Source organism: Callospermophilus lateralis, chromosome 11 (assembly GCF_048772815.1).
Source record: "Callospermophilus lateralis isolate mCalLat2 chromosome 11, mCalLat2.hap1, whole genome shotgun sequence".
Classification (NCBI taxonomy): domain Eukaryota; kingdom Metazoa; phylum Chordata; class Mammalia; order Rodentia; family Sciuridae; genus Callospermophilus; species Callospermophilus lateralis.
This window is the reverse complement of record NC_135315.1, coordinates 25,989,973-26,110,490: the sequence shown is the minus strand read 5'-3', so window position 1 is coordinate 26,110,490 and position 120,518 is coordinate 25,989,973. Positions and strand designations below refer to the sequence as shown.

Below are 120,518 nucleotides of genomic sequence, written 5' to 3'. Positions count from 1 at the left end.
CACAAAGCAGACGTCATGCCAAATTGGCCTAATAAATCAGAGCACACAGCAGAGACCTTTTCTTAGCACCAAGGAGAGGCAGAATAATTTGGGCATTTGTGCTTCCATACTTGCTTTATCACAAGGATGGAGGTTGCCTTCCATAAACTCATAAACATCCTGGGCAGAAACAGCCTGCCAAAAAAAAAATGTGATTAACCTTTAACAAATGGTTCTGCAGCACAGGCCGACCCAGAGCACACAGGAAAACCAGATCAAAGGAGCCATCTCCCTATCTACCGAAACCACTTAGGGAGGGGAAAGGAAAACAACCATCACCCATAGCCAGTCACATTACAAAGAATGAAGGTATAGGAAATGAGAGGGAGACCAAAGGGAACAGAAAGCTGAGGAAAACAACCAAGAGAAGATCCATCCTAAATATCAGTCCTGGTAGCAGGTGGGCTCTGACCTGCAGAAAATGAACTTGCTCAAAAAGTCAATTTTCTGGGCATGGTGGTGCATGCCTATAATCCCAACTACTCCAGAGGCAGAGGCACAAAGATGGAAGGCTTGAGGCCAGCCTAGGAAATCCAACAAGACCTTGTCTCAAAATGAAAAATCAAAAGGACCATGGATGTAGCTCAGCATTGGGCTAGTGCCTGGCGCTTGCTTGCCCAGGAGGTTCTGGGTTCAATCCCTCCTTCTACTAAATAAAGAAATACAGTGAATTTAATTCACCTCCAGCAATCTCTTTTGCCAGCTCAGGACAGTGGACAATCAACTCAGAGGGCTGAGTGCTCTCAGTAGCTTTCCCAAGAGGCCTCCCATCAGGTTTCAGGGCCTTTATTTCTCACCTTTTCAGGGTAACTACTGGCAATTATCCAGTGCCTGTTGGCTGTGAAGACAGGATTTCCAGCCAAAAGCTTTGGACCTGAAGTTTTCAGATAACTGCAGCCACGTAGATGTGTATGAATTCCTTCTCCCCATTCCTCTCAAAGGCTCTAGCCCCCTAACCTCGAGGACAGGCAGAGAAAGGTGACACCAGGGCATTGTTGTTGTATGTTGCTAGGCACATAGCTTTATTTCATCAGTACTCCATTTTCAATGGGAGTACAGGACTCAGTTCCTAGGACAGCCTGACCTGGCAGTCCTCTGTTCCATGAGGAAAAAGCCTTACTAAAAAAATACTTGAGAACACGAAAAATGAGAGGCAGGAGGGAGGCCATCCTAAGAAAAGATTGTTTAAAAACAGTGCAGTGTGTAGATGGGACTCAGGAGATCCAGGACCTAGTCTGGGCTGTTTCAAACCAGCCATGACCTCCGGCCTGCCCTTCTGCTCTCGGGCCTCCCTCATGTTAAGCCTGGTTATTGCACGGGGCACTTGACAGAGGCACAATCTCACAAGTGCTCCCACTATTTGCTATCAAGTTCATCCTGCAGACACATGGTGCGTCGTTTCCTTCCAGAAAAGACCAGGTGGAAATGCCAGGAGTATATTTCAGGCAAGTCCCGCATCTTTGGCCATCCCGTAGAAGATGCCTTTAGCTGCAATGAGGTTGGTTGGAGAATCAAATTCAGCTACTACCCCTTTGTCCAGGACCAGGACCCTAGTCAAAAAAGGAAAAAGAAGTGGTCAGGTCATCAGCCTAGAGCTGGCCAGACTCCAACCCTGCCCTTCTGGGTACTACTCAGGCCCTGCAGTGACATGGCAGCCCACCCACTTCAGTCAGCCCACCCAACACAGCCACTGCGCCACATGTGCACGCCATTGGGTCTGGTTATTTTAGCTCTCCTGGCAAATGAAGCAGTTTGTGGGATCAAACACAAGATCCTATTCATCTCTGCTAGTCTGTGTTCTGAAAACCTTCCCTAATGAGCCCTTCCCCTGGTCGGGGTCACGGAACTTCAGCAGGCTATGAGCAGGGAGCCACGGGCCTGCGCGCTGGGCCCCATGCATATCCATCTGCTTTGTGCCGGTTCACAAAGGCACGCGGCGGGAAACCTGCTGCAGTGAGGCCTGACACTGGAATCTGGGACTTGGCTGCAAACCTGGCCCCACCCTCCACTCCCACCCCCACTGTCAGGCCCAAATCTGGGGTGAGAGTCTCTTACCAACCACACAGGCGCTCCACCTGGTGCAAGGCCAAGGGCTTGCCACCAGCGCCAGCATGCAGTATGGGGGGAAAGGACCCTCCCAAGCCCACAGAGACGATCCTCAGTGGGAGGGGGGCTGGCTACTTTTTATTCCCCAACTGCTGGGCTCCCAGAACTGCGTCCTGAGAAGGAGTGCCTCTGTGTGCATCATTGGCTGGCCTCTGTCCCAACTGGAGATCAGGAGATTGCCCATTCCAAACGAAAGCCTCCAGCGGCTTCTCCTGGCTCCTCGGGCAAGGACCACATGCATTCCTGTGGTCCTGGGCAGCTCACAGGGACCTGTTCCTCTTTTCCCCTCTGCCCTTCAGCCTCACGCGCCTCCTGCCTGGAGCGGGTGTGTGTCCCAGTGTGTGGCATGTGCTGCATCCTTTGTCTGAAATTTTCAGCTCCCTCCCTTCCTCATCTCCCCAGCCTCACTCTACTCATCCTCTGGGGCTGGGCTGGGACTGCCCTTCCCTAGAGAAAGTGCCCTGGCCGCCCTGGGTGGCTAGGCTTCCTCTGGTCTGCACATACCGACCCCTGCTTCCTTCTCGGGGGCTCTAATCACAGGTTCTGAAGCAGGCTATGTGGTTCATTTCTGCCTCTGCTCTGCTAGAATGAATGAACTTGAAACCCTATGGTGGGGCCCAGCCTCCCACCCCGGGGCTGCTGGGGAATGATGCATTTTTGGCCACAGATGGCTCCACCAGCCCTGCTGTTGGCTCCCCCGCCCCCCACACACACACTGGGCCAAGTGCGTCCTGCCCACCTTCCCTTCTCCCCCAGCGCGTCGGGACAGGTTGGGGAAGGAACTGGCAGAATGTAGCCTCAGGTATTCTTAGTTGGGCTCCCAAGACCTGCTGACTGTGTGGACACCCAAGAGAAGGACTGAGTCTGACCTGCAGCCCTGTCCCTGGTGCCCTCCCCTCCTTCCAGTGCTGCTCTGTAGGTGCTTCCTGAGTGACTGAAGGCTGTGGACACAGCCCCCCTCCCCCCACCATACTCAGTCCAGACTTGTTTGGCCTCCAGCCTCCTCTTGCCTCTCAGAACTCCCCCCTCTGTAGGGAGCCCAGCCTCCAGGCCTCACTTCCATGAGGTTTCTTAGTCACCAGCCCCCTCCCCTGTCCTCCAGTACCTTACCTTGACATTGAGCACAATGAGGGACAAGGTCATATTTTTTCCCTTCTGCCAAGTGGCCTGCTTTCCCAAGGAAGCCAAAAAATTCTGAGGGCAATGCCCTGTCCCTCTTCCTTTGAGGGACTAATGCTAAGCAGAATTATAATAAGTGAACCGTAAGGGGCTTGGGAGCATACTGACATTTCCCAGAGTCGCCTGCAGTCTAAACACGTTTCATTGACTCCTTACAATAATCCTGAGAGACACTATCATTTCCATTTGAAAGAGATTCAGAGAGGCTTTGTAAATTACTCAAGGTCACACAGCAGTCAGTAGCAATCCTGGGCCTGGGATCAGTGCTCTCCTCACCACAAGGCATCAGCTCCTCTGGAAGCTGTGAGGGCCAGGCACTATGCAGGGACCCCAGGCATCACATGCCTCCTAAGCTACTTTCTCATCTGTAGCTCAGTGTAGTAACCTCATTGTAGGCTGGTAATGAGGTGTAAGCCCTCTGTCAAGGGGCTTGAAAGCCATGCGTGCAGTCAGCTTGGGATTCCATTCCCTTACCTCACCCCATTAACAGGCAAGGGGATAGAGGTGGCCCATGCAAATCCCCAGTGCCTGAGGAGCCCCAGTGCCCGCCTTCCCCACAGTTTGGTAACTTCAAAGCATCCCCTGTGTCTTAGAATATGTCACTGCCCCCTGCTTCCCCGAGCCTAGATAACCCTACTCTGTTCTTCCCCTTGTCCATGTCTTGGGTAGCCCTGCTCTGTCCCCCATGTCCAAGCTAATCCCAGGAGCTCTCCCATGCTCAGATACCCTAGCCTGCCCCCTCCTGATGCCCTAGGCAATGCCCCTCCCCTAGCTCCCCGCTGCTCAGGTTTCCTTGTGTCACCTGGTATAGTCCATGATTGTGTTGAGCCGGTGTGCAATGGTCAGCACAGTGTAGGTGTCAAACTGGGTGCGGATGGTGGCCTGGATAAGGTCATCAGTCTCCAGGTCAACAGCAGCCGTGGCCTCGTCCAACACCAGGATGCGGCTCTTGCGGAGTAGGGCTCGGGCCAGGCACACGAGCTGCCTCTGGCCAATGCTGGGGAGAGGGAAGGTGGGCGTTGCCTGCTGCACCCCCCCCCCCCCCACTGGGACTTGCTCCCAAGACCTGTTCCATCTCCACTCCTTCTCCACAACCCAGGACAGGCTTCCTATCTAATCTCTCCCATTTCTGCCACAGCCTAGCCCTCCTAAAAACAGAGTAGAGGTCTGGACACAGCCAGGATCATGAGTGGCCTTGAGAGTAGACAGTGCTAACATCACTGTGAAATCTCTGGTCCATTCTTGGGACTCTTCCTGGGTTTTCTTTCCCATCCTCATCCTCAACGAGGGCCACGATACTTCTCTGCTTTACTCTATCAGTCATTTACACCTTAGTAAGAACATGCATGTTTTGTTCTTCCAAGATATTCATAGATAAGTCATAATATGCATATTGCTGAGTTTACTATTATACAAGTCAAGCAATCATCTCCCACTCCCATCTCCCAGGGCTCCGTTTTGGAGACAGGCAAGGGGCAGGGCCTTTGGGGAAGAACCTGGGGACTCCTGGTGTTGGTTCACTGGGGGCCAGGAAGGGCTGCCAATGCAGACCTTTGTCCAACCTCCTGCCTTGGAAGCCAGAGCCAGTAGACAAAGCAAGGCTGTGTTCCCAGCCACAGAGGCCACAGCACCCCCACACCCAAGGACAAATACCTCAGCCCTTCCCAGAGGGGTGAGTCACCACAGCCAGAGAGAAGGCCAGGCTCCCTCCCTGGCCCAGTCCTAATGAAGGTTTTGGCAGCAAAGTGAGCCGCCAGATAGAACTCAGGGCTGATTTATGGTGGGCTTGGCACAGGGTACAGGTCATACTCAACTGCCCACAAGCTCAGTGAGGGAGGGAGGAGGGGAACGGATTTCTGTTTCCCATCCTGGTGTGTGGAGGGGAGGGGGATGCTCAGGGCAGAGTGGGGGGGTTGGGGGTGGGTGAAGAGGGGCAGAGCTGGCAGCAAACAGGATAGGAAAATAGACCCAGAGACAGCGAGGGGTCAGAGTGTGGAGGTCCCAGGCTGCCAGCCTCCCCACTGTGGGTTTTGTAAATGAAGTTCAGTGGAGGTGCACATGTGGTCTTAAAGGGCCACTGGGGGGTGTCAGGGAGTCCCTCCTGTTGTCTGAGGGAGGTGGCGTAATGCAGCAAGGTAAGACTTGGGACAAAAAAAAAAAAAAAAAAGCCCACTTTCCTTTGTCCCTGCCCTGCCTCTGGCTAGCTGAGCAGCTTTGGGTAGATAATTTCATTCTGTGGAGCCTGATTTCCGGCCCATAGGACTGCAGTAAAGATTAAACCAGATAGTGGGGCCAGAGGACTTTGAACACAGTTAAACTCTGAGCAAACGTAAATGGTTTTTTTTTGTTTGTTTGTTTTAATTTCTGAGGTCTGGGGAGAATACATGAGTTCAGACTGAATATAAAAATGAAAATAAAGGGCTGGGGGTGTAGCTCTGTGGTAGAGCTTGCCTAGGCTGGGTAAGGGCCTGGGTTCTGTCCCCAGCACCAAAAAAAAAAAAAAAAAAAAAAAAAGGGATCAGGGAAAGGGGCAGCAGAGAGAGGAACAGCGACATTCATGTGGTCCCAGCTAAGTGCTTTTCATTTCACTACAATGACCTGAGAGTGCTCTGTCCAATGGTAGCTACCGCGTGGCTCTTGGGCACTTTAACTGTGGCTAGTTGGAACTGAGAAGTGCTGTAAGGAAGAGTAAAATACAGGATCTCAAAATTGCATGAAAGAATATAAAATACTGCTGGCAGCTGTGGTGCCTGCCTATCATTCCAGGCTGAGGCTGGAGGAACACAAGTTCAAGGCCAGCCTCAACAATAGAGGGAGACCCTTAACACTTAGGGAGACCCTGTCTCCAAAATAAAAGCATAAAATGGGTCGGGGGGTGTAGCTCAGTGGTAGAGCAGCCCTGAGTCCAATCCTCAGTACTGAAAAAAAAAAAAAAAAAAGGAAGAAAGAAAGAAAAAATACGAAATATCCCTAATAACTTTTTGTTTGTTTGTTTTGGGTGGTGCTAGGGGTTGAACCAGGGCCTTGGGCACGTGAGGCAAGCACTCTGTCAACTGAGCTAGATCCCCAGCCCCCTAATAACTTTTATATATGGATGACAGGTTAAAATAATAATATTTTAGATCCATTGGGCTAGTTAAAATATTAACATTTATTTTACTTGTTTATTTTCCCTGATTTTATTGTTTATGTGTTTTGAAGAGACAGTGTCTTGCAATGTTGCCTGGACTGGTCTCGAGCTCCTGGGCTCCAGCCATCGTCCTGCCTCAGCCACCCAAGTGCAGGGACCTACTATTGGCCATCATGCCCAGCCCATTTTTTATTATTTTCTTTCTTTATTTTTTGGTATTGGGGATTGAACCCAGGGGGTGCCTTATCACAGAGCTACATCCCCAGGCCTTTTTAGTTTTTATTTTGAAACAAAGTCTCATTAAATTGCTGAGGCTGAACATGCCATCCTCCTGCCTTAGCCTCCCATGTCATTGGGATTATAGGTGTGCACCATCATGCCCAGCTCAACCCTTTTTTAAAAAAATGTGACTACTAGGGGCTGGGTTGTGGCTCAGTGGTAGAGCACTTGCCTTGCATGCATGAGGTGCTGGGTTCAATTCTCAGCACCACATAAAATTAAATAAATAAAATAAATATATATATTTTTAAAATGTGACTACTAGAAAAGAATTTTTTTCAGCACTAGGGATTGAACCCAGGGCCTCACTCATGAAAGGCAAGGACTCTACCCCTGAGCTACATCCCAGCCCTTTTCATTTTTTATCTTGAGACAGAGTCTCACTAAATTGCCCAGGTTGGCCTTAAAACTTTCAATCCTGCCTCAGCCTCCAGAGTAACTGGGATTATAGGTGTGCACCACCATAACCAAATAGAAAAAAAATTTCTTATGTATATTTGACTCACATTGTAATTTTATTGGGTAGCACAGTGCTCAGAAGTATGAATGACTACTATTTCTACCACTGAACTACATCCCCAATCCTTTTAATCTTTTTGAGACAGGATTTAAGTTGCCCAGGCTGGCCTCAAACTTGCAATCCTCCTACTTCAGCCTCCTAAGTCGCTGGGATGACAGGCATTTGCCACCTCATCTGGCTATTATTCCTATTTATTTATTTATTTATTGGATATGGGGGATTAAACTCAGGAGCACTTGACCACTGAACCACATCCCCAGCCCTATTTTGTATTTTATTTAGAGACAGGGTTTCCCTGAGTTGCTTAGCGCCTCGCTTTTGCAGAGGCTGATTTTGAACTCCAGATCCTCCTGTCTCAGCCTCCTGAGCTGCTGGGATTACAGGCGTGTGCCACTGTGCCCAGTTTATTATTCCTATTTAAGAGTGAAGGGAGGGGCTGGGGTTGTGGCTCAGTGGTAGAGCGCTTGCCTAGCACGTGTGAGGTGCTGGGTTTGGTTCTCAGCACCATATAAAAATAAATGAATAAAATAAAGATATTGTGTCCAACTACGACTAAAATAAATAAATAAATAAATAAATAAAAAAGAGTGAAGTGAAAGAAGGCACAAAGAAGTTCAGAAACTTGACCAAAATGACACAGCTGGAATAGGGGATATAACTTAGTGGTAGTGTTTGCTTAGCATGCCTAAGGCTCTGAGTCCCATCCCACAGAACAAAGAGACAAACAAGCAAAAAAAAAAAAATCACAGAGAGAACACAAGTCTGGGTAGCAAGTCTTTAGACTTGGTAAGAAGTGATTTCTGGTCCTTCCTATTGCGCAGGCCGATGGCTGGAGATATAAAACCAGGGACTCTGGAGGGGAGAATCAAGGGGCCAGAGACTTACTTTATGTACTTCTGAACTGACTGCATTCATCCTGCAAAGTATCTACGACTTTCCTAAAGCACTGGGGATGTTTCCTGTCACCCACTCCACAGGTTCTTTCCTTTCCCAGCTCAAGCTTAGCATGACAACCTCTACAACATGACCCGATAGGATTTTGGAATCTCTCAGAGCTGGTTCAAATTCTAAGCTTATCTTTTCCCAGCTGTGCAACTTTGGCCAAACCACTTACCCTCTCTGAGCCTGTTTACCTCCCTGTGAAGTGGAATTGGGGGCCGCCTATGGGGCCTGTATGAGGTAGTACCCTGTGCCTGGTGCCCAGAACATACTCAGTACAAAATAATGCCCCATGCGAGCTTGACTGAGATTAGGAGCAGGGAGGAGAGGGGGACTAGCCTGATGCCAGAGCTTCCAGCATCCCCAGGGTCCCCAGGGAGGGCTGTGGCTCCTGTCCACTCCCCATTCTTACCTGAGATTCTCCCCGCCCTCCGTGCACTCGAAGTCCAGGCCTGCTGGCTGGGCACTCACAAACTTATGCAAGTGGGCCAGCTCCAAGGCTCTCCAAATGTCCTCCTCTGAGTAGTGGCCAAAGGGGTCTAGGTTCATACGTAGGGTCCCCGAGAACAGGATGGGGTCCTGAGGATACAATAAAGTCTCAGAGAGAAGCAGCTCAGGCCCCATGAAGAGGCTGGGGCCCCAGGTGCCGAGAAAAGAGAGGGGGTTAGGTGGCAATGTTCTCATTCTGTCCCCAGCCCTCCAGGAGGGAGACAACTGCCAAGGAGATAAAAAATTGCCTGTAGGAGTGATAAAACCTCAGCTTTGCCACTCACTAAGTCCTCCACTAAAGCAGGGACAGAGTCACTAATCTGACTGCAAAGTATCCAGTTGGCAGAAAAAAACAAAACAAAAAAAAAACCCCAAAAAACAGAGAAACCAGAAAAAGTGAAATATAAATCAGAGCTATGCAACCAGGACCCCAGGTGGAACACCTCAGAGAAGGGGTGCTTGCAGGGGTCCTGTGGTCCTTCCTGGCTCGTCGGCCCAGCAGGTCAAAGGCAGGGCTCAACTGGGGCAGGGGATGCCTGACCCTTTCAGACCTGTGACTGTGGGGCTCCATGGTGACCCCGCTCCCTCTCCCCTACCAGCCTCCATTCTGGGTCCTGGCTGGCTCCCAGGGTGGCTGGCAGTGTGGCCACTCCCTGGCAGGCTCCTACCTGCGGGATGATGGTCAGCTGAGAACGCAGGTCATGGAGGCCCATGTTTGCCACGTTGAGGCCGTCGATGAGGATCTCACCCTCTGCGGCCTCCAGGATTCGGAACAGGGAGAGGGTCATGGACGATTTGCCAGCCCCAGTGCGGCCTACGATGCCCACCTGCAGGGGTGCGAAGAGCTGTCAAGGGGAGGCCAAGAGGTCACAGGCCATCCCCCGTCTCCCAGCTGCCCTGCTGCTGTCGGACCAGAGCGCCTGCCCTCTGGGAGACAGGTCCTCCCGCAAGGGCAGTAACAGCCTCCCCAGGCACAAGCTCACGCCCAGCCCCTGGGCCTTGGTACCTTCTCGCCTCCGTTCACCCGCAGACTCAAGTTCTTCAGCACCAGCTCCAGGCCCGGGCGGTACCGCACAGAATAGTTCCGGAACTCCACTTCCCCCTTCAGGGGCCAGCCTTCGGGAGGACGGCAGCCCTCCACCACCCAGGAGGCCTGGCGGGGCGGCACAGGCCTCCTCATGAAGGTGGCAGCTTCTCCCCAACTTGCCCTCTTCCCGGCTCCTCGGTCCCCTCCCCCACAAGGCCACTCAGTCCTCACCCACTGGGGTCTCTGGAAGGGGCCCAGTGACTGTGTGTGTGTAAATGTGGTGTGTGTGAGTGTGTGTGTGTGTGTGAGTGTGTGTGTGTGTGTGTGGTGCAGCCGACGGAACCCAGGGCCTCCTACACACTGGGCCAGCGCTCTTCCACTGAGCCACACCCTGGCCCCCTCCCTCTGACTTAACTCTCGGCAGAGCCACCTGGAGGTCCCATCAGCCTCAGGATTCACCTTCCTGAGGTGCCCTCCTTGCCGGCCCTAGCTCTTCCTGTCTGGCCTCTAATCCATTCATTACTATTAAGGGGCAGGGACACATGGTGATCCCAAGAAGACTCCGTCCTTGCCCCCAGGAGGCTTACATTCTAGCACCAGAGCCTACACTGGATTAAAAAAAAAAAAAAAAGGCAAGTTTGTATAATGCAAGGAGTGTCTGTTCTGCACAGGATGGTCAGGGGGGCTTCCTGGAGGAGGGGCTAGTTAGTGAAGACCTGGACGAGGTCAGGGAACATGACAAGTGGACGGGGCCAGGGGGAGGGAACAGCAAGTGCAGCTGCCTCCTGGTGTGTTAGAGAACCCAGAGACAAGAAGTTGCAGGCTGAGGCAGAGGGTGGCCCCATCATTTAGGGCCTGGCAGGCCACTGTCACGACCATGCTATTTTGTATGTTTTTTGTTTGGTTTTTACCCTGAGTAGGATGCAAAGCTATTAGAGGGCTGTGCTCAGAGCAATGCTGTGACCTGATGTGATTTTAAAGGATCTCTCTGGCAGCTAGAAGGAGAATAGAATGACTCGGTATAAGATGGTGGTGGTTTTGAGATAGGACTAGCTACATAATTTGAGAGGCCCAGGGCAAAATAAATATGGGGCTTCCTATTTAAAAAAAAATATTAAGAATGTCAATTCAGGGACAGAGGCACATGCCTGTAATCCCAGTGACCCAGAAGGCTGAGGTAGAGGATCACAAGTTGGAGGCCAGCCTCAGCCATTTGGCAAAGACCCTGAGCAATTTAGTGAGACCTTCTCTCAAAATAATAAGCAAATTAAAGGGTGGGGGATGTAACTCAGTGGTAAAGTGCCCCTGGTTTCTATCCCTGGTGCCAAAAAAAAAAAAGAAGGTTGAGATGATAACAGCAAAGTATTAAACTCAGAGTTTCTAAGCGTGGACCCTTCTAGTAATGAGGATTTGATTGACAGCCCAGGCCACACAACCTTGAAACTGGCCTTGCTTGGTAGTGTGGAAGCCAGATGGTCAGAGGTCAAAAAGCCGAGCAGCAAGTTCTGAAGGCTGTCATGGAGATGTCAAAGGAAAGACCAGGCAGCATTGTTTAGTATACAGGCACAGGATCACGTGTGCAAGCTGGACTGCCGGACGTGAAGAGGGAGATGTGAAGATCCCAATATGGGAGTGGGATCACGGCCTTACAGAAGGTAGGACCAGGTGAGAGCTTGGGTCACAGAGCCCAGGACCCAGGACCAAGAAGGAGGGCAGGTTGTTGCCCATGGATGTTGCGAAGACTGAATCAGACGAGAGCAGAAAACTATCTCCTAGATGGGGTGGAGGGAGGTCACGGGGGTGAGCCAATTCAGTGGAGCCATGGGGACAGACAACAGACCATAGGAGGAAGTGAGATCCAGGGTAAGGAGTAGAGAGAGCATGTGTCATTCAGTTTAAAACGAGGTTCACAGGGACGGGGATGTGACTCGGTGGTACACCATTTGCCTAGCATGTGTGAGGCCCTGGGTTCCAAGGCCACTACCATGAAAAACAGAACAGATAATGAGCTTGACCACAACAGAGAGCAGAGAACTGGGGCAGCGAGATGCAGGGAAAGGGAGGAAGGGAGAGAGAGGGAGAGAGGGAGAGAGGGAGAGAGGGGGGGAGAGAGAGAAATGAAGATGGAACAGCACGTTGTTTTGCACAGGGATGGGAATCTTCCAACAGAGAGAGCAAGACTGACGGCACAAGGCCTCCACCAGCCACGGGAAGAAGCCGAGGGGCTAGACTTTGAATCAGGAAGGGGTAGGGTCTGCTCAAAGAGAGTCAGAGGCCGTGGAGGAAGCAGGGCTGGCCTAAAGTCCTGGAGGCAGGGAGGCCGAGGGAATTCACTGAGCCGTTTTTCTTTCTCACCCAAGTGTCAGGGGAGGTGGACAGCTGAGCCCGGGCAGGAGGTGTGGTTTGAGGACACAATGTCAGGAAGAGGTCTTTCTGAAAGTGGGAACGTGCGCTTCCGGAGGAAGCAAGGCAGGCATCCCCAGCCGAGGAGGGTGGTTATAAACCTGAAGTAGGAGCAGTGATTTTCTCCAGCTGTTCTAGCTGCTCAGTGCAGATATGAAGACAGTGGACAGGTGGGCTCAGCTGGGGGCGGGGGTTGTAGGTGAGGACAAAAGAGAGAAGAGAAGGGAGTGGAGACCGATGGCGTTGGTGGAACATAGACTCTACGCTGGCTGGGGAGGGAGGAGAGGCTGGAGGAGCTGGTGAACAGAGAGACAACCAGGGGTCATGGGATTGGGGTCCCCGGGCAGGCAGAGTACAGTGACCATGCAGGACTCGGAGCATGTGATCCAGGAGGGAGGAGGGGTGGGTGTCTAAAAGTGGCATGCGTGATACCGAGAGCACAGAGACAGACTGGCTTCCAGGCAGACAGAGGTCTGGTGTGTGACCATGGCAGGGGACAGTGGAGAAAAGTCTGGGTCCCCTCCCCCATAGTAGAGGACAGCTCCTTTTCTCCATCAAAGGATGTTGCCCTACCTCTGCTCCTTTGACCAGGCCAGTCTCTGGCTAGAATGGGCACCTTCCCACGGTCCCACTCTCCCATCTTACCTGGTCTATCAAAACCTACCCAACTTTCAAATCCCAGTTCCCTCTCTGATCACCCTAGCTAACGGAGCTGCCCTGTCTGTCCTCTTTGGGTGCCCCACCCGAGAGCTCTTGTCCACTAAAGAGCCCTGCTGTGTGTCTCACCCCTACCGGGGGATAAGAGTCGGCCGAGGGCACATGTTACCTTGTTCTGCTCTGAGCCCTCTAGACCTCCTAGCACAGCCCCCCAGTTGATGACCTATGAGGGTTGCATGGACAGATGAATGAATGAAGAGCCTCCTAAACATGTGGCCTCGATGTTCAGGGGGCCACCAGGCTTTCTTCCTCATCCACTCCAGATTCCCCCCGGCCCTGGGCTCCTCCCAGCACTCACCTCCATCTCTGTCCTGGAATACTCCTTGACCCTCTCCACGGCCACAATATTAGACTCCAATTCTGACATCCATCGTATCATCCAGTTCAGAATTGCTGTCACCTGGCCAAAGGGACCGGGTTATGGGAGGGCCCCCATCCTGTCCAGCAATGGCTCTGGGAAGAATTCAGCCCTTGATCATGCTTCTATCCATGGAATCCTATCCTATCTCTGACCCAGCTGTGTCCACTGGGGCTCTAATCAGGACTGTGCCTCAGGCAGTGACAATGCACTTAGCCAAGGGTCGCCTCAGTGTTTCTTAAACCTTAATAGGTGTAAGACTTCCCAGAGAATCTTGTTAAAATGCAGCTTCTGATTCACTTGGGTCTAGGGTGGGACCTGAGCGTCTTCATCCCTAACAAGCTCCCAGAAGATATTGATGCGGCCGGTCCAGCGGCCCCATTTTGTGCATCTAGATATGCAGAATGCTGAGCTCCATCCCAGACCTAGTGAATCAGAATGTACATTTTAACAAGATCTCCAGATAATTCGCATACACATTCACGTTCGAGAAGACTGCCCCGTCTAGTTTGCCTTTTGTTTACCGATGCATTCAAGATTGGAGCCACCCGAGGCATCAACAATGTGATCTGCTTTACAAAAATTCCATTTGCAGTTATGTAACCTCTTTGACAATACAGGCTGGTCTCAGGGTGACCTGCTTGACCTCCAGCCCAGGCTCCAGCCACCCAATCTGTCTGATATGTGTACAGTTATGGCTCTGCATTACCAGAGGGGTGGTTCCAGGATCCCCTAAAGATACCAACATCCCTAAATGTTCTATGTAAAATGATGTAATAGTATGCCATATGCAACCTACTCACATCATCCTGGACACTTTAAATCATCTCTAGATCATTTATAATACCTAATAAAACGCCTGCATGTCACTTCATTCATATGGATTCAGTGTAGTATTCAGGACATGGCAAATTCAAGTCTTTTTTTTTTTTTCATATTTTCTATCTGCAGTTGGTTGAATCTCTGGGTACAAGGAGCCAAGCCAAATTTCTCTGCGGGCACGAGAACATGAAGTGTGATGCTGTCTATGCTTCCCCGTGCCCTTGCCTCTGTCAGGTCGACCCGCATCTTGTCCAGACATGGCAAGTTCTGTTTGTCCTTTGGGGCCAAGTTCCAAGATCATTTCTCCAGCACCCCAGAGCAGGCGATTCCTCTGGGCTCTTTTGTTCCTGCTTCCCTGAGGACCTACTCAGCCTGAAGTGCCGTCCCCTGCTGTTGGAAGTCTCTCTTTTTTATGGAGGTGGGATACTGGGGATTGAACTCAGGGGCACAAGACCACTGAGCTACATCCCCAGCCCTATTTTGTATTTTATTTAGAGACAGCGTCTCACTGAGTGCCTCTTTTTGCTGAGGCTGGCTTTGACCCTCCTGCCTCAACTTCCCGAGGCAGCACCACATATAGGCGTGCAGCACCACACCCAGCCTGTGGGAGTCTCTTGACCCCTGCCAGCTCACAGTCCTTGGGCACAGAACCTGTGACTGTTCCGTTATTGAGTAGAGCACTCTGGAGGTGACATTTGTATGGCCTCTGCCCAGTGCTGGTCCGGCCCTAGGACGCAGGCCTTTCCATACCTGTAGGGCATAGGACACTGAAAGTCCCACCAAGCCGGGGTTCAGGCTGTTCCTGCCGATCACCGCGAACAGCGTGGCAAAGAACACCACGCAGTTCCCCACGAACTCCACGCGGATGCCCAGCCACCTGGGAGGGTCGGACAGGGAGGAAATGGGCGATGCAGGAAAGGGTCAGTTTTTCTGATTAGGAGGACAGGGAGGCCAGGACCTCAGGGAGCCCGTGGAAACGCCTGGAGGAGGGGCAGAAGGGGAGGCTTCTGACCGGTTGGAGGCGATGTAGGGGTAGGTGCTCCTCTGGTTGTGGTCCACCTTAGTATCACTGAGGACCTGGAAGTCGTGGCTGCGGCCGTAGGCCCGGATGACACTGGTGCCAGACACCGTCTCGGAAAAGTGGGAGTAGATGGGCGAGCGGCTGACCGATTCCAGGCGCTTCAGTTGCCGGGACGTGGCCACATAGAGGCGCTGATGGGGAATGGGGGGGAGAGCGTGGGGCCAGGGCTATGGAACCCCAACTCAGCTCTGCTCATCCTCTGAACCCATCCATGTTTTCTTGCACCTCTAGTTGGCCGCTGGCCCCACTGTCCCATGAGATCTTGCTGCCTTCCCCTGACACCTCCCCTTGGAGATTTAGGGTCTTCTTTCTTTCTTTCTTTCTTTGGTACTGGGGATTGAACCCAGGGGCACTTTGCCACTAAGCAACATCCCCAGACCTTTTAACTTTTTTTTTTTTTTTAAATGAGTAGGTCATGAGGACTCCTTTTTTTTTTTTTTTTTAATATTTATTTTTTTTTTAGTTCTCGGCAGACACAACATCTTTGTTTTGTATGTGGTGCTGAGGATCGAACCCGGGCCGCACGCATGCCAGGCGAGCACGCTACCACTTGAGCCACATCCCCAGCCCCCTTTTTAACTTTTTTAAAAAAATATTTTTTTTTAGTTGTAGATAGACACAATACCTTTATTTGATTTATTTCCTTTTTATGTGGTGCTGAGGATCGAACCCAGTGCCTCACACGTGCAAGACAAGCGCTCTACCACTCCTACAATCCAGCTCCCCTTTTAATTTTTTATTTTGAGACAGGGTCTTGGCTAAGTTGCTTAGGGCCTAAGTTGCTGAGGCTGGCCTCAAACTTGTGATCCTCCTGTCTCAGCTTCCTGAGTTTCTGGGACTACATGCCCCCCAGTCACCTGCAAGATGTAGGGTCTACCCTTTCCCTCTGATCAGCTTTGCTCAATCAAGCCGGGTACTTCCTCCTGAAGCCCTTCCTGATCCCCTCTCAGCTCCTTCCCACCTCACCCTTTCTGGATCCCATGACCTTGCTTGGCCTCCTAAGTGGGGAAATGTCTGGCAATGTGTTCCCAGTCAAATGATTTTGCAAAAATCACAAAATAAGGGCCTGGGTGTAGCTCCATGGTACAGTGCTTGTCTAAAATGCACAAGGCCCTGGGTTTGGTCCCCAGCTCTTCAAAAAGAAAATTATATTCTTTTTCTGAAAAAGTCCTACTCCAGTTTAAACTTTGGCTCCAGAAAAATCACAGTTCTTCCAGTTTCTTCTGTCCTCTATCCTGGGAGCCCCAAGATAGCCAGGGCTATACAGGAGATGTCTGAGGCTCTCTGGACCGGAACAGTCTAGAGTTCAGATCATGGGCTCCATGCCTGGGGTTGAGCTTCTAGCACCTGCTCTATCACCATCATCAGCTGATCACTGAGTAGCAGGACTCAGTGATTGCAGAGCCTTTACAGCCATATCTGAATGCTAGCAACTCATGCATGTTTACACAGGTATAAAAAGCAAAGGACAAAGTGTCCCAACTCTTTACAGTGATTTATTTATTTACTTTATTTATTTGGGGTACTGGGGATTGAACCTAGAAGCATTTTATCACTGTGCTACATCCCTAGCCCTTTTTATTTTTTGAGACAGGGTCTTGATAAGTGGCTTAGGGCCTCACAAAGTTGCTGAGGCTGGCCTCAAACTTGGGAGCCTCCTGAGTTGTTGGGATTACAGGCATGCACACCCCTCCCAGCAACAGTGTTTTATTAAAATACAGCCAACCGCCTGACACGCTGGTGCACACTGGTAATCCCAATGACTCGGGAAGCTGAGGCAGGAGGATCCCAAGTTTGAGGCCAGCCTCAGCAACTTAGTAAGATCCTGACTCAAAAAGGGCTGGGGGTGTGGCTGAGTGGTAGATGAAGGCACTGAATAGCATCCCTAACACAACCCAGTGACAATCTACTCCTGCTCTACAGCCTGCAAGAGTGCCCTGCCCACCCTCGGGTACCTGTGCAAAAATGTAGAGCAGAGCCAGAGGCAGGACGACCACAAGGAAGAGCGGCGTGGTGATGACAATGACCACGAGGGTGGAGAGGGAGTTGAAGACGGTATTGAGCATCTGGAGGATGCAGGGGGCCAGGATCTCATCGATGACGTTGATGTCCTTGGAGAAGCGGTTGAGGATGCGGCCTGAGGGCGTCGTGTCGAAGAAGGACTGGGGCGAGCGCATCTTGTTGTACAGCAGCGCCTCGTGCAGCAGGCTCGCCGCGTGGACGCCGCCCATGGCCATGGTGAAGGCCGCCAGCATCACCAGGAGTCCTGTTGGGGGAGGCAAGGGCCGCTCACTCACCCAGGAGACCCGGTGGGCACGGAAGAGACAAGGAGACTCTGAGGCAGGGGCATGGTTTGGGGAGCCAGAGAGCCACAGGAGAGGAGGGGATCCAGGAGCCCCCGCAGGCGCCTCGGCGGGTTCACCTTGCAGCATCCCCAAGGTGGCGTAGATGCCCAGCCGCAGGGTGGTGGTGTTCTGTCTGCCTTCCATGGTGGCCTCGTTGGCCCAGGCACTGAGCCACATGTTGGCCCCGATGGCAGCGGCACTTTGGCCCGTATAGAGGACGCAGATAGCAAGTGCGGTCCAGAGCCCCACGGCCTTGGCATAATCCCAGAACACACCTAGCTTCACCTGCAGGGAGAGCCCATGGCAGTAGGGGTGGGATTCCATGCGCTCAGGGACTCGGGCAGACAACAGCTTCTCTCCTCCAGCCCTTCCTGCCCACCAGACTCACTTTGCCGGTCTGGGCCGTCTCCTCCTGAACGAGCACCCCGGTCTTCTTCGCTTCGGTCACCTGTGCTGCCTTCTCTGATTGGCTCAGGTGTCTCCGGGGCGCAGCCCGACTCTGGCCCTCCCCTTCTGAAGACATGGTGCTCAGCTCTCTGGATGGAGGCAGTTGCTCAGATCCAGGGAGGAGGCCTCTGACATCCCAGGACAGGGGCCCAGAGTGGGAATGTAGAGAGAACCACCACTGGGCAGGGCTTGGGAGCCCAGCTGCAGCCTTCCAGGGGCTGGGAGCTCACCTCACAAACTGCCTCTGGACCTCGTAAGTGACCGGCTCACTGTCTGTCAGGTGCGTGTGGTTGCTGAGTGTGTCATCTATCAGAAGTTCCTCCTCGTCTGCTGGTGGCAAGGCTGCAGAGGGTGGGAGGAAATCACAGGGGTTGGCTGCTCATGCTGCAGCCCCTATATCCCCTAAGCCCGGATGGACAAGCTCAAGGAAGGATGAGGGGGTTTAGAAGGACAACCAGAAAGACCTGGGTTAGCCAACAAGGAGAACTTCCCTCTAGAGACTATGGAGAAGGGGACTCAAATATAAGGATAAGAAACTTGGGCTCTGGAGTCAGGCTGACTGAGCATAAATTTCCCCTTTCATGAGAAAGGGGTCACAGGGGTACCTGGTTCACGGCATCACTGTAGGATTAAGGGAAGGAATGTATGTCTAGGGATTAGCAAGGGACACAGCACTGGGTGACTGCTTTAGACAGGTTGGTTGTACCCATGGAGAGTATTCAGGAAAGCCCAGAAAAAGGCCTGTGAGCCAGCTGGGTAACAAGATGGGGGTGGGGCATGTTGTGAGCCCAGGGATTCTGTGGGGATTTTTTTCCCCCATTGACTGCTGTCTCTCAGTGCCTGGACACGGTTCCATAAATCTTGAATGATTTTGCAAACACTTGCATATTTGCTAAACAACTTATCCCAAAAAACAGGTTTGCCATACATTTAGGACCTGAGTCCACATGCCCTTTGATAGATGGGAAAACTGAGGCTCTGAGATCTGAGCTGCGAGCTGCTGATCCAAGGTCCCATAGTTAAGGAAGAGGAGGAGGTGGGATGTGGCTGCATCCAGTTCACTTTCCACGTGGTGATGCCCAACACAGATGGTCCAGTTTCCCAGAACCTCTGGGGGACAACAGTGGGCCAATCCAGAGACACTTGGAGACCCCAGATAGGGGAGATGCTGAGAGGGCACAGGAATCAGGAGGGCCAGGGATGGCAGATACCAATTCTGCTGTCCTCGGGGTGCTCCTGACACTCATAGAGCGCATAGTTGCGGAGGAAGTTGGCAAAAGAGCCGTCGTGTTGCAGGAGGGCTGAGTAGGGGCCCATCTCAGACACCTGCCCGTCAGCTAGGACGATGATGAAGTCTGTCTGGGGCAGGAAGCTGATGTTGTGTGTCACCAGCACCCGAGTCTGCAGAGAAGGCGGCAGCCCTTCAGCCCTTCAGCCCTGGGCACAGGCCACGAAGCACGAGTGAGCTGTCCAAGGAGCATGGACAGGCAGCTCCAGGACTCGCCCCACGTTTTCTGCAGCTCACTCAGTGCTGGGGTACACGCCCTCGGGGGTTTCCTGTACTGGCCACCCCACATTCCTGCTCCTTGGGTCCCACACCTCCAGGTCTCACCCAAATCCCTTCATTCTCTCTTGGGCCCCCGATCTCCCCTGAGCCCCCTGAGCCTCCCGTGGCCTCACCTTGCCGGCCAGCACACCTTCTGGCCCGATCACGTGGTCGAAGATGTGTTTGGCCACGTGGGAGTCCACAGCCGACAGTGGATCATCCAGCAGAAAAACATCCGCCTCGCTGTAAACAGCTCGGGCCAAACTGACCCGCTGCCGCTGGCCCCCAGACAGGTTAATGCCCTGGAAGGAGGCGGTGTTGGGAGGCAGGTGCAGGATGGAAGGGGACCAGATAGGCCCAGGGGGACAGTTCACATAATTTCTGGCTGTTTTTGTGAAGCTGTACAGCCACCAAAGAAGGAGAGGTGGTCTCAGAGTCCTCCCAGGGCAGGTGAGACCATCCTTCTCCTTTGCTTTAACCTGCCTCTCTAGGTGACCGTGCCCCAACCAAGTGTCCTTCAACAGAGGAATGGAAAGCCATGAGGTCTATCCATACACTGCACTGTCACTCAGTCCTAAGAAGGAAGGCAACGCTGACACATGCTACGGCACGGGCGGACCTTGGGGACATGACGCTCGATGAAATAAGCCAGTCACACAAGGATACTGTGTGATTTCCTCACATGACATACTTAGAGTAGTCTGATGCCTAGAAACACAAGAATGACAGTTGCCAGGGAACTGGGGAGAAGGGAGTAGGGAGTTAGCAATCAAGGGGGACAGATGAGCCATTTCGGCAGGATGAAAGGTTCTGGAGATTGTTGCCTGACAACGAGAATGCACTCCACGCCACTGAACTGTACATTTAGAAAAGTCAAGGTGGCACGTTTTATGTTATGTGTCCTTGACAACAACTGAAAATGAATGAATTAAGCTTAAAACAGAAAAACAAAAAATTAGGCCAATGTCCTTTGTTTTGTGGTGCTGGGGATGGAGCTCAGGGGTGCTCTACCATGGAGCCACGTCCCCAGACCTTTTTATTTATATATTTATTTGGGGATTGGAGATTGAACTCAGGGGTTCAAAAGCCACATCCCTCAGCTTTTTTATTTTTTATTTTCTTTGTTTTGAGACAGGGTCTAAGTTGCTTAAGGCCTCGCTAAATTGCTGAGGCTTGCCTCCAACTTGCGATCTTCCTGCCTGAGCCTCTTGAGTTGTTGGATTGTAGGAGTACCCCCATCGCACCGGGCCTGCCGTTTTTTATTTTTTATTTTGAGACAGGATCTAGCTAAGTTTCCCAGGCTGGCCTTGAACTTGCAATCTTCCTGTCTCAGCTTCCCCAGTTCCAGGTGCCACTGTGCCTGACTCAAGTTTTTGAAAGGGCCAAATCTTTAACTACAACGGTCTTGCCCTATCCCCCACCTCTATTTCCTAACCTCACTCAACCATTCAAACCTGTGTATATTATTACCTTGCTTTATTTTTCCCTTTAGCATTATCTATTATACACACTTTTCTTGCTTATTGATGCTTTCCCCACTAGGATGTAAGGCATCCACTACTGTATAATACTGCCTGGCACATAGTAGGTGATTAATAAAAATCTGATGAATGAATGAAAAATGAATGAACAGGTGAATGATAAGCTCCTTTTCAGTTGCCAAGATCCAGCTCCGAAGGGATGCAAACTCCCCTTTAGTCCCCTTCCTATAGTCCTGCACAGGACTTCAGCCTGGCCCCAGGGCAGTCTATGGCTCCCACCTGGTTGGCCTCCCCTGGAGGAGAGCTGTTTCCCCATTGCCTGGCATGGGGCTGGAGGTGATGTTACATGAAGGTGTAAATGAATAAATGAATCTGTGGATCTGGGCCGGGCTGAGGTGGGCAGTTCTATGTGCTGGCTCCTCGGGGATGGGAGGGGACCCTGTACCTTCTCTCCAATCTCTGTCTGGTCCCCACCAGGCAGGACCTCCAGGTCTGCTAGCAGAGCACAGGTCTCCAGAGCCTGTTGGTAGCGCTTAGGATCCATGGTTCGGCCGAACAGCACGTTTTCCTGAAGTGTACAGTTCTGGATCCATGCCTGCTGGGGCACGTAGGCCACAGAGCCCTGGCCAGAGAAGTTTGCCTCAGGGTTTGCCCAAGGCCAAGTGCAGTTTCACGTCCTCTGCAGGAGTCCCTCTCACCTTCATAGACACTTTGCCTTCCAGCTTCTCCATCTCTCCCAGCAGGGCAGACACCAGGGAGGACTTCCCACAGCCCACTGGCCCCACCACGGCCACCAGTGTCCCTTTCAGGATTTGGATGTCTAGGCTGGGAGGAAGAAGCCCCTTTCAGAGGCGGGGATCAGGGTGGATTCCAAGCCTGCCCGCTTCAGACCCAAGCCCTCCTCCTTTCCAGATACCACCCTGGTAAGCCGAGGCTCTTCCTGTGTTCCCCGATCAGAGACAGAGAGGAAAGAGAATGTATCTATTGATCGGACCTTCCTCCCACTTCGGGAGGCTTAGAAGAGAGTGGGAGGAGCTGGTACCTGTGCAGGGTAGGGGGCAGGTCCTGGGCCCAGGTGAAGGTGCCATTCTGTATGGTGATGGCGTAGCCTGGGAGAACCAAGGTGTACAGGGTCAGGGAGCCCAGGGAATAGGAAGAGGGCAGGGAGACCGAGGGGGAGAGGACAGGGGAGGAAGCCTGGAATCCTTGGAGGAGGGGCACAAGGGAGAGGTATTAGGGAGCCCCATGGGGAAGAGGAGCAAAGGACCCCAAAGAGGGAGGAGGGGGGCGGTGGAAAGCAGATATGCAAAGAGGAAGAAGAAAAGGAGCAAAATTAGGAAGCTTGGAACAAAAGACTAAGGGCTGGTGCAAGGGCAGTCCTGGTAGGTGATGTCCGGACCTGGGGAGATGGTCTTTCTCTCCACACACTGGGAGTCAAGTTCATCTTGATTCAGGAAACGCTGGATCCGTTTCAGAGACACACTGGTCTGGAGGAGGCTGTGAGTCAGCCCTCGAGGTTGCTCCTCCCACTTTCCACCCCTCCTCCCCTTGTCAGTCCCTAACTTCCTGAACCAGACAGGGACCCATGAAGGCCCTCTCCCTGGTGCTGAGCCCTTCCCACGACCAGGTCTTCCATGGTTCCTACTGACCAAAGAAAAGGTCCAGGTTGGCAAGAGGAGGCTGTCTCCAGAACTCAGGTTTCCAGAGACCGCACTTGACCTCGTGTGACTCCAAATGACCCTATTCACTTACGTACCCTCAACAACTCTTTGTAAGGACAAAGGGTCCTCCCCTGACTACAGGAACTTTCCTTGATTGTTCCCTAGGTGACCCTTCCCTGATCTCAACAACCTGCCCTAAGTCCAGGGGAATCCCCAGCCCTCCTGGGGTTACCTGGGTGAGGCCACTGATTAACTGGGACAGCAGGTTGAGGGGTGACCTTAAGACATTGAACAAGGACACGGACACGAAGGCCTTCTTGGCGTCCAGCACGTTGTTCTTGTCCACGCACACAAACACCCCGAGGGTGAGCAGGCTTACCTGGGCGGTGCAGGAGCGGGTGTCAAGGTGGAGTCTGCTGGGTCCCCGTCACCCGGGGGAACCCTGAGACCCAGGCTGGCTCAGCAGGAGGCAGGAGCTCAGCCCCTGTGAGATCCTCACCAGGAAAGGGGTGCAGATCCAGGTGAAGGTGGATATGGCTTGGAGGTAGGTTCCCTTGCGCAGCAGCCGGAGCTCGCCCTGCCTGATGCCTCGCACCAGCTCCAGGAAGGTGGGCTCCCAGGCATACAGCTTCAGCACCTTGATGCCACCCAGGATCTCGTTCATCAGCTTGATCCGCGAGTCCTTGAACTTCATTTGCTGCACCTGTGCAGAGGAGAGAACGGCAGCGGCTCATTCACTCCTCTTCCCAGACCTCCTTCCCAGACCTCCTTCCCACGGGGCTCACACCTTCTTACATCCTTATCCATCGCCACTGCCTTGCTTTCTGCCATCTCCTGCCCAGCCCCCCTCTCCTCCCAGCTCCTGCCACCATCACTGGTTCCCAGGCACCTCTGCTCCCTGCCCTGCATTTCTAGAGTATGTTGCTTTTCCCCCCGTAACCATGGGGACACATATGGGGACACGTATGTAAATGTGTGGATGGTTATGGGGAAAGGCCAGGAGCTTCCTAAGGATAAGGGTTGCCTATTTCTATCTTTTAGGCCTTAACCCAAAGGATGCCAAGTTGAAACACCAAATTAACTTTTCCATTCAATCCCTGTTTATTGAATGCCTATTATGTGCCTGACCTTGTGCTAGATTGGAGGATATCTGGTTGAACAATTCAGACAAGGTCCCGGCCATCATACAGCTGGGAGTCTGATGGCGGAGGCATACAGCAAGAATTACTGGAATAAATGCTTCACTATAGATCATCATGTATGGGCTGGGGATATAGCTGTTGGGAGTGTGCTTGCCTAGCAGCCATAAGGCCCTGGGTTCAAGCCCCAGCATCAACAAAACAAACAAACAAACAAAAAAACCATCATGTATGAAATAAAAGGATGCAATGAGGGAAAACAGGGGTGGGGGTACTAACTTAGACAGTAATCAGGAGGAAGTGGCCTCTATCCTGAGAGCTAAAGGAGAGGGAAGGAATTCGAGAGGCGAGGAGGGGTACAGAGTGTTCCAGGAAGAGGGAAGAGCATGTGGTGGCCCGGAGGTGCACAGAGCTTGGGGCTTTGGAGAAGAGAGAGAAGACCTGCCTGGGTGAAGCTTGCCCATACTACAGGGCTGAGGGCTTACAAGGGAGTGGGGAGGGTGCTGGGAAGCTACCAAAGACATCAGTAAATCTTTCCAAAGGGATTAAATGGCTATCTATGCTTGGCACGACATACTGGGACAAGTTCTTATTAGAACAGCTCTGCCTGACTCTGGCCTACCCTTTTCTCTCCAGGTGAAACGAGAATATTCCCTAAACGTCTCAGGGTGGTACGGGTGGAGGGAGCTAGGGCAACTATCGTGCTTGATACTAGGGGAGTGAAGGAGGCCGGGCTTGTGAACACCCTCCCCCAGTACCTGGCCAGGTGCTCCAGGTAGGAACAGTATAAACACAACAGCACCTACCTGGTAGGACCTCATCTTCACGGCCACCATTCCATTGATTGGAATCAGCAAGACCATGAGAGCCACTCCAGCCAGGGCAGAGGGACCCAGGATCTGAGGAGGAACAGGTGGGTCCATGAGATCGACGGACAGAGAGCAAAAGTCTACAGACAGAATCCAACAGACAGAAACCTGCTGATCTGAAACATGATGGGCAGGAAGCAAAAAGACTTCAGTCGGTCAGACAGACAGACAGGCATACAGACAGAATGAGCATGACATTGGCAGAAGCAGTCAGCCATCAGACAATGACGATAGACAGGCAAAGAGCAGAAGGCTGTCCATACACACAAGAAGGCTAAGATGCACAGATAGACAGACAGACGATGGCTGCCAGAGCCACACCCCCAGCCTCATCTTGTGGGGGAAAGGATCACAGCCCAGGCTGAAGAGGTCCAGCTACAGACATGAGCAGCCCCAAAGTCCCCCTAGCACCTAGGGAAGCTCTCGTGTGCATGACACGGCTGTACCACCGACACAGACTGACCCCCTCTTGTCCCATCTGCAGCAAGGTCAGAGGAAGGGGGTAAAGGTCAGGGTTCAAGAATCACCTGCCAGAGGAAGTAGATGGTCAGGATGATATTCAGGGGCGTCGACCAGATCATGTTGATGAAGGGGGCCATATCCATGAAGCGCTGGGCGTCCACTGACATTAGGTTGACCATTTCTCCTACAGTGGACTGACGTTTGACTGAATTGGTGATGACCAGAGCCTGCAGGTGGACAGCAAGGAATGTACTCGGGCTGGGAGCTTCTCCCAAGCTGCTGGCCTCTCCCTGCACCCCGATCGGGCTCACCTTCCTGTAGATGACACCTATGATCGCCGTACGGACCCTCAAGGCGTACACGAAGATGCAGTGATAGTACTGGTGTAAGATCAGTGTCTGCACCGTGGAGGTCACGAACATCAGCACAGCCAGCAGGAAGCCCCACCAGGCCGGGGCCGAGGGGTTTGAAATGAACTGGATCAGGATGCTGCCAGGGGAGGGGAGAGGCATGAGGGTGGGTCTGCTCCCATAGGCCTCCACACCCCCTGCCTAAGAAACCTCTTGGATAGGGGCTGCCAGCTCTGGGACCAGGGGATGGTCATCCCCGCAGCATGAAGACCATGACAGCCATACTTGCTTCCTTTGGCCTTTGTCTCCTTCCCTGTCCCACACAGACCTGGCCATGCAGCCCTGTGTCACTCTCTTATCACCGGCCACATAGGGGCACTTAACCACTGAGCCACATCCCCAGCCCTTTTTAAATTTTTTTTTTTTTTGTAGTTGTAGATGGACAGAGTGCCTTTATTTATTTTTATTTGGTGCCAAGGATCAAACCCACTGCCTCAAATGTGCTAGGCAAGCGCTTCACCACTGAGCTACAGCCCCCGAAGCCCTTTTTATTGTATATATTTTACTTAGAGACAGGGTCTCACTGAGTTGCTGAGGTCCTTGCTCAATTTCTGAGGCTGGCTTTGAACTTGCGATTCTCCTGCCTCAGCCTCCTGAGCCACTGGGATGACAGGTTTGTGTCACTGTGCCGGTTCCTGCCCCTCCTATGAATTCTCTGACTTCCCATTTCGATCATCCACAGAGCTCCCTGTCATCCACAGACTGTCCTCTGAACACCTGCCTTCATTCTTTGCTCCTGCCTCAGAAGAGGTGTCCCTCCAGCTCTCCAAGCCTGATCCTGCCTCCCTAAGCCCTGGATCCCACCCACCTCTGCAGGAACATGCCTACTGTCACATGATCTTCCCTAGCTTCACCTCCCCTGGCAGCTGTGTGCCTTCACTCATGGACATGACCACATCTCTTCTTGTCAGAACAAAGAAGAGGCCCCACAGAGGCCTCCAGCCACTCTCAGAGCCAGGCCCCCACTTCTGTTGAGGGTAGAGTTAGTTGTGTCTCCCCAAAAGGTAAATTCGGGTTCTGACCTCTGGTACCTATGAATGTGACCTCATTTGGACACGGGGCCTTAGCGTTTGTAATCAAGTCAAGTTATGGTCAGGTTGGGCAGATTCTCATTCAGAACTTCTTGGGGGGGGGGGAAGAGCAAACAAAGACAAACAGCCCTGGTGACACCTGGACTCTGGCCTCCAGAACTGAAGGGTTGAACTTCTGTCCTGTCAAGCCTCCCAGTCTGTGGGAATATGTTAGGGCAGCAAACTATATCCCTCTTTCTAGGGCAAGTTTCTGGACTTTCACAATCCTGTTCCTATGGCAGATAGACAGTTCATTCTTCTCAGGCCCTTCCCCTCTGACCCAGCCTCTGTTCTTGTCAAGGTCACCGGTCAGCGCCATGTTACCCTCCAAAGGGTCAAGTCCACTTCTGCACTGGAGGCTACTCCTTCCCCACGAAGCCCTCTCTCTGGGTTGTCCCTAACCCAGGTTCCAGCTCTGGCCCCTGGAGTCCATGCAGCCCTGTCCTCTTTCACGGGCTCTCCAGGAGAACTGAGCCCCAGATGTGGGCCCTTGGGCTCCCCACCTGCCATGGCTCTGCTAATGTGAACTCCAGCTAGCTGGGAATCTCCCCTTGGACGGCCCACCAGCCACTCCGGCCCAGCGTGGCCAGGACTCAGTTCCCTCCCTCGTCCCAGTCCTGGCCTCCTCCTTCCTCTGAGGTCACTGTTCAGGGAAAGAGCCATCATCCTCTAGCTACCTAGGCAGGGACCCAGGCTGCCCTGGACTTCTCCCTTTCCTTGGCACACACACACCCATCTCTGGATCAGCTCCGGAATCATTCCTGGCCTGGACTCCCATGGGACCTGGTTGGTCCCCTTTCTCCTAGCCACCCTGCCCTACATCTCCCACACTGTGGGCAGCACCTCCCAGAGGCCCTTCCCTAGTTTCACATCTCCCAGGTGAGCCCTAGCTCTCTCTGGACTTCCCTGCCACGCCCTCTTTACCCTTTCCTCCAGGTCTAGAGTTCCTGAGTCATGCTTTGTGGCTTGGGCTTCTATTACACCCACTCCTTCCACTAATCGTGATTAACCTTCTGAGCTAGCAAGTGTCCCCAGCTATCCCAGGCTGACCTCCTTGCCCCTCCCAGTTTTTTGTTTTTTTTTTCCAGACACCTGGTATACTTCTGCCTGCTGTATTCTTATTGATCTCAAGACCATATCTTATTATCTCTGCATTCCTAGTGTCCTCCACCATTCTAGCACCCTGGGGGCTCAATCGGTTTTTGCTGAATGAATGAGGCACACATGGAGGGGCAAAGGGCGGGGGGCTCAACTGCGAGGAAGCTCTCCACCCCACCTGGCATTTGAGAGCTCCTTCTAGTTCAAGCCTCTCATGTGACTAATGTAAGTAGTAGAAAGAATATCTTAGCTAGAATTCAGAGCCCAGGACTGAGGTCTGATTCATTTTACCAGCTGTGTGCCCTTGGCCAAGTTATTTCACCTCTGTGAGTGTCTTCTTTGGGTCAGGAGGATCATGAGTTCAAAGCCAGCCTCAGCAAAAGGGAGGTGCTAAGCAACTTAGAGAGACCCTGTCTCTAAATAAGATACAAAATAGGGCTGGGGATGTGGCTCAGCGGTCGAGTGCCCCTGAGTTCAATCCCTGGCATCCCCCCGCCGCCACACACACACACATACAAATACAGAGCAGCGTGCGATGGTGCACACCTATAATCCCAAGCAAGTCAGGAGGGAGGTTGAGGCAGGAGGATTGCAAGTTTGAGGTCAGTCTCAACAAGTTAGTGAGACCCTGTCTGAAATCTAAACAACAACAACAACAAAAATAATTAAAGGGCTTGGGTTATGGCTCCATGATGAAGAACCTCTGGGTTCAATCTCCAGTATCAACAATAAAGAAACAAAGTAACTAGCACTTCCCTAAAGGATTCTTGGAGAGGCTTAAAGAGAGAAAGCTTATGAACGAATCCATCATGGTGGATATAGAACAGACCCAGCAAATCTAAGCGGAGTGAGAGTGGAGAAACGAGCGTCAATGCAGTGTCACTTGCCAAAGTTCACACAGGAGATATGGACTCCTCAGTTCCTGGCTGGAGAGCTGAATTGCCCTATATAGTGTCCCTTCCCCTGGCCCAGCCCTTGGGCCCAGTCAGCCAGCCCTTCCCCCACAGAAGGGCCACAGCAAGAAGGGGTGTGGTGAGACCTGAGTAGCTGCGGGTTGACATAGGACAGCAGGTCCTCGATCAACTTGAAGCCCATGCTTATGAGGAAGCCAGACTTAAAGGTGGCCAGCAGGGCCCACAGGAAGGAGGGCTCCGAGGACCTAGGTCGGTGTCCCAGAAGTACCTCGTCCTCACCGGAGACTTTCTTCTCCAATGCTGCTGCAGCCTTGGGTCTGTCAGGGGAGGAAGGAGCAGTGGGTAGGAATGAGTCCCTAGGCCCCAAGGGAGTGAGGGAGAGGGAGTTCTCAGGACTGGGAGGGGGACAGATGGCGGAATTCCCCAGGGGACCGTCCCCAGGTCCTAGGGGGTTTCTGCAGGGGTGGCCAGACTGCTACTTGAGGATTATAAGCCCAGCTCTTCCCAATCTCTGGCCCTCTCCTTGCCTCCCCCCGGGAGGACGCTGAGATGAAGGGGACTTAAAGGCAGGGATGGCTAGTGGGCCACTCTCTGGTCAGCTAAACAGGGAGGGGTTAGAGGTGGCATGGAGGAACAGGGAGAGTGTGGGGCATAGTCCTTCTCAAAGGCTCCACGCCCTGGGAGCCAAGATCCTGCTAACCAAGCCCAAGTCCTTGGTTCCTCTGACAGCTAGTAGCCATCAGGGGTTCTGAGCTGAATGAGCACTGAACTCCCAGGCCCCAGGTGGCGGGTGAGAAAGGAGGATTCTAAGCTCTCTTTGCAGGGCAGTTGGCCAGAGAAAGGTCTGTGGCCTTGATGGAAGGCTGCAAAGTCCCCTCAGCTGGAGCTTCATCTCTTCCAGGCTTTGCCTCCAGTCAAGAGGAGGCAGGATTGGATGGGGGGGCTTCCCCTTCTGAAGGAAGTCCCTGAAATCTACCCTTTAATCAGGCAGGGTAGAGGGGTTGTAAGAGCAGGACCTCTGGGCCAGACAGCTGGGTGGGGGACCCCAGCTCTGCTACCATCCACTGGAGGGGCTTGGGCACAACATTAAACCTCCGTGCCTCCGTGTCCTCTTCTGTATCATGGGGACAACAGAATCTACGTTGCAGTATTGCACCTGACCTGAGGCTGCTATCCCCTGGGCTGCTCTTCTCCCCACCCGGTGTGAGATTACTCCAGGTCTACCGGCATCCCAGCAGGGGACCTGGGGACCTGGGAGGAGGGTAGGGCACCTGGGGACCTGGGAGGAGGGTGGGGCATGGAAGCATGGGGGGGACATAGGAACACAGAGGGCACAAGGACAAGGGGTCTCACCCCTCTGCTGCTCGCTTTTGCTGCTTCTTCCATTCCTGGAGTAGCTGCTGCACCACCATGTGGGAGCAGTCCTCCTCATTCAGGGACCAGAGGTCCTGAGCCACCAGGGGACGCCGGTAGCCGAGGATGATCAGCCTGGGCAGGAGGTGGGGGCACATAGGCAGCCTCACACAGGGTCAGGACTTAGCTGCCGGGAGCTAGGAGCAATTGTCTCCAGGGCCCCAGGATCTCCAGAACCCGGGGGCTTCCTCCAGTGCTTTGACCAGGGGAGGCGTCTCTTTTATTCCCACAGTGAGGTTGTGGGTCGCTGCCTCCTCCCTCCCCAGTTCCCGTCTCTGCCCCTCTCCTTCCCCTCCCCAGGTGCCCCATCTGTCACCTCCCCCCCCCTCCGCCTCCCCCTCCGGCCTTGGTGATGAAACCCACACAGGCTGCAGCTGGATGACAACAACAAGGTGTGGGGGAGACTCAGTCCAGCCTCAGGTGCTTCCTCGGAGCCGTGTGGCTAATGAATTGTCACCCAGGTCACAGACACAATTGTCCCACTCAAGCTGCTCAGAGGGGCAGCCAAGGAGATGACAGGCTGCAAGCTTATCCCAGATGGAACAGCTCAGAACTAATTACAATCTCCTTTCAGCCCCCTGGGCTCATCATCCCTGCGGCCTGCCAGATGCAGGGCTGGCCTGGAGCCTGGGAGCCAAGCTGGGACTGACCTGGCTTCCCCACTCAGCACCCGACCCAAACAGACCTGCAGCCTGTTATCTGCGATATGCCCACTGCGGGGGCGGGTATGGGGGAGGGGGCCAGCCCAACTGCACAGGTCCCTGGACTTCTCTGGTCTGCTTCCTTTCCCCACTCTCACCTCCCCTCACTCCCCTCCCTCTGGCCCAGGCTGGAGAAAGAGCCAACTTACTTTGTGAACCACTCGAAAGACAGGCGGGAGAGGAAGCCAGCACTGGCCTCGGGGCAGGGGTTCTAGAAGGTGGGAGAATAGGATAGGGGGAGTCAGGAGTGCCCATCAGCCTTTAAAAGCACAGTAGAGGCAGGGATGGCCCTTGCTCCCTCCCACTCCCAGCCCCGTTGTGGAGATGGTATCTCCCCCTGGGGAAGGGGTAGGAAGGGCTGGGGGCTGCTGTAAGCGCAGGGCCCTGCAGGGCTCCCACACTCTCCCTGGTAAACTCACAGAGTTGTCATTCTTTGGGGAGAAAAATGGTGGCTTCTCACTGAAGCAGGACACAATGAAGGCGGAGAGCACCAGGGCAAAGTAGATGTAGAAGGTGGAGAAGCGGAAAGGGTCTGAGATTTTACCCTGGAGGGGAGAGTGGGGCGGGGGTCAGAAGCTCCAGAGAGGCCCCGCGCCCTGAGTCCCTCTGGGTAGGAGGAAGCCCGAGGTGGGGGATGGGTGCTCCAGGTCCCCACTCAGGATTCCAAGAGGTATAAAAGGATGACAGGGACTGTGGCCTGGTGAGGACCTGCCCTGGTCCAGGCATCCTGCTTGTCTAACTAGGATGACAACCCATAGTCAGGAGCGCTTATGGCAGTGCTGGATTGCACCCAGGGGTGGGCTACCACTGAGCCACACCCCTAGCCCTTTTTTTTTATTCTGAGAAAGAGTCTTGCTCAGTTGCCCAGGCCGGCCTCAAACTTGTGATTCTCTTCAGCCTCCCAAGTGGCTGGGATTACAGGCGTGTGCCACCATGCCCAGCTCAGGAAAATTCGGAAGCCCGTTCTGCCATGAGGCCACGAACGGTTCAACAACTTACCCAAGATCACACCGGGGGTCAGCGGACCCTTCAGAGCCTGTGATCCTAGCTACTCTACTTGTCTGCCTCCCTCTGAGAGGAAGAAATGAGGGGCACTAGACTGACCCCAATGTTCCATGCCCCACCCCCCACTACCATAGATCAAGAGAGAGGCCAGGAACTGAATTAGGTCGAGGAAGGAGAACAAATGATCAGGACTTCTGGATAGGCTGGAACTCTTTATGTACATGTGTTCATGACCCAGACAGTGACTGATACTCACACTGAACATTGCACTTGGCAACGGGGGCTATGGAATGGCCCCCTGAGCTCCCAAGAGCATCCATCAGTGGCTCATCTCTGAGCCATTTCCCTGCATTATACCATCTTCCCGTCTCCTGCCTGCTTCCAGGCAGAGATGCAGCAAGCAGAGGGCGACATGGAAAGTGTTGAAAGGAGGAGGTCATGGGAGAGGGGAGGGGTAGCAGAGAGGGGCCTGGAACTCAGCAGTGACCTTGAACCCTGAGGCCCCCCACCCAGGGCTAGACCTGGCAGGATCCCCCCCCCCTCCCCCCTGCCCCTTACCTCTGCTATGGCTGAAAGGATCTTGGAGCGAAAGGGAATGATGGCACAGACTACACACAGGAACCAGAAGACGATGAGGACCCCCGAGGACTGTACCCCCCGCAGCCGCTCGTACTGGATCAGCAGGGTAGCCAGCAACTGTGCAGGGAGGGTGGGGGAGGCTCGGCCAGAGCACACACATCTGGACCGTTCCTCCCCACTCCACGTGGCTGGATGTTTCTGGAGTCAACCCTACGCTTTCCTGAGTCTCCGGTGTCCAACCTTCTCCTCAGGGCCCACGGGTCCCCCATCAAAATCCACAACCCGCTGGAGACCTCCCCACCCCGCTCCTGAGTCCCACACTGACCATGGTGATCCCCACCACCAGGGGGCTAATGAAGAAGACAGGTGCAGGGGCCAAGCCGTGGACCAGGCCATGGAAGGAGTAGAAGAGGTCTGCCCAGGAGATGCACCACAGCAAGATGGCCAGGGCCTGAGAATAGGGCAGAAGACTCCTTAGAGACAGGGACTGTCCGTGATGGGAAGGGGTCTTATTTCTGAAGCCTTTAGGATCCTGGGCCTGGGCCTGAGGGCTGGGAGGGGCCCTGGCCCAGAAGCTTTTTGGGGGTGGGATGGGAATCTCTGTTGCTGGTGAACTTGCTAGAACTTCCCCAAGCAGGGAATGTCCCAGTTGGCTGCAGGAAGGGCAGGTGAGGCTGGGAACCTGCTCCAGCCGTGGAGGGGGTGGGGTTATCAGAAGCAGACTCCCCTCAGGTCCCAGCCCCACCAATAGGACAGCCCTGAGCCCCTGACCGTCTTGAGCCTGGACAGGTGCGAGAGGACGATGTAGCCACGTCGGTGGTACTTCAGGTAGAGCAGGTAGCAGGGTAGGGCAGCCCACAGGTAGATGCAGGGTACCCAGGCCAGCAGGGAGTTCTGGAAACAGGATGTGAGGTCTGGATTGTCTGTGTACACTGACAGGTTGGTGTCCTGGAGACAGAGAGAACAATTCAGTGCTGTGGCAGCCTCCTGAGGAACTGGGTCTCCCTCAGGGAGGTGGCTGGACCAGGAGACACTCCATCCACCTAGGGTGGGGATGACCAAAGGATAGGTGAGGATAAGAGCCTGAGCAAGCATCTGAGCAGGTGCTGTCCAGAGGTTGAGCCTTCCAGGGAGGATGTGGTTGCCCCCATTTCCTCATTTCCCTCTCTAATTAAGGTAAAATTTAAGTGCAATAAACTACACCCATTTAAAGTATACAACTTGAGTGTGCCCTTCCTGCAGTGGCACACACCTGTATAATTCCAGTGAATTGGGAGGCTAAGGCAGGAGGATCTCAAATTCAAGGCCAGCCTCAGCAACTTAATGAGGCCCTGTCTCAAAAAATAAAAGGGGGCCGGGATCGGTGGTGCACGCCTGTAATCTCAGTGGCTCTGGAGGTTGAGACAGGAGGATCGTGAGTTCAAAGCCAGCCTTAGCAAAGGCGAGGTGCTAAGCAACTCAGTGAGACCCCTGTCTCTAAATAAAATACAAAATCGGGCTGAGGATGTTGCTCAGTGGTCAAGTACCCCTGAGTTTAATCCCTGGTACCCCTAAAATAAATAAATAAATAATAAATAAATAAATAAATAAAAATAAAAGGACTGGGGATATAGCTTAGTGGAAGAGTGTGCCCCTGGGTTCAATCCCCATATCCATCAATCAATCAACAATAAATGACTTCAATGAATTTGACATTTGCATATGCCTGCAAAACACCGCCACAGTGTTTTGTATCATCTACAAGTTCTGCTGTCTGTCATTCTAGATACCGACTCTTTTTTTCTTTTTTTGCGTGGTGCTGGGGATTGAGTACATGTTAGACAAACAGGTTTCTCCTGAGCCACATTCCCAGCCCAATTTTTAATTTTATCAAAGTAACATTTCCATAGTTTCAGAGGCCCCTTCCTCTTCAGGTGTCTTCAGGTAAGGGCTTTTCTGAGCCTTAGTTGCCTTTACGATGGGGGTGCCCCTTCCCCCCAGCCCTAACTATCTTACTGTGTTGCCATGAGTTTCATAGGAAGAAGAGGAGGTGGGGAAATCTTTGCAAGTTACAAAGCTAGGGTGACCCACCATCCCTGGCTGGGCTGGGCTGTCCTGAATGTCCACATTGTGGGAAAGTGCTCCATCTTGGACAGAGCAGTATGATAGGTCCCCTCCCGGTCACCCTCCTGGCACATCTCTTGGATCATAGCTACACCTAGACCCTATCTCAAAATAAAAAATAAAAAAGACTGGGGATGTAGCTCAATGGTAAATTGCCCCGGATTTGACCCCCAGTATCAAACCTAAAACAATACGTCGAAATAACTACACCTAAGAATATTTTTGGAAAATGTTGGGGAAATAAATTCACTAATAGACACCTGCTTCATTGTGATTGTTTCCTCCAAGGCTGCTGATGTACTGATCTTCCCACCTCCACCTTCTTACAAAGCATTACATGTTCTTTAGAGAAAACTCAGAAAATATGAACAAATAATAAGAAAAACCACCCATAATCCCATCCACCTGGAACCATCTGTTGCCTGAGGATATGATCACTTATCTTCTGTGCTGATTAAATGACTATCATTTTAATTTTTACCCAAGTTCTACCTTATGTAAATCTCTTTTTCCCTTTTTTTTCTGTTTCTCTGATGGGTTGGTTTCTGTCATTCAAATTGGAGTTTCCCCAATTTGCGGTGGTTCTTCACACTTGACTGTCTCACTACTTCTGAATGAGTCACCAAAGAGCAGACAGGCACCTTGCAGGCTGTGCGGGGCTTAGTTTGCACAGTGATCAAGGAGAAACCTGGTCATTTAGAGAAGAGTCCCTCCCCAACTGGCAGAAACTGAAGGTCTTTTTATCTGGGGCCAATTTGGGTATGAGGCTGGGGGCTCCATCCTGCAGTATGTAGATCTGCACTGGACACCTCCAGGTCTTCTAGGAGGTGGCTGGGGCTGGTCTGGCCTGGGGTGGGGAAGCAGCGTGGATGTCCAACTTATCCTTACACATTCTCCCCACCAGCCCCTGCTTTCCACCCTACTCCCCACCTGCTCCCGCTTCTGCAGCCCTCTAAATCCTGAGCTTTTCCTGACCTGTATGGAAATCGGTTTCCACTATCTCCCTTTCCCAAGGTGTTGATCTCTCGACTTACAGGATTGAATCTTGTATTGCTTACTGTTATTCAAGTGGAAAATCAGGAAGGCCTGGGGATAAAGTCCCATGTTCAGTCCACCCTCTAGAACCAGAAGTCCCTTCAACTGCAAATCAAATAGGGCCCCCTCAGCCTTTGAGCAGGATTCCCCCTGCAACAGGGTGGGCAAGCATTTCTTGCCCTGTCTCTTCTTCCTCCCAGCGGGCCCTGTGCATACCAGCCCCAGTCCCCAGGTTCCTCCCTCGGCCTGGGCTCTCTCCCATCTCCGCTCACAGATTGCACCGAGTCCCATATCCACAGCAATAGCCCCGATGCCCTCCTGAGTCTTGGCCCCTCTCAGATGGCTTCCCATCTGTCCCCAGCCCCTGGTGTTCAACACCTCTCAGAGCTCAGCTCATTCACTCCCACCAGGACCGGCCCCTCCCCTGGCCTTGCCTGACTCTGCCAAGGGCACCATCATTCTCCCGGCCATCCAGACGCCCATGGGACACTAGGCCCTGTGGATTCTTGGTGAAAGAATAACAGCTGGATGGGCAGGTGTTTGAGTCCTGGCTTCTTCTCCTCTTTTGAGAGGTATGACCTTGGGTGCCGTGGCGCAGGCAGGTAGGTAATCCCAGCAATGCCGGAGGAGGAGGCAGGAGGATGGGGAGTTGGAGGCGCACCTGGGCAACTTAACAAGAGACTCTGTCTCAAGCTAAAAAAAAAAATAAAAAGGGGCTGGGGGTGTAGCTCAGTAGTACAGTGCCCCTGGGGTCAATCCATAATACCAAAAAAATAAATAAATAAAAAATAAAAAAGTAAGCTGTGGACAAGGTGCTTAAACCCTCCCCTCTCTGCACCTGGGGGTTTCTTTATGGATAACCTGGGAAAATTATACCTCCCACCTAGCCCCTCACCAAAATACCAGCCCTGGCGCTCATCTCTTCATGAGCAGTTACCATGGGGTCTCTTCCCTTCCAACTACCCGAGGACCTGACCCTGGTCTTCTCCTTCATCCCTGGTCCTGGTCCCGTGTTGCTGGCTCCCCTCTTGGTGTGAGAGTGCCCTGGGGTTTAGTCCTTTTCTCTTCTCCTCCTCCTCTATCTGCACACATCCCCTGGATGCTCTCTCTTATCTGCTCTGGATGATCTGAACTTGAAGGGTTCAGCACCTCTCATACCTCTTTTTTTTTCTTGCAGTACTGGGGATTGAACACAGGGGGCGCTTTACTGCTGAGCTACATCTCCCAGGCTCATCCCAATGTACCATTGATATTCTAGTGACTTCCACGTCTATCTCTTCCAGTTTACTACTCCTCAAATCCACTGGTCAACTGGACACCTCCACTCTACACATCTTATAATAGCCTACAGGGACCTGCACAGTGTCCTTTCCTCCTGACCCATGGCTTCTCCCATTGCATCTACTGCTTCATTCTAGCCATTGACCTTGTTATTCCTGAGCACACACAAGGTGGATTCCTGTCTCAGGGTCTTTGCATAGTAGGGTCTCTTTCTCTGGAACACTCTTCCCATACATGCTTCATTATTTCTTCTTCAACAAGGCTTCTCTGACCACCCTGTTTAATGCTGCCACCAGTAGCCCATGCAAGTTTCCCCAATGCCTTGCCTTCTCTGTTCTTTCTTTCTCTATAGCACCTACCACCTAACATGCTATATAATTTACTCATTTATTATATTTTCTTTCATCTCCTCCTACAACATGTAATATCCTTGAAGGAAAGAACCCTATTTCATTTATTGATGTATCTTAATTACTTAGGCACCCTAGAAGAGTGCCTTGCACATAGTAGGTGCTCAGAAAAGGTTGCTTAAATAAGTTAAATTAAATATTTATTGAAGAAATGAATTAATTAACAAAAGGATGATACTGTACCTTCCCTCTAAACCTTCTACGGCTTCCTACTGTCTAGAAGACAAAGTCTACACATCTTCCCACAGTGTTTAAGGCCCCCAGCTGGCTTCAAATGGTCTATGTGGACTTTCTTTTTTCCTTGCAGTACTGGAGACTGAACACAGGGGGCGCTTTACTGCTGAGCTACATCCCCACAGCTCTTTATTTTGAAACAGACAGCCTTGTTAAATTACCCAGACTGTCCAGGAACTTGCAATCCTCCTGCTTCAGCCTCACAACTCACTAAGATTACAGGCATGTGCCACTGTGCCCGGCCAAACCTACCCCTTTTTGTTTTTAAATTTCAAGGTAGGGTCTCATTAAGTGGTCGAGGATGGCCTCAACCTTCCATCCTCTATCTGCCTCAGCCTGCCAGGTAGCTGGATCACAGGCATGTGCCACTGCACCAGGCTATGAACTGCTGAACTCTGTGGGCTGAGTTCTCCATCTTAACAAAATATCCCGGGGAAGGGAACTGGCCTGCATAGGCTGCTTCCCTTTCTGCAGACTGCCTTCCTTTCTTAATCCCATCCAGGTAGCCCTCTACCCCCACTGCCCTGGCCACTGCTGCAGAATGACCCTTTCTGAAGCACGGCTTTGTGCCCCTTGCCACATGCCTGCAAACCTGCAGTGGCTCAGGCTGCTGGTGAGCCAAGTCCCAGCACCCACCCTGAGGCCCCTTAGGCTTCTCCTCCTTCCTTCCTTCCCACTAATCCCTTCTCTGCAGCCAACCCCAGCCCCTGTGTGTGCATCTTATATCCCAGAGGTCTATCAAGTACTTGGTATTTCCTCAAACTCTGAGAATCAAGCACACACGCATTCTTGCTGAGCCTTCAATGGTGGTCAGAGAACTGGGTCCACACCTAGACCTGGTCAAGACCTCTAGGAGGAAGGGAAAGCAGACAGAGCTAATCTGGCCCCAGCCAATTACCCCCTTTGGTACTAGGATTTGCCCCCAGTTTAACCACTGAGCCACATCCCTAGCCCTTTTTGTTTTTTATTTAGAGACAGGGTCTTGCTAAGTTGCTCAGGGCCTCGCTAAGTTGCTGAGGCTGGCTTTGAACTTGTGATCCTCCTGCCTGAGCCTCCCAAGACACTGGGATTACAGGCATGCGCCACTGCACAGAAAAGTACACACATCTGAAGTGTACATGTCCACAAATCTTCACCCACAGGACTTCAACTGTGTAACTAGAATCCCAGCAAGAGACATTACACTGCTGGCAGAAGCAGTTCTTGTCCCTCACCCAGACCCTGCCTACCTCAGTAGGAACCCCCATCCTGAGGTGGATCCACTTTGCCCAATTTGGATACGGTTGGTAGGCAGCCCTCCTGTCTGGCTTTCCTTTCCTGACATTGTGTGTGGGGTATTCTGGAGGGTGCATGTGAGGGCAGATCACCCAACCCCTGTGTGAACAGCCTGGCTGTTGGATCCGTTCCACCATCAGTGGGTGGCCCCACCCAGAGAGCCTATCCCTGGGCCAACCCTAACTCAGACCATCAGGTCTCTGGGCCTCACCTCCCACAGGAAGCCTGTCTGGGGCACCCCAGGTCTGACTTTCCCTTTCTGTGTCCCAGATGGCCTTTATCACACTGACATGAGTATTATCTGCTTGTTCCCTCAGAACAGTTTCCAGAGGTATTTAACAGAGGGACCTTGTTTATGAAAAAGTGGCAGCAGGTTCAAGGACACCTGACAGCGTGGGGCTGGGATAGGCCACCTGGCTCTGTGATGCAATGTCACCAGGGCCTGTGTATGTAAACACATGCTCTCTCCCACAACTGGAGGGTGTTCCCCTCCTGCTTGGTGCCTGTGCTGCCCCACACCCTCCAACTCCCAGCACAGGGGCCCATAGGCTGGAGCAGCCCAGAAACTGCAATGACTGACAGGGACGGTGTGGGTAGGTGCTGGAGTCCCAATGTGAGGGCAGGATGGGAATTGCTTTCTGGCCAGGAGGGTGGGTGGCTGACTTTCTTTTAGGCCGGTAGGAAGTGGTCACAAGAAAACCCAGTGCTCCAGTGGAGGGCCCAGTATGGCTCCATTCCACTATTCCAGAGTCACGTGACTGGGATCAGCTCCTTCAACCTGTGTCCCCGTGCAAGTAATGGCAGTGAGGACAGCTCCCCAGCCACCTCCCCAGGGGGCAGAGAATGAGCTGCACAGCATCTGGACCTAACAAGGCAGCGCCTGGGGAAGCCTGTGGGGGAATATCAAGCTTCATTTCACGGAGGCTGACATTGTGGCCATGACCAAGGGACTTTGGGGGGTATGAGGACAGGATGGCTGCTTTGACCTCAGGGTGATCAGCCTGGGCTCCTTTGTTTACTTATTTGGTACTGGGGCTCAAACCCAGGGGTGCTTTACAACTGAACCCCACCCCCAGCCCTTTTTATTTTTAATTTTGAGGCAGGATCTCACTAAGTTGCTTAGGGCCTTGCTAAATTGCTAAGGCTGGCCTTGAACTTTTGATCCTCCTGCTTCAGCCTCCTGAGTCACTGGGATTACAGGCATGTGCCCCGGTGCCTGGCTGACTCCTTTCCTTTAGATAAATAAGACCCAACTGGGTGAGGCCGGGCATCCCTAGGACGCAGCAGGTACTTGCCCATGCCTGTGTCTCTCCATTGTTCACGCCAGAGCCCTTGTTAGGACATCTGTGGGACATGTCTTATATGATAGGTCCAGAATGGGACCATTCCCTCCCCTGCAGCCTGCCCAGCTCCATGAATCGCGACTTTCCCTCCTTTCTTCTCTCCCCCAGGCCCGACTCTGCAGGCTCATCCCTTTTGTCACTTTCTCTCATATCCTGCACCCAATCCCTCAGCAAACACTGTCCACTCTATCTTCAAATTCTTTGGTTGAACTCCACGGCAGTGCTATAGTCCACTGTTCTTATCTATAAAAGGCAGCCTTACCTGGCCTGCGGCTCCCCACCTCCACTCTCCTGCTCAGATTATTTCCACAGTCCTCCCCATGCTCTTCCTGCCACGTGCCCTTCTGTCTTTTCTAGCACAACAGCTAAAGAAAGACCTTTCGGAAGCCTAAGACAGGCTACGCGACTATGTCATTCCTTTGGTCCAAACCCACCAAGAGCTCTCTGTCCCTCAGAGTAAAAAAAAAAGGCTGAAATGAAGGCCTCATCTGGACCCTGTTATCAGCACCCTCACCTGGCTCACCTCATCTCCCCAACTCCCCTCTCTCGGCTCATCCCAGCACCCTGGCCTTGGTGTTGATCTTCAGACACTCCATGCCTGCTTCTGCCCCAGATGGAGCCCTTTCAAGGAGTTCTGCCTTCATGTTCCCAATTTTAGTTGTAGCTCATTCCCTACCCCATCACCCCCCCTCTTTTTTTTTGAAGTGTTGGGGATGGAACCCAAGGCCTTGTGCATGTGAGGCAAGCACTCTACCAACTGAGCTAGATCCCCAGCCCCCAGCCCTCTTAACCTATTCTATTTCCCCCATAGCTCTTATACTTCCTCTCATCCCATATAATTGAGTTCCTTATTACCTGTATGGTTTTTCTCCTCCTCCCACTAGAATATGCATTCTCTTCTTGGGGGACAGTTTTTAAAAAAATTTTTTTAAGGATACCTTCTGTTGACCATGAAGCCTGAGTGGGGAGCAGCCTCTGACACAGAGAAGGCATGCAGTGCGAATTTGTTGAACCAAAGAACAAATAAACAAAGGAATGAATGAGGGTGTCCCGTCTCAGCATGGGGCAGCTTCTTGCCCAGGAGCAGAGCACGGCTCCTCTCTCCCCCAGCAACAAGGCCAAGGGCCAGGCAATCCAAGGGGCCTCTAGTCCAGAGAAAGTTAAGTAGATAAGTGAAGGCGAGAACGGGGTCGGTGAAGGTCATTTCCTGGACCCCATAACATTCCCCCACTGAAACCCTTCAAGGCAGAATGGATTAGGGCTCCTGAAGCCCTCCCTGCCATTGCTGGTCTGAAGGGCAGCAGCTGGGAGGCAGGCACTGGGCCCACAGCCCCCGCTCCATCGTCGCCCACACGGTTTCCACAGCAACCGTGGCTTCCTTAGTGCTGTGATTAAACAGCTGGATGGGGCTGATAAGGCAGAAGGTCCAGCACCTATAATGGACCATGTGGCAGATGCCTGTTCACCGGCACTCAGCCAAAATCCCTGCAGACTCACACCCACGGCAGGTGGGGGTGAGGACCCCGGAGCCCTCTGCAGCTCTGTCAGGGACTTCCCAGCCCCGGGGCCCCAGTTCTGCTGACAGGCCCTGTCATGAGAAGATTCATTATTTCCTTAATCCCGTGTGGTGGAGGAAGGGGGGAGCCACCGATGCTGGGCAGTTCCTGAGGTTGCAGATTGTGGCTGGGAATTGACTGACAAGATCATTTATCAGCAAAGGAGGTGCAGAAAAGGAAGGGGCGGCCCTGATCCCCATCTACCCCCACTGAGCCACCCTGGCTGACACAGGAAGCCTCTGGGAGGAAGGACCCAGGAGGCCCCACATTGGCAGGGCTGGGCCAGTGCGTGGCTCAGAGGCCTAACTGGCAATCCAACCCGGAAGGGGCTGCTGGCCCACAATAGCATGGGTTAATTGAGCTCCGGTCTGTGCCAGAATGATCACGTAATGTTCATGACACCCGAGACCCAGGGCTGATATAGAATCTGAACACCGGTGATGAAGCTTCAGAGTCCCAGCCCCTGACTGGGTTTATATAAGGCTTCCTCTATACCCGGAAGGGCTCCAGCATGACATTCCACCTGGATCCAGGTCACCTGCTGCATTGTAAGTCCTCTTTTAGTCATGCAATCCACCCTGGGATCAGGGAAAGGTGCCAACACCTGGGTAATAGACTAACTGGGGGTTCTGGGAGCTCCTGGACTAGAAACCTGAAGATCCAATTAGAAGGAGAAATCTAATCCAGGCTTAGGCCCCGTCTCCACCCATCCCTGCCTCCACCATCCCCACCCTCTGGACTTAGCCTCAGAAACAAGAACAGCTCTAGGTGGGGGAAGGGGGCTGTTCAGCCACCTTAGCAAGGATAGACCCAAGTCTCATCCCTCCTACAGGGGTCCTGCCCCCACCCCCTCGCCAGTCTCATGGTGTGGGGGTTGGGGGACCAGAGCCCAGGCACTTCTCCAGAGTAGCTTGGCTGTAGTCCCAACTGGGATTGCCCTTCCTGGAGGCCAGATGGTGCTCAGAGACCATGTCCCTGTTTGGGGACAGTCTAGCAGACAGTCTCGGCAAAGCTCCCTCCGCAAAGCCACTCGCCTGACTCACTTCCTTTCCTGCTCTAGCCTTCAATCCAGGTCCGGGGGACAAGGGAAGTCAACCTAGGGCCAATTTCCCTCCTCAAAGGTCAAAGCCTTCCAGCACCAGATTCAATGTCTCCAGGATGGAGGGAAGAGATTCCAGGGGTCCCTGACCTGGCAGGTGAGACTAGATCCCTGAGAGGAGCAGGTGAGCTTTGGTACCCCGTAGGCTAAGGAGTGCCCACCTCCCACCCATCTGCCTACCTCAGGGGCCCTGGCATTTCCAGCTTCCTCACAGCTTTGCATGTCACTGTCTTCATTTGAGAGCCAAACACATGAAATATGGTCTTTGTCCATTAAGCACACCTGCTACCTACTCATACTGGGACACCCTGATACCCTAGAGCCCTTAAGTTTGGAAGGCCTCCATCATGGTCTTGGCCTCCAAGCCTAGGCTCATCCTCCCAGAATCATCACTGTACAACTCCACACTTAAAGGAGGCCCCAGAGCCTACCTAAGACTGGCTAGAGCTCAGAGAGGGTGAATGACCTGCCAAAAGACACACACACAGCTAATGGACAACAGAATTGGTCCTTGCTAGAGCACAGGAGGATACACAAGGAGATGGGCTTCCAAGAGACCAGGGTTTATGCCTCTCTAGGGTGGGTACACAGCAAAGGCAACAGTGAAGGCACCTTCCCTTACTGTGTGAGTCTAACCAGTGGGGGACCCATGGGCCTGGAACAAGAGCTGCCACTAAGAAAATAGATGTCTGGTGTAGTGAGAGAGCTGGGGAAAGAGGAGTCTGGAAATCTTAGAGGAGGAACCAACAAATCCCCATTGGGAACTTACTACTTATTAGGCAATCAGTGCCATTTTTTTGGACAGTTTTTTTTTTTTTTGGTACCGGTGATTGAACTTAGGGGCACTAGACCACTGAGCCACATCCCCAGCCTATTTGGTATTTTATTTAGAGACAGGGTCTCACTGAGTTGCTTAGTGCCTTGCTTTTGCTGAGGCTGGCTTTGAACTATTGATTCTACTATTGCAGAACTATTGATCTATTGGCTGAGATTACAGGTATGTGTCACCATGCCTGGCTTTTGGACAGTTTTTATGGTCACGATCTTTGGATTTCTTAGTTTCCTGGGGTCATATGATTAGTTCTGCATATTGGCTGGTACCTCCTGAGAGCCAATAGTCCTGGGTCCCTCCACCATGTACTCGCCTCACCCCTAGGTACTGTCCAACTTCTATTGCTCAGTTCAGAGTAAACTTCCAAGAAAGGGACAGCAGATCAGAGTAAAAGTTCACAATGACCTCCTTTGCTCTAGAGCTATTTCAGCCCTCATGAGTTGTGGGTTAGTTTGATCACACAAAATACCCTTTTTTATTAAAAATTTTTTGATGCTAGAGATGGAAACCAGGGCCTCACACGTGCTAGGCAAGCTCTCTACCACGGGGCTACACCCATCTCTTTTTGTTTTTTATTTGAGATAGGGTCTCACTGAGTTGTCTAGGCTGGCCTCGAACTTGGGATCCCCCTGACTAAATCTCCCAAGTAGCTGGGACTGAGATGAGAGCCTTAGAGGAAGTACCTGTAGCAACAAGAAGTACAGGGCCCAGGGGGGGCCAGGGACTCAAAGGTGTGTGCTACCACACCCAGCATACAATTCATTCTTTTGGAATTTATTTCCACACAAACTCCCAAGTCATGCTCAGAGATGTTGATAACCTGCTGTGAGGCCAGGGGTGGATGGTGGCGGGGCAGAGGGAAGAGAGAGAAACAGATATTAAAAAGAAATAGAGAAATCATGTATGCAGCGTGTGTGATATGTGTGTGTCCAGATTTTTGTGTGTATGTCCAGGGTGTCATGGATGTTCCCCAGTCTCCTACCCTCAGAGCAGGCTGGGGCTGAAGCTGATGGGTTTAGCCAGGATCAGTCTCCTGACCCCAGTAACAGCTGAAATAGGACCCTCTGCCCCAACAGCCCAAGAGCCATTTTCTTTTAGGTTTCCATTACCTCTGACCTCATTTCTCTTTGTCCTCCCCCTCTTCCAAGGAATATCAGGGCCTGCCAGCCACAAGAGAGTTTCTTGATTCTCAGAATCATTTCTTATTCCCTATCTCACTGGATCCCCACAAAAATCTTGCAAGGTGAGCAGATGGTGAATTATTTCCCCATTTCACAGGTAAGAAAGCAAGGCTCTGAGGATGAGCTAGTGAAAGGTTTGGCAGAGTAAACAAGTAGGGCCTGAACACCCGACTCCTCTTGCCTGTTGCTTCCAGTTCTGATACTTCCTCGCTGTCCTGAACCATTTCCCACTAGATGGGTCCCCTCAGCCCCTAAGCTTCAAGGGTAGGTACATCTGAATGATACGCCATGCAAATGAGATGTAAAATAGCATGCCACAAATGAGTATCCCAGACTTTTTGGGTAATAGCTATAGCTGAGGCTCCAACCTCTTGGCCTGAGACCCTTCCTCGTCTCCACTCTGCAGACCTCACCCACCCCCGGACACCAGCCACACTAGGCGCAGCAAGGAACAGCTTCCAGGAGCAAGGAGATCACACGATAGATGGAGGATGTTTTCAGATTGGAATGTGCACGGAAGTAGTTCCTTATCATTTAAGGTAATCAAGCAGAGACCCTGTAAGGGAGTCATAATGTCACTCCTGCTAGGTCTGAGATGAGACCCTTAGGGAAAGTACCTGTAGCAACAAGAAGAAATTCAGGGCCCAGGGGGGCCAGGGGCTCAAAGGTGTATGGTCAGGCAATGGCAAGATTGGCAGACACCATACCCCAGTACCTAGATTGTAACTGATTGTGGTGTAACCTTTCTCCTTCTACCGTGAGAGACTGGGCTAGTGGCTTCAGGCTCCCAAGCTCTGACACTCTCGGATTCCACAATAGACTGAGTGCAAGAGTGGAGACAAAGGGTGTTTAAACTTTGTGTAGGAAGGGAGTCCTGAGTTCCCCAGCTCCAGACTTCATGAGGATTGCCTCTGTACAGTTCTAAGCACTTGGGGTTTCACTGTTATCCAGGAACAAGAGGACCATGCATCTAAGGCTTGGGTACAACATCTGCCTGGTCACTCTGGCACCATGACAGAGCTATGATCACACCAGCCATGGGGTCCTGTGGGGCTGAGCAAGAAGGGTAGTGGCAGAGATGTTTTATCATCTTGGTTAGCCCTTCAGTGACCCAGAGAAAAAGAGAAATTCTCAAAAGACATTTTACAGGTACTCCATTGCTCCAAGCTTAGAAAAAACTCATGTGTAATAGCTGGAACGTGCACATGCCTGTGACCCCAACTACTCAGGAGACTGAAGTAGGAGGATGACAGGTTCAAGACTGCCTGGGCCACTTATCAAGACCCTGTCTCAAAATAAAAAATAAAAAGGTCTGGGGGTGTAAATCAGTGGTAATGTGCCACTGGACTCAATCCCCAGTACTAAAAAAAAAAAAAATCAAAAAAAAAAAAAAATCTGTGTAATGCCTTCGGTCCATCCAAAATTTTAAATACCATCCTAAGACACCTTAAATAGCAAACCAGAATGTGGTTCCTGATGTATGTGCATGTGTGCCCACGCACACGCACACACTCATGCATACACAGGTATATAGCACATACCTATGAATAACACCCCACTATCACCCCTAGCACACAGACATAGGCACATGTGTGTGTACACACTAGGCATATACGTACATATATGCAAAATGGGAAAAAGACACATTGGGATTCTGAATCTGGATTTGAGACTATCCTATGCTAGTCAACCCCAGGATGACCACAGATAGGCCACTTTACTCTGAGCTCCATCTCTGGAACGGAGACCACATCTCCCACTTGCCTCAGCTGGTGGGAGAGATCTTAGGCAGTTACACCTAATGTACCCAAACTGTGCTAGGTGGCATGGGTCGACAGCCTAGGCGTCTTTGAGAGGAAACAACGCTGCCTTCATGGAACTGGGCGACTTTGGGCATGTCTCTTTCTCTCTGGGCCCCTTGCCTCCATTTGTCAAAGGAGAGTATTGGACTTCAGCAGTCCTGATGTCCTGCACCTGTAAAGGCCTGTCTCCCGAACACGGTCTGCTTCTCTCTTCTGAGTCCAGGGTGGGAAGGATGGTCTGCTCACCGACCTGCAGCCAGGTGGCTTTTGCCCAGAGATATTGTGGCAGGAACTCTTGCCAAAAAGGATGGAGCCTTGCAGGGCCAGGCTTCCAACATACCTGGTTGAGCAAGGGCTCTGGATGCCCTGGGATCCCAGTGCAGAGGTGCAGGGTGGCCAATTAAACCCTCCTTAACTGATCAGGGGCTGGAGGGTTCACCAGGAAGGTGGCTAAGAGCAAAATGTTCTTTCTGCAGGATGGGGTCAAGGGACAGAGGGGCTGGGGCCAGCAGGCAGGTGGGGGCACTTCCTGATCCCTGGGGTGCCTTGCACTGTGCCTGTCCTTCAGGCTGCTGGGAAGGGGAGAACAGGGCAAGCCTCAGGTTTTGATGTTGGTGGGACCTGGCTGTGGGCAGTGTGGCCAGTCACTGTGGAGTTCCCCAGTTTCAGGTTCCACGAGGGCCACCTCTGTACAGTTCTAAGCATTCGGGGTCTCAGTGGCACCCAGGAACAAGGGGGCCCATCGACGCTCCATTCTTGGCGCCTCGCGTCGCCCCCTCCGGGGCGCCCAAGCCATCTTAGGTCTGGCCCGTAAACTGCCAGTCCCTGGACATCTGCCAATCTATGCATTAAGACAGGAAAAGGGGACCTGGAGGCCCCCTCCACAGCGGCCCCTGAGCCCCGCGCCTTACCCAGAACTTGGAGCCAAGCTCCCCGGAGCCGCACAGGCTGTCCATGGGGCCGAGGCGCAGCGGTGAGAGGGCAACCGCGGTCCGGTGCAGCCCCGTGCAGAGAGGCGCAGAGCAGGCTCTGGGAGCCGCCCCCGCTGCGCACTCCGCGGAGACCCGCCCAGCCGAGCCCTACCCTGGGCGGTCCGGATCCTGCTCTTCAGTCCCTGCCGATTGCGAAAGCGCCTCCACGAAATCGAAATCACAACTGTCCAGGGACTATAGGGGCGGGAATGGAGGGTCGTGGACACAGTGACAGCCCCTTCCAGTGGCCCCAGAGTTGTGCCAGAGTTGCCCCTCTAGATCCTGAGGCTGACAGGCCCACAGCAGAGTTTGTTTCCAACCGGGGTCAGGGGACCAGAGCGCACACATGCCTCCCACCCTGAACACTCCGTGGGGGCTGATGAACCAGGGAGACTTGGAGAGGGATTCAGCAACCCTCCCTCTTTATTTCTTTATAAAGGATTGTAAAGAAATCCTTTATAAGGTCAACTTCTTCTCTGGATGTCAGTTTCCTCATCTGGAAAATGGGAAGAGCTTGTGGGCTCAGACAATGGAAGGCTACCCCTTCCCCCCAAGTTGCCAGAGACAACTGGTAGACACCAGTACACCAGGACTGGTGTGTGCAGTGAGGGAGGTGGGGGTGGAGTTTCCACCATGGCCTAGATCGTGACCTCCTGTGATTCCCTTAAATTGCTCCCTCCTGAGGCTCTGTGGCTCCCTGGTCTGGCCCAGAGTTTCTCTGTGCCTCCAACTTTTGTGTCTGTAAAATGCTGATAATCACAGCAGAATCTCCTTCATTGGGTTCTCTGAGAATTCAATGGTAGAAGTATGCAAAGCACTTAGTTTGACACAGCTAGGCACCAAATGTGTTCATTTCTTCTTTCAGCCTGGTGTCGGGGTGCAGGCTGGACAGGTAAAGCCCCAGAAGATCCCTATATCAGTACCCCCTTCCTAAGGCAGAGACTCCACATTTCCCACTTGAAAAATGGACTTGGGGTCAGTGGCCTTCTTTTGCTTGTCTCTACTTGGTTATGCCAGGATCCCTCCATCTCTCACTTCTCCAGTCACACTTTGCCCCCTAACAGGGTCCCAGAAGCCACTCACCACCCCTTCTTGAGGCTTGAGAAGGAATTCTCCTGGGCAGCTCTTTCCCTGGCTCATCTCTCCCCGGCCCTGCTTGCCACCTCTGCCCAGTTTCCCCTGGGGTCCCTTCCTTGGCACTTGTTCTCAGAACAAGGTTTCTCCTCCTTGACTGCCAAGCAGAAGGGGTGGAAGGGAGTCAGCAAGATAGCGGGGAAGTGGCCAGCCAGAAGTCACCAGAAGGGAAGGCTGTCAGAACAGAGATCGGCAGGCTCCCGTATGGGTGGTAAGGCTGGGAACGAGGCTCTCCCTCCCCGGGCGGTTGGACTGGGGACCCTTCAGTGGGAAAGACCTCTCAGCCCTCTTTCTGTCTGTCCCCTTCCCTTGCACTCATCTATTTATGCCCACCCTTTCCTTCCTCCTTTCCCTGGGTAAAGCACTTCACAGAGCTTCCACATCTTGTCACAGTGTGCCTTGAGTTATATTTAGTTGAGAAGAATCTGTCTTCCCTGCCAGTCTGAGAGGTCCCCAAGGGCAGAGACCTACTGAGTCACCTTCAACCCCCTTCATGCCTCAAGCAGTACCATTTGAAAACTTTGTGACCTCAGCAAGCTCCTTGATGTCTCTGGGACCCAGTTTTTTTTGAGCAACTTGGACAAGGAAGGGGCCACTAAACTCTCCTCCAGCTCCAGTGTTCCAGCCTTCTATGGCCTTAGCTGCTGAGATGCTCCTGCTAGGTCTTCTGCTGATGCTGTTGTGCTTTCTCAGCACCCCGTGCCCCTGTCTTTTTTCCTTGGCCTCTCCACCACCATCTTGGGCTCTCCTTTCCTCTCCTTTCCTCCTCTTAGGCTTGTGGGGCCACGGGCATCAGATAAACCAGGAAGGTTAGCTCTGCACTTGGGAGAGTTGGGGATCTTCCCTCAGGGCACTTCAGGAGGTGAACTCCCCAAGAAGACTCCCTTCCTGACATGTGGAACCTGGAACCAGACTGGTTCCACCTGGGACCTTCTGGCCCCAAGATAGGCCAGGCAGTCTACTGGTTAGAGCTTCAGTTTGGGGTTGAGACCCTTTGGTTCTGGCTTCTGCACTGGGGCTAATGTACTCGCCCTTTTGGCCCTAGGCTTTCATCTTGCCATTACTTTTCCCCAGCTGCAGCACTGGGTGGGAGACTCTAAGATCAAGGTGGGTGCCCTTGGCAACCCTTGCCTCCCCCCATCTCTCTAAAGCATTAGGGTTCAGCGCTCACAGCTGCTCATGGAATGTGGCCCTTTCACACAGCCCTTGAATCATAAGCAAAGTGTTTCAAGGATGCCATTGTTTTGGTTGTTCTTCTCGCCAGAGCAATACTCAGAGGCCTTGAGACATCCCGCAGCTTGCCCAGGGTCACAGAGTCCATCCTGGCCCAGGCAGGAGAAGCCCCCACCTTCTGAATGCCAGCCGCAGCTCCTAGGTCAGACTGCACTTCCTGTACTCCCGGCTCTTGTCCCGGCCGACCTTCAAGGCTGCTCAGCATGTTCTCCACACAACCCACCTTCCTCCTGTACTTGGTAAACTCTCCTTATCCCTCAGCATTTCACCCAAGACCCTCCACCCTTCCAGAAGCCTTCTTTGGACCTCCCCATCCTATCCCTTCCTCCACACATCCCACCCCTCTCTATATTGTAATTACTGATGGTCTGGCTTAGCCTCCACCAGTGCTGTGCGCAGGTTGAGAACAGGGACTGAGAGGCCGTAGTAAACCCACCTCCCACTCTCCCTCCCCAGGTGACTGCAGCTCCAGGCTAAATGAGCTGACAGAGTGCTGTAGTTCCCTCAGCAGTGAGTGTCCTGGGGGACTCAGCACCGGGGATTTCCTGGCAAGGAGATGGCGAGATAACCTCATGGCAAGGCACAGCCCAGAGCAGGCATGACAGCAGAGAAAGCAAGGGAAGGCCCAGGCCCAGGAAATGCTGCCTCAGGGAAGTCAGGTTGGAGCTGACAGGCCAGGGGCAGCAGGACGGAGCAAACCCCTGTCCACTTCACTGCCTGCTTCTCCTTAACTCCCTTCGTACCTTGAAGGCCTGGAGCACCCCTAAATTAAGCATAGGCTCTCATACCTGCCTCCCACATCTTTCCTCCCAAGTGATGAGGTCTGTTTCCTTCAGACCCCAGCCCGGCAGGGGCCCCGCTGGACCACTCAGGGCCTCAGCAAGGCGGCCCCTCCACCCAGCCTGCTCCTGACCTGATTTGGCATGCATGTGTGATCACTGGCTGCTGCGCCTGATTCTGGAGTTTTCAAAGCAAGAATTAATGAGCTCCGTGGGCAAAAGCCAGCAGCTCCCACACCTGGACCAGGGCGAAGGCGTGCAGAATTTCAGCGGTTCTTAGCAGAGTTCCCTCCTGGGGTTTCCTGGAGAAGCCACCTCCTTGACCTGCCCTGTTCTGCCCCTCCTCCCCTGAGTAGGAAGCCCGTGCACAACTCAACCTGCCTTGAGAACTATTTCTACTCCTGGCCATCACTGTCCTGGATTAGTCCTGAGTCCACCAGCCTTAGACAGGGATTGAATATCTGGACTCGGTCCTAGGATGGCCAGGATTCCTTTCTGAATCCCCACCCCTACCCCAAGTCCTTCACTGGGCTATGGGAGTCTGTTTCCTTCTTTGGGGGAGTTTTACAGAACACCTGTCCATACAAGGTGTCCATCACTGTTGGAATCCTCTCTCTGGCTTGGTCCCTCTTCAGGAAGGGCACTGCGTGGCACCAGGTGAGGGTGCCTTGTGCTGCCACCTGGCGTCTGATGCCCTCACTGCACTTCTGTCACAACAACCTGCAGTTAGGGCTGCTTCCTTGGCCCAGTGAAGGGGAAAGGGGGCCATGGGGCGCCAGGATGTGGTGGGTGGGGACCAGGGGTGAAGATGGAGGTAAGGGATGTTTGAAAAGTGGGTGAGGTCTGGGTGGGGCAGGGCTAGAGGGCAGGAAAGAAAAGAAGGTGGGAGGGGAGGAGGAGAGCAGGTTCCTTGGACTTCAGGGCAGAACTGCCAGGGAAGGGTGGCGCCTGGGAATCTGCAGGGATTGTAGAACAGTCTTGGCCAGCTGTTGGACAAACAGCTGGAGCTGAGGGACCCCTCACCCTGTGATCCGAACCCCTTTCCATTGCCCCCTGTGGCCAAAGGCTGGTGGGAGCTGTGGGGGCCCACCGTCTCTGAGCATGCCACTCTGGGAACCCACATGTACCTGAATGTGACTGCTTTGGAAAAGGGTGCCCTTGCTGTCTTGTACACCCCTTCGTTTTATAAGCACAGTTCTTCCCTTCAGCCCTGTTTTCTCCACAATGAGAACAGTCTGGGCTGGCATGGGTTGCAGGTTGGTCCAATCCCAATTCTGCCATTTCTTGGATGTGTGACCTTGGGCAAGTCTCTTAACCTCTCTGAACCCACTGTTGCATGGGAAATGCTAGCAACAGCACTTCCCTTGCTGGGGTGTTTTGAGGATGGAGTGAGAGACTGCATATGAGCCTCAGGTTTGTTTTTAGCACCAGCTCAGCTCACTCCTCTTCCCTGTCCCCCACCCCCAGACAGACCTTTTCCTGGAGCTTTGGGGGTGGAGGAAGCAAAAGCAGCCAGGCTTGAGGTGGGGGCCTGAAGCTGTTGACACAGTTTCCTGTGAACCCCCAAGAGAAGACTTGAGGGCACAAGCACCAGGGAGATGTTCTTATCTCCAAAAGCACCCCTCCCCATCACTCAAGTCTGTAGGCAGGGGCTGCTCTTGGTGGCCCTAATCGAAGATGTGTTGTCCCCAGCCCCTCCCTCCTCCAGCCTTCTTCAGACTTCCCCACCCTCACCCCACCACCCCCTTTGTATCCTAGAGTAGAATCAATAACCACCCAGATAAGCAATCCGAGGTCAGCATTGCCATTATTATGACTGCTGTTCAAAAGACTCGGCAGCATTACTCCCACTTCCAAAGCCTTTCAATGAGACACAATGGTTTCCATCCCTGATGATGATTTTACATTGTTGGGGGAGAGGCCATGGTTGTCTCCCTGAGCTATACACACTGATTCCGCTATTCGTTTTTCCATATCACTAGCCAGATGACCCCTCCAGCCATGGCCTCCTTCCAGAGAAATGTTCAGGTCCAGTGATGGAGGTGGAGGAGGGGGTGGGGACCTAGTCCTTCTCATTAGGTTGACCACTGCCTATCTCTAGAGAGTAACCCCAAAGCCTAGCTTGTGTACCCTAAACAAGCTTCCTTTGGTTCCTACTGGGAAGAGGGGATCGGGGGGAGGGGACCCCAGAAGGAACCAGGCATACTAAGAGTCACCCTAAGTAACACTACAGCATTAAATTGCTGCCATGCTAGCCAGAGGCAGGGATGGAAAATGAGGGGACAGGGCAGCGGTCTGGTCTCTGATTAACCTTGACCTAGAATCCTCCAACCACCAAAAGAAGAAAAGATGGCAGAGCTCCCTTCCCAAATCTCCCACCCTCGGGGAATAGACAGCTACAGAATTCTACAAAAATATAAAAGCTTAATCTGTACATCCAGGTGGCAAAACTCGAGGAATTTTGAGTTTTGTACAGCTTTGCTTAAAAAAAAAAATCAACTTATAAAATACCCCCTCCTCACTGGAGGAAGCCAGAGGAATCAGTTTGGCATTCTTGCACACCCTAGGAGGATCAAACCAGGTGTTTGCTCCAAGGAGTGAGGCATTTCTGTCCAAAAGAGCAATTAGAAAAGAACAGGCTGGACAAGGGACGCCTCCAGGTCCAGCCACCCAGCAGCCTGGCACCCCAGACTCCCCACTGCCTGTGCAGACAGTGCAGATGGCAAGGGGGTTGCTGTGAGTGAAGGCTGGCCTCATCAAGAATCAAAGGCAGGCCTGGGGTCTGAAGGCAGGGATGGGAGGCTGGGAGAGTGGGCAGGGATGTCTGAGGGAGTGGTAGTCGGGCAGATGTTGGCCAGTGGCTGGTAGGCCACAGGCCGGCTGAACCTGTGGTCACCAGGGTTTCCGACAAGAAACTATTGCCAGTGGTAGCACCAGAAAGGTGGCTCTGGGCCATGCGGCTTTCCCCTCCGCTGCCCCCGCCCACTTGTGGTGGCCGCCTTTGCCCTTCCCCCTCCACTGGCTCCCACTGGGCAGGCTGCAGCAGACCGTGTAAGCACCTTGATGGACTCATTCATCACCCTTCAGGGGGCCAGCTCCTCTCTGGCAGTAGATCCTACCAAACCCACCAGGAGCTCACCTCTGGACCGCAGCCCTGGTCCCCACATCCTCCGCAGGGAGCAGCCTACTCCATTTACACAGCTTAATCTCATTGCCAGCAGGAGGGAGGGCAAGGCAAGAGGTACAGGTCCACCTAGGTCACCCACCTAGCCAGATGCTTGGCAAACTGGGGGTGAAGCCCCGGGAGGGAAAACAGATGCGCTTGTCCCCTCCCCACCAGCCCACAGATCCAGATTCCAGGCAGCCCAGGCGGCTCCCCAGCCTCAGTCGGCACCATTAACCAAAACAGCTTCATTATGCCAATTTCTAGCTTTCAATGTGTGGCTGATAGCTGTCAGCAGAAATAAGAGTTAATCTGGAATTACTCACATTCACTGAGCTGCCTGACTAAGGGGACGACGCAATGAAGCTTTGATAAGAAAAGGAGCCCCTGCCCCCATCTTGCCAGGCAGAGGGGCTGTTCCTCTTCTCTCAGCCCCCAGCGGGGTGGGGGGGGTAGGGGAAGCAAGTTTGCAGCCCTCCAGGGCCAGGCGTTTGGGTTCTAAAACACAGACACACACACACACACACACACACACACACACACACCCCTCATACACACAAACTCACACACCAGCATGCACTTACACGTCCACACTCGCACATGCACAGAGGCAGCTCCAAACCTTCCCTCCCCACCGCCCACTCCCCATCTCCAGGAATCTCCACGGCCATCTGGACATGCCTAGCTCTCCATCCCCTTTGCTTTTACTCTGGACCGTGCTTAACTTTTTATTTTGGAAAATTACTTTATTTTATATAGATATATAGATATATAGATATGTATGTATATATAAAAAGGTTCCATTTCATTTGTAAAATCTCATTTTTTTTCTTCTTTTTCTTTTTTTTTTTTCCTACAGAAAATGATGACGAGATTAAAGGAGAAAATAAGTTACATTACAGTTTCCAAAATGGTTCTCGCTCTCCACTGAAGATGGGCCACCGTCGGGGCTATAATGCACTCTCGGTCCCAGCTTGTGCTTTGCAAGAAGAGGAAATATAACTAGACTGGTTATTTTAGGTTAAAATAGCCAAGAGACAGACGCCTTCGCCTCAAAAATATTCTGAGACACATAAAAGTAGAAGGAAACAAGTCTCTTCAGTCACAAAATGTCGTACATCCCGCATATACTAGATTCAATTAATTTAATAAAATAGAATATACATAGAGATTCTGCACAAACGTATTGCTTTCTCCCAACAGCTCCTGGTGTCCGGAACCTCGCAGTGCTGGGCATCTCTCTCTCTCTCTTTCTCTCTCTCTCTCTCTCTCTCTCTCTGCCTGGAGCCGAGTCGCCAGGGCTGCGGCTTTGAACTCTGGAAGTCCTGCTTACAGGTACCCAGAGCCACAGAGGCAGGCAGGAGCACCTCCTTGGTGTCTCTATGGGACTTTCTCAGGAATATGGCCCAGGAGGAGGAGCTAGGATTTGCACCCAAAGGAGAAAGGTGAGTGAGAGAGCAGGTGTGACTCAGGGATCCAGGTCTGCCGGGTCAGAGGACAAACCGGAGAGACTCAGCACATCTTTCTTTGGGGAGGGTGAGGCAGCCATGCTGTCAGGGGGGCCAGAGGCCGAGGGATCCTTGGAGTCGCTGGATGGAGCCCGCCTCCGTAGGAAGACCCCGGGGCTAGGTGGGGGCCGAGGGCCCTGGATCTCCGGGGGGTCTATGGAGATACTAGGTGGGCTGAGTTTTTTCTTGGGCCGGCTCCCAGGGCCCCCAAGAGGCTGGCCCCCGAGGGTGGAGGGGCTTGGGCCCAGGTGGGGTTGGGAGCCGCTGTCCAGGCAGCTGACAGCGATGGAGTGTCTCCTCTGTTCATCCAGCCAGGATGCAGGCCGTCGCCGGCCACTCTGGGACTCCACACTGTAGCACTTCTTTAGGTCCCGTGTGGATAGGGGCTCCTGGCTGCCAACCGGCAGCAGGTCTCCTGAAATCCAGCTCAGCTCTGTGTCCAGCTCTAAGCTGCTTCTGGTCTCTGGAGGGCCCTTGCTCCAGTTGGGTTCTGGGCCTGGGCAAAGGGCTGGCGGGGGCATGTGCTTCGAGACCTTGCTCTGGCTGCGGAAATGCTGCTGCACCTGGATGCTGGACTGGCCCCAAAAGGAGGAGGACCGGGCCAGAGGTGGGGTGGGCCCACTCACCTCCGACAGCAGGTCTTCCTGGCTGCCCAGGCCCTGCACGTCCAAGGAATCAGTTCTTATTGCCGCCTGTATGGGGTAGGTGGAAGGCTCAACCTAGGGGTTTTCTCCCCAAAATGGACTGTCCCTTGTCCCTCCTGTCAAGCTGAATATCCCCTGACCCATGCAGGTGTAGGACGCCCCCTAAGCAGAGGTATGAGTACCTGCTCTTATTCGGATATGGGGGCCATGCGCAGCCTGACCTCTACCGTTCACCATGCCTCTCCTTCAACCCCCAAATCTATCTTCCCTCCTCTATTCCCTGGTACCCCCACCATCCCCACCTCCAAGCCTGTAGAAATAGCTCTTCGAAGCCCCAGGCCCCTGGGAAGCAAGAGAGCACTTGGGCCAGCTGTGTTCCCCAGCTGGCTCTTCCACACCTCCCACCCTTTGCACAGGCTAACCCTTTGGCTTTGAATCCCCTCCTGATTGGCAAGCACACCTCACCTTTATATCACTTGGGTTCTCTGTGACATAGTCCTGTCAGTCTCCATTCCAAGTAAAACTAATCCCCCTTCCTTTTCTTTGCTCCCCACTGCACCCCACGTGAGTTCCACAGCTGTGATCTCTTGTTGCAATAATCCGATGGCATGTATCTCCACAATTAGACGGTGAGCCCAGAGTGAGCATGTGCAGAATGGACAGGGACTGTGCCTGCTCCTCAAATGCATGGCACTGAGCAGATTCCTATGTGTCCACACTCATGTAGAAGGGCATACATGGGGCATGGGACATAGCCATGGTCACAGGCAGGGCATACAAGCCTCACCTGGCTCCATTGCTCTCTGCCCTGTGCCCCTAGAGCGTGGATTCTGGGAGGTGCCCAAATGTGTCCCAGGCTTGGTGAAAAGTGAAGACACCTGAAACCTGCCTCGTGCCCTTTAGCTCAGTCTGAAGTGTGAAGCACAGGGAGGCAACTCACATGGAGAAGCGAGCCCTGAGATTTGGGTTCTGTCTCCACTGGATGTGTGGGTTCTGTCTCCACTGGATGTGTGTGGCCCTGGGAAGCCAAGGCCCGCCCTGGTCTCCAGGCCTCCTCAGTGAAACGAGAGAAAGTGCAAACTCCAGGACTGTACAGGCTACTTCTGCTTTGCCCAGTACTGCGTCCCTGTCCCCTAGGACTGAGTCTGGCACATCATTGGCAAATAATAAATGTTTGCTGGAAGAATGAAAGTGTCAACCCTGGTTGTCACCAATAGCCTAGGATTCCCAGCATAGAGTTCAGTCCCCAGGCCCAGGCCCAACCCTCCACACCTGCTCACCTGGCGCCTGAGAGGCCTCTGAGCCAAAGGGGAGCGAGCCGGAGGGGGCAGTTTAGGGATGGTGCCCCAGGTGGGGGCGCTGTGAGGCTGGAGCAGATGGGAAGCATCTTTAGGAAGCTGCAGGATGTAGGTGGTGTCCGCTGGCTGGGAGTGGACAGATAAGATGGAGCCTGTGTGGGGAGGGAGCAGGGGAGAGGTGAGGAGGAGACAAGAGGAGAAAGGCGACCTCCTTTCTACCTTTCCTTCCCCATCAGGGTCTCCCCACCCGGACCCTCACCATCCTGGGTTGAAAGCCATTGCCCTCAGGCTGGGGCCTCCCCTGGGGCCTCCCTAGGTGACCCCTTCAGGCTTGGGGCTTCCAGGTAGGAGAGACCTCTTGCTGCTTTGATGATCCTCCAGGTCAGGAATGGGCTTGGGCAAGGTTGGGGTCTCCCTGTGTGAGCCCAGCCATCCTTCCCAGCCCTGGTACCTGACTGGGCTTTGGGAAGCCCCCAGCCCCTGTGTCCTGGGGACCCCTCGGCAGCGCTCCCGTCCCGGCACATGTAGCTGTCATTGGGCAGAGAGTGTGTCCGGCTGACCCCAGACTTCCTCACAGTTAGCAAGTTGGATCCCAGTGTGACAGGTACCTCCTCAGGTTGGGGCTCCATCTGGAATAGGAGCAGGGAGAGGAGTGAAAGAGAGGGTACTTGGTTTGGCACCTGAGGCAGACCTCGACCACAGAAACCAGCCCCCCACCCCACCAGGCCCACTCCCCACTCCCCTCCCAGGATAAGGTGGTGATGGGCATGAGTGCAGGGTAGGGGGTGGGGGCAGGAGGGAAGGGGCAGACACATGATGAGCCCTCCACATACAGGGAGGAAAGGGTGGGGAAAGTTCCCAAAATGTGCACATGGCATAGCCTGCCAGCCTCCTGGTGGGGATGGCAGAGGAGTAAGGAGGTATCTGAGAAAGAAGAGCAGCCCCCAGCCCCCAGTCCTGCAGGTGATCCCAGAGGGATGTCTAAAGACCCCATCTAGAGACTCAGAGGGAGCCCTGGGGTTCACAGAGGATGGGTCTGAGCTGGGTTCAGATGGGTTAAATGACAGATGAATACTAGGGATACGCCATAGCCTGATATCCTGCCCCACTTTACACAGACTCTGGAGGGTGAGGTGGGTGGCAAGGCCTAGAAAGAGTGGACTCAGGCCCTCCCTCAGTGGACAGACTGGGGTAGGAGTAGGTTTTCAGCATGTATTTCAAACATCCTTGGGCCTCAGCAGGAGGTGCCCAAGGTTCGCCTTTGGAAGTCTCTCCATCCCTTGCCCCTGGATCTCCAGTTCTCTGTTCTTGTTTTCATGTGGGCCCAGATAGTCAACCACACAGCCCCAGTAGGCTGAAGATGGCTCTGGGCCCCAGGCCCCACTTCAGCCAGTCACCGTAGACCTCTGAGGACCCCCCAGCCTGTGGTTCAGGAGCTGCTCTGATAACCGGGAGGGAGAGACTGGGAGGAGGGGGCTGCTCTAGTCAGAGGGGAAGAGAGAGCTGGGGAAGGGTGGAGAAATTATCAAAACACAAAGAACCCCCCCCCTCTGGGATTTGGCGAGGACACAGGGACACACAGGGACAGTGACAAAGGAGACAGGAACAGCCCCCAGGTGAAGAAGGGCATGGTGGTAGCAGCAGAGATGTGGCTCTCACCCACTTTGCAGTGGTGACTGTCTCATGTTGGGGGAGGTGGAAGCGGGTGCAGGGAGGGGAGGGCTGGCCTGCACAGGGGCTCCAAATACAGAGGCTGGCTCTGAGGCCACTTCTGTTTTGGGCTGTGATGTTCCTGAAGTAACCCTCTCACAACTGCTGCCCCATGCCCCTCTGGGCAAGGCCTCAATTTCATCTTATCTAATTTCCTTGCCCCAGTGAGGGATCTAAAAGGCCTCATGCCAGCAAAGGCTGGGGCACAGAGTGCCTGCAGGTCGACTGGTCTGGGTGGGGCCTGGTGGCACAGTGAGCAGAGGATCTGGAGCCGTGCAGCCAGCCCAGCCCCAGCCGGGGGAGCGCGAGGGGTGTGTGCATGTACATTGCTCTCCGGGGCAATAAGTAAGAGTATGTGAGTGTCATCAGGCAAAGAGTCATCCGTCAGAGCTAGAGAGCAGGACGGTTCAGACACAATCTCTGACGTCAGAGACAGAGCCTCCATCTCAGCTAGAGGGATCTAGACAGGAGAGAGATGATCAGGCATGAGAAACCAGACGGCGCACGCTCTGCACACTCTGAGCCCCCACTTCTCTATTCCACAAAGCAGCGGGAGCCAACCCTTCTCACTTCCCACCCCTTTCCCAAATAAATGGACAGCGCCTCCCCTCACCCACTTCAGTCCCCTGCTCGGATCAGAGAGGCTGCACAGGCACCAAAGAGCTGGAGCAAACACCGACAAAGCCAAGAGACACGGAAACACGTTCCAAAGACACCCCAGGCACCTGAGCAGCCCCCTCCCACGCTGCCACCACCCAGAGAGGGAGCAGGGAGGAGCAAGGGCTTCGACTCTTATAAAGACGATACCAAAAAAAAAAGAAAGAAAGAAAGAAAGGAAAAAAATATGAAGAAAGGCCAGCAAAGCCTGTCTCCTCTCCGCACAGACAGAGCGGCGTGGGGGGCACTGGGGACAATGCTGCCAATCTGACGACTGTTTTCTGCCTATTCTCTTTGCGTCCAAAAGCCTGGCAGGACTTGGCTGCTTCCCTCGCAGGGCCCTCGTCCTCCTGCCTGCAGCCTGCCCGCCTTCACCAACTTGGGTCCCGGGAGGTGCTCTCCAGGCCAGCCTGAAGCGGACACCCTTGGTGGGCTGCCACACCATCTGGCTGGCTCAGCGGGGATCTGCAGGGAACCCCAGGGGTTACCGGATGCTGAGGGAGGGGTGAGGAGGATGGACTGGCTGCCCTGCTCACCTTCCCATTAAAGCCCCTTCCCTCTCACTACTCTCCTATGAGCCTTCTTCAGGGTCGGAGGCCTGGGGAAGGGACTTAGTTTTGCACTAATTATTCTAGGTCACTGCCAGGTCTGAGATGGAAGCTCAATAAGAGGCACGGGTGCTTACCATGTGACGATCATTTCTCTGGATCAGGCTTAAGGCTTCCTAGGAGCCTGCCTGCTGCCCCTTCCACCTTGCAGAAATGTGGAGACTATGCTCTACCTTCACTTGACACTTGCCTTCTTGACCCTCTCCAGGTCTGGAGCCCCTGATGTGGGGTGGGGGATGGTGGGATCTTTGGCCAAGGGGAGGAGAGGAGGGTGGGAGGGGCCCAGAAAGCAGAAGACCAGGATGAGATGGACCTGGGGGAGAAGCGCTTGTGGCAGAGTGGGAAGGGGCTGGGCTCAGGGAGAAAGCCACCTCCTATTTCATGTCAAGGTCCCAGCCTCCACCTCCATTCCCTCAGCACAGAAATCACTCGCTACTGACATCACTAATGAGGCCGAATGTGCTCCACAGCTTAAAAGCCACCGAAGGACTGGGGGTGGGTACTGGACACAAGAGAAGAAATAGACCTTGGCTTAGGATATGTCCCCTGTGGGTTCCCTGGTCACCTGCACTATCCCAGAGGCCCTTCTCACCTAGGCCTGGCACCTCGGTCCCTCCACCCCTAAGGTCCCTCTTCGCTTCAAAATTCTTACTTAAAAAGCTCCTCTCCGGGCCCATCCACCCATCTTTCTCCCTTGGAAGGGTAACCTCAGCCTCGTACCTTCCAAGGCTGATCCAGAGCTTGCTCTCAGCCTGGAAGCACCCCTGACTGCTGCCTGCCAGGACTGACAGTCCACTGAGGCCCCCGTGGCTGCTCTTTTCCCAGCTATCCAGTGGGCAGGCAACACCCCAGCCGCCCCAGAAGCACAGCACAGCATGGCACAGCTTGGCACAGTCAGGGGAGGGGGCACAGCACAGGGCACAGTAACCTGTGGGTCGGAGCCGCCCGGACTGGGGACGGAAGGGAAGGCAGAGGGCTGGCCCCCTGGGCCTGCCAGTTCGTCCATCAGCTTCAGCTCCCCTTCCAGGGAGCCCTGGATCAGCAGGGAGATGGTGTCAAACAGCTGTCTATCCTGGGAGGACCAGCCCATCAGGGGAGCCAGAGAGCCAGGGGAGCCGGGGTCAGAGGGCAGTGATGGGAAGTGTCAGTGGCAGGGCAGAGGGCACAGAGAGAGAGGAGGTGAGACCCACCGACAGGCACACACACGCACACACATGTGTACACACGCACACACACACACACACACACACACACAGAGCAACAAAAAGGAAGGAAGAGGAGGGTGCAGAGAAGATGTGAGGGAGGAAGGAGAGAAGGGAGATGGCCCATGAGGGCCCAAGGGAAGGGGACAGGGAAAGGGAAGTGGAAGGGATGGAGATGGAAAGGAATCCGGCAGGTTAAAGCAGGAGTAGGAAAGAGGTTTGGCAGTCAGGCAAGGGTAAGAAAGAAACAGGAAGGAAACAGAAAACTTAGCCTTGAACCTAAGAGCCAGGAAGGGGAGGCCACACCAAGCTGAAGGAGACGATGAGCCGGCATAACTGGCTTTGCTGAGGGTGGCCCTGTGCGGCGAGTGAGGGCAGCCCTCTGTGGGGAGGGGCAGGTGGCTGCTGGCCCCTCTGTGTCCAGGTAGGAGAGGCAAAAGGATCTAGGAGGAGCTCTAGGGTCTGCTTGGCTCCCTGTCCACCACCCGCTGAGCCGTTGGCCGCCCTCCCTGCCCCTCTCCTGGCCCCTGCCCGCCTGCTCTCTCAGGGGTGCTGTTGGCTCACCGTGGGGTGCTCGAGGGAAAAGTGGGAGGCTGCCCCGGCGTGGGCTGCAGTGTGTGGAACGCCGGGCTTGGGGCTGTCAGGGCTGTCTGCGCCCTCGACCCCAGGCCAGAGGAAGGGGCTGCTGAGTGGCGAGTGGGGCTGCGGGCTGAGGGTCTTCATCTCCAGCTCCAGCTCGGCCTCCAGCTCGGCCTCCTCCTTGGCCTCCTTGTTGCTCTCCTCCAAGTGCTTCATCAGCACAGCGATCACCACGTTGACCAGCACGAACTGGGCCGTGAGCACGAAGGACACAAAGTAGATGGGAGAGATGACCGTGTTGTAGCAGGTGGACTCCTGGTCACAGTCCCGGAGGGTGTCCTGGGGGAGGCAGGACAGAGGCGTGAGGCCAGGGAGGACAGTGGATGGAGCTGTCGCAGAAAACCAGGTCATCATTGTCATAGAGCATTGAAGGAGGAGAAGGAACGGAGGAGGAGGGAGTGACGGTGTCCTGGGGACAGAAGAACATTAGATCTGCCTGGGGAAGTGTGAGTCAGAGCATGTCCTGGGGAGAGGGAGTTCCAGAGTGTTCTGGCAACGGGGGCGCAGGGGACAGAAGGGCTTTTATTCATGGCCAATTCATCTTCCTAAGGAATCTTGGCTCAAAAACTGGGGCTGCCTCCTTGGTGGCCCAGCCAGCCCTGGGAGGGGCCCTGATTCGGGTGGGCTCTCACCTTCATAATGCCATTCCAGTTGTCACCTGTGGAGACTCGGAAGAGGGTCAGGAAGGCCATGCCAAAGTTACGAAAGGTGGCATGCCGGCCCAGGCCCTCACAGGGGTGTGTCTCGTCACACTCTAGGGAAGGAGGGAAAGGGAAATGAGGCCCATGTTGGTCCGGGAGCCCCTTGGTCTCCAGCCCTGGCTCCTCCACCCTCCCCAACCTGACTCACCCAGGTCTCCAAAGAGCTCCACACCCAGAGCTGCAAAGATGAAAAACAACAACATGAAGAGAAGTCCCAGATTCCCCACCTGGAAAAGAGGAAAAGAAATGGAGAAGGTGCTGCTGGATCCCCCAATCAGCGTCCCTCGGGCCCCGCCCCTTTGGAGGGCACTTCCTCCTCCCCGAGAGGACCCTTCCCGCCCATCCTGTCTCCCAGCTACCTGGGGCAGGGCCTGCATCACCGTGTCCAGCAGTGCCCGCATGCCCACGGCCATCTTCAGTAGCTTCAGCACTGCAGAACAGGAGAATGGCATGAGGGGTCCCTCTGGGTCTCTGGCCACACAGCTGGTGAACCGGGGCCAGGGCTGGGGCAGGGGCTGGCAGGATGGCCAACTTGTCCAGCCAGCCTGCCTTTGACCTTCCCCTTTTGCAGAGGCTGAGAGAAAGACCCCTGGGAACCCACAGCCATCCTCAAATCAGACCCTTGCTCTCTCTCCCTCTGGGCTGGTCACCCTGGGAAGGCAGGTGTGTGGCCAGACAGCCAGGACCAACCTCGGGCAATGCGCAGCACCCTCATGATCCGGATGATGGTGGGGTTGATAGGCAATGAGGCATTGACCTCGATCTCCTCCAGCGTGATGCCCATGATGGACAGCAGCACAATGGCCAGGTCCAGCTGGTTCCACCTGGAAAGCCCAGGACACAGCTCCCTGAGTGGGGGAAGGGGGATTGTGGGGGAAGGTGCAGTTGTGGCACCGGAAGTGAGGACTGGAAAGGAGGGCAGAGGTCAGCTGATCCAGCCTCCCATCCTGCAGAGAAGGGGTGCAGCTTTATCTAAGGCCACACTGTCAGCTGGAGGCACAGGGAGGGCTAGACTTTAGCTCCAGGGCCTCCGCTTTTCATTTTCATTCATCTGCCTTTTTTTTTTTTTTTTAATTTATCACTTATAATGGCATTAACTCTATGCCAAGCACTGTTTAAAGGACTTTGTAAACAAGAATTCCGAATCTTACCACTCTGGTGTGGATATTATTATTATTTGCCATTTTAAAGATAAGAAAACTGAGGCACAGACAGATTAAGTAACTTAACCCAATATTACCAGCTACTAAGTGGAGGAACTAGGATTAGAATCCAGTCCAGGCAATCTGTCTCCAGACTCTGTACCCTTAGGCCCCAGGTGAGGGCACCTTGATTTCTAGTTGCCAATGACTTCTAAGCCCCTTGTCCTGTCAAATTCCCTCCCATGTCCCAGGCCCTGGATGTTCCCCATCACCACCAGTCCCAGGGTGGGGACTGGACCCCAGGACTTAAGAAGGGTCTCCAGGCACTAAACCTGAGTATTTTCCCAGAAGACACATTCCTACCCACAACCTCCAAACTCTCCCAAACCTCTCTCCTCTCTGTTACCTGTCCTGGAAGAACCGACGGAAGCCAAAGGCCACAAGTTTAAAAACAGATTCCAAGACGAAGATGACAGTGAAGATGTAGTTGCAGATCTTCAGAGCCTCATCCAGGATCTGGTAGGGAAGGAGCAAGATGTAGGGTCTCCTTAGGCCCAGGGCCAATACTGGGAGACAGAGTGACTGGGAGATAAGGTGAGGTTAAGGGGACCTATCTTCCCTGTTTCCGCCATGATGGCCAACCACTGGTCACCACCACCCCAGGAAAGAGTAGGGTCCTCATTCACACGAATGATTCAAATCTTGTGCTAAAGAATCTCTCTTCTTGAGAGGTGAAGAGAAGACCACATGCAACATGCCAGAAGACACACAATGCTAGACCAGACGGGCCTTGTGCACAGTGATTTAAGCTCCTTGTTGTACAGATGGGGAAGCTGAGGGCTGGTGGGCAGCTGATGGAGGATGACTGGAGAACTGGCAAGATCACAGGTAAGTTTTGGATCTGGACATTCACTAGCATCTAACTGTAGAAAGCAGGCACCAGTCTTCATTTTTCACCCTCAAAGGACCAGAGTCCAGCATATACTAGACGGTCAATAAAAATTAGCTGGAGAAGAAACCAGGTCCTCTACTTAGCTATTACACCAACTAACTCCTTGGAGCCTCTATGTCCTCATCTATAAAACGAAGATGATGCCCACCTACAAAGGTTACTGCAAGGGGAAGAACCCATATTGTGTGACCTGCACTTACCTGACACAGAGATGCCCTGGCTCAGGCTGTGCTGGCCTCAGCTGGGGATCCCAAGGCTGGAGGTAAGGGGTCATAGATGGAAACTCCCTCTTACCTGGGGCTGCTGGTAATGTTCCATGGCCATGGTGACCACATTCAGCCCGATGACACCTGTGATGAAGAGGTCCAGGTAGTGGCTGGTGCACAAGTGGTGGACAAGAAGCCGGAAGCGGGAGTAGTCGGAATAGTAGGGTTTGCACTGGGCTTCTACAGGGCGGGGAGAAGAGCAGAGCGAGCATCAGGCCCCTGCCTCCTGCACCCCTCCACCCGCAGACCCTCCCAGCTGCCAGCTTCTAATGCCAGGGCTGAAACATTCCAGTGTCATCAGCGTCCTTGCCCTCCCCTCATTGCCCCTGGGGAGGGCAGCTTTCTCAGCATGTCCCCCTCCAAGCATCTGTTCTACTGGCTACAGTCGGGGGCAGGACAGGTCGAAACATGCAGAGCTCCCCACCTACATTAGATACCAGGTGAGCCCTCCCAAAAGGCAGTCTCCAAAATCCACTGGCCCCTCAGAATGCCCTTGACTCAGTGTTTGCAGTGAGGTCAGGTCGTCAGATGAAGTACACCCAGTCTTACTGAGCTCAGAGGGAGCTCCAACAACAGGGGCTAAGGCTCTGGTGCCTTCTCCAAGCTCAGCCCCTACAGGAGCAGAGGAGATTACCCAGAGCTGGGATTTGCAGATCCAGCCGGAGATTGGAAATTGGACATCTTCTTGGCTGGCTGCACAGACCTACCATGGGGCTTCCAGGGAGCAGGGCCGAGGCCTCCCACACCCCCACAGGGGGAGAACCCAGGGGAGGCTGCAGGGCTCTGCTCCATCCCAGACTCAAGCTGGGGGGCCCTGATGGACTCACCCAGTTTCTAATGAGGCAGTGCCCAACCTGCCCTGGGTGTTGGGGCAGCAAGAACCGCAGGCTAGGCTGGAAGCACTGTCTGAGATCTGTCACAGGCATAAGGTTTCTCTTGTAATTAGCAAACCACTTAGTTATAAAAATCACAGTGCCGGGTTAGCCTGCTAAGCAAGCAGAATAAATCTGGGGGCAGGAGACTGCGGAGGCCCCCTCCTCCAGGTGCAGAGGAAGGGCCAAGCCAAGTGGGGCACATGTTGTCGGGAGAGTGTCAACAGATTGGTCTCCTGGGAAATTACACAGAAGGCAGAGACACCCCCGCCCAGGGAAGCATGGGGCAGCCTCAGGTCCCAGACAGCCCTTCCTCTCTTAGGAGGTCTCGGGCAGAAGCCAGCCAGCAAGGGCTGCAGCCTCTGAGGCCTGTGCCAGAGGCGGGCTGGCTCAGGGGCAGCAGGAAGCTTTGAGCCCAGGCCAGCTGATATAATTGTCCTTTCCCATGCAGAGGAACACTTAACAGAGAGGTAAACTGAGGCAGGGAGTGGCCTGGGGTGGGCTCCTACCAAAGGCCAAAGGAAGAAGAGTGCCCAGGAGTGGCATGTCCAGCCTCTTGGGATGCACAGCTCCAGGCCCACCCGGCCCCTCTCCGCATCGGACTTGAGGTGTGGATAACCAGGGGCAGAGAGACCCCAATAAGGGCCCGTGTGCCTTAGGGGTACATAAGGCCATCTTTCTGTTTTCAGAGAAGTACCAGCCAGTATGGCTTTGTTTGCTCAGGTGGCCTTCCTGACCCCCAGGAGTGTAGGGGTGGAGAGGCCTGGGGCAAGAGACACCGTGAGGCCACAGGTCATCCACACCCGATTGTGGAGGGTGGTCGGGCCAGCGGGGCCTCTTTCTTCCTTCCTTCCTTCAGTACCATGAGAACCAGAGGGCGCTAGTCGCCCCGCGTTGCCTTAGCAGCTGGAACTTTTTCTCTGCATTAATCTCCATAAATGCCGAGAGCACCCGATCCCATTATGCTAAAATATGAATGGAGAATTAACTAAAATGTTTGAATACAATTAGGTTAGAAAAAGTGACTCCTTATTAGCCCCATTATTAGCTAAGACAATGTGGAGGGGAGGCTGGAAGGGAGAGGCCCCCCACTCCCCTGTTGCCCCAGCCTGACTGCATAGGCAGCCCCAGGCCTGCCACCAACTCCACCTTCCGGCCTTGCTCTAGGAGTCTGAGTGGTGGGTGGGCTTGGATTCAGCCAGGGACCCTCCAAAAGGCCCAGAGTGGGGTATGGCTATTTGCTTATGGTGACAGGTTCCAGGCCCCCGAGGTATATATGAATGCCCCTCCATCTTAGCTCTTCCCCAGACCAGCAGGTGCTGAGGTGGCCAGAAACTCCCCACTAGAGAGTTCCAAAGAGCACCAGGCCACTCTGACTGGTCCTCCCCAGGCAGCCCTTTCACTGCACAGAGGGAAAGAAGGAGCCCAGCAGAACGTGAGTCACTCAGCATACTGAGGCACGAGCCAGCAGCACCCAAACTTCCAGCCAGAGTCATGGCCTCATCTCCCGGCCTCCCACCAGTAGGAGCTGCTTCAGGCAGAGAAAATACCAGAGTCCGACCATGGGGAGAAGGGTTCCAGTCAGAGGCAGAGACAGAGGAGGGTGGAGGAGGGCTGCAAGGCTGTGAGTGACAGCAACCGGTACAGTGAGTTAGTAAGGGTCAATGGGAGCCCAAGGCACAGCCAGGGCAGAGGATCTGCAAAGGACAGTGGCAGGAAGTAGGCGGAATGCAGGGGTGGCTGCAGGGATACAGGCCCCCAGGGCAGAGGCCACACCTCAGTGGCCATGGTTCCCAGCCCGGTGGAAGGAGCAGGTGAGTGGAGGTAGATGCTGCAGGTAAGGGGACAAGGAGCACAGTGCTAGTGCTGGTGCTAGAGGCCGAGTGGTCACTGGGGCTGGCCTGATCACCCAGCAGCCCCAGGCCCTTCCCTCCCTCCAGACCCAAGGATCTGGTCAGGTCCATTCCCCTGGTAATCAGATTCTTTCTTCTGCCTTTCCCATGCAGAGGAACACTTAACAGAGAGGTAAACTGAGGCAGGGAGTAGCCTGGGGTGGGCTCCCACCAAAGGCCAAAGGAAGAAGAGTGCCTGGTCTGGTGGCCCCTCCTGCTGTGAGTAGCACCAGGGTCAGGTGGGGGTGATTCTAGAAAGGAGGAGACTGTGTACTTGTTTGATTCCCAGCACTCCAACTTTGTTGCAATTACCCCAGTGGTTAAACCAATACATCAGTACCTGGGAGCTGATTAGAAATGCAGACCCCAGAACACTCTAGGAAGACTGCTGGGGTGCAGCCCAGGAATATGTCCTCATTCCAGGCGATTCTTTCGTGCACTGAAGTTTGAAAAACTGTAGTAGAGATACCACTGAACCAGGAAGAGGCTTATGACTATATGGTTCTCCCCATTTAGTATCTCTGGGTTCTCACGGTCAGGGAAAGTAATGTATATGCCAATAAGAGCAGGGCAGAAGGTCTCCAGAACGGGGTACAGGGTGAGAATAACCAGAGTGTTTACCAGGGAGTAGGCGAGTCATATCTTGGGGCTGTGAGTCTGCCTGTATTGATTCATGGGAAAACCCCCTTGGAGAAGCCTCTGTGGGCCCTCCCTGTGCTAGGATGGTGTTTTGGGGTGAGCACAAATGTGTGAATACTTGAGTTGATAGCCCAGGTAGAGACATAGGGGGAAAGCTGAAGATCACTTCTTCCTACCTTCCCTTAACACTTAGGGCTATGCAAAGCAGCCCGATGAAGAGCTCAAGGACCCCAGCAATTCAGACACAAACCAGCAGGAGACTTCTAAGCCTCCAGAGCTATGATCTCCCAGGGTTGAACCACAATAGCTCAGCATCACAGAGCAGGAGCTGTGGTCTGTTAAGGGCCTTGGGGATGACCTATGAAACAGAGGCTCAGAGGTACGCCCTGACCACAGATCAGGCAGTTCAGCACTCCCAGACTAGCAGCTTCCTGAGTCAGGCAGTGGGTTAGAGTGGAGAACCATTGATTAATGGTTCCCAGACTGAAGTCCAAGCCCTCAGCAGCCTCAGAAGGCAGCCATGTGGGGCTCCTTCCCATCTTTTCAATATTTCTAAAGACTTTAAAGAAATCACATACTTGCCCATGTTAAGACCCCACAGACTAATTTAAAGGCAAAATAGTCTTTTTTGCCATCTTTCAATGTGTAACCTTCTGCAGCTCAGAAGCTCTGATTAGCAATTAGATGTGCCTTTGATTAGTAAAAATGGTGAAACAAAGTCCTTATTGGAGTGCTCTGAACTTCACAATGTGGGTCTGTTGGAGCATAAGAGGATGATAAGGGGGTAGTCATGGGAACTACCAGAGAGAAACATTAGGGGGTTTGACAAGGCCCCACAGTCCTGTCACAGACACTCTGATCCTCCAAACCCTCAACCTCCATCTGGGGACTTTCAAGAGGAGGACCAGGAGACTGAGGGACTAGGGGAGGACAGGTGGTACCCAGAATCCTTCCCAGAGACACAGTTCTTATGGATAAGGACTTGACTTACTCCCAAACCTTTAGCCTTTTGTGGAGAAGCTTGTGGCTAACCCAGGCCTTCGATTCCCAGGTTTTACTGTTTGTAGCCATGACGTGGCCACTGTGATCACTTGACTATTAATGAGTCTCTTCAATTATTCATCATTACATTTTTAAAACAAATCCTTCCCCTCTCTGGTCCTCTCATCCTGCTCCCTTGGATCAAAGTCTCCCCTTCAGACAAAAGGAGATGGAAGAGATTTGCAGAGCAGGGAGGGGGCAGAGCGAGGAGGGCAGTGGCAGGCTGGGGAGCTCAGCCTAGGAACCTTTGCAGGGGAGGAGGTCCTCCAAGAGCTAGAGGAGCTAGGGGTGCACCTGGCCCTCTTCATCTCCCACCCAGCTTAACACAGCCATATGGGATGACTACGGGATGATCAGGATGATGTAGACCTGGCACTTCAGCCCCTGCCCTCTTAGTGGCCCCAGGGACCCTCAGCCTGTCACCCCAGAGGATGAATCAATGAGCTATGGAGAGGGCGCAAAGAGCATGTTCCCACACTCATGAACCCACACCCCAGACGCAGTACCTGACGCAGCGCTGGCTGAGCTGCCGGAAGCAATTACATCGTCCAGCATTAGATCTAAAAGAACGAAACACGACATTGGTCATTGACTGGACCAGGTGTGCTGGGCAGGGCCCCTCAGCAGCTAGCTCCCCCTCAGCTCCCACCCTCACTCTGCCTATGAATGGGGTGCGCTGAGCATGGGCAGCTGGGTCTGAATATCCAGCCCCAAACTTGGGGCACAGGGTACTTGAGGAAGACAAGCGATTCAGCCAGCTCACAGGGTCACAGGGGTGGGGAGCTCTGGGAGGCACAGGCAGCCTGCCATCGGAACAGATGTCCACTCCTACCGCACCATGGACTCAGCTGCACCTGAATAGTTACAGACCCCAGAAGGGGAGCCAGCTGGCCAGGCAGGGGCCACAAGTGCCTCCTGCCAATGCCCTGTTGAGACAGCCCACTGTAGGGGTGTGGGCAAATGGTGCTGGGGTGGGAGCGTGGTGCTGGGGACAGTACACCTGCTCAGCTTCAGGCGGCACAGGGAAGCCGAGACCAAACCCCTACCCAGGAGCTAGGCAGAGCCTTGCCAGCTGCTGGTTAGATATGAGACATGGAGAACTACACTGTCCTTGGCTACCCAGAGGCCAGAGTCCCTTCCAAGTCCTCCTAGGGCAATCCCCTCCCGCAGAGAGCACTGTCTCTGTCCACCCCACCACCCTCATTGGTGATTCCTACACTCTTTCTGCTCCTTCCAGGGTGGCAGGCAGCAGGAGATGAAGCCAAGGGCAGAGGGGCAGCAGGAACACCTCACCTCCTAACTCACTTGGTGGTACTCACATTTCCACACACCCAAGGGAAAAACTCAGCATTGCACGCATCTCATCGGCGGAAGGAAGATGGTTTGTGAGAAAGTGGAGAGGAGGGGAAACCCACAGACCAAACAGGGAGAGACACACAGAGACAGACAAAGGCTTAGAAACCCACACAGAAAGACACGTGGAGAGATGTGGGCCGTGAGTGAGAGAGGCACTGAGATTATGAAGCACCAGACAGGCAGGAGCCCTGAAGACGTGGAGCCAGGTGCACACGCACCTGGAAACACCAGCAACCAAGTGGCTCATGCCAGCTGCTTCTCTCGCGTTCTTTCTGGACTCTGTGTGTCTTTTTGCTTAGTCTCAGCCTGCCCACGGCATTAGAGCACGAGGAGGGATGGCATGGGGTCTCACCCACTCCATTCGAGTGATGTTGGGGGCATAGGTGAAGGACTGAAGGGTTAGGGCCACAGATGAATTTAGATTTCATGGGACCTCAGGCCTTTTCTGAGCCAGGGTGCTAATTTTCTTTGTTTTTTGGTACTGGGGATTGAACCCAGGGGCGCTTAACCACTGAGCCACATCCTCAGCCCTTCTTTTATATTTTATTTAGAGACAGGGTCTTGCTGAGTTGCTTAGGGCCTAACTAAGTTTCTGAGGCTGGCTTTGAACTTGTGATCCTCCTGCCTTGGCCTCCCAAGTCTCTGGTATTACAGGTGTGCACTACCGCGCCGGCTCAGACGTAAGTTTCAGTTTTGTTTTTGTTTTTAGTTTGGAAGAAAACCAACAACCAACAATCAGGTTTTGTTGGAAATAAGGAGGGAGGGTGGGTCTGTGTTTCTCAGCTGTTGTCCCTTTGCAGTTTCTGCCAGTCCTTGCTCAGCTGCTATAGGCAGTGGGCAGGCATGGGGTCACAGTGCTTGCTGGGCAGCCCTGGATGGACTGGGCTGGCATCTGGGCCATTCCCTGGGTTGTTGAATACTGGCACAGGGCAACGCAGCATCAGGTTCCCATTCTCTGGGGCACCTCTGAGAGTCGAGCTGAGAAGCCATGCGTCAACTCCCACCTGGCATCCTCTGGGAAGTATGAGGCTAGGATACCTAGGGAGCCCCCCCAGGGGAGAGGCAGCTCCCCTTCCCCACGAGGCTGACCTCGACTGCTTCATGCAGATTCTAAAGGCAGACATGCTACTGGGGCAAGGAGGTGGGGAGTGGGGTGGGAATATCTCCCTGCCCCGGACCCCAGCCCCCAGCTCCCGGCAGTCGCAAGGCCAAGGTCAAGCACGACCCAGAGAGATGTGGAAAGACTACCGACCGGCCATCTGCTTCTCCTTACTCCTTCTCTTTTTCTCCAGTCTCCTAAGACGCTTCTCCTCCCGCCGCCGCGCCTCCTCCTCCTCCTGGTGCTGCCGACACTTGTGGAAGTTCTCCACCACCACGCCCACAAACATGTTCAGGACAAAGAAGGCCACGATGAGCAGGAACGAGATGAAGTACAGCAGCATCCAGGGGTTGTGGTTCATGATAGGCTGGCGAGGAGCCGGAAAGACAGGTGGAGACATTAGTTCAACAGTGAACAGTCTCGGATGAGGGGTGGGAACTGTAGCAAAGGTGACCATATATTCCCCATCCATAAGCTGCTTCTTTGTTCCAACTGGCTCCTGTCCTGAGAGAATGCAATCTCAGTGTTCCTAACCTTTGGGCTTTTCCCTGGGTAGGTCCAATCTGGATTTTCATGTCAAATTCACCAATTTCTAAGTGTTTTCCACTAATTCCAAAAATTTTAAATGTGTTCACAGGCTCTTAAAACCTGCTCCATGCCCAGATCTGGCCCACATGCCACCAGTTACAGCCCTTCTGTATGATGTAATAACCTTTGTGTTTTTTAGGTACTGGGGATTGAACCAGGGGCACTCTACCACTGACGCATATCCACAGCCCGCTCCCCTCCTTTTTTGAGACGGGGTCTTGCAAGGCTGACCTCAAGCTTGTGATCCTCCTGCCTCAGCCTCCTCAGCCACTGGGATTACAATGGGATTACTGTGCCTGGCGATGTGACACCTCTTTGATGGCATGTTCCTCTCTCTGTCTAGTGCCTACATCTCTGTGCTGTCGTAAAGCTCAGTCTGAATGACCTAAGCCCAAAGATGGCTCTTGTCCACCTCAGCCTTACCTGCTGGTCCACACCCACAGCATCCAGCCCGTCATACATGATGTCTACCCAACCATCCTTAGATGCCAGCACAAACAGGGACATCAGGGCCTGGGGGAGGAGGGGATGAAGAGGAGAAAGAGACAGGCCTTTGAAATCTAGAATGTGTGGCTGAATCATCCCATCTGCCCCCAAAACGCCTCCTGGCAGCAGCGTGGGGTATCTCAGCCCTTGAGAGGTTCATCTGGGGTCACACTCCAGGATTTAGGTATGCTCTCAGTCCCAGGGCTCCATGGCTGGTCCAAAGCCATGAGAGATGAACATAGCCTCTGAGCCCAGCCAGGTAGGGTGAGGGACCCTGGGAATCCCAAAACAGTAGGGGCCTGAGAAACAAACCAGAAAAACTGAGTGAGCCACTTCATTGTCTACATTTCTTTTTCTGCAAACATGGAGTGAAAAGGAATCGTCTTAACAATATGTGGTCTAACCATGTGAGCAAATGTGCACCTCACATAGACTACTGGCTCCATGGAGACACGATTATGACCCCACTCACCAGATGATGAAACTGAGGCCTCAGAGGATCACTGACCTGACAGCCATGGTGCCAGGACTCATACCTGTCCCCACCTCTACATGTGCTTTCTGTTCTGCCATGCAGCTCTGTGACCCTGGGCAAGACCCTTACCCTCTCTGAGCTTCCATTTCTGTGTTCTTGGGGGGATAAGGCTTTGTGGGCTAACTCACTGGGGCATTTGGGATGGACTGAGCTTGATGACCTGCTGGCGGTTAGACAGCCAGGGCCGCGCTCCCCAGGGCTGCTCACCTTCAATCAAGCCAACATCTCTCATCAACGTGGACTTGCGTCCCTGCCACTCCTCCCCCACCTCCCCACCTCTGATCCTGGGGCTCACCTGGCCCAAGTTGTCAAAGTTGTACTTGTGCCGGACCCACCGGTAACTGGCCTCGGCACAGTCAGATTTGTTGGTGATGTTCCTGGTGTCCTCCCCCTGGCACACGAAGAACTTCCCTTTGAAGAGCTACACACACACACGTCAGGGACAGAAAGAAGTGAGCTGTGACCTAAGAAGCCAGGACTCCCTGACCCATCCCCACCCCAGCCCTGGGGCCTACAGGCTCTGAGAACACCCTGGGGTGCTCCACTCTGGGGTCAGTCAAGTCAGTGTCCTTGATGGGAACTTCCCCACAGTCACCCCCTTTCTGTTCCTAGAGAGGGAAGACAGGGTAGAAGTGTGTGTGGGGGGCAGCCATTCCTCTTCTACCAAGGCTAAATCAATGCTGCTCCAAACAGGGCCCCATTAGCGTCACCTGAGAACATGCTAGAAATGCTCCCTCTTGGGCCCCCCAGACCGACTGAATCAACCACACCGCTGGGGGCAGGGGCAGCAATCTTTCCCCCAGCTGCCTAGGTATTTCTGATGCACACTCAGGTTTGAGGACCACAGAGCTAGGTGTTTATTCTCATGGTAACAATGGTGGCGGGGAGTAGGAATTATCAGCTCCACTTTACAGATGAGAAAAACGGAGGCTCAGGGACATTAATGAACTCATATAACCAGAGGATGGCAGAAAGGGGCTTGAGCCCTGGTCTGTCTGGAAAGCTCACTCTCATTCCAGTGCAGACCACATCATGACTGCTTCGAGGGAAAGGGATTTTAGGGAAGGGAGGATCAGGAGCCTGAACCACCTGCTTGGGAAAGACCTAGATCCACTGAAATGTCCCAGGAACGGGCTCAACAATGGTTGACTTTCCTAAGCCAAGGAGACTGGGAAGTGGGGAGAGGGGAGGCCACCGGGCTGTGTGGGGGTTGGGGGTCAGGCAGAGAGGCTCAGTTTTGGCAAAGGCAGCCTGGTCCCTGGGGCTGGAGAATTTCTAGGAAACCAGGGAACAACCCTTCCCCAGGGCACAGCGGACATCCTAGGAAGCTAAAGAAAGAAGGTGGGGGAGGGGGTGTTAGACACCCAGGAGCTCCCACGCTGCCCCAACAGCCAGCTGTCTACCCTGCAGCTGGAGTGGGGAACACTGGAAGACAAAGACAGGGCTGAGGGGCTCCCTGGTCCCCAGAGGCATCTGATGGATCCTGCAGGCGGCTCTGGCTCTGTCTCCTCTGAAGCCAAGTTTCTCCCTGGGCCAGGAGCCAGGTTTCCCCAGCAGCCCCACTTCCTGCCTTGTCTGGGGTCTGCACCCGCCCGCCTCCCAGCACGCTGCTAACCTGGCTCAGCTGTCTGGGCCCTGGATCTCCAGGCCTGGCACGCAGCCCGCCCTGCTCAAGTGGGGAAGGAAGGGAGGAGATCCCGGAGTAGACCTGGGCCAGCCAGCGTCTGCAAGCTGAAGTGCGCGGGAGCCAGGGACAGCAGCCTATAGCTACCAGGGGCTTGAAGTTTCTCTGAGGCTGGGCCCCCTTTGGGACCCTCTTCTGGGTTCTCAGTGTTCTGCAAAATGCCTAGGAACCGAGGGGCCCAAGGCCTAGGGCCTGGAGGTAAGGGTTCCTATTTATTCCTTTTTGGAATAATGGTGAAAGCAACTTGAAACCCAGAACCCTGGGGCCAAGACAAGGGCATTCCTCAGGCTCTTGCAGACAGAGCCCGCATACCTGCACCCCCAGGATGCCAAAAATGATGAAGAAGGCACAACAGATGACCACGATGTTGCCGATGGGCTTCAGAGAGGACATTAGCGTTTCCACCACCAGCTTCAGGCCCTGGGCTCGGCTGATTACCCTGGGGAGAGGAGGGGCTGCAGTGAGAGGGGCTCCCAGGCTGGACACTCCCTTATCCCTTACCCTTACAGTTAGGACGGTTCCCCACTCCCAACCTTGGCTCACAGGCCTGTCCTGGGCTCTGATGGAGGGAAGAGCTCTGCTCCGGAGCTCACCATGCAAAGTAGAGTCTTCTCTTCATGGGGCCCCTGCCCTGAGGACTCCCACCCCCATCTCTCCAAACAGGTTGCAGACATCCCCGTGCCCATATTTCCACCTCCATTCCCAGGATGTCCAGTGTATTCCCTGATCAGGCTGGGAGTTGGGGGGACTCGACTCGAGGGAGGAGTTCCACTCCCCAGGGATGCAGTGTGTTGTGGGGGGACCAGGACGCCAGCTCATAGAGGCAGGCAGGAAGGGAAAGAGAGGGGGAGGTGGGTTGTCACAGGGAAGCATCACCATTAAGTCAGTACCATCCCACAGAGGGAAGGCTCCAAGTTGAAGAGCGGTGACTACGGGACCAGGGAGGGCTTTGGGAGGATAGACTGGCTGCCAGGAGAAGTGTTACCTGGGGGAGGGGGAGTGTGTGACCTCTGAGAGTCACAGAAGGTGGAGAAAGCCAGCAAGAGGAAGGTGCCACCTCAGGGGAAGGGGTAGAGCATCATCCCTGAGGGCACCACTTAAGGGAGAGCTTCAGCTGGAGGCCATAGGGGACCTGCCTATGGTTCCTCATAATGTGCCCCTTCCAAGGATGTAGTCATGACTCATCTTGTCACAGAAAGTGGCCCTGAGGAATATGTCACATTGGAGAGGAGAATAAAGAAAAGAATGGGTGTGTCTTGGAGGGAAATTACCAAGAACACACACACACACACACACACACATTTCATATATATGAAATGTGTATATATATATTTTTTACTTATTTAATTTTTTTGGTACCAGGGATTGAACACAAAGGCTCTGCCACTGAACTACATCCCCCGCCCTTTTTAAAATTAAAAAATTTTGAGACAAGGTCATGCTAAGTTGCTGAGGCTGGCCTTGAACTTGTGATCCTCTTGCCTCAGCCTCTCAAATTGCTGGAATTACAGACATGTGCTACTGTGCCTGTCACCAAGGCCATAATTTGTTGTCTGGGGCGGGGTCACAGGAGGCAGGGCTTATGAGGTCTTTGGTCCAACTGCAGGGAGGGGGGGGGTGCTGGTGGTTAGAAGTGTCCCTGAGGAGAATGCATTGCTAGAGAGGGGAGTATGGAATCTTTGGGGCCCTGGGGGGGGGGTCACCTGAGCGGGCGCAGGGTCCGCAGCAGCCGCAGCACCCTCAGCATGCCCAGGATCTTGGTGCCGCTGTCAGAGACCATGGACACCAGGATGTCGATGACGGAGATGAGCACCAGCAGCCCATCGAGCACATTCCAGCTGCTGCGCAGATACGCCTGCTCTCCGAAGCACCAGCCCAGTGCCACCACCTGGGGACCACCACCGCATCGCTGTCACCAGCCACCCTCCCTGCAGTCCCCAATCCTGCCCGCTACTGTGGCCAACCCTCCCACCCTCAGCTAGTTCCACTGTCTCCAAGGAACCAGAGGGCCCAAACCAACGCCCATCCCTGTCACCTTCACTGTCATTTCAGCCAGAAAGACCGCAGTGAAGATGTAATTGGAGAGGGTCAGGAAGATGCGTTCCTGCAAGAGAGAGGGGGAGGCACCATGAACTCCCTTCCATGGACCAGGTCTGCTCTCTACACAGAACCCAAAAAGTGCTTCAAACATTTGATGCAGAAAGATGACCCCACCCTCCCCAACAACACAATCTCCCACACACTTCTGTCTGTCTGTCTCTCTCCCTCTTTTTCTTTCTTTCTCTCTCACACACAGCCAATGCCAGGTCCTGGCCCTACTTGTAGCTCTGTAGACAGTCTCGCCCCTGCCCTTGAACAGACCTCCCCCGGCCACATAGCCCAGAGGGGAGTCTGTGCCACAGTTCTCTTATCCAAGTCCCAAATCCCAGGCCCTATTCTCCCATTCCTTCCTTTAAACTGGGACAGGAGTCAACTTGATCTCTGACCCCTGCCTGCCATCCTATCCTTCTCACTTGCTTTACTGCTGTGTGCCCTAGAAACAGAGCAGCAGGCAAGTTGGGCACCTGGGTATAGACTGTGAATCCCCAGGAACCATATTTGTGCTGGGCACGTGCCCCCCCCCCCCCAGTGCCCTGCTGTTGCCCTTGTCTGTCATGGTGTCTAAGGCCATTCCTGGTGGCCAAGAATGGGGTGCAGAGAGCTTAAGAGGCAGCGGGCAGTGGGAGCATGAGAGAGTGCAAAAGAGCGAAAGAAGGAAAGGAGAAGAGCAGGCAGTGACCCAGCGGGAGATGGAGGAGCTGAGCAGGAAGGTGGGGAGACAGTGACAGGGAGCTCCATGCAAGAGGCGGCCAAGGAGGGCGTGTAACCAGTCCAGGAGGGGTTTCCCAGGGCTGGTATTCCCTCGTCTACTGAGTCTGGGGCCCTAGGCCGCCCCTCCATTCCTCAGGCTCCCTGCGTCCCCGTCCTGGCCTGAAGGGAGCCACCCTCATGGAAAACAGAAGCCCCAGCAGCCCTGAAACCCAAACAATGATGTGGGGGCAGCCAAGAGGGGAGGGAGGACCTCTGACAACCTCCAAGCAAGTGCAAAATGCTGTGAGGGGAAACAGGGCCACCCTCAGCCCACCCTTGTAGGACCCGAATGGTTGCCGGAGGGGAGGGACTCTGATGCCAGGCGAGGGAGGACAACTCCCAGAACCAGCTGGGCTGGGCCCATCCCAAAGAGGGGAGGCCTAGGCAGGATGCCCAGCACTCGGGCCTCTCCTGTTCTCCTGAGAAGGACTGACAGGTTCATAGCCAAGCAGAAGTGACCAACATCCCCCCTCCAGCCCCCAAAACCTACGTGCTTGTGACCTGGCAGACCACAGGGAACAGAGCGCAGCTCCCCTGTCCTGCTCTGCATCACCCAACCTCGTGGGACGCACACACTTGTGCCTCCCAAGCCTCTGGCTCAGAACATCCTGTCTGTCATAGCCTAGGGTGTGGTGGAGCACCCAGCTGGGCAGTGTGCCAACAGAGGGGAAACTGAGGTAGGGGAGAAACACAGGAGGCATCCTGCGGGTAGAACCAGGAGCAAGGGCTGGAGTCCAAGAGACCCATGGAGAGTCCTAGCTCTCTCCCTCCGGGATGTGTGACCCTGGGCAGGCTGGTGGGCCTTGTCTCTTTCGCTTGTTTGCAGCGCTAACCCAGGAGGGGCCTGGCACCAAGCAGGACCCAACAGCCGTGTCTCCAGCTCTAGTGACTCACAGCGCTGTGGGGGTCGATTTTGGGGCGCTCCATGGCAATGGTGATGCAGTTGAGGAAGATGATGACGAGGACCACGTGGTCGAACATCTTGTGGGTGATGATCCGGTGACACAGGAGGCGGAACCTGCTCCAGAATAAAGGCCAAGGCTGAGGGGAGGAGGTGGCACCTGCAGCCCCCACCCCTGAGGGCTCTCCCAGTTGGAGGCCACCTCCCCAGGCCTTTCACTCATGCTCCCAAGGCAGGTGAGCTCCTAGGAGCCCTGGATAGCACTGCAGGGGCTCCGCCAGAGCTCCCGACCTACCTCGACTGAGGAGGAAAGATGTAGGCAGACCAGGAGTCACGCTCGCGGCAGCAGGCAGGGAGCCGGGCTCGGATCCAGGCTCGGATCCTCTCCCCTTTGCTCTGTGGAGGGGCACTGGAGCGTGAGCAGGAGCGGGCCTCCCAGGCCCCCCACTCCTCAGCAGCTCCAGGCCCCGCATCTGGTCCACCCTCCCCCACCTCTGCCCAGCCCGCTGCCTTGCTTCTCTTCCCTTGTTACTAACACTACCTCCAGTCTCCAAGCCACGTGGGTTCCCCTCCCCTGAGCATTGCCCCCTTCTCTGTGTCCCCTTCCTCCCCTGCACCCCTTCCAGAGAGCTCCACTCTTCCCATCCCTGCCTCCAACCCAACCCCCTGCTTGCCCTCCTCCTTCCCTCCCTGCTGGGCTTGGAAGCTGCATCAATTATCAAACATTGTACTCATCCCAGCTGCCTGCTCAGACACACCTGGGCAGAGGAGACACTGACCCTTCTCCTCACGTGCTAACCCTGCATCCCGGGTCCTGCTGCCCATCCATCCCCAAGGTAGAGGGTGATGAGGGGTTGGGGGAGGGTGAATGGGTAGGAACAGGCTGGAAATCAAGGCTTGTGATCAGGACCAGATGAGAAAAGAGGACGGGAGGGGGGACATCAGTTTAGAGGGATGAGTGATGGGTCTTTCTGAGTCACAGGGGGAGGGCCATGAAAGATTCATACACATCTGCCTGAAACCATTCATATCCACCAAGGACGGCAGAGCCGCAGTCCCAGGCATGACAAGGACCTGGGGCTCAGCAGGGTGGCAGAGAGGACAAAAGGGGCTGCTTAGAGGCTAGCTCAGCTTCCAGGGCTAGGCACCTCTAGAGACCCCCTGGGCTTGGAATGGCAGCACACACCCTGCCAGGCCAGGCACAGTTGCCCTCTCTCAAGGTTGGGTGAGGGGTCGCTGTGCCCATGGGGGCCTCACCAGGTTGCCCTCATCATCGCCGTCATCCCCATCCAGTGGAGGGTCGTCGGGCCGCAGGGCCCGGGCCAGACGCCCAGAAGCCGACTTGCCATTGCAGTCCTGGTGCTCAGAGGCAGAGCTGCGACCGCTGGCTGTGCGGTGCAACCCCGGCACTTGCAGTGTGTCCGGCAGGTCAAAGGAGCTCTTGGCTTCCCGCTCCAGGGAGCCTCTGTGGTGACGGTCACTGCCCACTGGACTGGCCCGCTCCTCTTCCGAGCTCTCCTCCTCATCCTGGCTCTCTCGGCCCTCCCCAGACAACAGGGACCTCCGCTCCCCACTTGGGCTCCTTCGCTTTAGGCTGGGGGCGCGGCCAAGGCTGTTCCGGCTGGAGCGCCTGCTGGTCCAGCTGCTTGCTGCGCTCCAGGGGCTGTGTGGAGAGCTGCGGGCACTGGGCTGGGGGTGGGCAGAGAAGGAGTGGCCTCAGCTATGGTCACTTCACATGCACCCCTCTCCTATGAGCCTCCCTGTCACAACATTGGGTGTAGAGGTGGGAGCAGGAGCTCTGGACTTAAATGTCTGGTTTCAGACCATGGCTCACCCCATTCAGCTGCGTGACCTGAGGCAAGTTCTTAAACCTCCCTGTGCCTCCATTGCTAAAGCCAATATGGCAATAACATTTGTTCCTCATTTAGTTGGTAAGAGAAGTATTATCATCACTGAGAGGCAGTTTAAAATAATAGCGAGAAGAAACTCAAACAACTCAATAGCAAGAAAATCCAATTAAAATAATGGGCAGAGGACCAGAGTAGACATTTCTCAAAAGAAGACATTCAGGGCTGGGAATATAGCTCAGTGGTCGAGCACTTGCCTAGCATGCAAGAGGCCCTGGGTTCCATCTGTAGTACAAAAATAAAGAAAGAAAGGAAGAAGGAGGAGGAGGAGGAGGAGACATAACAATGACCAGTGGCTTACAGGTACAGATGAAAAAGCTGCTCAGTATCACTGATCATCAGGGAAATGGAAATTAAAACCACAATGGGATATCACCTCACACCTGTAAATGGCTATTATCAAAACAGATGTGGAGAAAAGGGAACTCTTGTACACAGTTGGTGGGAATGAAAATGATTATAGCCACTATGGAAAAACAGTATGGAGGTTCCTCAGAAAACTAAAAATAGAACTGCTGTAGGATCCAGCAATCCTACTCCTGGACACATATCGAAAGGATCTGAAATCAGTGTGTGGCAGAGACGTCTACACTCCCAGTTCACTGCAGCCCTGTTTACAAGAACCAAGATATCTGATCCAAGTATCCATCCACTGAGAAATGGATGAAATGAAAACACAGCGCACACACACACACACACACACACACACACACACACACACACACAGGAATACTATTCAGCTGTTAAAAATTCAAAAATTCTGTTTTTTACATTGACATGGATGAACCTGGAGGATATTATGCTAAGTGAAATAAGCCAGGCAACAGAGACACAAATACTGCACTATTTCATTTATATGTGGAATCTAAAAATGTTGAACTGGGCTGGGGATGTGGCTCAAGCCATAGCGCGCTCGCCTGGCATGCGTGCGGCCCGGGTTCGATCCTCAGCACCACATACAAACAAAGATGTTGTGTCCGCCGAGAACTAAAAAATAAATATTAAAAATAAATAAATAAAATAAATAAAAATGTTGAACTCATTCAAATAGAGAGTAGACTGGTGGCTCATAGAGGCTTAGGAGACGAGGATGGGAAGATGGTTCTCAAAGAGTACAGAGTTTTGCTGGGCGTGGTGGCGCACGCCTGTAATCTCAGTGGCTTGGGAGGCTGAAGCAGGAGGATCATGAGTTCAAAGCCAGCCTCAGCAAAAGCAAGGTGCTAAGCAACTCAGCGAGATCCTATCTCTAAATAAAAAATACAAAAGAGGGCTTGGGTATCAAGTGGCTCAGGGATCAAGTGCCCCTGAGTTCAATCCCTGGTACCAAAAAAAAAAAAAAAAAAAAAAAGGTACAGAGTTTCAATTAAACAGGAGGAATAAATTTTTTGAGATTTATTATAATAACATGATGACTATAGTTAACAATGACGTGTGTATTTTTCAGAATTGCTGAGCACAGGCTCAACACAGGGCCAGGGGAGAAACATGGCCTGAGTAGATTTTAGATATTTATAACCACACAAAAGTACACGAGGTGATAGACGATGTCAACTAGTGTGACATTATCACTCCATAATGTATACATGTATCAATACGTCACAACAATATGTACATCCCATAAATATATATGACCATTTGTCAATTAAAATTAAAGTCTTAAAAATTAAAAATAAAACAATGGTGAGAACATGGGTTCTGGTACCAGCCTCCAGGACTATAAGGCTGGTTCTGTCACTCATTTCAGCCATCTGAGAGGCAGGTCCCAGCTGTAAAATGGGGACAATGATGGGACCCACCTCCTAGGGCTGAGTGAGGATTAACTTCACCTAGAGGCTTCTGAGCAGGGTCTAGAGCAATGTCTGGCACAGAATCAGGAACTAAGTGAAGGTTTGATTATTCTGACGAGGTATGAAGGAAGCAGGAAAGGAGGAAGCAGCATCTGCCCCCGTTTCACAGAAGAGGCTCAGAGAGGTTGAGTTTTGCCAAGGTCACTCAGTGAGAGGACAGAAGAGGCAGGATTAGCACCCTGCTCTTTGGCCTCCAAAGCTAGGGAGCTCTCTTTGTTTGCATGGCCAGCCCTGACTGCCCTGGGGTTTATCTAGGCACACCCAGGCCTTGCCTGACCCATGGCTCTGGAAGGGTTCCCTTGGACCCCTCCTCCACTCTCTCTTCCTCCGTGGACCTCCACCACTGGGCACCCCGTGAGCTCCCTACCGGTGACTTCATCTCATGGACCGCCCCTGGTTCCGCAGACCCACTGCTGCTGGTGCGGCGGGAGCTGGGACCCAGCGCCTCGCCCAGGCCTGTGCTGGAACTCTTGGGCAGCGACATGGGTGTGGCAGCTGTGTGGATGATGAGAGGCGGCAACAGGCTCTTCTGCAGCTCGGGGTGCTCGCCCAGAGACACCACTACAGGGGGAGACAGGGAGAGAGCCTGAGTCCACTCAGGGCTGCCCCAGGGCAAGGGGCTGCACCCTCAGGAGAGGTACTCACGGGCCAAGTGCTTCTTCCTGTCCCCATCGCCATCCACGCTGGGTGAGAAGAAATCGGGCTCTGACTCGGATTTGGTGGCATCTCCCTAAGGTGGGGAGCAGTGGGCCATTAGGGCCCTGGCCAGGCAGAGGTCATCGGGATGGACCAAGGTCTCCCTCTCTTCACATACACACACCACATATATATATATAGGCCACAGGAACCAGCAACCACACAGGAGGCATGCACCGGTGCAGGCCAGACCACCCAGGCTTGGGCCCAGGGCTCCCATGACTCTGCCTCCCACCAGCCACACTGTGAAAAAGGCCACGGCTATCCTGAGCCCACAGCACTACCAGCCTGACTGGACTGGCACCAAGTCTGGCTGCAGGGAGAAGGGGTGGCCGGGTGGGCAGGTGACACAGGCTGGAGGAGCTGGGGACCCGGGTACAATGATCACTAGAACCTCAATCCTGAAAGTCCACTTGAAGCCCCCTGCCTTCTCTCCATGGCTCCCCTCCCCTGAGCCTCAGACTCCAGGACCCTGGCAGGAAACTGAAAGACGCTGGTCAGAGCCGCTTAACCCCAGGTCACCACTTCAGTCCCTCTGCTCCTGCCCTCCACCTTCTTCAAGCCCTGGGCCCCTCCCTGGCCCCATTTTTTTTTCACTTCTGTCATCTTTGGGATAGTTTTTTCTTCCTTCCTAGCAGGTCAGTAGGTTCCCCAGTAATTACACACTTCTCCTTAAGAAGTTATTAAAAAATACTTGATTGCTACTTTTGATAAGGACATAAATATTGGTTAATTGGTGTCTCGGGGGATCATTTTCATTAACTCAGTTTACATCCCTAACGAGGCCTTTAATTATCAAGTGGGATCTCCAGGGGGCTGCTTGGGATGAGCAGCACCATGGGGTCCTATGGGAATCCTGACTTTGCCCCAAATTCCAGTTCTGGTGCAGGAAAAGGCAGGGCACAGGCTCAACACAGGGCCAGGGGAGACACATGGCCTGAGGTAGCTGGCTGGGTGATTAGGGGACCAGAGATTCAGAGGTGGAATCTGAAATTCTGGTTCATTCGGGCACGTGCCATGCCCCATTCCCACATCTTTCAAGGACTTGTCCTGAGCTGAGGCAGTTTGTGGGGTCTCCGATTGGGTCCCAGGGAAGGGGATAAAGGGCAGAGAGACGGGGAAGCATGATCTATGGCCACAGGTCTCGACTCCACGGAAGCCGAACACCTGGGACTCCTCCAGGACGCACACACGGGCTGCCGCACACACGTGCACACAGAGGATTCTAAGTCCCTTCCTTCTCCAGTCCATCCAGAGGCCTGGCAGGGACAGGAACATGCCCTTTGCAGGTTGATGGGGACAGAGGCAAGGAGGCGCCTCCCTTCCAGGTCCTCAAGGGGAAGGGACTTAAAATCGAAGCAAACCTCACAACACCAATGATCACCACATCTACCACAGGTTGCACAGCAGCTGAGCGTGTACACGAGCACAGAGACACGGAGGCGCAGTGGAGGGGGCACGGGCGCAGGGGCATGCCAACTCATGATCGCGTACCTACCCCCTGGGAGTCGACAGGCAGCTGAATACAGCTTAACTGTCCACTCGCATCTTCCCGTTTGCTGATTTCCTACAGGGAGAGGGGGAGGCAGGGGAGGGCCGCTGGTCACCGGCTCGCGTGAGCCTTCAAATATCAGCAGTGTCCAAAGAGGAGGAAGAAGAGGAGGCTGCACACCCCACAACAGGGGAAATGAGAGACACAGGGTGGGGAGTGGCGGGTGGGACTGGACAGCCTTCCAGAATTCAACCACAGGCCCCCAGGCCAGAATGAATCTGAAAGGTGAGGGCAGAGGCCACGAAGATGGGGGTCCAGGGCAGGGAAGGATCAAGCCCTCAGTAATCAGCTACCATGCACAGAGTGTGCTGGGCAGAGCAAAACTGCCCACCAGCACAGCTTGCTTCCCTGACAGACAGGAAGTGACGCCACTACGACCATCTTATAGGGCCAACACCCGAGGTCAGGAGAAGTTAAGAAAATGGCTTGAATCATGCAGAGTAAGAAGGGGGTGTGGGCTGTGAACCCGCACATCCCACTCCCCCTGGCTCTGGGGCAGCCGACAGGGGGAATGGCAGGGAGGATAGGAAGGAGAAGAGGACAAAAGCCTCAGACTGAGCCTCGATAAGGAGCAAAATCAGGCCTCATAATTTCTCAGACTCTGGGTCCAAGTCCCTTCCCATCAGAATGAATCCAACTGCTCTGTGTGGGATGGGATGTGACAAGTTAACACTGGGATGATGGCTATGATGTTGTTTGGTACCAATTAATGGCCGCACACAGGGCCTGCTGCCTGTTCATTTAATTAAGTGTGTTGATGATAAATATACAGGAATTCAGGGCACTGCCCCCCTGCGAGTCAGAAAATCAACAGCCAAGCAGGCTCTATCCCCAGCGCCACCTCCTCCCCATCTCTTGGCATGGTGGCAAGGCCAGCAGGGGAGCTACCCTTGAGGTCTCCTGCTGGTGAAGTCCACCAAAATGGGAGCAGCCACCCCCTCCACTGAGGAAGGTTGTCTTATTTGTAAAAACAAACCAAAATAAAATTCCAGAATATCACAAAAGCAAACCTACCTCCCCTGCCAGACCGTGGGACCCCTGAAACCCCAGACCAAAGAGGGCAGGTGGCTGTGGAGGTGTCCAGGACACTGGCATTGACAGACAGCCCTCACCCATGCTACCACAGGCAGGACAATGGAACAGGAGGTCCAGGCCCTCACGTGGGCACTTCAGGACCTCACGGAGGCACTCAGGACCACAGCTGCTGTTCACCTCCAGGGAGGATCTCAAAAGGCTCCTCCACCCCATCCCACAGCTGCAGCATCACAGCCCAAGTCACCATGTTGAGGTGGCACCCTCCAGGAAAGGGCATTTATATTCTGAAAGTTGAGGAGGCTGTGGCTCCCAGGGGCCCTTGTCGGCCCCCCATACTGGAGCAGTTCACAAGTGCCCAGCAGGGCCAGGGTGACCAGGCCAGGCACAAGGGCCAAGCAGCTCCAATCCCACACTCAGACATCACTGCTGCCTAGCAACCAAGCCAGCTCAGCTGCACTCGATTTAACAAGGTGCTAAGAAAGGCCGAGCAGTGGGGAGGGGGCTGTCTGCACTGGGCACCCCAGGACTGCCATGCCAGCTGGAGGGCAGTGAGGACAGGAATAGGCTTCAGGTACCTTCCATTTCCCTTCACAGAGTTCCACAGAAATTCTTCTAGAGAGGCTTAGCCGTCGGGAGCTGCCGCTTGTAAGGGGATAAAGGGACCAGTCCCTACTCAGCTCCTCCTCCTGCAGGCCCCGAGCAATGACCCAGAGTGGAACTATAGACACTCTGACTCTTAAGGGAACCCTGTGGCACCCTCAACTCTTCAGGGAAACCCCAAAGAAGCACCCCATTCCAGGGAGAGCACCAATGGCCCTCCTTCCCTGCAAGAAGCCCAGCCACCACCAAAGCCTCCTCCATAGGCTGCCCTCTGCCACCCAGCAGGGAGGAAATGCGATAATGGGTAACTACAGAATTAAAACGGAAGCGGGGAGAAAAGGCCAGTGTGGGACAGATGAGCCCGCACCCCACCAGCCTGGCCTGGCCCATGGGGAACAGCCCTCCCTTGCAAGGCTGGGAAAGAGTCGGAAAATAGATTTTTGTTTTTCCACCGTGTGCTGGGTATTTATAGACCAGGCCGCAGCGGGAGTTTTCATCCGGGTCACCCGGAGAGAACTGGACCAAGAGCTTCTCCAGGCCCAACCTGGAGCATTTCTAGGTTGGGCCAACTTGCCGTGTTTGAGGCACTAGGGTGATGGGCTAGACCTGGGGGCTTAGGTGGGAAGGGAGGCAGAGCTGAGGGCGAGGAGGGGATGCGGTCCTTGGGGCAGACACTGCACCCTGGCACAGCCAGGGCAGGATCAATGTAAATCAATATTAATTGATGACGCTGCCTGTGACGAAGGTGATGGAGTCTGGGCTGGAAATAGGACGCTCATCTCTGCCATGCCCGCAGCTAATTGGGCTCATTTCTCACCCTGGGCAGCTCAGCCCTGCCCAGGCTCTGGTGGCATCTTCATCAGCTCAGCCTGAGCTCAGATTACTTGCACGCAAGCCTCCCACACCTGCCCCCTGAAATTGTCCCCTCCCCCAGATGTCCCATAGAGCACCGTGTTTAGGGTCCAGCTGCACTGTGGGCCCCACCCTGGCTCATTTGACCTGCTGGGGAAGGGTGTAGCTGGTGGAGAGAGAAGCCCACAGGTCACTAACCTATAACCCAGGGACCCCACCCAACTATACCATCTTCCACATGAGAACTGCGTGACCCCCAGCACCTCCCTCCAGCCACTCCCCAGGCCCTGGCTTAGTCTGGGGTGCTGCCTGAAAGACTTCCCAAGACCTCACAGTCTACAGCAGAAGTGGGAGGAGGGCTCAAGACAGGCAATCATTCCTCCTGGAAGTACAACTGCCCTGGGCAAGGTGAGATGGGCAGGGGGTTACCTCTGCCTGGAAGCCTTCCACTAAAATGGCGACAAGCAGATTAAAGAGCACGTAGTTGCCAAAGGTCATGAGTGCAATGAAGTAAAGGGCGGCCCAGGATGACGTAGAGGCCATGCCGTTGTACAGGACTTTGTTCCAGTCCTCCTGGGTCAGGATCTGTGGGCAGAGGGCAGGAGTCAGGGCTTTGACCAGGCACCCAACCTCCTCTGCTCACCCCCTGTCTTGTGACCCTCGCACCTGAAAGACGGTGACGATGGCCCAGAGCAGGGAGTCAAAATTCTTCCGGTCTGGTAGCGTGTCCCCATCCCGCTCAGATGCAAACTTGCAGCCAAAGAGATGCATGCCCAGGATGCTGAGGACACAGGGAGCCACAGACAGGGTCAGGGCCCAGCACTCCCCACCCTAGGCCTCCAGCCCCACATCTGGCCTGCTAGCCGATGCTCACCTGAAGATGAAGATGAAAAGCATGAGCAGCATGCAGAAGGTGGCCACATTGTCCATGGTCTTCATGAGCACCACGAGCTGCCGCTGCAGCGCAGGCAGGAAGCGCACCAGCTTCAGCACCCGCATCAGGCGGAAGGTCCGCAGCACCGACAGGCCGCCCCCCTGCTGGCCCACAATCTCCCACACACTGCGGGGGAGAGGTGAGGCAGGTAGACTAAGCCGTAGTACCTTTGTCTCCTGCCCTCCCTTTCAGAGATGCAGCACATGTGAGAGAACCAGCCAGTCCAGAGTGAGAGAAGGGGCATGGATGGACCCTCTGGCCTCCAGGCAGGAGCCCCCAAGGTGGTCAGGATCCAGGTAATGGACCCAGACCCCTCCACCCTCCCCAGGCCAATATCACCTCCTGGCATCAGGCAGCCCTCTCCCTAAATCTGGCCAATGCAATTGCTTCGAGTTATGGAATATTTGCTTTGTTCCCTTTTAATGAAATCTAAAGCCAATTCCAAAAAGCAATAAAGCAGTTCTCCTGGCCCTGAGCCTGGGGGGCTGGAATACTTTCCCAAGGTCTTGAAAACCCTAAAGCAAGTTGCTGGTGTCTGAGCTGGTTTCCAAGCACTTTGCAGGCAGGGACAGCTGGCTGGGCCTCACTCCTCTTCCAGCTCCTCACCAAAGACAACTCCCCAATCTGCACCCACCCCAGGCCTAAGTAGGGTTGAGGACAAGAGAGGAGAATGGAGCCCGTGAACCCCAGTTTCAGGAGAGCAAGGTGTGGAGCAGAGTGTGGAGACCAGAGTCCCCTGCCTGGAGGGAGTGGCAAGGCCTGTGGGTTAATGGGGCCTGACTCCAGACTCCCTCCACCCCAGAAGAACAAGATGCATGGTCCTTCACCCCAAGCCACCTTGCTGGCATTCTTCTAGCAAGAAACAGTAGGGGGCAGTCATACCTGATGACAACGATGACACCATCAAAGATGTTGTAGGGGTTCTTGATGTAGCCAAAGGGACCATACACGAGCAGCTTCAGCAGCATCTCCAGGGCAAAGAGGCTGGTGAAGACGATGTTGCTGATTTCCAGCGCGTTGGTGAGCTCCTCGGGCTGGAGGGCAGGGGGGCATGAAGCAGCAGGCTTTTCCCTGAGCAGGATTTTCCCTGTGTCCCAGTCCTCCTGAATATGGGGCCCCAGGGAGGGGGAGCAAGAACAGCAACCTTGGAGAGTAGGGGGTTTTGGATGCCCTGGCTCATGGGGAGAACCCTCAGAGGGACCAAGAGGAAATGCACTTAAGAGCAATCACCCCAGGAAAGGGTCACATGAAACCCACAACCCCCAGCTACTCTCCAGGGCTGAGTCTCAGGTTCTGGGGACACAGGTCTATTGGGGGCCTATGTGTTGGTTCCGCTCTACCTCCCCTGGGAGCTCCTGGATTCTGTTCTAGACTGCTAGACCAGGAAAGTAGCCCAGGACAGCAGGGCAGTGATTCTGGCTGACATCAGATGGCTAGGCCACAAGCTTCACATGCACACCCAGTCACACAGCCCCACATGCAGTCACACGTGTTCCACAACCACTCCGTGGACTTGGCAGCCGCCTGTTGACAGCCGTTGGCTACGCTTGCCTCCTTCCCCACACACGCCCGCAAACACGAACGCACAGACTCCCCGGCATGCACCCATTGATGGGCAGAAAGGAGCCTCCCCCTGGACAGGAAGGCTCCAGGACTCCCGCGATAATTCTTAGCCTATTCTTGTCACTATGCTACCTTCAGCAAGATCCTCAACCTCTCTGGCCAAAACACTGGAGTTAATTCCAGGGTCGGGGTTTGGGACCAAGGATACATCGTAGAGAGGTCCTCAGAAGAGGAAATGACAAACCCTTCTTGCCAGCCATTCCAGCTCACTAATCACATCTTTTTCCATAAAGAGTGCCTACTGAATGCCTAGCAAGGCTCCAGGCTTTGAGAGAGCTGTAAAAACACGCTGGCCACTCTCCTGCCTCCCAGGAGCTCAGTAACTAGCTGGAACCAAGTCGTACACACATTAAACAATCAAATAACCAATCACAAGTGGGCTCAGACCCTGCCTCAGTGCCAGAATAAATCCAGGAGTTCAGGGGAGAGAAGGTAAAGGGTGAACACACTGGAAAAGGCCGAGTCGGGTGGGTGGCAGCACTTGAACTCCAAAGAGTGAGGGGAGGACAGGAGCCCAGTTCCAGCTGGGGGTAGGAGAGGAGCATAATTGGGATGAGGGCAGAGATATGGCTGGCCTAGGGCAGCCCACTGCCCACCTGACAAGTTAAAGATAAAAGAAAAGCCCAATAGTAGCTCCTCAAAGAGCCCAAGTTACTGAAAGAGGCACACGAGGCCCTCCTTCCATCAGACACCTCCTCCTGCTTACCCAGCTGCCTCGTCTGGCCGCCCAAGCATGAAGCCAGTTCCTGAGCATCACCAAATGTATCCTAATGGCCCCAATCTGTGTGGCCAACCCGGGAGAGCTGGAAGGAAGGGGCTTCTCACTAGCAGATGAAGGGCACTGGAGGCCTCGGGGCCATGACTACTCAGAAAAAGACACGCTTTCAACCTATGCACAGGATTCTGTCCAAAGGCAGGCCTGGAGGCAGGGCTAGGGTCAGCATGGTGGGAAGAGAGCCAGCTGACCAGAGGGTGAGTGGCCACAGTTGGAGCTGCTGTGGCACAGAGCCCGCTGCTCTGGCAGATCTCGAGAAGTCTTTGCTCTGCAGACTGAGTGGGGGCAGAAGGGGCACTGCCACCTGACCTACTTAATGGGGGTCACATAGAGACAAGACCTTTAGTCCCTCCAGTGTGAACACAGTGTAGGAGGCAGGGAAGTGGCCAGTGTTAGTGCAGATAAAGCCCAGAGCTCGCTTCTGACTATGTGGATCCTCCTGCTGCACTCCCAAGTCCAGTCTGCCAGGACGTGGTGGTCAGTGGATCTGTCACTCTGCTGCCTGCCCAATCTTGGACTGGATAATAATAATGAGAACAAACCACACAGGTGTGATGCTTCCCAGGTCCCTGGTTCACCACCTGCTTCACCTCATGCCTTCTATACAATAGCCCCTCGCTGCTGTTACAGATGAGCAGAAGAGTTCAAGGGATGATGGATGACTGGTTTGAAGTCACAGAGCAGGAAGAGCCCGGAATAGGGCCTGACTCCACACCACCCTGACCCCAATAACACTATACAGCCAGGATTCAGACCCAAACCACAGGGACAGTGAGGGGCCTGTGAATCCAGACACAGATGGACTGCATAGATAATGCATCTTCTAATGTTTAATTATATTTTGAATCAACAGAGATGAATGAATACAGAACAAGCTGAGCTGCTGTTGGTGGCACTCGCCTGTAATCCCAGCAACATGGGACGCAGAGGTTGGAGGATCACTTAGAGCAGCCTCATCAACTTAGTAAGACCTTAAGCAACTTAGTAAGACACTGTCTCAGAATAAAAAAATATAAAGGACTGGAGAGGTGACTTAGTGGTTAAGTGCCCCTGGGTTCAACCCCTCATACTCCCCCAGGCAATAAAGAGCAAGTAGATGTGAAAGCACAGCTAAGGTACCACATTTAGGTGCAGTATATCTCACCTAATTTTAGGTATTATAAATTACACAGTTTGAGCATCCCTAATCTGAAAATCCAAAACTTATTAGGCACCAATATGACGTCATAAGTGGAAAATTCCCACCTGACCTCATGTGACAGGTCAGAGTCAAAACACCGGCGCACTAAAAATAACACATAAAATTACCTTCAGGCAATGTATACAAAACACAGATGACTTTTGTATTTAGACATGGGTCCCATCCCCAAGACGTCTCATTACATATATGCAAATCTTCCCAAATCCAAAATCTGAAACACTTCAGGTCCCAAGTATTTTGAGTAAGAGACTTCAAAAAAGATACTAAAAATAAAAATTAATACTTTTTTAAAAAAAGTAGCTGAAAACACCACAGCTTTTGATATGTATTTACTCGATTAATGGATCTTAAAAAGACTACTACTGTGTTTGGTGTGCAGAGAGGTTGTTCTCATCCTGTTCTGACCTTATCGGGGCTCTCAGTAGTTGGCACTGACAGCTGGTGGGCAAGTGCACACCTTGCTCAGCTGCACGCTGACGACAGGTTCACTGAGGATGGTGTGGGGCAGCCCTTAGGGCCTGCAGCATTGGTCCCCATCCGGAAAAGATGGCAGCAAAGTCTGAAGCCCCTACCTGATCCGGTAAAGCAGCTCTAGAGAAGCAGGGGTTCCTGACAGGTGGGAGGGGTCCAAGTACACTCCCTCAGCCCTGCCCCCCTCTCCCTCACACACTTCAGGGCTATGACGCTTCCTTTCTAGGACCCAGTGATCCGTTGGAAAAAAGCCTGCCCCCAACCCCCACCCAGACAGCCAGATCTGTCCAAGTTACTAAATTGGAGACTGGGAACGTTTTGCAAATGCAGGACAGGACACAGAGTCACAATCTTAGCAACATGGTTGCCCCAGGGACCACAGCCATAATTACAGCCACTGCTGCCTGGAAGGGGCAGAGGCAGAGTCAGTTCCTGCTGGTACCCACCATGGTTTGCACTGGGCTAAGGACCATCCTCCCTGGATTCAATTTCCTCCACACTCTCAACCAAATGAGGGAGGGATGTGAGCCTCTCTAACAGCCTAGGAAACTGAGGCTCCGAAAGGAATGGGAACTTGATGGAGGGACATGGCTCCCTTAAAAAGGTACCCAGCTGAATCTCTTGCACTTTCTTCACACCTTTGCCTTCAAGACACCCCCCCCCACACACACATACACACACACAGCAGGCTGCACACAAGCTGATATGGGTCCAGCCTCCACTCCCTGACTCTCTCCAGCTTCAGAAATTCTCTCTTGGGTCAAGGTGGTGTCCTTCCCACTGTTCAAAGAAGTTGAGGTCCACTGGGCACTTGGGTGAGTTGAGGCAGGCAGCCTGAGCTTCTGCATCTAGGTCCTGGCCTGCTTCTCTGTGCTGGTGCTCACTCTAAACCCCTGGCTTCCATCTCCCCCCAAATACCCTCCACTCAGATTATTACTGTGCAGCAACTGTGGCCCCAGGAAAAGTGCTCAGTACTTCCCAGCTCCAGGACGCTCCTGGACTCACGGTAGCTCCTTTGGTTAACCTTTATAGTGTCCTCTGTGTGCAGAACATTCTTAATACAAAAGTGGATTTGAACCTGAACACAGGAGGCCTGCCAACTCTGAGACTTACACCTGTGTGACCTTGGGAAGTCCCAAGATCTCCAGTGGCCTCTTCTGTTAAACAGAGTAACACCACCTCACCACCAGGCTGCTCTGGCAGTTAAGATCTGTGAAACTTGCAGCCCCGGGGCCAAGCTCGGGTGGCCCCAAGGCAGTGATAGTCATAGCAGGCCTCGAATGTGACAGGACAGAGTGTCTAAAACCAGGAGTCCTGCAGCAGCTGAGGTCAGTGGGCCAGTGGGGAGGAAGAGGCAGGAGGATGCCCATGAAGGCATCTCTAGCTGGGGGCAGTCGTGGCAAAGGAGCAGGGAAAGAGGTGTGGGCAGGGAGGACTCAGGACCCAGGATCCAGCAGTCTGCCCAGCCAGAAGGTGAAAAGGGCTGGTGGGGCACAGGGATGTAAGGATGGCAGGGCCCAGAAAGAACGGCCTTGCTCCCTGACTCGGGCTGGACTTGCCTCTGCTACCCACAGTCCCACCATTGAGGCTCAGGGTGCCGGGTGGGGGGGGTTGGAGATGTGCAAAGCCTGGTATTAAAAAGATTAATCTGGCTGCAGTGGTGGCAGCATGCGCATGGCTTGGAGGGGAGAGATGAGGACCAATTAGGGGACACTGCAGCGGTCTAGGCAGGAGGCTGAGAACCAGCTCTGGCTGACAGTGATGTGCCTTTCACAAAAAAGCATAAGGGGGTAAACAAGCCTTGCTAGAGCTGGGGAGAGGGCAGGGACAAGGCACCTTACCCCTGCTCAAGTGCCACCTCCATCTCCCATCTTGTCAGCTCCACCTGCTCCACTGAGCCTGAAATCTCTGCTCCCCTACTGGGACTCCTCGGCTCACCTCACCTCACCTCTGCTTCTGATGGCCCTGCTGCCCACTTTGCCCCACCCTCAGCAGAGGGGGTCCAGATGGGCTGCAGTGATGGTGTAAGAGTCACTGAGTAAGCAGGAGGAGAGCCTTCAAGGAGGTGTGGGAAGTCAGGGACACCTGGGCGGCAGGGGGTTCCCAGAGGGTCTCTCAGGTCTCATCCTGCAGATCGCTGCCTTGCTCTTTCCCCCTCAGCTTTGAACCTGGCCTCTCTGAGACACCTCCTCTAGTACCCTCATGCCCACGGTGCCCCATTCAATGTCACTGTGCCCCCAGTGACTCTTAACCAGGGGCAATGCTGAGGGCTGGCTTTAACCCCTCCCCACCATCTCCTAGGACCCCAAAGGCTCTTCTAGTTAACACAAAAGCCAGGTAGGCACAGTGTCCCAGGGTCTGGCTCAGCCTCCAGACAACCAGCCCAATGCCCTGCTACTTAGCCTTGTCCTGCACCAACCTGGACGACCTCTAAACTAGATCCCATGGTGGACAATCTAAAGCCTGCCCTCGGCGCAGACTTCAGAGGGCCAGGTAAGTCCCCATGCCTACGGCTTCCCTACTGCAGCTCTAGAACTGCTGAGCATGGCTATACGAGTCGCAGATGAAGCTCTGCTGACTGGACAGGCGAAGCCTGCTGGGTGGCCCCAGGGCTGCTTTATGCCTGCACTCAGTTCTCTGTTCTCCCACCTTTCTGGGTCTCCATTTCTGTCCCCCTGGAGCTGCCTCAAAACTTCCCCATTTCCCAGGCCCCAGCCTCCACCCACCATGTCTCTTGCTCCATTGCTCTGAAACCTGCATCCTCTCCGGGAAGGGAGCTGCCCCTCTACACTCAGAATCTGATCTTCTGCCCCCCAGGGTTCCCTCCCATCAGTTACCCCCCACTTCTCCACCCTCCTTCCTCTCTGCTGAAATGCAGAAACCTCCTGCATGAGTCCAGGCCCAGATACCCCTGAACTGTGGCCCCATCATGCCAGCTATCTCCAGAGGCCATCTTTCTGCCCTCCTCTTAGTGGACACCTTGACAGTATCTGTCTGTGCCGGCCCCTCCTTCGTTGTGTCTGGCCTCCCCTGGCTTCCCTGACCCTGTGCAGCCACCTCCTGCCTCTCCTGGGGCTCTTCTCCCTCTGTTCTCCCCTTGGGCCAACATTCCACAGGGCTTAGTCTGAGCCTGCTCTCCCCCCACCCCTCGCTTGGCGCCCTCCCTCCACCATCACCCCCACTCCCAACTCTCCAGCTGTCACTGGGGTGTAGAGGACACTAAACAATCTCCCTCCAAACCCCCAGGCTTCTCATCCAGAGAGCCAAGGCCTGCCTGATATCCCTCCCAGCATGGCCCACAGCCATCTCAAACTCAGCACTTCCAAAACAAACCCTCTCACCTCTTCTTCCAAACCTGCTCTGGCCCCCAGCTTCCTGCCTTTGCCATTCCTGGATATTCTGAACTGGAACTTGGGGGTTATCTAGGACTCAGGCCTGCCCTTCCTCCCTCCCTGACAGTCAGCTGCCCAGGCCCCCAGAGCCTGCCAGTGGGACTGCTGGTCTCTTCACCCCCTCATTCTCCTTAGGGCCCTCGCTGCCTCTGATCTCAACAGTAGAAATAGTCCCCAGCCCCTCCCCAATGCACCTTGCACCTACTGGAAGCTCTGGCTTCCTTCAGCTGCCAGGCTGGACTCACGTCACTGTCACCCCCTACCCCTCTTGCCAAGTCACCCGGTGCTTTTATCGGTCAGGCTTCTAGAAGATCCCCTCATCCTTCCACTTAGACCTCTCCGTTCCTGCCCCCAGCTATCAATTCCACTCATCCTTCCAGCCCTCTCTCGAAAGCCACCTCCTTCACAAAGACATTTCAAATCCCTCACCTGGGGGTGAGCACCTCCCCTCCATCCCGAGTGCCTTTTATGGCATTTGGCACTAGTGGTCCACGGAAAAGACAGACTTTTCCACTAGAACCCACACTTCTTGGGGGCTCTGGCTCTGCTCCTCAGCCCTCTGACATTCTAGTGTTTTCTTCTAGTGTGCCGTGCTCAGGATGTGCACCCCTTGTGGGGCGCGGGGAGCCTGGAGCCAAGGCATGAAAGCACCCTTCAACCAGATGCCTCTGCAACAGCGCCCTGCCTGCTCCCACCTCCTAGACCCCTAGTGGGGGCTAGGTCTTCCCAGCCCTAAATTCCTCTACCTGGAAACCAAAGGACAGGCTTGAGTAGAAGGCATCTATAAACCTTTGCCCTCAAAGGCCACACATGGGGTATCTGCATGTGTGTGTTCTGGGGAAAGAGTTTCTCGATATTCAGTAGGATCAAAAACTAATCTGCAACTCCCTTCAAAAATTGAGGCCTGGGCAGGCCCAGTGGCACACACTAGTGGTAATCCTAACAACTCGAGAGCCTGAGGCAAGAGGATTGTAAGTTCGAGGATAACCTCAGCAACTTAGGCCCTAAGCAGCTTAGCAAGATCCTGTCTCAAAATTTTAAAACAAAAAAAATTTTTTTTGAAGGGCTGAGGTCATGGCTCAGTGGCAGAGTGCCTCTGGGTTCAATCCCCAGTGCAAAAACAAAAACAAAAAAAAAGTTGAGACCTACCACATCTGGGTACCCCCGCCCCACCTCCAGCTTTCCTGGCAGTGAACAGCCAATCTCGTTTATAAATAGAAACCTCTAGACATGTATCTGGAGTGACAAGATGGGCCCAGAATCTGAGCAGTGAGCAGAATTGTCCCCTACCCTGTCCTCTCCTGGCCTGCAAGGCCATCTACCTTGGACCCTCCCTCCCTCTGTTCATCTTTCTTCTAGAATAGAAGGGTAGCACCTGCACCCCTGCTGTGACTCAGAGCCAGAAAGAAGATGATTAGGAAGTGCCTGATCCCCCAAGACCCCATCCTGTACCCTCCTGTCCTCCTAGAAGGGACTTGCCCCAGTATAGCCCCAGGTGGGAGACAGGTTCCAAGACTACTTCTTTTCCAATCCCTTTGGACATGGCACCAGGATGTTCCCCAGCCTGAATATGCTCAAGCCTCATGCTTCAACTCTAGGCAGAAACCTGACAGTTATCCTTGCTGCTCTCTTCCCCCGAATAGCTAACTGGGGCTGAGTCTGCCTGTTACCTCCCCTCACCCCTTCCTCTCCACCTCCAGAGAAAAACATAAAGTAGGAACTGCCTGGACCACTTCAGTAGTCTTCCTTGGCCCCCTGCCTTCTTCTCCCCTCTTTTCTTTCTACTCCACACATAGCTTCCCAGAGGACTTTTGATGTTGACCTGCTTAAATCTACCTGAAGCAGTAGCACATGCCTGTAATCTCAATGTCTCGGGAGGCTGAGGCAGGAGTATCACAGCTCGAGGCCAGCCTCAGCAACTTAGTAAGACTCTGGCTGGGGATGTGTCTCAGTGGTAAAGCCCCCCTGCACAGTCTCCACTGCAGGGAGAGGACCTAGCATCTTCAGAATAAAATTCAAACTACTGCCTAGGCCTCTCAAGACATGACTTTCCTCCAATCTCACCTCTTATCACTTGTCCATCTGAACTCCCATCTAGTGCCACACACATTCTGAAGACTTGCACTTAGTTTTTGTGTCTGGTGCCACTGGCCCTACCTGTCCTGTGCCCTGCCTTCTTTTCTTCACTGACTACACCCAACCTGTCCCTCCAACAGCTCTGAGTACATCTCTCCCCAGTTTCACATCCGGGGACATGTTGGTAGCTGGGAAATGGCTATGGTGGGGGCATCTGCACCATGGAAATTGATGAACATTACACATCAAGGTTGGTTTGTCTTATAAACTCTCATATAATCAATTGATGAGTTTGTTTAATGAATTCGTTTTGCAGCACTAGGGATAGAACCGAGGGTCTGGCACACACACAGGACAAGAGCTCTACCATTGAGATGTATCCCCTGTCCCCTTTCTAATTTTATTTCAATTTTACTTTATTCCACTTGTTAAATTGCCCAGGTTGGCCTTGAACTTGCAATCCTCTGCCCTCAGCCTCCTAAGTAGCTGGGATTACAGGCATGCACCACTGCAACCAGATTTTGTTTTGCTTTGTTTTTTTGAGGGCTGGATGTTAAACATTTATCTGCATGTTACTGCTTAGGCCAGCTCATCTGCACAGGGATGGCTGGATGGACGGGTGCCACGTACTGCCTCCTGGGGGCTTGGGAACACACACCTGTGCTCACCCGACCTCAGCTCACAGGCTTTCTAAGCCCAGTTATGTTCTTGCTCCTTCCTCGGAATCCTGCATCCTTGTCCCTCTCACCAGTCCCCTGGGCATACCCATTCTGCCAGCTCTCAGCCAGTTGGTGGTTAAGGGGCAAAGGAAGCATGGGGTCAACCTTGGAAAGGGTGGGGTATGACAAAGTGGTGCTCCCTTTGTCAAGAGGCAGGTGGAGAGGGTGGGGTTGGGGAGCCAGAGTCATGAGAGGTTACGGGCTGCCACCACCAGACAGATCATCCTCCCTGGCAGGGAAACAGAATGACAGATAAAGCAGGTGGCACTGGGAGAGGATGGGAGAGGACGGGACCTAGGGAGGAGAAGAGGGCTGGGGATCTGTCTCTGGGCACACTTAGCAACCCCCTCTGCAGTGTCCCCCTATCCAATCAATACCAGGATCAATGGATGAAATCGTCTCATTAAGAGCACTGCCGGGAGAGCAGGAGCCCCGGGCTCCCTCGGCCTCCCTCCCTGTCTCCTTCAGCTCTTCTTCCTGAAGCCACCTCTCCTGCAGTTAGCACCTTCAGAGTCCCTGTCTCCCTCTCCCTGCCCGTCTCTGTCCTCCTTTGCATCTGGGTCTCCGTCTCTGTGCCTCCATCTGTCTGTGACTCTGTCTTTCCCTCCACTTCTCTGTCTCCCTTGTCTCTGTCATCTCAGTCCCCCTCCTCCTAGGTCTCCATCTCCTTCTTGTCTCCCCGTCTCCCGCTCTGAGCCCCCTCTGTGTCTCTGTCTTTCAGCTCCACATGTCTCTTCACTCCTGTCCCTGGCACCCCCTCCAGCCTGCTCAGGGGCCCAGATGGCGGGACGTTCACGCCGCAGTGCCTGTGAGCACAGGGCCATGGCAGCTTCTGGGGCTTTCTCAACTCCCGCCCGGAGCCTGCCGGGCAGCAGTCAGTCATCTGCCCAGCCTGCTGGGGACTCCCACTCATCCCATGGGGCCCTCAGCAACTAGGTCCTCCTCTCTACACCACATACTGCTCCCACGGAGGAAGACCTCCCCGCTGCTGAGGGGGTCAGCAGAAACCATGGCTGTCCCCTCAGTTTCCTCAGGAACTTGGGCAAGGAGATGCTGCAGGAACCCCAACTGATGGCTTTTATTTCCTCTCTGAGGGGCATCCTTCTTGACATCTAACTGAAAGCCCTCTTGCTGTGGCTTCATATGCCCTCAGTCTTGTGACTCAGCCTCTTCCCAGTGCAATCAAAACCTCCATCAGCAAGCATCTGGCTGGGAGGGCCTGCTGGGTGCACACCCCAGAGGGAATGGGGACTCGGAGCATGTGCCCCCTGGGGAGGGAACTGACCATGGCCAGCACTGGGTGAGGCAAAGAAGACTGAGGTTCAGGTAGGCATGGGAGCCAGAGTCAGGAGAGGTTATGGGCTGCCACCACCTAGGTCCCAGAAGGAGCTAATGTTGGCCCCACCTCAGCTTCCCCCACCCGCCTGGCAGAGCAAAGCACCTCTCCCCGGGAGGCTGGCAGAGTCAGCATGTGCACACACACCCACGCCCCACGCAGCCCAGACACAACACGCCCACCACGGTGCCATGCGCGCCCACCTGCTGGCACCACAGAAGTGTCCTACCCCCTGCCTCGCCTCCATAGGGTAGGAAAGGGGCAGAGCTGCTGGGGGCCAGGCTATTGAGGCAAGAGGAAGGACAGCCAGAGCCAGTGTGATGCGATGGTGATGGGGTGGGGGGTGGGGGACGCATCTGGCTAAAGGTAAGAGCTAAGTCCTTGCAACACTGCGGGGCAGAGGTCAGTGGGGTACAGGGCTTGATTCTCCTGAAAGGTGAACATCCTCCTGTCTGCTCTAGCCCCAGCTTGCACCTGCTCCCCAATCCTAACCCAGAATCCTCCTCGCCCTGTGCCTGCACCACCACACCCACCCACCTGCCCTGGCCAGGTCCCACCTGGTCAGGAAGCCCCTTCCATGGTGTGCTATGCTGGTTCAGGACCCCTCATGCCTCGGCCCCTGATGTGGGGAGGCAAATTCCCTAGTTCCCAACCAGGGAAGGTGGCCCAGTCTCTCCCCACTGCCCCAGGGGGCACCAACACCTGGAAGAGGAGAGTAGGAGAGAAGGGCACAGAAGGATCCTGCCCACTGGCCTCTCTCCTTTTGAAGGACCAGTCTGAAGGGTTATGGGCCAGGTTAAGGGCTGGCTTTGAGGGAGGAAGCCCAGCCAGCTGTGAGGCCCCATGGTGCAGCCCAACATGTGTGGAGTAGAGGCCAGTGGGGTCCCCCCAGGCCACACTCTGTCTCTGCACAGCTCCAAGAGGGAGAACGTCTTCCTCCCCTCAGCCCAGATCCCACAGCTCACAGCCGTCTGCCCCACAAAGGAAGCCTGCTCCCTCTTCCACATGACAGCCCTTCAAATATTTGAAGACAGCTCGCCAGTCCCCGCTGAGACTCCTCTCCTCCTGACTAAACATCCCGCTCCTCAGAACAAGATCTCAGATGCTCTGGCTTCAAGTCATCTTGCCATGCTGGGCACTGTTGTCTACCTAGAGCCACCCTGGTTCACAGCCAGCCTCCTGACCCCAGGCCAGGCCAAGACTGCTCCCTGCATGACCCCGCATGACCCCAGGCCCAGCCACCATGCCCCTCCTCACTCCCATCGGCAGGCTGGCCTCAAATCAGTCACCAGTACCCACTGAGCTAGGTGAATGCTGGGGGCCCCCCATCACTGCCCCTGTCTGCTACACCTTCTCTAAAGTCCCAAATGCCTTCCAGGGACCTGTCTTTCCCCACATGCCAGTCAGTACTTGTTGTCTATCCACATAAAGCCCGTCTGCTCTGACAAGCCTTCCCAGACAGAATACACCTGCCCCTGCCTGGGCCACTTCCACACTCAGAAACTGTATGGCACTCATGATAGTCACCCTCCAGGGTCCCCGCACATCACTACATGTCCCTCTTCCCATCCTCCCTGCAGGCTAGCAGCATGGAGAGGAATGGAGCCCAAGAGAGGAACCAAATCCCAGGAGGCAGGAGGAGATGACGGGGCCCTAGAGAGAAGAGACACAGCTGGCAGGAACCAGCCTGGCCCGCACTCCTACCTGCTCATGGTACTCGATGCCCATGCTGAGGGTATTGACCAGGATGGCGATCATGATTCCCCGGCCAAAGTACTTGCTATCCACAATCTTCCGGAAAGTGTCACAAATCAGCTTCCAGAAGGCCAGCACAGAGCCAGGCTCTGTGACAGGGCCCAGGCTCCGTCGCCGCCGGCTGTGGGGGTCCCGGAGGTCGCTGTGCTGGGCATCCTGTGTGAATTCATAAACAGCCTCGCTGTCTGAATCAGGCACCTCGTGGTCGGCAGGCTCCAGCTCCCCTGCTCCCGGCCGGGCACAGTAAGGACAGCTGTCAGGACCACAGGCTCCACTGTCTGCCTTCAGACAAGGGCTGGAGATCTTGCAGGAGCTCTGGCAGGCGCCTGAAATAGGAGAGCAGAGGTCAGAAGCAGCAGGGCTCTCACCTGGGGCTCTCCTGCCTTTGGTGGAAGCACTAAGTGAGGGAGGAAGGCTGGGTTGTCACAGTGTTGAGGATGCCGGGCATTCAGTGGGCCGGGGTGCTGAGTGCCCCGCAACACAGGCAGTCCTGAACACAATGTGCCCCACGTCAACAGCAGCCCATTGATGGTACTGCTGAATATCCTAGGGTTCAGGCAGAGAGGTGGTCTTGATGTCCTCTGAGGTCCTGTACAGCTTCTATGTCCTGGAAGCCTTCAGCAAGGAACTTGAATCAGGTCTGTACCAACACCCCTCCAAGGGATCGAGACCCACCCAAACACATGCACTCGTCCCACACACACACACTAGACATGTGCACATGTGCCCTACATGTATGCACTCATACACACACTGTGCACATGCTATTTTCACAATACAACATGTACAGACACCAAACATAAGAACACACACTCACACCACCCAGTGCATATATGCCAGACCCCTATACACATGTGCATAATACACCAGAAAAAAATCACCCATACATGTCAGACACCTGTGTGCACATGAACACCAGACACATGTATTCATGTGTGTCTGGCTGCAGCTGCAGGGAGGCAGGTGGCTGGAGAGACCACCCCTGTCTGAGGGACCCACCCACAGGTGGTGACTATCTCACTCCCCCATGACACAGGTGTTCCACCCATCAGATCAGCAACTCCAAGCACCTGCTGCTCCTGCCTGGGATCTCTCTGTGGAGAGGACATGAGACTTGGCATGGGGCACAGCCACACACCATTTCTCCACGGGCTTCAGAGATGGATGGTTTGCACTTCACTCACGGAACAACATGGGCAAGCCATGAGATCCCTCCAAGCCTCCTTTATCTCATGCATACAATGGGGACCCTATTCAAGCTTATCATCTGAACTGTCCAGAGGATCCAAAGGGACCTGGTCTTCCAAGCAGATGACATGCATACCACTGGGACAACAGTGGTTAGATATTATTGCAAACAGTATAGAGCAGAGAGCATAATGGGTACACATTACACAGCAGCTGTTATCATTACAATGTAGGCATTATGGTCCCCATTTTAACCCATGAGAAAATTAGGACTCAAAGAAGTGACGAAACTGGTTGAAGATGCCAGGACCATAAGAAGCAGCCTGGGAATCTGAGCCCCGGTCTCTCTGAGTCCAGAACCCTAGTCTTCTCTGGGACACCACCCAGCCCCAGCCCAGCGTTCTCACCCGTGCTCTGCGTCTCTAGCAGCTTGTGCATGGAGCTATAGGGCCCGGGTGGGATGTTGAGGCTGGTGAGGGTGGGGGGCCCGGAGCTGGGGGCCACCTCTACTAGTGCCTTCTCCTTCAGCATCTCTGGTGGAGGGCTGGTGTGCACAGTGGGGTACACCTTCCCGCTACCCACAGTTCTGCCCGACGCCTCAGATGGGGACCTGGGAGGGGGTGCCGGGCAGCGGACTGGCTCCAAGTGGCAGTCGGCATGGTAGAAGCTGTGCACAGACTCCGCACCCCCTGGAGGGCCCCCAGAGAGGGTGGGTGTCGAGGGTGGTGGCAGCATGAGCCTGCGGGACCCGTTGGCATCCCTGTCTTGGATCTCTGGGCTGGCCCGGGGGGCCCTGAGCGTCCCGTTGCCCAGGTGGTAGTGGTGGTGGTGATGGTGGTGGTGGTGCACCAGGTGGTGGACGGACAGGCGGCGGTGTGAGCGAGAGCAGCTGCCACTGGGCTGGGGCTCCTGGCTCCTGAGGGCCGCTGGGCTGCTCAGCAGTCCAGCCCGCACACCCACGGCCCGAGAGAGCTGGGCCAGCCTGCGGGCTGCCTTGCGGATGATGTACACCAGGTACTTGAGCAGCTCCTCGTAGCAGCTGCCCGGCTCAGAGAAGCTAGCCAGGGTGCTGGCATTAGACAAGAACCGCACACGTTGCTCCCGCATCAGCTGGCTTTCCCGCTGCTTGGTCTCCGAGAACTGCGTGGCAATCACCACCAGGCACAGGTTGATCATGAAGAAGGAGCCCACCTGTAGGGGTGGGGACAGGAAGAGGAGATGTCCTGAAGAAAAGGGAATCGCAATGCCAGCCACCACACAGGGAACTTTCGACACCACAGGTCTTGGGCTTCATGATTTTCCCAGAAGGATCTTATTTTATTCTGCCAAGCTTGGGAGATGATGCTACTAAAAATCTCTCCATTTGAGTGGTAAGGGAGTTGAGACTCAGAGAGATCAAGGAAGTCGCTGCAGATTACTCAGCTAATACGGAGAAAGTTGTAAGACTTGAACTGAGCCCTGTGAAATTGTAAGGTGTTGCTATAATGATATCCTGGGAGGTTACCTCCCAAGGTCCCTCTCCCAAATACACCCACTCTTGGAGACTCTAAGCACCTCTCCCCAGGAGAATAGAGAATGCTATGGATATCAATGCAATATTAGGGACATGGCACCTTAAAATTGGATTGAGACTTTTAGATTTGTTCATAAGATTCCTACTTCTAGTCCCAATTCCAGTTTAGGGGAGATCCTTAACCACTGAGCTTCAATATCCTCATCTAAAATTGGGACCACTGGACTGGCCTGGACCCCTTTTCCCTGTGCCTCTCCCCTCACCTAGTGGGGCAAGGGCCGAATCCACACTCTACAGACAGGTCAGATCACCACTCTGCCTTTCCCCTGATCTCCCAGCCCCCATTTCCATGCCTCAGTTTCCCCAGGATCCTGGGGAGGCCATCGCTTGGACAGTAATCCTGAATGGTGGAAATGAATATTTATGGTGACAAAGCAGATTTTTTTTTCTAGATGGTGTCCTAGTAATTATGATAATTAGCTTCACTAGTGTGATTTCAGAGAGCTGTTTGGAAAGATTTTTAAGGGGATGTGTGGGAGGGTGGAAACAAGGCCCCTTAACCCCCTGGCTACTCCCCCCTCCCCAACTAAACACTGGAGGACAGCAATAATTTTGAGACTGGCTTCCCTGAAGCACCCACCTTGCCCCCGAGGAGATGGTCAGAGATGGGAACAGGCCTCTACCAGGCTTCACCCCAAGCTCAGCCACTCTTCCGCACCAGGGAAAGTGACAGAGGCAAGAGTGGGTAGCCTTGGGGACTTGCTCATTCGCAGGGCTACCCTTCAGTCTCTCTCATCAGAAGAGAGTAAATCTTAATCTCTTTTAAATCTCCTCTCAATATCTGTCCCTCCATCTGGTTCTGTTGTTGGCCTCTTGGTAACATGGTAAAAGAGCTGGACATGGAGTTGACACCCTGGAGTTGAATTCTCAGCCCACTAAAGCCTCTTACTTCCTATGTGATCTGGACCTAGTGACCAACCCACTGGGAATCTGAGTTCTCACTTAGGGGTTGGAGACCACCATTCCTGCACCAGAAACCCCATAGGAGCCTATGAAGACCTAGCAGGCAGCAGATGTTACAAAACACTCCATAATGCTGCTCCACCCAGCACGATTAAGCTACAGCTTAGGCAAAGCACAAGGTGAAGGCAGATAAATGAGGACAGCCCAGGGTCCTCATCTGTAAATTGGAGATGGTAACAAGATCACAGTGAGAATTAAATGCCCAGCAAATAGAAGTGCTGAGAGCAGGAGCCTGCACACAGTAAGTGCTCAATAAATATCAGCTATAAGTAGTAGCACCAGAATTATTAACTACGAATGGTAGTGATTAAAACTATTAAATATTGCTGGTTTTGCCTGTCTTCTGTCTTTGTAAAGCCTTGGGATTTCTGAGCTGGGAGAACAAGAGATTGCACAGTGTTTCTCAACACGGATTGGAATTTGGGGTGGAATAATTCTTTGCAAATGTTTTAGGATGCTAAGCATCTCTCCCCTCCCCCCAACAAAATGTCAACAGTGTTCCCCTTAGTCCTCCTAAAAGACAGAACCACACTTTTCCATTTCTGAATGGAAATAGGGCTCTAGAAGAGCCCTATTCCTAGGTAAAACCCATCTGCTTTATTCATGAAGAATCAGAAGCTCAGGGTGGGGTTGGGAGCCTCCTAGGAATGATTTGTACAAGGTCATAAGAGTAGTAAGTGGTAGAATCAGGCCTTGACCTTGGATTCCTCCTGACTCCTCATCAGGTGTCCTTCCCACCACAGGACAGATGCCTTCTCTATGGGACTTGTCCTAAGAGCGAAGAACTTCAGACCAAGCAAGCCTTCCCTTCTCTGGACTGTCCCCACCCGTGCCCTCAGCATCTGCCATTCCCATGGGGGCTGTAGGGGTCACTCACGATGATGAGGAGGATGAAGTAGATGAAGTTGTAGAAGGAATGAGCATCCATCACAAAGTACATGATGTCGACCCAGCCCTCCAGTGTGATGACCTGGGGAAGCCAAGAGGGACAGGCTGACTCTGGGCCCACTAAAGCCTCTTCCAGTCTCCTCCAGTGGCCTAGGCACCCACTCCAATTCCAAGAGCAACCACTCTCAGGCTGCACCACGTGCTGGGGCTGGCTTCTGGGGAACGTCCCAGGACCCCGGTGGCCCCACCTGGAAGATGGCAATCCAGGCATAGCCGATGTTGTCAAAGTTGATGGCGCCCTTGAAGGGGTTGTGCTCGCCTGCGGAGCAGTTGGTATAATACTGGTTCCAGTTGACACAAGTGGTGTTGCTGGAGCTGTTGTAGGCCTCGTAGTCCAGACCACAGGGCGGGCCGCCACCGCCCTCCCCGCGCAGCGTGGGCACGCTCCTACAGGACCGCATGCCATTCTCACGGGGCTGGGAGCAGATGAAGGGACTCTCGTCTTCATTCTCTGTCTGGTAGTAGGGCTCCAGGTCCACACTCAGGGGACTGCGGGATGGGGACAGCCACAGGAATGAGGCTGAGGAGCGGGGTTCTCCATGGAGGGAGCCAGGAAAGGAGAGCTGGTGTGGGTACATGGAGGCATGCAGGGCAGCAATGGGAAAGGGACGGGGCAGGGGCAGGGATTTGTGGACAAGGGACACCAAGAGGGTGAGGGCTGAGTCAGGAACTGCAAGAGTCAGGTGCTGCAGGATAATACCCTGGAACAGGGGTTTTCAAATTTCACTACACATTAGGACCACCGGAGGAATTTATGAAATCCTTGTCTCCAAGCCAAATCCCAGTCCAGTGTGATCTGAATCTCTGGCGGGGCCATCCAGCCATCAGGAACTTTTAAAACTCTCCAGGTGATTCCGACGTGTAGCCAAGTTTGAGAATCAGATGTGTCTCAGATATGACAACAGATACGTAGATGGCAACGGGAAGCCAGGGAATCAGGGAGGTCCTAGCCCCATAGTCACTCCCAGGTCACCCTCCTACCCTGTCCACCACTCACAGGCTGAAATTCTCAGGGAGGAAGCATCGGTTTCGGAGCAGCCCTGCCCATAGCTGAACACCAACGATGCCAAAGATGAAGAAGACGAAGAAGCAGAGCAGCAGGACGTTGCCCAGCATGGGCAAGGTGTCCAGCAGCAACGTGACAAGGATGCGCATGCCTGTAGGGGCAGAAGCCACGCTGGGGACGCCAGGCTGGCTGAGCTAGGCTGACTGCCAAGGGCCTGGCAGCATTCCCAGAGGGGCCCAATGGGGCGGAGGTGGCCCACCTCCAACTGGAGGGGAGACCAACAGCCACCTCTAACTCCCTGACAGACCCTGAGCCCCCGGCCCACACTGATCGTGCACAGTACCACCACCAACAAGTCAGTGTGACTGTGCTCTGAGTTCCATGGCATTCTCCCAACATCATCCTGGGGTGGATGATATCACCCCCAATTTACAGATGAGAAGTCTGAGGCTCCCTGAAGTGACGTGGCTTGCTCAGTATCAGAGCTGCTAAATGTAGGTGCCAGGACTTAAATTTAGGCTCTGTGCTTCCAAATCCTGCTCCCCGACACAGGCAGACACACACACCTCCCACTTCCTTCTCTCACTAGACATAGTCACCTGACCTTTGTAAGTTATCACCACTGGGGTCATTGGGTAACTGAGGCAGAGAGCTCCAGGAGGGGCATTAGCCTGCAGGGATTTTACTTTGAGAGCTGGCTGCACAGCCAGAGCAGCACATCACCAGGTTTCTGAAGCCCCCAGCCCTGAGTCGGTGCCCTGCTTGATCCAAATCTTCAAATCAGGATCCAAAGAGACACAACCTTGTTTTCTCAGGAGCCCATCAGTTAACAAATCCCCCATGGGGGAAGCCACTGCAACCCTTTACCCAAAAGCCCTGTTAGGGATCATTCCCCCTCCTCACTCCAGGGCTAGGACCCAGCAGCTGGTCAAGCCTGAAGCAGCCCTCAACATAGCAAGCCTTTGTCAAGCAGGAGGATCTCTGGTAGCTGGTTCTGACCATCAAAGTGCTGCTAGGGCTCCCAGCCCTTCCAGGACAAAGTTGCTAAGCAGCAGCAGCTCGTTAACCCTCTTGGTGATGGCAGTTGCCCTGCCCCCACCCCACCCTTCTGGCCTTCTTGCTCAGTCCTTCTCCCCCTTTGCTCCTCCCATCCCCCTTCAGCTCTTCAGTGTTCTAACTGAGATCAATTCCTCAGGGTTCGCATTAAGGGAATTACACCGGTGGTTAGACAGAGGTCTATCAATCTGCCAGCCTGCACCTGGGGCGGGGAGGAGGCAGGCACGCCCCTCTTCTGGAGCTCCTGTTAACACCAACACACATCAGAACCCCCCCTCCCAGGACATGCACAGCATCTCTGCCCTCCCAGAGGCAGCCGCATAACACAAACACACACACACACACACACACATACACACACACACACATGGCTGCTGTTACATCAGTATGTCAGACACACAGTTGGGCACAGAGCCCCAGGAACATGCTCCCCCAACCCCCACTTGGGGACCATCTGCAGCTCATGTAGGTTGGGGAGTTGCAAAGGGGGCCTGAGCAGAGGTGGGGGGGGGGCAGGTCGTTGGGGAGCTAGAGCTGCCAAACCTTCTCTGGCTCCAGAAACCAATGCAGTTTAATTTAGATAATGGTCCCGGCAGTCACTGCAATGAGTTGGAAGAGGGTGGGAAGGGGGAAGGGGATGCAGCCAGAGCCGAGAGGCTGAGGTGTGGAGTGGCCTTGTCTTAAGAGAAGTCACGTTTGGGGTGGCCAATGTGGTCTCGCCAGTGAGAACCAGACTGCGTGAGAGGATGTTCTGGCCAGAAAAGGCCATTAGCACTTGGCACCCCCAGTTCCTGGCCTATCACCTGTTCCCACCCACCCTTATTCCCTGGAAAGGGTCTCTGAAATGTTTCTGAGATTCTGACCCAAAGTCAGGCTAAAATGGGGTGAGGGGGACTCTTCCCCAGATAACTTTCCCAGGGCCACAGCCAGGGGTCTGTTCGGTTCCAGTGACCCTAGCTTCCTGCTGAGCTCGGCTCTGCCCCGGCTGGCAGCATGAGTGGTCAGGTGAGGATGCAGTGGTGGGTGGAGCCTGAGACTACTTTTCCTCTTGGGGCTCTGTCCAGGGGCTGAGAGCCGAGGGGTCACTCACTGGGCACCCGGTTAATGGCCCTGAGCGGTCGCAGCACACGGACTGTCCTGACAGCTGAGAAGCTGACGTTCTGCAGGTCCAGTGAATACTCCAGCATCCTGCAGGGAGGGGCCCAGAGGGAGGCCCTTTGAGTCTGAGGCCACCACAATGTCAAAAGAGGTCAATGAAGAATCCTGCTCTGGGGTCCTCCCTCTCCTCCTCTGAGGGACCCTAAAGATTAACTCTATGTCTGGGGAGTAGGGCCACCCCCAAACAAGGACAGATCCCCCCCACCCTCAGAGAAGGTAGAAACAGGAAGAACACCTTGGAATGCAGAAAAGTACAGACCAGTGAGCTTGGGCATGACAGGTTTGGCCCCTGAATGGATTTCAGGGAGGAAGCAGAGCTGTGACTGGGCCAGGGAGGGGGCCCATCTGATCCACTGCTCTTTGACCCCCAGCCCGGGCCCTTACCCCGCAATGACGATGAAAAAGTCAAGCCGGTTCCAAGTGTCTCCCAGATAACACTTCTTCCCAAAGATGCCCAAGGCTACCATCTTCACTACCATTTCCACAGCGAAGAAGGCAAAGATGAAGTCATCAAAGGCCTGATGTATGGAGAGGAGAAGCTGCTGAAATCGAGAAGGGGGCGGGGGAATACGCCCACCACCACCCAGCCCCCACCAGTTGGGTCAGGGCCTCTTGCAGAGAGGAGTCTAGGCATTATGATCAGGAGCTGCCTACACACACACACACACACACTCACACTCACCTGCAGGATCCGGCAGCGCTGGGAATCACAGGCGATGTCCTCACAGGGCCGGAACATGCCCAGGGTCACACAGTTGAGAAGAATGACCAACATGCTGATACGCTCAAACCAGGTATCAGGTGTCAAGGAAACAGCCGGTGGAGAGGGCTGGAGCTGAAGCTATCCCCCACCCCAACCCCATCCTGCCCTGACACCTGTGCCTACAACCTCCCAACCCCACTTGAGATGCAACCAGGTACGATGGGAGGGCCCTGGCTCACCTTGGTCATCTTTCCTCTCTGGACCCAGCTTGCTCATCTGTAAAGTAAGAAAAGCCATAAATACCCTGACTATTTGCACAAGCCATTTGGGGAATAGAATTGATCGTGCTTGTGGAAATGCCAGACACCATGAGTTTGCAGCTGAATTTGATCCTATTCTCTCCACCTCACAGGGTAGATGTGAGAAGCAAGTGAGATAATGTATGTGAAAGTGTTACACAAACCTAAAGTCGGATTATATCTGTCTTACAGTTTACCAAGCACTTTCACACAATGCCACAGTTGACGCTCACAACAGCCCCATGGAGCATCCACGGTAGATCATTTTATTCCCCAGAACCTAAGGAAACTGAGGCCCAGAGAGCCAAAGTCAGGCTGACGTCATTCAAGAAGCCAGGACAAGACCAAAGTTTATGCTCTCTTGATCTACGATGCCATCTGTCCTCTGAACACCATAGCTGCTCAGGCAGGCAGGGAAGGGGCTGTCTGACTGTCCTGGCACCAGGGAGAGAAGAAGGTCCACAGCTATAGCCCCCTTGCCACAGAACCAGAGCCCAAGGTTCAAAGCCCTCAGTCATGTCCATGCATTTCAACACTGAGGCCTCACGCCATGCCAGACACTGTGCTCTGGAGAAACCCCAGTTCCCAGAGTGGCCCTGATACCCTCACACATTCTTGTGCCTTCCAGCCCAGACAAAAACAGCAAGCGGGAGGGGAGTTCCTTCTAAACCCTGCATCTTCCATGTGGTAGGTCCTATGGAGGGACTCATTTTCAACCCACCCGTAGGAGAATATACAAGATGGCCTTTGGACCTTAGAAGGTTCCAGGCCCCAGACTCACAGATAAATGACCAAGCAGCCTACTTTTCTCATGGAAAATATGAGCAGGGAGGTGGAAGCGGGGGTGGGCAGGACAAAGAGGCTAGAAACAGAGTGGGAGATGAGGAAAGGAGACTAGGCATAGGGAACAGAGGTAGAAGGGGATCATGACAGCCCTACAGCCAGACTCAAGAGCACAGAGCACATGGAATCTTCCTGTCTTAACCTTACTTCTAGAATAAGATCGCTTCAGCTAGGCATGAAGAGGCCAGCAGGATTGTCCAGGGGCCCAAGGGCCTTCCTCCCAGCTGATCCCAGCCTTATCCCATCTTTGTCCTGAATCTCAGGCCACACCCCCACCCAAGGCTGATGACTCCTTCAAGCCCCCTGCATCCCTCCTATCCCCTCCTCTGTCACTCAGGCTCTTTTCTCTCAGATACACATCCCTGTCTACCACCTGTCCCTAGTACCCTAGGACTCCCATTGAGACATTGCAATTTCCTTACACTCCACCCCTTTACAAGAATGAGAGTTTAAAAAAAAAGTTCTAGGTCTTGGGGGTAGGTAGATAGGAGGAAAAAAATTTTTTTTAAATGATCCGTTTCCATGGAGCTGTTTTCCTGAGTGGAGTCAGAGCCCAATGGATCTCACCCCACAATGGGGGTCAGCCAGGGGTCACTACGGAAAACGGGGGATAGGGAGGGAGCCATCATTTGGAAATAAAAGAACACAATTACCCTCAAGAACTTGTGTGAGTTCCCCAGGCTAGTCCCTTCCTCTCCTTGCAGAAGAGGAGGGGTCTGGGAGTGGCCCACCTGAACAAATATGTCTGCATGAGGGAGAGTGGATTGTTCTCCTGGGAAAGGGGGCTCCTAGGACATCTGTTTGGATCCTTCTAATATCAGCAACTCCAACCCTATTAAGTCATCCATGCACTTGACTCTTCTCCCTTGATGAGCTGTGGGCTCCTGGTGGGCAGGGGCACTCCTGCATCTTTATATCCTGCTCCAGGGCTTAGTGTAGTACCTGGCACTTATCAGACGACCACTGCATGGGAAGAATGAATGAATGAATCAGTGAGTCTGCCAGATATCTCTCTCCATTCATGTTCTCCTGTCCCATTTCCCTCAATAGTGATAAATTTTAACTACGGGGATAAGAGCAGAGTTGAGGACAGGAGGAGATACAGGTTCAGACCCAGGCCTCATATACAGAGAATCTGCATCCTAATAACCCTACATCCAGTTCTCAAGCATAGAAGTCCCTTCTTGAGGGTCCCCTTGGCAATTTAGCCTGTTCCCAGGGACTTCTGCTTCTCCTTCTCTGCCTCTCTACCTCTTTCCTTCACTGTAGGTGAGCATAAATGGAAAGGGAAGAGATCAAGACACAGGAAAATTTGGGACACTCTGAATAGAAGAATACTTTTAATTGGGGGGGTGTCTTTCACCCTTCTCAGGATGGGACTTGTTTCCTTGGGAACATGGCAGTATGTCACTGTGTGATGTTCTGTTGCCATAACAACAGGAAGATGTGTCACCAGGTGGTGTGGATTTGTTGCCATGGTAATTAAAGAGACCCCCTCACACATGATTTCCCCTTACCCAGGCTGACTGTCTTGTCCTCATGCAGGGAAGAGGAAATGGGGAGACCCACAGGTTATCAAGTTGGGGAAAACCATGTGACAGATCCCCATGGTAACCAAGGGAACGGGGGACACTGGTTGCCATAGTGACTATGAGAGACCTGTGCAGTCACATGTCTACTGTTGCTATGGAGACTGTCCGGGCTGGAGTGGATCCCAAAGGGTGGGGGAAGGAGGGAGGAGGATCTTTCTTCTCCCCACAACCCACCATCAAAAGCAAATAAAAAAGAAATGGCAGGAGAGGCACCCCGCTTCCATCCCTCCTCCTCCTCTTCCTCCTGGGAGAAAGAAGTAGAGCATGATATCTCCACAAACAAGTCCTCTCTGTGAGGCTTTATCTAAAGAGAGCAGTTGCCCAGCCTGGCAGCAGTCATAGGCTAAGGGGGGCAGGTTGGGGTGCCTCCAGGGGTACAGGGCTCCAGGCATGAACTGAGAAGGGAAGCAGGCCCTCCAAACTGCCTCATTCCCCTCCAAGGAGTCTGGAAATCTGAGACTGAGGAACACTGAGGAGAAAATGGGCCTGGACTCAGGAATCCTGGCCATCTAGTGAGAGCTGGAGGAGTGGGATGGGGACCAGTCTATGCCCCATCCATTCCACAGGAGCTAGTAGCCTCTGGATTCAGGACTCCCTACAGAGCACAGTGGATACAGGGGTTCGGCCTACCGGCTTGCTTCAGGGAGGCGGAAAGGGGGATTCCCCCAGCTGAGCACCCCCTCCTGCAAGCCTGTTTCCTTGTGTGCCCCCCAGCTTCAGTGTGTGGGTGTGTAGGGAGAGAGGTTTCCAGCTGAACCAAAAACTGAAGCCGGCAGAAAGGCAGCCAGCCCCACCCAGAGACAGAGACGTGAGACAGAGACACAAGGAGAGACAGCCGCTGGAATCTTTGGGAGGGGAAATAGGCCAGAAATCTGATTCAAATGTCTGTGACTCTGTGTGTGTGTGTGTGTGTGTGTGTGTGTGTATGTGTGCGCGCACGCGCGCGTGCGCATGCCTGCGTGTGTGAGCAGGGTGTCTGTCGCCATCCTGGCCAAGGCGGGCAGGGCGGGGTGAGAGCTGGGGCGGGAGCAGGCGAGGGGTGGGGGGGGCAGTGTGGCGGGGGTTATCCCAGGAATGGCTCCAACTGGCACTAGGGGTGACAGGGAGTCCCCCAGCAGTGCGGTGGAGCAGAGTGGGTGGGAAGGAATGTGTATGACCCAGAGGGAAGGTGGGCCGAGGACAGAGGGAATGTCAAGGGGTGCTCTTCCCCCCAATTCCACTCATCCCCAGCCCCTTTCTCCCCAGAATCCCCTTTGGGGGAGCCTAGAGTTAGAAATGGTAGGAAGGAATTGGTGAGAAGACAAGAACACCTCTCCTGCCGCCCCCCCCCACTCCTCCACCCCACTTCCTCTGAGCACTAAATAGAGAATCCTCCCTAGGTAAGAGAAACAAGCAGACTTGGGGCACTGGGACAATGTCAAAGAAGACTCCAGAAATTCCTGGGGCCCCCTCCCTTCTAGAGACACACATCAGACACACACAGTGACGCAGTCACACACATTCACATTCACTTCTGGAAGCCATTAGTGCTCCTGCCATTCAGGCCTCCCCCTTCTCCTCCCCCCACTCCTGGCAGGCTCCCCTCTCCCCCTCTGGCCCCCTCCCACTCCCCCTCTCTCAGCATCCCAAATGCCAGCCTGTGATTTCCAAATGAGAAAAAGCTGTGCTGGGCTCTGAGCTTGGAGAAACTCCTACACAAACTTCCAGATGTGACACAACAGCCGGAGAGGGAATGCTCAGGATCTCCTTCCCGGGAGGGGAAACGCACGCCCTCACACTTGAAGAAACACACACTGGAAAGGCCAACACTCCCCTATAACCTGAGAATCGGGAGCCTTTCTGCCTCTGGGTTGACTGAGCCAGTATCCCTGCTTTCCTCAACACCAACACACATACTTCTGAGCCCCTCTTCCTTTTGCTCTCCTTCCACCTTCCCTAGCACATTCTCCCCCCCTCACACACACACACGCGCGCGCGCGCGCACACACACACACACACACACACACACACAGTTTCCTACCTGCATCTAGATCTCTCTAGGAAAACTGGTCTCTTAAGGAGGTTGAGAGGGAAGGGGCCAAAAAGAATGTGCCAAGAAAAGGCTAACTAGCTAGTTGGTGGGTGTGGGGGCGGAGGATATGTCCTTATGTCCCTCAGACTTAGAGGTGCATGGGGAACCTCCTAGAGCCAAGGGAGGCTTCATAGATACCAAAAAGAAAAAAAGGGGAAGGCTAAGGCCCAAAAGACAGTACAGAGCCCCTCTGTAAGTGAAAACACAGGTTCCCCTTGGCACTCGGGTAGAATGGGAGCAGTGGGGACATGGCTTAGGCAGTCCCCTTGCCAAGAAATTGTTCTCAACACTCTCAGCCAACTGAGGCTCAGCTACTAATCCAGATCTAGTAATGTGGGTGCCCCACACTTCACACTACCACTCCCTAGAGTCTGCCTGCTCTCCCACCCTCCAGGTAAGCGCTGGGGCTCCCGCCTCTCTTTCCTCATTCCAACCCTTGCCATGCCCCTTCCAGGAAGGCATCTGCTGCAGACCCTCCACTGCACATGCAGACAGAGCAGGTGACAAGAGATGCCAGCCAAGAGGTCTGTTGGGGGCTGAGTGGGACAGGAAGTAGGGAGAGAAGATCTCTGGGCCTCCCCAGGGATCCCTGAGAAGGAGATAGGGACTGGTGGTTTTTCCATTCAGAGGGGCTGGGCAATTAGGGACAGAGAGAAGGGGTGCCCAGAGGCCATCCTTCTCAGCAACATTCTTTTCCCGTCTCCATCTCTGCTACACAGAAAAGGGGCTGAGGCTGGGGGCTCGCAGCTCAAAATGTGCCTATTCGGCAGGACCACAGACCTCTGAGGCCCCCACTTCCCTTTTTCTGCAGTTCAGACAGAAAGGAAGAAGAGGTAGGAGAAAGGGAAAGGGTGTGATGAGGGGAGCTTCCCAAAGACCCACGAGTGTAGAGCATGGGGGTGGGGGGGACCCAATCTCACATCCTGCTTTGCGCACTAGAGGCAGCAGAGCTGCAGAGAGTGAGGGCGGCACCAGGATTCCCGCACCCCCTTCCCCAAAGCAGAGTCCTGCCCGGACTCTCAGGGGCTACAATGGAGACCTGGGGTCTCCCACCCTGAGTCCCATAGAACCTTAGAGCTGGCAAAAAGGAGCCTGGGGAACAATCATGACCTGGATGGCAGCAGAACCCCCCCCCCATCCACCTTTCCCACAAGCTAGGAGCCAGGCTTTAGTCAAGCAGAGCTTTGTGCTATCCATTGAGAAGGCTGTGTGTGGGGGGGTCTCCCCCACCACTTCAGACTGGGCAGAGGCTAGGGTGCAGTGCTAAATCCATCTACCTGGAATGTGGGGCATGCATCCTCCAAACCTGTCCACAGAGTAGACACTGGGGCAGCAGACCCAAGTCTTCCTTAGCAAACATTGGCAGCCTTACTGTCCCCCAATACTTTCATAGGGCTGTGGTCTCCCATACCTGCTCTGCCATTAGCTGAAGCACTCTATTTGTGAAAGGGGGGGGGGGTAACTTGAGCAAGCTTAATCCCATCCCCCAGTTGCCAAAGCTCTTGCCAGTCTTTCCCTCTACAAGAAAAAATCCAGTAGAAAACTCCCCAACCCAACCTTAAACACTCCGCATCAAATAAAGAATTGGGGGTGGAGGGAGGCACTCCCGGCATTGGGCTCCAGCTGAAAGGGGCTCCAGTCCAGCTCTGGGGGCAGACGGCTCCCCTTCCACCACATCTTGTTCTCATTCTGCACCCCTGACATCAGCCGCCGCCGGAATCTCCTTGTTGTGCCTCCAACCCGCGGGGTGAGGGGGTTGGGGGATAAGACCTGGTCCCCGCCCCCCAACATCTCTCTCTGGGTCAGTAAAATCCTCAGCCTCAAGGACCCGGTGAGAGTATTTGACCCTAGAATCCGCCGCAAACTTTGGGGCGGGGGCAGGAGGAAAACCCAGGAGATTGCGGTCTCCCCTCCTCCGTCCCCGTAGCTTCCTCCCCACCCCAGCCCCCAAACTCGGAAACCAAACCCTGCTCGCTAACCCGCGGTTGGAGGAGTAGAGCGCCCAAGCTCCTAAAGCTTCCCACATCTGGAGGATGACGACCCTCCTCTGCCCACATCTGGAGAGCATCCAGCTGTGAACCAGCGGGGCACGTCTCTCTTTTCGTGGCCTGGATCCCAAACCCCCAAGGAGAACTGAGGTGTGTGTACGGAGGTGGGGCTCGTCTGGGGTATCAACCGGACCTGCTTGAGTCTCTGTACCCACTCTGACGCCCCCTCCCCTCAGCTGCCCCCCTCTCAACTATCCACCCTTTGGGCTCACTTCTCTGGCTCACCTGGCTTTTGGTTCCCTCAGGCGGAGCGACCCGCCCCCCTACGGACCCCCTAACCCGGCCCGTCGTGCCCGAAGGATATGGGTTACAGACCGTGCGGAGACACCAGCTCCGCGGGCGGCTGTCCTGGCTCAAGTAGAAGAAAACCACCGGGGCCAGAGCCGGGTACGGCAGCCCCTCCGCCTCGGAGTCCGCGCTGCCTGGGTCCTTTTCCGCCGACCCCGGCCCCGGCTGGCCCCCGGCCCCTGACAGGTCGTTGAACCGCATGAAGCTCCGGGGCTGTCCCGACTCCTCAGTGCCCGCTCCATCCTCTTCCTCATCCATCCTCTGACCAGCCGGGGCCCCGGGGGGTCCGGAGAGGGGCGAGTGGTGCCCCTCAGAGGAGGTGTCCTCACGCAAGCGGGGGGCCCCGGCGGGGGAGCATCTGGGGGGCTCTAGGGCTCAGGCTGAGCCCCCGGGAGGGCCAGTTCAGCCCAGCTCCCCCTGCCCGCAGGGGCATGCTGCCCGCGGGGCGCCGGGTCGCAGGGAAGCCCCGCCTGGCGAGAGTTCCGCTTTCCCTGGATCCCCGGGTCCCCCGGGCCAGCCAGCCGGCTCCCCCTCACTTTGTTCCGGCTTCTTCGCTTCGCGCCCAGGCTCCGGTCGCCCGAATCGGCGCTACCTTCGGTAAAGCGGCCCGAAGATGGGGAGAAAGAAAGGGGGCGCCCGGTGGAGGGCGGAGGGTCCGGGGAGAGGCGCCCCCTCTTCCCGCGGCGCAGCTGGAGCAGGATCTAAGGGGTCGGCATCGTCCCGGCTCCGCGCCAGCGGCGGCTGGGGGAGGGGAGGAGGGATCTCTTTGGGGGTGGGTTTGGAGCGGGTGGGGGGCGGCTCCTTCCTCCGCCTCACGGCGGGCTCACAGTCCGGGAGGGGCGGGGAGACCGTGGGGGGCCGTCCCGGGCGGGGGTGGAGGCGGAGATGCCGCCGCCGCCGCCGCAGCCGCCGCGGAGGCTGCCGTTGCCGTAGCTGTCGCCGGCGCCACTGCCTCCTCCTCCGGCAGAGACGCGGAGCGAGCAAGCGAAAGCGGCGGCGAGGAGCCCGGCGCACACCACAGCTGGATCCCTCACTCCAACTTCAAGCCTCGGCCCCGCCTCTCCCCAGCCAATCTCTAAACCAATCGTCGCGCGCTGCCGGCCCTGAGCCGCGTGCCTATTGGTCGGCCGCCGTGGCAGTGCGGGCGGGGGCGCCGGAGGAAACAACCACAGCTGGAATCCGTTTCCCATCCCAAATCCCAGGACCGCCCCTCTCCCCTCCCCTTGCCCCAGGGTCCGCTCCCGAAGGCTGGAGCCAATCAGACGGCTGCCCAGACCGAACCCACTTTCCAATTGGCCGCTGAGGTCTTCGGGACTCCCCTAAAGGGAGCCCCGGGGACTCAGACTATTTGGCGTGGGGTCGTGCTGGGGTAGCACCACAGTCCCCCGGCATTCTTTGTTCAGGGACCCCCCGAATTGGATCGCAGCCAGAGGGCGGAGCTCAGCTCTGTACAGGAGAAGAAGGGATGCGAGAAGCAAGGGGTGGGAGTGTGATCACAGTCTCAGAGCGAAATCCTGGGTCTCCACCTGGTTAATCGCCCACCTTGTAGTTGAACCCAGGAGTGGGACTAGGAAAAGGGAAGGCGGAGCAGGACTTCCCGGGGGTTGGGCGTCAGACTAGGGGGGCAGGTCTTGGGGAAACAGGCGGAGCCTGAGAAAGACAGAGGTGGGCATGGTCTGGGCGTGGCCTTCGTCAAATAGTCTTGGGTTTAAAAGTCCTTCTCTCAGGCTCTTTTCTGAACTTTGACCCTGACCTCTTAACCCTAACCCCTAGGCTCCGACCTCACGTTGACGCTCGAGCTTCGTCCCTCGTCCCTAAGGATCCTTTGTCCCTTGGACTCACGAAGGGGTTTCGTACTTGAAAGCGTAGCCCCAGATAGGTCGCACCGGACAGCAGAGCCTGGATCTCCAGGCGCAGCTGCAGGGCAGAGTGAGGATCCCCTGAGTGGGGACCTGCGGGGGCCTCGGATGTCTGGAAGGCAGTGGCAACACAGAGCTGGGTTCCACCATTTAATGCTGCAAAATCCCACCAACGTCCCCTAACTCTGTACCTCACATTTTCCCCTTCAAGCCCCAATATGGCTTAGGGGAGGGCTGTCCGCGGGACCGAAGCTTCGCGGTGCTGTTCCTTTCACTCACCTCAACTCTAGGATAGTGGGTCCTTGCGGGTCTGTGCTTCTCACGCGTGCATACGCACGCGCAGACACGGGCACTCGCCCCGCCTCACCTTCTGAGTTCCGGACTCAGCTCTAGCTCTCTCCCACCGTCCACGCACCTCAGAAAGCTGTGGGTACCCAAGAACAGAGCGCCACGGGAGTGCTAGGCGCGTGGGGGAGGGGAAAGGGCATCGAGGATTAGACGCTAAGTAGCATTTCCCCAACGTCTACGGGAGATATAAACCCAGTGGCAAAACCCACCGGGTCAGTCAGTTCTCCCCGAGATCCGAGGCGCTCACACCACTGTAGACACACCGAGGGTGGTCTGGTTGACCTCTGGTACCCCCGGATTTCCGCTTTCTTAAGGCCGTGCCACCCACGCGGCCCCTGCTGTCCTCCCACCACGGTATGGGGGGTAAGGGACTCTCAGATCCCGCCAGCCGGTTGCTGGGTCGGGTGAGGAGGGCAGAGCAGCTCTTCGCCTGTCGCCTCCCGGTTGCCCTTTTGCCGAATCCGGGCACCGAGTTGTGCAAATGAGGCCGGGCTCATTTGCATTTCATGCTAATGAACAGATCCCCTAAGTGCCTATTTCTCCTAGCTGGTGTCTCTGCTCTCATTCTGTATGTGGTGCTGATCTTGAACCCAGGGACGACTTCTGGGAGAGGGGGGCTATTTATGACAAGCTCTGATCGTCTGACACTTTCTTCCCTCCTACGGGTCCACAGTCTGGCCTGTTGGCCTGCCCTTCTGGCCAGGGTCAAACAGCCCCAGGACTGACACAAGGAGGTAAGGACTCTCATCACCAGTGTTTGCAGAGAGGAAATGAGGCCAGAGGCTTACCCAGTCCAGTGGTCAGATTTCTCTAGTTTTCAGTAGGCCCCACACCCTCATGCATCATCCAAGGCCACCCTGATCTTTGGGCTGCA

At 54.2% G+C, this 120,518-nt stretch overlaps 2 protein-coding genes across 32 annotated transcripts; both read right to left on the bottom strand.

Annotated features, from left to right (window-relative positions):
* Positions 1 to 1,096: 1,096 nt before the first annotated feature.
* Positions 1,097 to 47,380, bottom strand: Abcc3 (ATP binding cassette subfamily C member 3). Of its 2 annotated transcripts, XM_076871714.2 has the most exons (31): positions 47,292 to 47,380; positions 33,001 to 33,177; positions 32,555 to 32,680; positions 32,209 to 32,346; positions 31,065 to 31,190; positions 30,795 to 30,856; positions 29,885 to 30,019; positions 28,657 to 28,848; positions 25,351 to 25,528; positions 25,105 to 25,266; positions 24,515 to 24,607; positions 23,069 to 23,272; positions 22,802 to 22,948; positions 22,308 to 22,395; positions 21,951 to 22,017; positions 21,607 to 21,733; positions 21,354 to 21,530; positions 19,562 to 19,729; positions 19,093 to 19,282; positions 18,112 to 18,223; positions 17,823 to 17,970; positions 17,512 to 17,719; positions 17,045 to 17,355; positions 15,021 to 15,220; positions 14,759 to 14,885; positions 13,127 to 13,228; positions 9,688 to 9,834; positions 9,350 to 9,508; positions 8,605 to 8,771; positions 4,127 to 4,321; positions 1,097 to 1,589 (listed from the first exon to the last, which is right to left on the bottom strand). In XM_076871714.2, the coding sequence occupies exons 1-31, from the start codon at positions 47,334 to 47,336 to the stop codon at positions 1,481 to 1,483; spliced, it is 4,587 nt and encodes a 1,528-aa protein (XP_076727829.2). In that variant the 5' UTR covers positions 47,337 to 47,380; the 3' UTR covers positions 1,097 to 1,480. The 2 variants fall into 2 exon arrangements, with proteins under 2 accessions (XP_076727829.2, XP_076727830.1); XM_076871715.2 differs by lacking the exons at positions 1,097 to 1,589; positions 4,127 to 4,321; positions 8,605 to 8,771; positions 9,350 to 9,508; positions 9,688 to 9,834 and having other exon boundaries at positions 13,202 to 13,281.
* Positions 47,381 to 55,123: 7,743 nt separating this feature from the next.
* Cacna1g (calcium voltage-gated channel subunit alpha1 G) lies at positions 55,124 to 117,695 on the bottom strand. Of its 30 annotated transcripts, XM_076870620.2 has the most exons (38): positions 117,454 to 117,695; positions 110,276 to 110,387; positions 109,978 to 110,111; positions 109,526 to 109,623; positions 107,371 to 107,530; positions 106,562 to 106,862; positions 106,303 to 106,395; positions 103,297 to 104,080; positions 101,651 to 102,027; positions 89,236 to 89,387; positions 88,294 to 88,479; positions 88,086 to 88,200; positions 87,849 to 88,004; positions 84,879 to 84,947; positions 83,330 to 83,414; positions 83,052 to 83,245; positions 80,188 to 80,619; positions 79,226 to 79,326; positions 78,924 to 79,047; positions 77,215 to 77,283; positions 76,883 to 77,067; positions 75,492 to 75,618; positions 73,791 to 73,916; positions 72,898 to 72,987; positions 72,061 to 72,253; positions 69,938 to 69,991; positions 65,016 to 65,167; positions 64,176 to 64,285; positions 63,318 to 63,451; positions 62,987 to 63,057; positions 62,776 to 62,854; positions 62,559 to 62,680; positions 61,852 to 62,205; positions 61,014 to 61,157; positions 59,146 to 59,280; positions 57,562 to 57,739; positions 57,093 to 57,262; positions 55,124 to 55,860 (listed from the first exon to the last, which is right to left on the bottom strand). In XM_076870620.2, the coding sequence occupies exons 1-38, from the start codon at positions 117,693 to 117,695 to the stop codon at positions 55,129 to 55,131; spliced, it is 7,140 nt and encodes a 2,379-aa protein (XP_076726735.1). In that variant the 3' UTR covers positions 55,124 to 55,128. The 30 variants fall into 30 exon arrangements, with proteins under 30 accessions (XP_076726735.1, XP_076726736.1, XP_076726739.1 ...); XM_076870621.2 differs by lacking the exon at positions 69,938 to 69,991 and having other exon boundaries at positions 72,040 to 72,253; XM_076870624.2 differs by lacking the exon at positions 59,146 to 59,280.
* Between the last annotated feature and the right edge of the window lie 2,823 nt (positions 117,696 to 120,518).

Excerpts from the sequence above, each read along its gene's own strand:
- Abcc3 (XM_076871714.2), bottom strand. The coding sequence starts at position 47,336 with ATGGACAGCCTGTGCGGCTCCGGGGAGCTTGGCTCCAAGTTCTGG. Across the intron at positions 24,608-25,104 it reads CCATCTACTTCCTCTGGCAG|ATCCTGGGTCCCTCTGCCCT; the intron begins GTGATTCTTGAA and ends GTTCCTCCTCAG. Across the intron at positions 19,730-21,353 it reads AGACAGAGATTGGAGAGAAG|GGCATTAACCTGTCTGGGGG; the intron begins GTACAGGGTCCC and ends GCCTCCTTCCAG.
- Cacna1g (XM_076870620.2), bottom strand. The coding sequence starts at position 117,695 with ATGGATGAGGAAGAGGATGGAGCGGGCACTGAGGAGTCGGGACAGCCC. Across the intron at positions 106,396-106,561 it reads CCTGGATTGCCATCTTCCAG|GTCATCACACTGGAGGGCTG; the intron begins GTGGGGCCACCG and ends TGGCTTCCCCAG. Across the intron at positions 57,740-59,145 it reads TTATTGCCCCGGAGAGCAAT|ATGGAGCCCCAACCTGAGGA; the intron begins GTACATGCACAC and ends CTCCTATTCCAG.